Genomic DNA, 144,179 nt, shown 5'->3' with positions numbered 1-144,179 from the left:
CCAGATCTGTATTTGTAATACACACAGCCTGCAAATAATGTCTTTGGTTACGGTGCCTGTCTTTATAGGGGGAATATCACTGTACTACATTGTTAGAAAATGGAGCACTCAAAAACATGCACATATCATGTAACTTCCTCTCTCTGTCTACGCTTGTATATACCCCCCTTCATATATCACTCAGCCCAGTATTACTGTTCGCTCCTGTCCTGTGTCCAGTGCAGAAAACATTTTACTGGTGGCAAATACTTTTTCTTTATGAGATTGGAACTACTTAATTAATTAATTAATTAATTAATTAATTAATTAATTAATTAATTAATTCCGTAAACTCAGCTATATATATATATATATATATATATATATATATATATATTTTGTTTTTTTTGCTGAAAAAGCAACATATCATGATAAATAAAAACAGTACATTTCTTACAGTAATACACAAATCATAATAAGAATATTACATGGCAAATAGCTGATAAAAGAAACAAAAACTGTTAGAATCCACAACTCAGTTAGATAAAGCATGTGATAAAATATGAACAGTATAACAAACTGAATGATTGACTGAATTCAGTTTGTTATTTGGTTCGTGTTTCATCACAGTGTTTTCTTCTTACCTTCAAAGCATGTGTGAAATGGTAAGTCTGGTAATTAAAGAACTTGGTGAATCAGCCGATCTTTGAAAGTCTTTATAGAGCTGTAAAATATCATTCAGACTTCAGGACTTGCCCTTAACAGTGTGGCCAAGGATTTAGCTGAAAATACCCATGAATTTCCAGTTCATTCACCTGATCACCATTGAATTAAATTCTACATTCTGAATCAAACAATCAAACAAATAAAGAAGTAATGATGGAACGTGCACTTGTCTGAAATTTAATTTTACCCTACATCACCTGCAATCAACAGTTTAACTAGGCATAGGACATGTAAGCCATGGCATATATCAGTTTTTTTCCCCAAAACTATTTAGTATATGCAATGAAATGTGTTAGAATTTAAATTTAAAACAAAATCTCTGGTATATTTATTACAGTTTGTGGTATATATTTTGTTAAACAGTTTTTTTTTTTTCATGTCGAAGATCTCTCTTTCTCTCTCTGCTTTTTTCTTTAACATCGTCATTTTCTCAGGAGATTTTTTTCAGTATTGAAAAAGTTTACAGTCCAGTAAAGTGCAGTGTTTGAAAGGGGAGAGGCTATATTTATTCTGGACAGTAAAATACAGATTCAAAAATCATGGCTACGCCCTACTAAAAATGCAGCATGTATTTGCACAGCATAAACAATATGGAGACTATACCCCACCTTCTGTACAATTTATCTCATGTATATTAATCAGGCTATTAGCATAGTGTGGGGGGACACATTTCAGAGATGGACAGGAAGTGAAGGGTTGCACAAACATTAGAAAATTGGTGATGGTTCTGCATTTTGTTGTCTAAAGAAACACTGAGACTTGTATGGCTATTTATTATCCCATTTTGAACTTCTTCTAAGGCAGTAGTTGTAGGAATTCCTGGAAACTGTAGCTTGTGGGGCTGGAAGTTGAAATTGGTGATCATGAAGTGGGAGGTATGTATTTCTGAGCTGATTAAAAAACTTGTGTGTGGCTGCCTTTGTTTTTCAGATCCCAGACTCTGAAAGATAGCAGGATTTCTGCTTACCAGCATGGGTAGATAGACAGCTGCAGGTAAGTTATTCTGAGTGTACAGATGCAGATAGAGTCAGTTTATGTGAAATAATATCCTTAGTGCAAATTCGGGATCATAAAGCTGCAGGTAAAGAATGCAAAGGTGCACTGCATCTTAAGGTGAAAATGTTTTTTTTTTGAGAATACTCATTTCTTTGATGTAATGCAGCAATGTATACTGCACACAGTTTAACAATAAAAATAAATCCTATCTTACCATTTTGATGGAAGCTAGTTTCCAGTTCTGCAGTGCTTTTACTTGTTATGTCTGTATTTATTTATAATATATATATATATATATATATATATATATATATATATATATATATATATATATATCAGAGAGAGAGAGAGATCTGTGATGTTATAAAAATATTGAAGAAGCCGCATTCAGGATGTTTGACTCCCCAAATTCATGCACAGAAGTTGTTCCAGCAATACAGAATATGCTAGACTTTATAGACTCTAGGATCCCATAAAAAGTATAAGCATAAGTCTTAAGTGTTTATGGTGCACTGTGATATTTTCCACAGCTTAGGCTTAGCAGTATAATCTTGCCATATTTGCTCTAACAGACATGAGCTGTATTAGTAAGTAGAATCCAAAGCTTGTCTTCATTTGCTTCTCACTGCACTTTTACTGTGATTCACCAAGTCTGTTTGCTTGTACATGCGTTATCTGCACTTATCATATGGATTCATAGCTTATGTGCCTCCCTTTTTATTTTTAAGCTTAGGAAAGAGACCCTCACAAGGATTAGCATTAGGCCATTACTTAATGTTTCATAGTTCGAATTACTTTCAAAAAATGATTTAACTAGGTTTACAATTATTTAAATCAACATCCTTGAACTCATGGGCATTGTCATATTTAAATAAGAATATTTGTATATATGGTCTAAATGTATGCATATAACAGTTTTCTTTGGTGTTATTATTTGGTACTGCTCTTAGTAACATTTGTAAACATTCTCTAATTAAGGACAGAAAACAATGTTTGTGGCCTTAGCAGCCTCAGAACACACCCAAGTCCTTCAGGGATGTCTTATGTCTGGAATGATTCAGCATCCCCATTTTGGTCTCTTGATGGGCATAATTTCATGCATGCATCCCTCCTCAGTGAAAGGTCTTTTTTTCCTGTCAATTCTTTTAGGTTGTGAAAGTGGGAGTGCTTTTTCCTCTGGAATTGTTTGTAGCCAGTTTCATAATGCATTGACTAATGATTTAGTCATACATCTGCTTTGGAGTTAAGCTTCACGTGTTTAGACGTGACGGTCGGGCGGTGTATCGCCCACTTTTGTGTACTGTCGTGATCATTACATGAGTTTCATTGTCATGTCACTGGTTGAGCTACTTTGTTCCCAGGTGTTTCTTAAATGATTTGCATATCATCTCCATATCCCATATCTGTATCCACAAATTACTTTAGAGGACCAGTCCTTAAAACAGTGATTTAGTCTGGGGACAGAATCTGTTGACCTGTAGTAACAATTCTCAATTGCCTGTTCTTGATTGTGCTCAGATGTTCACATGTGGGTATACCAAGTCCCATCTTGACTGCAGTCTTCTGTTTAGGAATGACATTGGTGGCGCAATGTTGGTGGCAGCATTCATGGCATTGTGCAAAAAGAAAGTTGTTTATTTATTTTTTGTAGGTGTTTACCATAGAGACTTGTAGCTTTAACTGTTTTTGGATATTTGTACAACTTGTTCTTCCATTCAGTTTGTGGCTGTGTAGTGAGAAGGAGAGGTAATGTGATGAGTACCATTTTGCTTCATAAGAAATTTGCAACATTTTGACATGAACTAGACACACTTGCCAATGGCAGCATATTTATGAAAGCCATTTCTTGTATGCATTCTTCTGTGTACTAATTTTATCCATACGGTTATTTGGGACGTCTTGGAGATGATTTCTGCCCAGTTTGAAGGTGCATCCATTGTAACTAAGGTAATGGACTCCATGAAGGGACTCACAAAGTTAATTTGAATACATTACCAGATGGAAGTAGCTACTCCCTAGGACATGTGGGTGGTGCTGCAGATGGCTGTTGCTATGGAAACAGGGGTTGCTAATGGTGATGCAGATGACTAATACCAAGGACACAAGGGGTGCTGGTAGTGATTGTAGTGCAGATGACTGCTGTTACCAAGGACACAGAGAGCATAGCTTTCAACTTCCAGACATTCGCAGAATGTCCACATTTTTGTCTCATATTTTTGGTCTGTTCCTCATAAAATTTATGGTTTTCAGACAAATTGCTGAGGATTGAAGTCACTAGTTAATGACATACATTTGAGTTTGGACTTTGTTCCCTTTAGAAAATGCTTGCTCGGACAAATCCTGTTATGCTAGCAACTTTCTAAGTTTATTTATTTTATTTTACATTTGTTCACCGGGATAGTCCGACTGGATACATGTCCATTTTCAGCGGAGGCCCGGGGAGAAAAGCTCCAAGGCAAATCATACAGAAAGTAACAAAATCATTAAAGTATTTCACAGAATTACACAATTTCACACAGTTTACAGACTCTGATCTAACAGGTATACAATCATTCGTTCTTTAAAATAACATGAGTATATAGACTGAGATAATTAAGACAAATTATAGGGAAGGAGCTAGTCAGCGTTAGAACAAAGACATAGCCAATGTGTTTTAAAATATTGCCTGAGACTTTTCTTGAATTGGGGTAGGGAGGGTTCGAGAGTAAGATCTGCAGGAAGTGAGTCTTGCGTTTTGTTAACGGACTTGGCAGAGAGTCTTCAGCAGAGTTATTGGTTTTAAATGTTTGAACCAGCAGTCATTAGATGAGCGAAGAGGCCTAAGGTTATTGTAGGGGCTGGTGATATTTTTAAGTGCAGGCGTGTTGTCTGGATGGTTGAGAATTTTATGGGTCACTATGAGCTGGTTGTACTTGAGTAGGCTACGCAATTCTAGCCATCCTAGGAGATTTAGATTATGACAGTGGTGTGCCCTGTATGCCGTACCCATTGCCAACCTAACAATGTGGTTATAACAGCTAGAGAGTTTGCTAAGTGCGGATTTGTTTGAGGTGGAGATTTCAGGGGAGGTATAGAGAAGAGTGGAGAGTAGATCTGAACGGGCAATAGCAGTCCTAGCAAGTGGACTAAGGAAAGGTATAATCTTATAAAGGGGGCCCAGTTTTTTATTAATGGTTTTGATAGTTTGATTGACATGCAGGTCAAATTTGAGGTTATTGTCTACTGTAATGCCTAAGAGTTTGGTTTGGGCATCTCGGGGAATTATGGTATAGTGAGCATATATGTATATATATATATATATATATATATATATATATATATATATATATATATATATATATACATTTACATATATATGTGTGCATGTGTATGTATATAGATATATATATATATATATATAGGCGGCCACGGTGGTGCAGCGGTTAGCATTGCCGCCTCACAGCAAGAGGTTCTCCAGTTCAATCCTCACCTGGGGTACCTTCTGTGCGGAGTCTACATGTCCTCCCTGTAGTCGTGTGGGTTTCCTCCTGGTGCTCTGGTTTCCTCCCACATCCCAAAGACATGCTGTAGGTGGATTGGACACTCTAAATTGGCCCTAGGTGTCAGTGCATGCCTTCTGTGGAAGGTTGGGCGCTGGGCTGGCAGCTCGACACTTCTTATGTGGATCATCCATCACACTGGGAAGTTGCTTTGCCAGAATTAACACTTTAGAGCTACATGTCATAAGGTGAGCAACTGTTCATTAACAGTAAAATCAGGATGTATCAGACCATCCTTGTACATGAAGTCATGTGTGTAGAATGTCCTTGATCATTCTGTGTTTTACTTTGTATAACATCTTTCACCATGGGTCATTGTGTAGTAATTGATGTGTAGTACAAGTTTTCTGGCTCTGCACCTGCTGGCTAATCATTTTTTTTCACATGTTGGCTGTGAGAGCCTGCCAACACTGTAATGTTGCTTGCATCCTGTAGATGTTTCCTTTTGAGTATGAACCATGATGCGCATGTCTTCTGCAGACTAAAAGAGCTAGCTGTAGTTGGTGGTTTGCAACCTATATTGATATTAAAGACTTTTCTGCCCATCTAGAAATGCTAGAGCAACCTCAGAAGTTCCTTACAGAAAGAATACAAGGTGTAACAAACCTGCCTTATGCAGAGCACATTAAAGCCCCTTCCCTCTACTCAGTCTTCTAGAGATTGCTGAGGGGTGGTCTATGCCTGGCTTGCAAGGCATCCGCAACCCCCACACTTATGAGTCATGAGTACCAGAAATACAATGTCTAGGGACTTGAATTTTGTCTCTGACTTTAACAGGACATGCTGAAGACACAGATATGTGTCCCAGAGGGTCTCCTTCACATGTTCGACTTTTCACAAAGTCAACTTTCATATGGCCGAGACCATATAATCGACTTTGAAAAGCCGACCATGGGGAACTGCTATCTCCATACAGTGCAGAATGGGAAAATTTTCCTCTTCCACACTGTAGCGCAATCTCGGAGTTGGTATATTTATGTTACGGGGGGTGCAGGAGGCTTACCCCCCTGCTAACAGTTTTAAGCTAAGTGTTTGTTGTGTTTTATGTGTTTATTTTACATGGTCGACTTTCCGAAAGTCGATCATATGGTCTCTGCCATATAAAAGTCGACTTTGTGAAAAGTCGACCATGTAAAGTAGACGCGTCCCAGAGACTGCCCCTCCTATGGAACAGGCTTCCCATCCATGTGAAGCTGAATTTGTCTATTACCCAGTTTAAGCGTAACCTAGACTAGTAGATGAGGAAATAGGAAATTTATACCAGGCCTGGCACCCATATCCCTTATGGACAGAGATAGCTGATGGTTCATACTATCTACACCGGGCCTGTCACCGATATCCCTTATGGACAGAGATAGCTGATGGTTCATACTATCTACACCGGGCCTGTCACCCATATCCCTTATGGACAGAGATAGCTGATAGTTCCTACTACCTACATTAAAGCTCTACTCTCTAAACTTAGACCATGCTCTGTATCAGCTGATCATATCCATTCATACTTTCTCCAGACTGCAGCACACTGCCTGGCTGTGCCTATATCTATCCTTATTAACCGCTCTATCTCTGAATCTAAAGTTCCAGCTATCTGGAAACAGTTCTATACTCTTCCAATTCACAAAGGAGGTAACTCCACAGAAATATCTAATTTCAGACCCATTGCTATCCTCTCTCCTCTCTCTAAAATACTTGAGAAATGTATACACAACCAAGCTATGCATCATCTCCAACAAGAAAAACTTCTCACTCCTACCCTGCATGGTTTCCATCCTAAGCACAGTACCACCACTGCTCTCCTATCCTTTCTCAGTACTATTTCTCTAGCCAGAGACAATCACAAACCATATCTTGTTTATTCCTTGACCTCTCTAAGGCCTTTGACACTATCTCACAGTCCCTATTACTTAATAAACTCACTGACCTCTACTTCACTCCTGTTACAGTAGCATGGTTTTCCAGCTATGTCACTGAGATGGGACTCTGCACTTTCTCCCCCCCCACATGTTAAAATGGTGTTCCCCAAGGATCCATACTTGGACCACTACTTTAAAATGTCTTTACCAACTCACTCTATTCATCTTGTCCTCAATCTACCATTGTCCAATATGCAGACAATTCTACAGTCATCACTATTGCAAACTCTCCCTCTGAACTCCTATCAACTACCCAGACATTCTTCAACTGTCTTGAGACTTGGCTCAAAAAACACCAGCTTATCCTCAACCCTAAAAAAATAAAACTGCTACTCTTTCTCCCTAAATCTGTTAACCACATCAAATCTTCCTTTACCATAACATCCTTGAATAATACTCCTATTGAAGTCGATAACAACACAAAACTACTAGGCATCACAATAGATGACCAACTAAAACCCATCAGAAGCTAGGACTTCTGTACAGAAATAGCAGATTACTGACCACTGAAGCTAGACATACTCTTAACCCATGCCTATCTTCTTCCTTGTCTAACCTACTGCTCCCAAATACTTACTAATCTAAATTCATCTCTACTTTCCAAACTAGAAGCAACATACCACAAAGTAGCCAGATTCACAACTCAGCACTCATATAAATCTCATCACTGCCTCTCCCTCAAATTCCTAAACTGGCTTGAGCTACCTCACCTGCTACTCCAATCTCAACTACAAATGATCCACTCCATTCTATATCCACCATCTTTCTGCCCAGCTCTATCATCTCTCATCTCACATTATTCTCCCACCAGATATCTCAGAAGTGCAACCCAAAACTTATTAAAGGTTCACAAACCAAAAACTGGCTGCAAGTATATAGTTACCACCCCTCTATTGCATGGAACAAACTTCCTCTAGAAATAAGAAATCTGACAAGCCCTAAACAATTTAAAATAGCCACCAAAGATTACTTTAAAAAACACTGGACCTGCCTCTGCTCACATCCTTCCTGACTAAAATCCTCCCCTCTAAGTTTCATAGTAACCAAAGTCCTCCCTTCTAAGTTTCATAGTAACCAACTTTGATCCTAATTATTGTATGATGATTGTATATCTAAATAATCCGTGTATATTATTCTTTTCTCTAATATTGTATTATAATGACAATTGTATTCCTAAATAATCCATTCTTTTTCTCTAACATTAATGTTAAATTGCTATTACTAAATTGTCCTATATATATGTGCCTGGAGCTTTTCTCCCCGGGGCCTCCTCTGAAAAGGGGCTTTTGCTCAGTCGGACATTCCCAGTAACAAATGTAAAATAAATAATAAACGCCCGGCCCTCAGTGTCCTGTTCGGATGCAGGACATCGTTATTCTTTTGGGAACACTTGACTAGGCTTAGAAAGGTCTCCTGGGTCATTAGCCTAGCAACAGTCTATGAAAATGAGCTCAGTGTTGTTCACCTGTAACCTCAAAGCAAATCCCATGACCTTTCTGCACCATCATAGAGTTCATGCAATTGAACTGCATCACTTCCACAAGGTAAAATATCATGTTTTGACACCTGAAAGGTATTTTTACAGTCTTCTTAACATTTTCTTTCAGACCCATCCTGCATTAATGCATCAGATGTATGCAATTCCATTCAGACCCATCCTGCATTAATGCATCAGATGTATGCAATTCCATTCAGACCCATCCTGCATTAATGCATCAGATGTATGCAATTCCATTCAGGCCCATCCTGCATTAAAGCATCAGATGTATGCAATTCTATTCAGACCCATCCTGCATTAATGCATCAAATGTATGCAATTCTATTCAGACCCATCCTGCATTAATGCATCAGATGCATGCAATTCCATTCAGACCCATCCTGCATTAATGCATCAGATGTATGCAATTCCATTCAGACCCATCCTGCATTAATGCATCAGATGTATGCAATTCCATTCAGACCCATCCTGCATTAATGCATCAGATGTATGCAATTCCATTCAGGCCCATCCTGCATTAATGCATCAGATGTATGCAATTCCATTCAGACCCATCCTGCATTAATGCATCAGATGTATGCAATTCCATTCAGGCCCATCCTGCATTAATGCATCAGATGTATGCAATTCCATTCAGACCCATCCTGCATTAATGCATCAGATGTATGCAATTCCATTCAGGCCCATCCTGCATTAATGCATCAGATGTATGCAATTCCATTCAGACCCATCCTGCATTAATGCATCAGATGTATGCAATTCCATTCAGACCCATCCTGCATTAATGCATCAGATGTATGCAATTCCATTCAGACCCATCCTGCATTAATGCATCAGATGTATGCAATTCCATTCAGACCCATCCTGCATTAATGCATCAGATGTATGCAATTCCATTCAGACCCATCCTGCATTAATGCATCAGATGTATGCAATTCCATTCAGACCCATCCTGCATTAATGCATCAGATGTATGCAATTCCATTCAGACCCATCCTGCATTAATGCATCAGATGTATGCAATTCCATTCAGACCCATCCTGCATTAATGCATCAGATGTATGCAATTCCATTCAGACCCATCCTGCATTAATGCATCAGATGTATGCAATTCCATTCAGACCCATCCTGCATTAATGCATCAGATGTATGCAATTCCATTCAGACCCATCCTGCATTAATGCATCAGATGTATGCAATTCCATTCAGACCCATCCTGCATTAATGCATCAGATGTAAGCAATTCCATTCAGGCCCATCCTGCATTAATGCATCAGATGTATGCAATTCCATTCAGGCCCATCCTGCATTAATGCATCAGATGTATGCAATTCCATTCAGACCCATCCTGCATTAATGCATCAGATGTATGCAATTCCATTCAGGCCCATCATGCAGAAATACATGTAGTGATTGAAGTACCATTCAGATCCATACTGCAGTAATGTATCTAATGATTAAAGTACCATTCAGGTCCATGCTACAGTAATACACTTGTTGAGTGCGGTACCATTCGGGCCCATCCTGCAGTAATACACTTCACGAGTGCAGTACCATTCAGACCTATGCTGCATAATGTATCTAATGACTGAGGTACCATTCAGGTCTATCCTGCAGTAATGTACCCGATGAGTGTGGTACCATTCAGGTCCATGCTACAGTAGTACACTTGTTGAGTGCAGTACAAGTTGGGCCCATATGCTGCATTAATATATCTAATGACTGAAGTAACATTCAAGTCCATGCAGTAGTAATGTATCTAATGATTGACGTACTGTTCAGGCCCTTGCTGCAGTAATGTACCTGGTGAATGTGGTAACATTCAAGCCCATGCTGCAGTAATATGACTGAAGCACCAGTCGGGCCCATGATACTACTGTAGCTAATGAGTGTGGCATCCTTCAGGCCAATGCTACAGTAATACACATGTTGAGTACAGTACTGTTTGGGCCCATCCTGCAGTAATACACTTCATGAGTGAAGTACCAATTAGGGCAATGCTGCAGTAATGTATCTGATGAGTGTAGTAACATTCAGGCCCATGCTACAGTAATGTATCTAATTACTGAAGTAAGATTCAGGTCCATGCTGCAGTAATGTACTTCATGAGTGCACTGCCATTTGACCACTCCTTCATTAATTAATTAGGTGCACGCAGTAACGTTCAGGCACATGCTGTAGTAATGCATCTAATGGCTGCAGTACCACTAAGTGGTTCAGTGGCATCTTATGGCTGTATTTTGCCAGTATTTTGTGTTATCTCAGTTGTGTCATATTCTGTGGCATTTGTGCCTGCAGGACAGTCTCTGCATTATCTAGAAACTTCCATAGCCTGTTCTTGTCAGTGACATGCTGACAGTATGATGTTTCATATTTGAAAAATCCACACGTGTTTGCTCTTAGTTTATACTGTTTTCCTCTAGGATTCTTCTTAGGTTACCCATTTGTTTTCCCCTTTCTTCCTGTCATAAAGTTAATATCTTGAAAATATTGCATATTATGAAATTATTTGAAGTATGTGGACCTCTACCTTCTTGTTAAATGGCAAACACAGGTGCTGCTCCAAAAATCAGTCATTTATACTATCACAAGCATTTGTATATATTACGTGCTAGGAGTTTTTAGAAGACTCTCCAGTTTCCATGTGTACATATGGTTCAACCATGTTGATGTTTGACAAATTCTCCTCGTCTGCCCACAAAGTCTCAGATGACAACAAACCTTAATGTCTTGCTTTAATAGTGTGTTTGTAGTGAGTTTTGAGATCTCCACATGTATAAATACTGTTGTTATACTCTTCCTAAGTAGGGGTAGGCTGGATGCACCCAGTTCGCTGTGTTCTGTTTCAGGTAACACCCCAGCATATTGTAACATTCTCATTTCACTTTCTGTCTGGGATACAATAGTGTAAGGCTTTACTGAAGTTTGGACTGGAATTTGGTTCTAGTTCATTAGTTAACCTAATGCCCTTTAGTTTTCTTGGGTCTTTAATGACAACTTGTTTAACATTTATTAGTAACATTGGCAACTTTTCATGTGTGCCAAGTTTATGCTATTCTTGGTAGCCATCTTTATCAGTTTTATTAGAGAACCCATTGGCTTCATGTTCTTTTATCCATTTTTATACTCCACTGTGTGCTTCATGACTTCTGTACACATAAATTCACATTCTGCATTTTGCCTTCTGATGTCAGAGGAGCAGTCTGCACCCTTTTTTTTTACTTGTATAAAGCATTATATAAATTATAAACTCAGTCTTCATGCATTTTATTTAAAACATGATTATTACAGCTCTTCATGTATGATAAACATTTAACAGTGAAGAAGAAAACTCATATGCACATTTGTGTAATCATTGTTTGTATATGTGAATCCTTTCAAGATCCCCTATGTGTCCTGAGTCAGTGTCTTCCCATTTGTGTCTTTGTTTTGTTGCCCTCACTTTTCTGTAAGTTATTTTTGCCCGTGTTTCCACAGACCATCAAGCTCTCCATCTGTCAGACACTGCCCATTTGTTCCAACCCTCTGGGGATTTAATCAGGAGCCAAGACAAGCACTGTCTGTGGGGGACTTCCATGCAGGCAGCCATGGGGAAGCTTTATGCTGTTGTAGTGTAAACCCCATCCCCTCAGCAGTGGGATGAGCAAACTGCATTATGGCAGGGCCCACTCTGCCATCCTCTTGTTAGTGCAAGACAGTCTTAACACAACTGCAAATGAAGCTGCAAGACTAAGGTCCCATTCCAAGACTTCAGTGCCTTCCACACATTTAGACCATCAGCTACACAGACAGGGATCAAAAAGTACAGGGTTCTCAGCCTGTGTTAGCAACAAGCACAGCTCTACATTGGTTAAACAGGACAACGCCCTGGAACTTATCCATGAACAAATCACCGTAGACAAAGTCCCATACCATATGGCTGCAAACTGTAGGTCACTCGTTATGTCCCCAGAATCCCAAAGCTTACGCCAAGACCTACTGGACAGACTCACTATTAAACCAGGTACCCTAGTCATGGGAGATTTTAATTGCCCTTCTATAGACTGGGAAACATTAACTGCCTCATACTTGCAGGCACAATGATTCCTGGACTTTATTAAAACAAGTATCCTTTGACCAGATAATGTGCACACCCACCAGAGATTCAAACATATTGGACATGGTACTCACCAATATCAGAGACCCCTACACTCACCCTTCAGAGTGTCACATCCTCAGTGGTGAGGTTGGACCACAAAGCTGTCTGCTTCAAAATAAAAATCAACCCTTTAACAGATAGGAACTATTCTAAAGCAAACTACATCCTATTAAGCGATAATTTGCCAAAATTCAATGCTCCTCCAAACCCATAGTTCACAAAAGCCTATGTGAAATTGTTCACAGAGACCCTGTACAAACATGTAAATGTCTGTATAGAGGCTGCTGTAGCACAGAACAAACTCTAAAAACAAATCACACTGGTGGAATTCTAACCTTAATAGGGTATATAACAAAAGGAAAAAGTCATGGCTAAAGTCAGGAAGAGCAGCTCCCATAATGGTAGGAGCTGTCTAATTAAATAAACAGGAAACTAAGAGGGCTAATTAAATATAACAAGGACAATTACGAGGCCAAGATAGCCGCACAGGCTAAAGACAGCCACAAGGCCTTCTACAGCTATGTGCAAAACCTTAAAAGCAGCACATGTCAGAGTGTTGAACTGGTAGTCGGTGCCACTTTCACTGATTGGAGCGACATAGTGAATTTGCTGGCTGACAAATTCAGCTGAAACTTTACCCCCCACTCCCTTTCCTGCCTCCCTCCATGAAGTACCTACTAGCACAACCATCTAACTATTAACACAGAGTAGGTCCTGGTGGTGCTTGCTAAGGTGAAAAACAAAGCCTCAATGGGCCTCGACCATATCCTGGGATGCCTGCTAAATAGCTTGAAACATGACCTATCAGGATCACTTGAGTCACTTTCAACTATAGCTTCAAAGCAGGCTTTGTACCACAAAAATGGCAAATTGCAGCTTCTGTCCCACTTCACAAAGTTAGGCTATCAGATGACCCCGGAAATTACAGACCTGTTAGATTGCTAGTCTAATATGCAAAGCTCTGGAACAAATTATCATTGAAATGATAAACAAGGACATAAACAACATTCAGACACTGGACCCAACCCAGTTTGGCTTTGTCAATTGAAGGTCGTGTCAACTAAACCTGGTGGACTTCTTTGAAAAGGTCACCATGGTAATGGATAAGGGTAAAATGTTGCATACCACCTACCTAGACTTGGCTAAGATGTCCAATACAGTACTCCAGTCAGGTATACAGACTCATTCATCTGGGCATAAACCACTACATAACTCACTGGAATGCCAGATAGCTCACAGACAGGACCCAGGAAATCAGGGTTAGTGATACCTCCTCCACTAAGAGACTGGTCACCAGCGGGGTACTTCAGAGCTCCATGCTGAGATTGTTCCTATTTTTCATCTACTTCTAGGATGTAAAGGCTAATGTTAAGGGCATTTTGGCTGACCAAGTTCACAGGGGTCTATATTATATCCTCAAAGAGGCGTTCCATCAAATGCCTCTTTATCGAACCTTAAACCGCAAAATCACAAAATAGCGAATATTCACATCAGCAGTTTCTTTCCCTGGGAAAGAAATCAAGAAATCACTTGCTCTAAAAAGAAAAACACATCACTACAAACATTACAAAGTGGGGGACCTTCACCCCCCCACCCCCTAGCTAAATATACCAACTCCGAGATCACACTACAGTGGGGAAAACGGCAAACTAACAGGGATGGCCAAATGATTTCTTTCCTAGGGAAAAAAATCATGTGAACGTTTGCTGTTTTGTGATTTCGCGGTTTAAGGGTCGATGAAGAGGCATTCGATGGAATGCCTCTTCAAGGATATAATATGGACCCGTTTACAGATGACTGCAAATTGAGAGGTATCAGAGCCATCATACTCAAGTCAGAAGTGACAAACTTCATGACACGCATGCAGACGGGAACTGAAAGTTCGACCTCTGAATCCTACACTAAGGCATTGTACGAGTACATCCACTTGTGCATGAATCGCGCCATCTCCAATAGAACCAAGACGCTCTCCTCCAAAAAAAGGAAGCCAATCTGGTGGTCCCTTGCCATAAACAAACTTTACAACAAAAGGAAAAAACTGTTGCAGAAAAGAGGAAAATCCCAGGAGGCAAAAACCTCCCTTACCAGCCTCAGTAAGAAGCTGAGATCCCTCATAAAATCTTCCAAAGCTAGTTATGAAAATAAAATTGCCAAAGATTCCAAAGACAACCACAAGGCATTCTATAGCTACGTCAAGAATCTAAATGGCAATGCTCAGATCTGCTCTGAGCTACAGCAGAATGGCATTAAATATACTGATCCCAAGGATATTGCCAATATCCTGGCAGATCGATTCAGTGCAAACTTCACACTCCTCTCACCCCCTAAAGGGCCCATCTCAATACCAAAAGATTGCCAAATTCCAGTATTAACGGCCACACAGGTAAAAAACGCACTCTCCAGTGCTAAGAATACAGTATCCTTGGGACCAGACGACATCCCAGGCTGTGTACTACATGAACTACAAAATAACTGGCACCTTACCTAAGTGTCATGTTTAATCATAGCCTCATCTCAGGCTTCGTGCCCACTGAGTGGTGTACAGCTACAGTTATCCCACTCCACAAGGGGGGATCCACCTTGGATCCCGGAAACTACCGCTCCATCAGTCTGACAAACCTGATCTGTAAGGCCATGGAACGTATTATCATGGAACTTATAAACAAAGACATTGGCAACCTTCAAACACTGGACCTGATGCAGTTTGAGTTCATGAAGGGCCGATCTTGTCTCCTGAACCTGATTGACTTCTTTGAATCAGTCTTCAGAACCGTTGACAAAGGTAAGGTGGTCCACACAGCTTATCTGGATCTCGCCAAGGCCTTTGATACCATCCCCCACCCTGGGATCATAGATATACTTACTAAGCTGGGCATTAATCCCTCCATCACTCGATGGGTTGCCAACTGGCTTACTGACAGAACCCACACTGTAAAAGTAGTCGACTCCAAATCCAGCTCCAGGTAAGTGACAAGTGGAGTACCTCAGGGTTCAGTCCTGAGACCACTCTTGTTTGGCATCTACTTCTCTGAAGTACAGGCCAACACTAACTGGCTAACAAAGTTCACAGATGACTGCAAACTGGGAGCCATTATTGAATCCCCAAATTATGTGGATATGCTACAAAAGGGCCCTACAGTAACAGATGCTTGGTGGCAGAGCCATGGGCTCAAGCTCAATGCCAAGAAATGTATAGTTATCCCCTTTGGGAAAAAACATGTACCCATGAATTAGCACATAGGTGGCAGTACACTAAACACTAAAGTGTGATAAGGGACTTAGGGACAAAGGTAGACAGTGGTCTCACCTTTGATAACCACATCACCACAGCAGTCAGGAAATCCTTTTATGTGGCACACCTCATCACTAAGGGCTTTTCATCCAGAAAAAAGGAGGTCATTGTCACACTGTACTCATCCCTCATTAGACGCATTATAGAATACAATGCCCTGTTTGATATGTACCACTCAAGACATCTGCAACAACCGGAAAGGCCGCAGAAATACCTCACTAAAAGAATCACAGGCCTAAAGCAGATGCCCTATGCGGACTGTTTAAAAAACTCCACCTATACTCTGTCACATATTGTCTTCTCAGAGGTGATCTCTGCTTAACATACAAGGCCATGTTAAACCCAGAGCTGTTGGACATGCTACACTTCCCTATCCCTCAGAGCCATATGCTCCAGGGATCTAAACCTTGTTGTCACAATGAACAAAACATGCTGGAGGGATAGGTTCTTGACTCAGAGACTCCCCAGACTCTGGAATACACTGCCCATACATGTCAAGCAGAGCACCTCTTTGGCCTTCTTCGAAAGGAACCTTGATGATCGGATGGGAGATAGGAAATTTTCCACGGAGATCATGTCGGTCGCCCTGCTAGACAGGGGTCCAGGGAAGTAAATACTGTGAGAAGAAATAGCCAGGGAATTGTTATGACTAGGCTTATATAGGCCCTAGGGCCAATACCCTAGTACCAACCTATGAACCTATAGATTCACCCCATGATACAAACATCTTACAAGAGGATTTAACACAGACGAATGATTGATGCCAAAATTCTGGACCAAAACTCAGTGCCAGGAAATGCATTATAGTACTGTTTGGGAAATCTGCCACCGGGCTAATTACTCCATCAGTAAGACACCCCTTAGAGTTGTCCTGGTAGTTAGGGATCTGGGAACATATGTAGACAGTTATATAGCCCTTGACCAACATGTGTCAAAGGTAGTAAGAAAATCATTCTGTGTCACCCAACTTACAGGTAAGGACATGACATCCAGGTCCAAGAAAGTCGTAGTGCCACTTTATTTGTCCCTTATCAGACCCATCATTGAGTATAATGGCTTCTTCAGCATGTACCTGACTTGAAATATGCAGCGGTTGGAATGCCGACAAAGGTTCTATAGCAAAAGAATATAGGGTATAAACACATTGCTCTATATGGGCCACCTTAAAGCCCTATCTAAATAGTCAGTCTCCTACAGGTTACTGATAGGTTATCTTTGCCTGGCATACTAGGCATCCTGGGATCCAGCTCTGATGGATCTTTTGCACATCTGCAAAACAAACAGCATCAGAGCCACTAGATCCAAGGATTTAAATTTTGCTTGTGACATAAATAAGTCATGTTGGTGAGACAGCTATGTGTCCCAAAGGAGCCACATGCTCTGGATCATGCTCTCTGTCCATGTGAAGCAGAGTACATCCCTAACCCTATTTAAGTGTAATCTTGACCAATGGATGGGAACTAGGAAATTCACCTCAGTCTGGCCCCCATGTCTCTGATAGACAGAGGCAGACAGTAATGCCTAAACTAACATAACCCCTCACATAATCTGTAGAAATTTCCATATGTACCCCCTGTGATGCCTGTGCACTTGCCCAGCAATCAAGGAGCCTCACTCTTCACCACTAACACCAGTGAGGGGCGTCCATACAGGGAAAAGATAATAAATACACACATAATAAAGTACAATTTCCCTTAAGAGCAGGTCCCCAATAAGACTCCCACTGGCACAGCTATAGGGTCCAGATCTCAGTCTAGTGGGCAAGCTAAAACCTCCAGCAACCTCTCTGTCCATCCAGTGCTTCGTGTCCCTGCCCAAGTAGCTGAACCACACACACTTTGAGATAAGAGTTATATACAACCATGCAGACACTCCTGGGGAAGGCTGGCACAGGTTCTCCAGCTGTACCCCTTTTCTGCCCAGTCTAAAAGGTAGTACCAGCTGCCACCACCCACTAATGTCAGTTACTCAAAGGCCCTTCTGAAGGGGTGTCCAATTATTACTGTGCAGTATTATTATCCAACTGGTAAGTGTGACTGAACAGTCAAGGCTTATTAGAGTGACTTGGTACAGTATCACTATATACATGCAATGTACTCCTAGACCTTAAATTATCTGTACACAAAACAGCCACAGTTGAAAGGGTTAAAAATATTTAATAATAAATAATAAAAACACAAGACAGTATTTCTTACTACAGAGATCACAGAGAAATACTTAAAATATTACCGTAGAAATGTTCTGACATCACAGAAAAACACTTAGTCTAACCTTCCTAATTCCTTGCTATTTCTAAGGGAAACACTACAGTCTAAAATTCTACTTACATGTAGACACAGGCAGTGCTGAGTTGGATGTTCTCCGAGTTCTCTGATTCTCTTTCTTTAAATTGATAACACAGAGCTGCTTTACATGAAGGCTATGGAGCGCATCTTCATGGAAATCATAAACAAGGACATTGGGAACCTCCAGACACTGGGTCCTACCCAATTCGGCTTTGTTAAGGGCAGATCTTGCCTCTTGAACCTGGTCGACTTCTTTGAAACTGTTACCAAAGCCATAGATGAAGGGAAGGTTGTCCACACAGCCTACCTGGACCTTGCAAAAGCCTTCAACACAATACCCCACTCAGGCATCATAAATAAGCTCACCAGCTTAAATATCAACCCCTATGTCACAAGATGGGTTGCAAACTGGCTTAGGGATAGAACCCACATGGTCAGAATTGCAGGTGCCATGTCAGACTCTAAACCAGTTACAAGTGGCATCCCACAAGGCTCAGTCCTGGGGCCTCTCTTGTTCGGTATATATTTCTCTGACATACAGGCTAACACGAGTGGACTATACCTGACAAAGTTCACAGACGACTGCAAACTGGGTGCCATAATCGACTCTCCGGCTGACACAAGCATCCTCCAAAAGGGTCTCACAGAGACGGACAACTGGTGCCAGAACCATGGCCTAAAGCTAAATACCAAAAAGTGCATTGTCATCCCCTTTGGGAAAAACAAAGTGCCCACAAATTACCACAGAGGTGGTAATCCATTAAGAACGGAAGAAGCGATTAGGGACCTGGTGACCCAAGTAGATAGTAATCTCTCCTTTGACAATCACGTTGCCAAAGTAGTTAGAAAGACCTTCTATATAGCCCACCTTATCACGAAAGGGTTCGCATCTAGATCAAGAGAGGTCATTGTGCCCCTCTACTCATCACTTCTCAGACCCATAATTGAATACAGTGCCCCATTTGGGATGTACCTTACCCGACACCTGCAGCAACTGGAAAGACCCCAATAGTACCTCACCAAGAGGATCAAGGGACTCAAACAGCTTCCCTATGCACTTTGGCTAAAGAAACTTCAGCTCTACTCAGTTGCGTACTGCCTACTCAGAGGCGATCTGTGTCTGACGTATAAAGCCATGTCCAACCCAGAATTAATGGACATGCTCCACCTCAAGAAATCCAAATCCCTTAGAGCTACACGCTCCAGGGACTTGAACCTCAGCACAGAAATAAACAGGACATGCTGGATGGACAGATTCATATCCCAGAGGCTCCCCTCACTCTGGAACAGAATCCCAGTCCATATTAGGCAGAGTCCCTCACTGACCCTATTCGAGAGAAATCTTGACGAGTGGATGGGAGACCGTAAGTTTACCCCATGGTATCTCTTCTGTGTCCTTGCTAGACAGAGGTACAGTAAACTAACCTTAATATTGCTACCTTCTGTGACCTACTATACAGAGACACAGTCAACTAATCTAAAAGGGTGGCGAAAGCCAAACACACTCTGGCTAGGCTTATAAGTGCCCTAGGGCAGATAGCCTAGTATCAACCTATGAACTTATGAACCTATGACATCACTCTTCACACTTCTCTGTTGTTCCCAGGCTAACAGAAACTACATTTACATTCTTTACACCTGGTCAGAAACTAGTGCAATAAAGGACATTTATACATGCAAATTCTAGCCAGTAACTCTGGCCTCAAAACAATATGCATAATTCCTTCATCCATGCATATTGACTCCGAATTTTGACATCAGAGACAGTCATGAAATGCTTGACTTAGCTTTCTTACAGCAGAGTGGACTGTTGTTACATTTTTGCAGTTCAATATCCAATGCAGTCTTTTCACATTTATGAGAACAAGCCTATGGCTTACATTAATATTTACAAATGTCAGAATTATCTACAGAATTCTATCTGGCTAGGCTGGCAGCCTTCACCTGTCTTCACCCCCAGTAAATGCCCATGATACATAGAGACACAGTTGGGTTGGGCTGCATGGCTAAGCCTAATAAAGGCCCTTGTGGTCATTAGCCTAGTATATAACTATGAACCTGCAAACACTTCTGCACACTGTTTTATAAAAGTTACATGCATTGGTGGCTTGGCAAGCCTGATGCTGCCCCCCCTCGGCCACCGTCTTTGTCATCAGTTAGTGGCACTGTGCTCATCTGGCATACCCCCCATCCCCCATCCATCCTGATAGCATCATCATCAAGCACCTGAGAGGCCTGGTCAGTGGTCAGTAGTAGGGACTTTATCCTTTGATGCCACCGCTGCTGATGCCCTGTTCTTCAACTTTCACTGCAATGTACCCCTTCAGTGTGCAGCTCCTCCTCCTCCTCCCTGTTGCTTGTCTGTGCCTCACTGCTCCAGTAAATCTTTAATGCTTATATCATCTGACTCTCTGACATGTCACATGACTCACAAAATTGTAGGAGAACTACCTGAACAAAGCAAGATTGCTACAAACTGAGAGTTCTCTCTAGTTCATTTGGGGTCCAGATGATATAATGGGATGTAGAATAAATAAATAATTGAAGGAAAGTGTTATTAAGATTAAAAATCCCCACAGTGGCAAACTGGAGAGTCTGGATGAAACAGTAAACCATGCAGTACTAATGTTAAATGGTCTGTTAGAATGGTCAGGTCTGAAAGAGAGCACACTGGGGGCTTTGAGGGGCATAGTTGAATTTGGGTTGAAATGGATAATATTTTGGTTGTGGAAGCTGTGAAAGGAGGAAGACAATGTGCTAAACAAAAGATGAAGATGCAGCGATATAAACTGCAGGGTTTAGGAAGTCAGTCCAGCAGTCACAGTGTGCAGTTGCTGGGGTTACCATAATCAGTAGGGGACACAGCTTTATACACATTGGTGGAAGACAAGCTGAACAAGCCCTAGAAATTGTGAAACGCATTTTGAATACAGTGGATCATACAGAGAAGGCAAATCACCAACAGGAAAGACAGCGGCAGTTGCTGGCAAAATTGCAAGTTACAGGACAACTATCACTAATTAGAGATATTTATCACCCTGTACATGACAACTCACTTGTCTAAATACCACTCATATTGAAATCCCTAGATTTTGCCATACAAACAAGAATCCCTACACACTCAATCACACAACCTGCTGCAGAACAGTTAGTAACAGTGACTAATCATTTTTGCAGGGCTTAGTACGTGTCCTTGGAGCTCACCCTCTTCTTACTTGAAGCAACTCCAAGAAAACACAAGTCAGAAAAAAGGGAGATGTTGCTCTAAAATGCCAACTGTCATTTTCTCCTTGCTTGCATGATCTCCAGCTCATCAATCAGATGATGAAGTAATATGGTTTAGTGATCAGAATTTGTTCTCTCTTATATGTGATAAGTTTGTATGGGGCCCTGTCAGTTAGTCATCGAGGTTTACTCCTGGCAGCTGTAGCATAGATGATGGGCCAATGGGAAGTTATATGGAAATGATGACAAACAGTGCTCCAACCAGGTAGTAGTAATGCGGAAAGGGAGGAAGCGGGGACACACAATAGAATTCCCCAGTCGGCCTGGCAGTATTGTGGAAGAGTACGAGGTGGTAAGAGCTGGCAGTAACATGGAAAGGAAGGAAGCAAGGACACATGATAGAACTCCCCAGTCAGTCTGGCAGTAATGTAGAAAGGGAGGAGGTGGGTAAGGGCTGGAAGTAATTTACGGATGGCGCAGTGGTGTAGCGGTGGTATTGTCGCCTCACGGCAGGAGGTTCTCCGGTTCGATTCTCTGCTACAGTGCTTTCTGTGCGGAGTCTGCATGTTCTCCCTGCATTCGTGGGGTTTCCTCTGGGTGCTGTGGCTTCCTCCCATGTTTCAAAGATATGTGTCTTTTTCCCCAGGCCTCTGCTGAAAATTGGCTTTGTTCCAAGTCGGACTTTCCCAATAAAAAAATGTTAAATAAATAAAATAAAATAATGTGGAAGGGTAGGGGTATGGCAGAACCACACTAGTGGGTTATCAGTAATGTGAAAAGGGAAGATATTTGTGTGAGGTTTCCAGGACAAAGCAGTAAACAGAGCAGGAGATGTTGGAGCAGCAGAAATGGTTTGGTTACTCTTAAGAGTTGTTAGAATAATATGGGGGGGGTGTACAGTTATGTTTTCTCCTGAAAAGCAGCTGCAGTGAAAGGGGTGTCATTGAATGAAGCTGAACAAGAGTGTGGAGAAAATGTGCTTCTGACTAAGACCATATTACGAAAATTGTATTGGGCTACACGCGATGGAAACCAGAAACTGCTGCTAACTTCTTGTCGTACTACCTGTTTTTACAAAATACTCTCTTATTCCAAACTTGCTAAAATAGTGCTTGGCATTGCCTCTGTACATCTTCAGCAAGCACCATTGCAACTTCATCTCTAAAGTCAACGTTCTGCCTGTTAACCTGCAAGCCTAGGAATCATTAGTTCCTCTTATCTACATCCTAGTCACCAACCTGAAATACAAACACCATGCAGCCTAATTTCTCTCTCCATATTAACACCCAATCAACTAATCAAATATACCACAGTAAAATGGACAGAACACTGCTTCACCATCTTATTTATTAAAAACTGGGAACCCATCCTTAAAGAAATTAGTAACCCCTGTCTTTTTCCACATTCAGGAAAGAGCGAAAACTATTTTAATTAATTAATTAATTAATTAATTAATTAATTAATTAATTAATTTTATTTCAGTTTGATGACCGGGGAAGTCCACTGGGCCATGAAGAGCCCGTTTACAGTGGAGGCTTCGGGAGAAAAGCTCCAAGTAAAAAAAAAGAATTTGATAACAAAATTTACATGTTGCAAAATAAACATTGTTATCAAGAAATATACAGCATGTTACTTATAGAAAAATACAGTAACTGAACATAGTAAATTAGGTATACATTGAACAATGCTAAATAAGTATACAATTACTTGAAAAGTAAAACATCCATACTAAGGAATAGGACATCCCATAGTATGGGAGAGCTCATCCCAGTTGCAATTGGAGAATTGTCCAGGGGAGTCATGCTGGAAGTATTAGTAATGGGATACAAGTGTTGCATACAGTGGAAAAGGAGAGTGAGAGAGGTTTAGAGGGGAGTTTAAGTTGGAGCCATTTATGAGTCTGTATATGAAGGTATTGAAAAAGAAGGAGGCTCTGGTCTCCACTAGGACCCAGTTAGAGCTATTAGTGTTGAGACAGCAGAGATCATAGTAGGAGCCAAGTTGAATGAAGCTAGGAATTTCCCATTTTTTTTGGAGCATATGGAAATTTTGAGAACATTTAAGTGTGATGATGAGAAGGGAGTATTCAAGATGAAGTAAAAGGACATTGAGAGTGATGGCTTTTCTTGAACCTTTAGTAAGAAGCTGATATATTTTATACACTACCTTTAGCTGAGTCAAGACTTCAAATAATTATTGTTAGGTATGAGTGTGATGATATGGGCAAGTACCAGCATAGCCAGCTGGAGTTTTGTAAAGAATGACATGTCATTTGATTATCAAACTGATTTATACAAAATGCTTGTGTTACAGATATATTAGAACTGTATGTCATTTGTATATCAAACTGGTTTTGGACAGATGCTTATACTGAAAATGCATTTTGTGAGCTTTGCTTGTGTTGAAATGTATCAACAGTGCACCCTGCTGAAATGAAGAGAAATGTAGATGCATTATTGTAGCTGAATTAATATTGCTCAGACACAGCTCCACGTGGTCCTGTTGAGTCTTCCTGGCTACAGAGAACTGAAAAAAAGCGACTGCTTTCCTGATTAAGTATCCTGCTGTTTTTTATATTTGTTTTACCTTCTACTGCTTACCTAGAGCAAGCTTTAACTGTTTTCATAGTTATTTACTGCATTTTTTATTATCTGCACTTAAAAGTACATTTTAGTCGAAATTAGTCTAATTCAAGACGAAAAGTGTTTGTTTGCTGTTTAATTTAATTGTTTGGCTGCCCACTAAAGTGTGCTAGCCTGTACTACTGACTTATTGCCTTTTCTGCATTTCTGAGCTTTTCTATTTAAAAACAAAAAAATATTCCTTGTTTTCCTGCCTCTCCTAAACTAGTTAGACCAGTTTACAGGCCTTGCTGTATCCTGGGCTGTGTTATAGTTCCTGTGTTGTCCATTGCCTTACTTGGATAGAAGGAAGTTTCTTAGCTCACCAGTGGGAGTGGGGAGCCTTGAACAGCCTACCTGTCCTTGAGGGAAGTGACCTCAGCACAAGAAGCTGTAGTAATTGGTCATTTTGGACCATTTCTAGCTCTTTTGAAGTTCCCTGGTTAAAATCTGCCTCTGGGATTTTTTTGAAGCCATATTGCTCAGACACAGCTCCACGTGGTCCTGTTGAGTCTTCCTGGCTACAGAGAACTGAAAAAAGTGACTGCTTTCCTGATTAAGTATCCTGCTGTTTTTATATTTGTTTTACCTTCTACTGCTTACCTACAGCAAGCTTTAACTGTTTCATAGTTATTTACTGCATTTTTATTATCTGCACTTAAAAGTACATTTTAGTCGAAATTAGTCTAATTCAAGTCAAAAAGTGTTTGTTTGCTGTTTAATTTAATTGTTTGGCTGCCCACTAAAGTGTGCTAGCCTGTACTACTGACTTATTGCCTTTTCTGCATTTCTGTGCGTTTCTATTTAAAAACAAAAAAAAACAAAAAAAATATTCCTTGTTTTCCTGCCTCTCCTAAACTAGTTAGACCAGTTTACAGGCCTTGCTGTATCCTGGGCTGTGTTGTAGTTCCTGTGTTGTCCATTGCCTTACTTGGATAGAAGGCAGTTTCTTAGCTCACCAGTGGGAGTGGGAGCCTTGAATAGCCTACCTGTCCTTGAGGGAAGTGACCTCAGCACAAGAAGCTGTAGTAATTGGTCATTTTGGACCATTTCTAGCTCTTTTGAAGTTCCCTGGTTAAAATCTGCCTCTGGCATTTTTTTGAAGCCATATTGCTCAGACACAGCTCCACGTGGTCCTGTTGAGTCTTCCTGGCTACAGAGAACTGAAAAAAGTGACTGCTTTCCTGATTAAGTATCCTGCTGTTTTTTATATTTGTTTTACCTTCTGCTGCTTACCTAGAGCAAGCTTTAACTGTTTTCATAGCTATTTACTGCATTTTTTATTATCTGCACTTAAAAGTACATTTTAGTCGAAATTAGTCTAATTCAAGTCGAAAAGTGTTTGTTTGCTGTTTAATTTAATTGTTTGGCTGCCCACTAAAGTGTGCTAGCCTGTACTACTGACTTATTGCCTTTTCTGCATTTCTGTGCGTTTCTATTTAAAAACAAAAAAACAAAAAATATTCCTTGTTTTCCTGCCTCTCCTAAACTAGTTAGACCAGTTTACAGGCCTTGCTGTATCCTGGGCAGTGTTGTAGTTCCTGTGTTGTCCATTGCCTTACTTGGATAGAAGGAAGTTTCTTAGCTCACCAGTGGGAGTGGGGAGCCTTGAATAGCCTACCTGTCCTTGAGAGAAGTGACCTCAGTACAAGAAGCTGTAGTAATTGGTCATTTTGGACCATTTCTAGCTCTTTTGAAGTTCCCTGGTTAAAATCTGCCTCTGGCATTTTTTTGAAGCCATATTGCTGAGACACAGCTCCACGTGGTCCTGCTGAGTCTTCCTGGCTACAGAGAACTGAAAAAAAAAGCGACTGCTTTCCTGATTAAGTATCCTGCTGTTTTTTATATTTGTTTTACCTTCTACTGCTTACCTAGAGCAAGCTTTAACTGTTTTCATAGTTATTTACTGCATTTTTTATTATCTGCACTTAAAAGTACATTTTAGTCGAAATTAGTCTAATTCAAGGCGAAAAGTGTTTGTTTGCTGTTTAATTTAATTGTTTGGCTGCCCACTAAAGTGTGCTAGCCTGTACTACTGACTTATTGCCTTTTCTGCATTTCTGTGCGTTTCTATTTAAAAACAAAAAAAAAAAATATTCCTTGTTTTCCTGCCTCTCCTAAACTAGTTAGACCAGTTTACAGGCCTTGCTGTATCCTGGGCAGTGTTGTAGTTCCTGTGTTGTCCATTGCCTTACTTGGATAGAAGGAAGTTTCTTAGCTCACCAGTGGGAGTGGGGAGCCTTGAATAGCCTACCTGTCCTTGAGAGAAGTGACCTCAGTACAAGAAGCTGTAGTAATTGGTCATTTGGGACCATTTCTAGCTCTTTTGAAGTTCCCTGGTTAAAATCTGCCTCTGGCATTTTTTTGAAGCCATATTGCTCAGACACAGCTCCACGTGGTCCTGCTGAGTCTTCCTGGCTACAGAGAACTGAAAAAAAGCGACTGCTTTCCTGATTAAGTATCCTGCTGTTTTTTATATTTGTTTTACCTTCTACTGCTTACCTAGAGCAAGCTTTAACTGTTTTCATAGTTATTTACTGCATTTTTTATTATCTGCACTTAAAAGTACATTTTAGTCGAAATTAGTCTAATTCAAGTCGAAAAGTGTTTGTTTGCTGTTTAATTTAATTGTTTGGCTGCCCACTAAAGTGTGCTAGCCTGTACTACTGACTTATTGCCTTTTCTGCATTTCTGTGTGTTTCTATTTAAAAACAAAAAAAAAAACAAAAAAATATTCCTTGTTTTCCTGCCTCTCCTAAACTAGTTAGACCAGTTTACAGGCCTTGCTGTATCCTGGGCTGTGTTGTAGTTCCTGTGTTGTCCATTGCCTTACTTGGATAGAAGGAAGTTTCTTAGCTCACCAGTGGGAGTGGGGAGCCTTGAATAGCCTACCTGTCCTTGAGGGAAGTGACCTCAGCACAAGAAGCTGTAGTAATTGGTCATTTTGGACCATTTCTAGCTCTTTTGAAGTTCCCTGGTTAAAATCTGCCTCTGGCATTTTTTTGAAGCCATATTGCTCAGACACAGCTCCACGTGGTCCTGTTGAGTCTTCCTGGCTACAGAGAACTGCAAAAAAGTGACTGCTTTCCTGATTAAGTATCCTGCTGTTTTTTATATTTGTTTTACCTTCTGCTGCTTACCTAGAGCAAGCTTTAACTGTTTTCATAGTTATTTACTGCATTTTTATTATCTGCACTTAAAAGTACATTTTAGTTGAAATTAGTCTAATTCAAGTCGAAAAGTGTTTGTTTGCTGTTTAATTTAATTGTTTGGCTGCCCACTAAAGTGTGCTAGCCTGTACTACTGACTTACTGCCTTTTCTGCATTTCTGTGCGTTTCTATTTAAAAACAAAAAAAAACAAAAAAATATTCCTTGTTTTCCTGCCTCTCCTAAACTAGTTAGACCAGTTTACAGGCCTTGCTGTATCCTGGGCAGTGTTGTAGTTCCTGTGTTGTCCATTGCCTTACTTGGATAGAAGGAAGTTTCTTAGCTCACCAGTGGGAGTGGGGAGCCTTGAATAGCCTACCTGTCCTTGAGAGAAGTGACCTCAGTACAAGAAGCTGTAGTAATTGGTCATTTTGGACCATTTCTAGCACTTTTGAAGTTCCTGGTTAAAATCTGCCTCTGGCATTTTTGAAGCCATATTGCTCAGACACAGCTCCACGTGGTCCTGCTGAGTCTTCCTGGCTACAGAGAACTGAAAAAAAGCGACTGCTTTCCTGATTAAGTATCCTGCTGTTTTTTATATTTGTTTTACCTTCTACTGCTTACCTAGAGCAAGCTTTAACTGTTTTCATAGTTATTTACTGCATTTTTTATTATCTGCACTTAAAAGTACATTTTAGTCGAAATTAGTCTAATTCAAGACGAAAAGTGTTTGTTTGCTGTTTAATTTAATTGTTTGGCTGCCCACTAAAGTGTGCTAGCCTGTACTACTGACTTATTGCCTTTTCTGCATTTCTGTGTTTCTATTTAAAAAAAAAAAAAAAAAAAAAAATATTCCTTGTTTTCCTGCCTCTCCTAAACTAGTTAGACCAGTTTACAGGCCTTGCTGTATCCTGGGCTGTGTTGTAGTTCCTGTGTTGTCCATTGCCTTACTTGGATAGAAGGAAGTTTCTTAGCTCACCAGTGGGAGTGGGGAGCCTTGAATAGCCTACCTGTCCTTGAGGGAAGTGACCTCAGCACAAGAAGCTGTAGTAATTGGTCATTTTGGACCATTTCTAGCTCTTTTGAAGTTCCCTGGTTAAAATCTGCCTCTGGCATTTTTTGAAGCCATATTGCTCAGACACAGCTCCACGTGGTCCTGTTGAGTCTTCCTGGCTACAGAGAACTGCAAAAAAGTGACTGCTTTCCTGATTAAGTATCCTGCTGTTTTTTATATTTGTTTTACCTTCTGCTGCTTACCTAGAGCAAGCTTTAACTGTTTTCATAGTTATTTACTGCATTTTTTATTATCTGCACTTAAAAGTACATTTTAGTCGAAATTAGTCTAATTCAAGTCGAAAGTGTTTGTTTGCTGTTTAATTTAATTGTTTGGCTGCCCACTAAAGTGTGCTAGCCTGTACTACTGACTTACTGCCTTTTCTGCATTTCTGTGCGTTTCTATTTAAAAACAAAAAAAAACAAAAAAATATTCCTTGTTTTCCTGCCTCTCCTAAACTAGTTAGACCAGTTTACAGGCCTTGCTGTATCCTGGGCTGTGTTGTAGTTCCTGTGTTGTCCATTGCCTTACTTGGATAGAAGGAAGTTTCTTAGCTCACCAGTGGGAGTGGGGAGCCTTGAATAGCCTACCTGTCCTTGAGAGAAGTGACCTCAGTACAAGAAGCTGTAGTAATTGGTCATTTTGGACCATTTCTAGCACTTTTGAAGTTCCCTGGTTAAAATCTGCCTCTGGCATTTTTTTGAAGCCATATTGCTCAGACACAGCTCCACGTGGTCCTGCTGAGTCTTCCTGGCTACAGAGAACTGAAAAAAAGCGACTGCTTTCCTGATTAAGTATCCTGCTGTTTTTTATATTTGTTTTACCTTCTACTGCTTACCTAGAGCAAGCTTTAACTGTTTTCATAGTTATTTACTGCATTTTTTATTATATGCACTTAAAAGTACATTTTAGTCGAAATTAGTCTAATTCAAGTCGAAAAGTGTTTGTTTGCTGTTTAATTTAATTGTTTGGCTGCCCACTAAAGTGTGCTAGCCTGTACTACTGACTTATTGCCTTTTCTGCATTTAGCGCGGAGTTGCCACTAGAGCACCATCGGGCAGAGCCGGTTAAACAAGGTTAAACTATTTCTGGCTCCGTAAAGTGTGCTCTTCATTTTTTCCCTTAGAACTGCTCTACTTGTAATCTAAACAGTCTATCCTCTATCTGTAAAGCTCAGCACTTGTACCTAAAGCATTTTTTAGTCGGGTAAAACACTTCTATATTATAAGTACTTCACTAGCTTAAAACCCCCTTGAGTACCCACTTCCCTATAGGTCCTTTCTGACTCAGTTACACAGCAAACTTTTTCATTTCTTCTAGCATGTCAAAGGGTCAGTTGCTAGCGTCCTCTCCTGCTCAGCTGGTGAATCTGGGAATATTGAGGCAATGTTGCAATTGCCTCATGTACACAGACAACCCTCTCCTCCTCCCACAAAACACAAATACATGCGAGAGATGCAACTATATAGCCAAACTGGAGGCTGAGCTCTCTCAACTCAGGACTGGCAAAACCAGACAGGAGGAGAAGGTAACCAAACACACCATAAACCCAGTCTCACATAGAACTATCACAACTACAAATCAAACACATAAACACACAAAGACATACTCGGAGGCACTGATCAAAAATCTACCAAAACAGCAGAGGCCTCCAAAGCAGACACCCAAACAACTGCCACCTCATGACATAACACAAGCAACACATAGATCACAAAGTCATTGTGCAAATCAGTCACAGCCCTTAAGGCCAAACACAGTGCCAGACACACTTGTCATAGGTGACTCCATAGTCAGACACACTGACGTCCCACTCACCAGACTGAACAAGGAGAGCGTCACAGTAAGCTGCCTGTCGGGCGCTAGAATCCGCCACATAACACAAGCACTCAGGTCACTCCACAGCAAGTACAAGTATGACTCAGTCATTGTCCATGCCGGTGTGAATGACCTGAGATGTACCTCCCTGGACTACATGAAAAGAGACATAAAGGAGCTCTCAGATTATGTAGCCCAGGCTGGTATGACCCTGACCCTGAGCAGTATCCTACCTTCACCAAGAATGATGCGACAATACAGAGACAAAATGATCAGTTTTAATAATTGGCTTAATTTCTGGTGTCATTCTAAGGATCAATGTCTGTCTGCCTGGAATGACATGCTTGACAAGCCACGCTGCTTGAGGGCGGCTTGCACCTGTCACCCTGGGCTTCCGGATATTGGCAAAGGCTCTTGCCACCCCATAGTGCCTTTTTAGACAAGGCTCAAATTCTAAACCCACTGCCCTAGAAAACAATAATGGAAAAAACTAAGGGTAATGCTGCTCAATGCCAGAAGTCTAAATCTCAAGATGCACGCCCTCAAAGCCCTCCTCAGTATGGAGAACATCGATGTCTGTGCTGTGACTGAAACCTGGTTCAAGGCTCCTGAGAGCACCCTGGCACTATCAGGTTTTACCTCATATCATGCGTTCCGGCCCCAAAACCGGACTGTACCACAAAAGGAGGTGTATCCATATTCATCAAGGATACCTACACCTCCAGGCTGGTGGCAACTCACGAAGCATCAGAGACCATTCAGGTGCAATTAACCATAGGCAAAACTGCTCTACAGTTTGTAGCATGTTACAGGCCACCCTCTCAAACTCAGGAACCCCACACAGCCTTCCTGAAGACACTGGAGAGTATAAATGTCTCTCCAAACACCATCATATTGGGTGACTTCAACTACCCAAACATAGACTGGGAACATTACTCAAGCCCCAATACCCTAGCCCAAAGGTTCCTGGAGTTCATAAACTCAAATGCTATGGAACAACTTGTCACCATTCCCACAAGAGGTGAAAATATACTAGACCTGATCATCACAAACATGGGGACAAAATGCTCCACACCGGAAGTATATCCCTCATTGGTGAGATCAGACCATAAACTAATCTCACTGGAGATCCACATCCCGCCCCACCCCCAACAAAAAGACCACATTGAAGAACTTCTCAAAAGCCAACTTTACACTTCTTAAGACTGGTGTGGTATCCTTCAAGGCCCCTGAGCCATTGGAAACTGCAACCCACGCTGCTGAATCCCTTACAAATGCTTTCTACGAGCACCTCCAGGATTGCATGGATCAAGCAATCCCAAATAAAATCAAGACCCTTTCCACCAAAGGCAAGCGCCCGATCTGGTGGACCCCAGCCATAAACAAACTTTACAACAAGAGGAGAAAGCTACTACAAGATAGAGCAAAATCCCTAAAAGGGAAGACATCTCTGATCAATACTAGTAAAAAACTACGATCACTCATAAAATCAACCAAGGCCAACTTTGAGAGAAAAATCGCCAAGGACTCAAAAGACAATCATAAGGCCTTCTTTAGCTATGTTAGAAATCTGGGTGGAAACTCCCAGATATGCTCAGAATTAGTCCAGAATGATACAAAAATCACTGAACCCACAGACATTGCAAACATACTGGCAAACAGGTTCAGTGAAAATTTCTCCCCTCCCTCCCCAAAGGAGAAATATCTTTCCCAGCAGAGTGTAGCCTCCCAATCATCTCAAATGCCCAGGTGAGAGCTGCTCTCTCTAAAGCTAAAAACACAGCATCAATGGGACTGGATGGTGTCCCAGGCTGTGTGCTACATGAACTCAATGAGGAACTAATCCCACACATAAGGCTGCTGTTTAATCTTAGCCTTACCACAGGATACGTGCCCAAAGAGTGGCGTGCGGCAACTGTGGTCCCACTCCACAAAGGCGGTGCTTCTACGGACCCTGGTAATTACCGCCCCATAAGCTTAACAAGCCTGGTCTGCAAAGCTATGGAGAGTATCATAATGGAACTCATAAATAAAGACATAGGGGACCTACAGACATTGGATCCTACCCAATTCGGCTTTGTCAAGGGCAGATCATGCCTCTTGAAATTGGTTGACTTTTTTGAAACAGTCACCAAGGCCATTGATGAGGGTAAGGCAGTTCACACAGCCTACCTTGACCTTGCAAAAGCTTTCGACACAATACCCCACTCGGGTATCATAGAAAAGCTCACCAGCTTAAATGTAAACCCATATGTCACAAGATGGGTTGCAAACTGGCTCAAGGACAGAACCCACAGGGTTAGAGTTGCTGGTGCCATGTCAGACTCAAGCGGTCACAAGGGGTCCCACAGGGCTCAGTCCTTGGCCCCCTCTTCGTTGGCATCTACTTTTCAGAAGTGCAGGCAAACATAGGAGGATTGTGGCTGACAAAGTTTGCAGATGACTGCAAACTGGGCGCCATAGTTGAAAATCCATCAGACACAGATATCCTTCAGAGAGGTCTCATAGAAATGGATAACTGGTGCCAGAGCCATGGCCTTAAGCTAAGCGCCAAAAATGTATAGTCATACCCTTTGGTAAAAACAAGGTAACCCCAAGTTACCACATAGGTGGCAATCCATTAAGCACAGAAGAGGTTATCAGGGACCTGGGGACCCAAGTTGACAGTAACCTTTCTTTTGACACTCACATTGCCAAAGTGGTTAGGAGGACCTTCTACATTGCCCACCTGATTATGAAGGGATTCACATCCAGATCAAGGGAGGTCATTGTTCCCCTGTACTCTTCACTTATCAGACCAATGATTGAGTACAATGCCCCATTCGGAATGTATCTTACCCGACACCTGCAGCAATTGGAAAGACCCCAAAAGTTCCTCACCAAAAGGATAAAGGGGCTCAAAAATATGCCATATGCTGCCCGACTGAAGAAACTCCAGCTCTATTCAGTCGCATACCATCTGCTCAGAGGTGATCTGAGCCTGACATACAAGGCCATGTTCAACCCAGAATTAATGGACATGCTCCACCTCAAAAAATCCAAATCCACCAGAGCCACAAGAGCAAGAGACTTAAACCTCAACACGGATATAAATAGGACATGCTGGAGGGACAGATTCATCACCCAGAGACTCCCTATGCTGTGCAACAGAATCCCGGTCCATGTGAGACAGAGCACCTCGCTGGCTCTGTTCAAGAGGAATCTTGACCAGTGGATGAGAGATCGTAGGTTTACCCCGGGGATCATCTCTGTATCACTGCTAGACAGAGGCACGGCAAACTAATGGGTATAGTATTCTTCAGCCTAAGGGGTGGTGAAAGCCACACAACTCTGGCTAGGCTTATAAATGCCCTAGGGCAGATAGCCTAGTATGAACCTATGAACCTATATGTTTTAATAGAGGATACTGGCACAGCAAAGGTTAACTTTAAGAAAAATAAGGGAAATGTAAATAATCTGTTAAACCATTAAAACGGTACCCCACAGTGCTGAGCAGGACTGGAGACGATAGGTCTGGGAAAGATCCTTTGTTCATTAGGTCAGTAAAAAGAGGGGAAGCCCCAGGCACTGCCATAAACATTTTGGATGTGTATTGTGGCCGTCTGTGCTAAATTCATCTCTCAACTTCAAAGGAGAATACTGTGAGAACCTAGAGTCATGTGACCAGATGAGGTCATTCTGGCAGCCCTCTTGATAATTATGTTTTAGATATTAAAAAGAGAAATTTCAGAGTATTGAGTATTTTGTTTGGTAAGCCTGACTAGAAAGACCCTCACCCACAGCATCTTGCCTTGTGGTAGTAAGTAACTTAACTGAGGAACAGTAATTCTTAGATTCAGTCAGGAATATAGTAAAGCTTAGTTCAGAGAGTGTTTTTCTTTATTTGTACGAATCTGTCCATCAATGGTAATTTCAATATTTTCTATGATTTGAACTCTGTGATTTACTGTGAATATATATTCAGTATTTTCACGCTCTTTTTGTTATTTATTATTAAATATATTTAAAACTTTAATTGTGGTTGGTCCTTGTAGAAAGTACTTGACCTTTGAGTATGTTTATATTTATTTGATGACACTGTGCTGACTTTGTGGGAACATGGGAAAAATTCTTGGCTAGGCTTTTAAGGGCCTCCGCGCCAATAGCCTAGTATCATCCTTTGAACCTGTGAACTCCAGAAGGCCTAGCCGTCTTGGTGAACTACTAGCATTTGTATTAATATTAATATTACACAGTATAATTGGACACCCTTTGTTAAGGGTCTTAGAGTAGCTGATTGTGTAGTGTCTGGTGGCAGTTATAACTACCTTATAGTCTGGGCAGAAGGGGGCATAACTAGTAAACCTGTGCCAGTCTTTCCCAGGAGTGTGAGTGTGAGTGAGTGTGTGAGTGTGAGTGTGAAAAATCAAATGTGTGTCAGCTACTTGGGGCAGGGACACGAAGCATTGGTTTTACAGGCAGGGTGCTGGAGGACTTGGCTTGGACACTCAGCTGAGGACCTAACCCTACAGTTGTACCAGTGGGGAGTCTTAACTGGGGACCTGGAGGGAGACAGACATAGAGACATCCAGACCCTGAGCTGTGTGTGTTCTCTGTGTGCTCTTAAGGAAAATTGTACTTGATGCAGAGAGGTCTGCATCTAAAAATGCTTAGTGTATCTATTTGTATTCTAAGTGCACGCCCCTCTCCAGTGTCAGTGGTGAGGATTCAGGCTCCTTGATTACTGGCCCAGCTTGGGGACGACACATATTACTGGCCATCACATACTGGTACCAGTGGTGGACATCACAATGGGGAAGAAAATGTAATGGCTGGTTGAGAATTATTCATAGTTATTTTTGCTGTGTCACAGCAGGAAGAGGGTCTTGATTTGGGCATAATATGTTAAGAGGTAGGAATGCAGTTGTTAGTCCCAAACAGCGTGATAGTAGATTTTGGGGTGTTGAGGAAGCGGTTGTTGTGACTTAACCAATTCCAGAGAAGTTAAAAGTCATTTTTGAAGTGACAAGTGTATTTACTTTAGAGAGTTGGAAGGTCTGAATATGACTATGTCATCACCATGATGAAACGAGGAGGTGCTAAAGAAACAAGGAGAGACTGGGATTTTGGATGCAGATCCTTAAGGAGAACAGCAGTAACCATACAGAATGTTATATTCATAAAGTAGCAGAAAGTATTCAAAACCAACCAGGAATTGAGAAAGATTCTGCCGATAGGGATGATTGTAATTATGGGTACAGACAGTAGGCAAGAGTGGTCTGGAACTTTTACTAGAGAAAACTGGCAAAGGAACCAAGGTATTGAGAACAAATAATTAGACAGAGAAAGGTAATAGAATGGGAAGAGGCCAAGAATACATTTGGATTGCAGTCTACAGATTGCCTTACCTATAAATGACTGATGTCAGAGTATAGGCAAAGATAAAGGAATAGAGAGAGATCCTAAGTGAAAGACCAGCACTTAGAGTTTTTAGTAGTAATGTAAAACAGAAGCTGCTGTTAAAAAGGGTATAATTACTAAGGCATCTAAAATATTGTGTGAAAACTATAGGTATCAATCAGAGAAGGTTAGAATGGCTTGGAAAAAGAGAGTGGATAAATAACTCACAAAGAAACAGTGGCAGAATATAAGTATGGCTCCCAAGTATGCAACAGTGTCTAGACAGTTTAGGACCGTTGCTGGAAAGTGTTTGCATAGGTATATTTATACCCCAAGCGGACCCCAAAGAATTTTCCATTGGGTAGATCGCAAATTTTGGAGGTGTGATGGGGAAGAAAGAGGTAACTGGGAATATACTTGCTGGGTGTGTAATGAGTTGGCAGACTTAAAACATTCCCTGCAGACTACTCTGTCAGAAACATTGGGTGAGCAACTAGGGAAATTATTTTTTGAGCTGTGATAAAGAATCTGAGTTGCACAGACATACTAAGGCCTTGCTGAGTTTGTTTTTTTTTTTTTTTTGCAGCCACCAAAGATAGTTATTAGAAAATTGAGGTATAGTAACAGAGATTAAAGAACTGGAAATGGGACCTTTAGAAAAGGGTAGAAGCAAATTAAGTAAAAAATTGAGAATTGTGGGAAGAATGAATGCAGAATTATGTTTTGGTGGAAGAATAAGGTTTAAGGGAAGGCAGGACTGAATGAGCATGTAATGTTCCTTTGACAGTAACTGTATAGAACATTATAAGTGATGTATAATGTTTGCAAGTGAAAATATGACAAAATGGTTTGTATTCATTTATATAAATGTATGTATGATTGCTTATGTCATAAGTGATAATTTAATAAAGATGTTAGAGAATACAATTAATGCTGGGGGGCTCATAAGGAAGATTGTTAATAAACGAGAGAATAAGAGTGAGGACATACCTGGATCCTTGTGCGACTCCTGTGTCGGTGAAAAGGGGTATGGGGGATGAGAAGCCGCTGATGTGGTGAGGGTTCTTATACAGATGTTAACAGAACTCATTAGAGAAGTTACATAATTTGAACTTTGTAAGGTAAATGTTATGATGTACACATTCAAAAGCCATTTTTAGGTTAATAAATGTTGTACCAGTCAATTAATCTGCTTTCTTGCTGGAGTACGTATTGGTGGTATGGGAGAGTATATCTGTAAAGGTGCAAGTAGCGGTGGTATGGGAGAGTATAGCTGTAAAGGTGCTGTGTTTACTGGGGTAAGTAGCAGCAGTATGAGAGGTATAGCTGTAAAGGTGCTGTGTTTACTGGGGTAAGTAGCAGCAGTATGAGAGGTATAGCTGTAAAGGTGCTGTGTTTATTGGGGCAAGTAGCAACAGTGTGAGAGGTATAGCTGTAAAGGTGCTGTGTTTACTGGGGTAAGTAGCAGCAGTATGAGAGGTATAGCTGTAAAGGTGCTGTGTTTCTGGGGTAAGTAGCAGCAGTATGAGAGGTATAGCTGTAAAGGTGCTGTGTTTACTGGGGTAAGTAGCAGCAGTATGAGAGGTATAGCTGTAAAGGTGCTGTATTTACTGGGGTAAGTAGCAGCAGTATGAGAGGTATAGCTGTAAAGGTGCTGTGTTTACTGGGGTAAGTAGCAGCAGTATGAGAGGTATAGCTGTAAAGGTGCTGTGTTTACTAGAGTAAGTATCGGCGGTATGAGAGAGTATAGCTGTAAAGATGCTGTGTTTACTGGGGTAAGTAGCAGCAGTATGAGAGGTATAGCTGTAAAGGTGCTGTGTTTACTGGGGTAAGTAGCAGCAGTATGAGAGGTATAGCTGTAAAGGTGCTGTATTTACTGGGGTAAGTAGCAGCAGTATGAGAGGTATAGCTGTAAAGTTGCTGTGTTTATAGGAGTAAGTAGCAGCAGAATGCGAGAGTATAGCTGTAAAGGTGATGTGTTTATTGGGGTAAGTAGCAGCAGTATGAGAGGTATAGCTGTAAAGGTGCTGTGTTTACGGGGTAAGTAGCAGCAGTATGAGAGGTATAGCTGTAAAGGTGCTGTGTTTACTGGGGTAAGTAGCAGCAGTATGAAAGGTATAGCTGTAAAGGTGCTGTGTTTACTAGGGTAAGTAGCAGCAGTATGAGAGGTATAGCTGTAAAGGTGCTGTGTTTACAGGGGTAAGTAGCAGCAGTATGAGAGGTATAGCTATAAAGGTGCTGTGTTTACTGGGGTAAGTAGCAGCAATATGACAGGTTTAGCTGTAAATGTGCTGTGTTTACTGGGGTAAGTAGCAGCAGTATGAGAGGTATAGCTGTAAAGGTGCTGTATTTATTGGGGTAAGTAGCAGCAGTATGAGAGGTATAGCTGTAAAGGTGCTGTGTTTATTGGGGTAAGTAGCAGCAGTATGAGAGGTATAGCTGTAAATGTGCTGTGTTTATGGTGGTAAGTAACAGCAGTATGAGAGGTATAGCTGTAAAGGTGCTGTGTTTACTGGGATAAGTAGCAGCAGTATGAGAGGTATAGCTGTAAAGGTGCTGTGTTTACTGGCGTAAGTAGAAACAGTATGAGAGGTATAGCTGTAAAGGTGCTGTGTATACTGGGTTAAGTAGCAGCAGTGTGAGAGGTATAGGTGTAAAGGTGCTGTGCTTACCAGGGTAAGTAGCAGCAGTATGAGAGGTATAGCTGTAAAGGTGCTGTGTTTACTAGGTAAGTAGCAGCAGTATGAGAGGTATAGCTGTAAAGGTGCTGTGTTTACGGGGGTAAGAAGCAGCAGTATGAGAGGTATAGCTGTAAAGGTGCTGTGTTTACTGGGGTATGTAGCAGCAGTATGAGAGGTATAGCTGTAAAGATGCTGTGTTTACTGGGGTAAGTAGCAGCAGTATGATAGGTATAGCTGTAAAGGTGCTGTGTTTACTGGGGTAAGTAGCTGCAGTATGAGAGGTATAGCTGAAAAGGTGCTGTGTTTACTGGCGTAAGTAGAAACAGTATGAGAGGTATAGCTGTAAAGGTGCTGTGTTTACTGGGGTACGTAGCAGCAGTGAGAGAGGTATAGGTGTAAAGGTGCTGAGCTTACCGGGGTAAGTAGCAGCAGTATGAGAGGTATAGCTGTAAAGGTGCTGTGTTTACTGGGGTAAGTAGCAGCAGTATGAGAGGTATAGCTGTAAAGGTGCTGTGTTTACGGGGGTAAGAAGCAGCAGTATGAGAGGTATAGCTGTAAAGGTGCTGTGTTTACTGGGGTATGTAGCAGCAGTATGAGAGGTATAGCTGTAAAGGTGCTGTGTTTACTGGGGTAAGTAGCAGCAGTATGAGAGGTATAGCTGTAAATGTGCTGTGTTTATGGGGGTAAGTAGCAGCAGTATGAAAGGTATAGCTGTAAAGGTGCTGTGTTTACTGGGGTAAGTGGCAGCAGTATGAGATGTATAGCTGTAAAGGTGCTGTGTTTATTGGGGTAAGTAGCAGCAGTATGAGAAGTATAGCTGTAAAGATGCTGTGTTTACTGGGGTAAGTAGCAGCAGTATGAGAGGTATAGCTGTAAAGGTGCTGTGTTTACTGGGGTATGTAGCAGGAGTATGAGAGGTATAGCTGTAAAGGTGCTGTGTTTACTGGGGTATGTAGCAGGAGTATGAGAGGTATAGCTTTAAAGGTGCTGTGTTTACTGGGGTAAGTAGCAGCAGTATGAGAAGTACAGCTGTAAAGGTGCTGTGTTTACTGGGGTAAGTAGCAGCAGTATGGGAGGTATAGCTGTAAAGGCGCTGTGTTTACTGGGGTAAGTAGCAGCAGTATGAGAGGTATAGCTGTAAAGGTGCTGTGTTTACTAGCGTAAGTAGAAACAGTATGAGAGGTATAGCTGTAAAGGTGCTGTGTTTACTGGGGTACGTAGCAGCAGTGTGAGAGGTAAAGGTGTAAAGGTGCTGTGCTTACCGGGGTAAGTAGCAGCAGTATGAAAGGTATAGCTGTAAAGGTGCTGTGTTTACTGGGGTAAGTAGCAGCAGTATGAGAGGTATAGCTGTAAAGGTGCTGTGTTTACGGGGGTAAGAAGCAGCAGTATGAGAGGTATAGCTGTAAAGGTGCTGTGTTTACTAGGGTATGTAGCAGCAGTATGAGAGGTATAGCTGTAAAGGTGCTGTGTTTACTGGGGTAAGTAGCAGCAGTATGAGAGGTATAGCTGTAAATGTGCTGTGTTTATGGGGTAAGTAGCAGCAGTATGAGAGGTATAGCTGTAAAGGTGCTGTGTTTACTGGGGTAAGTAGCAGCAGTATGAGATGTATAGCTGTAAAGGTTCTGTGTTTATTGGGGTAAGTAGCAGCAGTATGAGAAGTATAGCTGTAAAGATGCTGTGTTTACTGGGGTAAGTAGCAGCAGTATGAGAAGTATAGCTGTAAAGGTGCTGTGTTTACTGGGGTGTATAGCAGGAGTATGAGAGGTATAGCTGTAAAGGAGCTGTGTTTATTGTGGTATGTAGCAGGAGTATGAGAGGTATAGCTGTAAAGATGCTGTGTTTACTGGGGTAAGTAGCAGCAGTATGATAGGTATAGCTGTAAAGGTGCTGTGTTTACTGGGGTAAGTAGCTGCAGTATGAGAGGTATAGCTGAAAAGGTGCTGTGTTTACTGGCGTAAGTAGAAACAGTATGAGAGGTATAGCTGTAAAGGTGCTGTGTTTACTGGGGTACTTAGCAGCAGTGAGAGAGGTATAGGTGTAAAGGTGCTGTGCTTACCGGGGTAAGTAGCAGCAGTATGAGAGGTATAGCTGTAAAGGTGCTGTGTTTACTGGGGTAAGTAGCAGCAGTACGAGAGGTATAGCTGTAAAGGTGCTGTGTTTACGGGGGTAAGAAGCAGCAGTATGAGAAGTATAGCTGTAAAGTTGCTGTGTTTACTGGGGTATGTAGCAGCAGTGTGAGAGGTATAGCTGTAAAGGTGCTGTGTTTACTGGGGTAAGTAGCAGCAGTATGAGAGGTATAGCTGTAAATGTGCTGTGTTTATGGGGGTAAGTAGCAGCAGTATGAAAGGTATAGCTGTAAAGGTGCTGTGTTTACTGCGGTAAGTGGCAGCAGTATGAGATGTATAGCTGTAAAGGTGCTGTGTTTATTGGGGAAAGTAGCAGCAGTATGAGAAGTATAGCTGTAAAGATGCTGTGTTTACTGGGGTAAGTAGCAGCAGTATGAGAGGTATAGCTGTAAAGGTGCTGTGTTTACTGGGGTATGTAGCAGGAGTATGAGAGGTATAGCTGTAAAGGTGCTGTGTTTACTGGGGTATGTAGCAGGAGTATGAGAGGTATAGCTTTAAAGGTGCTGTGTTTACTGGGGTAAGTAGCAGCAGTATGAGAAGTACAGCTGTAAAGGTGCTGTGTTTACTGGGGTAAGTAGCAGCAGTATGGGAGGTATAGCTGTAAAGGTGCTGTGTTTACTGGGGTAAGTAGCAGCAGTATGAGAGGTATCGCTGTAAAGGTGCTGATTTTACTGGCTTAAGTAGAAACAGTATGAGAGGTATAGCTGTAAAGGTGCTGTGTTTACTGGGGTAAGTAGCAGCAGTGTGAGAGTTATAGGTGTAAAGGTGCTGTGCTTACCGGGGTAAGTAGCAGCAGTATGAGAGGTATAGCTGTAAAGGTGCTGTGTTTACTGGGGTAAGTAGCAGCAGTATGAGAGGTATAGCTGTAAAGGTGCTGTGTTTACGGGGGTAAGAAGCAGCAGTATGAGAGGTATAGCTGTAAAGGTGCTGTGTTTACTGGGGTATGTAGCAGCAGTATGAGAGGTATAGCTGTAAAGGTGCTGTGTTTACTGGGGTAAGTAGCAGCAGTATGAGAGGTATAGCTGTAAATGTGCTGTGTTTATGGGGGTAAGTAGCAGCAGTATGAGAGGTATAGCTGTAAAGGTGCTGTGTTTACTGGGGTAAGTAGCAGCAGTATGAGATGTATAGCTGTAAAGGTGCTGTGTTTATTGGGGTAAGTAGCAGCAGTATGAGAAGTATAGCTGTAAAGATGCTGTGTTTACTGGGGTAAGTAGCAGCAGTATGAGAGGTATAGCTGTAAAGGTGCTGTGTTTACTGGTGTGTGTAGCAGGAGTATGAGAGGTATAGCTGTAAAGGAGCTGTGTTTATTGTGGTATGTAGCAGGAGTATGAGAGGTATAGCTGTAAAGGTGCTGTGTTTACTGGGCTAAGTAGCATCAGTTTGAGAGGTATAGCTGTAAAGGTGCTGTGTTTACTTGGGTAAGAAGCAGCAGTATGAGAGGTATAGCTGTAAAGGTGCTGTGTTTACTGGGGTATGCAGCAGCAGTATGAAAGGTATAGCTGTAAAGGTGCTGTGTTTACTGGGGTAAGTAGCAGCAGTATGAGAGGTATAGCTGTAAAGGTGCTGTGTTTACTGGGGTAAGTAGCAGCAGTATGAGAGGTATAGCTGTAAATGTGCTGTGTTTATGGGGGTAAGTAGCAGCAGTATGAGAGGTATAGCTGTAAAGGTGCTGTGTTTACTGGGGTAAGTAGCAGCAGTATGAGATGTATAGCTGTAAAGGTGCTGTGTTTATTGGGGTAAGTAGCAGCAGTATGAGAAGTATAGCTGTAAAGGTGCTGTGTTTACTGGGGTGTGTAGCAGGAGTATGAGAGGTATAGCTGTAAAGGAGCTGTGTTTATTGTGGTATGTAGCAGGAGTATGAGAGGTATAGCTGTAAAGGTGCTGTGTTTACTGGGCTAAGTAGCATCAGTTTGAGAGGTATAGCTGTAAAGATGCTGTGTTTACTGGGGTAAGTAGCAGCAGTATGAGAGGTATAGCTGTAAAGGTGCTGTGTTTACTGGGGTGTGTAGCAGGAGTATGAGAGGTATAGCTGTAAAGGAGCTGTGTTTATTGTGGTATGTAGCAGGAGTATGAGAGGTATAGCTGTAAAGGTGCTGTGTTTACTGGGCTAAGTAGCATCAGTTTGAGAGGTATAGCTGTAAAGGTGCTGTGTTTACTTGGGTAAGAAGCAGCAGTATGAGAGGTATAGCTGTAAAGGTGCTGTGTTTACTGGGGTATGCAGCAGCAGTATGAAAGGTATAGCTGTAAAGGTGCTGTGTTTACTGGGGTAAGTAGCAGCAGTATGAGAGGTACAGCTGTAAAGGTGCTGTGTTTACTGGGGTAAGTCGCAGCAGTGTGGGAGGTATAGCTGTAAAGGTGCTGTGTTTACTGGGGTAAGTAGCAGCAGTATGAGAGGTATAGCTGTAAAGGTGCTGTGTTTACTGGGGTAAGTAGCAGCAGTATGAGAGGTATAGCTGTAAAGGTGGTGTGTTTACTGGGGAAAGTAGCAGCAGTATAGCTGTAAACGTGCTCTATTTATTGGGGTGAGTAGCTGCAGTATGAGAGGTATAGCTGTAAAGATGCTGTGTGTACTCGGGAAAGCAGCAGCAGTATGAGAGGTACAGCTTAAAGTGCTGTGTTTACTGGGGTAAGTAGCAGCAGTATGAGAGGTATAGCTGTAAAGGTGCTGTGTTTACTGGGGTAAGTAGCAGCAGTATGAGAGGTATAGCTGTAAAGGTGCTGTGTTTACTGGGGTAAGTAGCTGCAGTATGAGAGGTACAGATGTAAAGGTGCTGTGTTTACTGGGGTAAGTAGCAGCAGTATGAGAGGTATAGCTGTAAAGGTGCTGTGTTTACTCGGGAAAGCAGCAGCAGTATGAGAGGTACAGCTGTAAAGGTGCTGTGTTTACCGGGGTATGCAGTATGAGAGGCATAGCTGTAAAGGTGCTGTGTTTACTGGGGTAAGTAGCAGCAGTATGAGAGGTATAGCTGTAAATGTGCTGTGTTTATGGGGGTAAGTAGCAGCAGTATGAGAGGTATAGCTGTAAAGGTGCTGTGGTTACTGGGGTAAGTAGCAGCAGTATGAGATGTATAGCTGTAAAGGTGCTGTGTTTATTGGGGTAAGTAGCGGCAGTATGAGAAGTATAGCTGTAAAGATGCTGTGTTTACTGGGGTAAGTAGCAGCAGTATGAGAGGTATAGCTGTAAAGGTGCTGTGTTTACTGGGTATGTAGCAGGAGTATGAAAGGTATAGCTGTAAAGGTGCTGTGTTTACTGGGGTATGTAGCAGGAGTATGAGAGGTATAGCTGTATAGGTGCTGTGTTTACTGGGCTAAGTAGCAGCAGTATGAGAGGTATAGCTGTAAAGGTGCTGTGTTTACTTGGGTAAGTAGCAGCAGTATGAGAGGTATAGCTGTAAAAGTGCTGTGTTTACTGGGGTAAGTAGCAGCAGTATGAAAGGTATAGCTGTAAAGGTGCTGTGTTTACTGGGGTAAGTAGCAGCAGTATGAGAGGTATAGCTGTAAAGGTGCTGTGTTTACTCGGGAAAGCAGCAGCAGTATGAGAGGTACAGCTGTAAAGGTGCTGTGTTTACCGGGGTATGCAGTATGAGAGGCATAGCTGTAAAGGTGCTGTGTTTACTGGGGTAAGTAGCAGCAGTATGAGAGGTATAGCTGTAAATGTGCTGTGTTTATGGGGGTAAGTAGCAGCAGTATGAGAGGTATAGCTGTAAAGGTGCTGTGGTTACTGGGGTAAGTAGCAGCAGTATGAGATGTATAGCTGTAAAGGTGCTGTGTTTATTGGGGTAAGTAGCGGCAGTATGAGAAGTATAGCTGTAAAGATGCTGTGTTTACTGGGGTAAGTAGCAGCAGTATGAGAGGTATAGCTGTAAAGGTGCTGTGTTTACTGGGTATGTAGCAGGAGTATGAAAGGTATAGCTGTAAAGGTGCTTTGTTTACTGGGGTATGTAGCAGGAGTATGAGAGGTATAGCTGTATAGGTGCTGTGTTTACTGGGCTAAGTAGCAGCAGTATGAGAGGTATAGCTGTAAAGGTGCTGTGTTTACTTGGGTAAGTAGCAGCAGTATGAGAGGTATAGCTGTAAAAGTGCTGTGTTTACTGGGGTAAGTAGCAGCAGTATGAAAGGTATAGCTGTAAAGGTGCTGTGTTTACTGGGGTAAGTAGCAGCAGTATGAGAGGTATAGCTGTAAAGGTGCTGTGTTTACTGGAATACATAGCAGAGTATGAGAGGTATAGGTAAAGGTGCTGTGTTTACTGGGATAAGTAGCAGCAGTATGAGAGGTATAGCTGTAAAGGTGGTGTGTTTACTGGGGAAAGTAGCAGCAGTATGAGAGGTATAGCTGTAAACGTGCTCTGTTTATTGGGGTGAGTAGCAGCAGTATGAGAGGTATAGCTGTAAAGATGCTGTGTTTACTCGGGAAAGCAGCAGCAGTATGAGAGGTACAGCTGTAAAGGTGCTGTGTTTACTGGGGTAAGTAGCAGCAGTATGAGAGGTATAGTTGTAAAGATGCTGTGTTTACTGGGGTAAGTAGCAGCAGTATGAGAGGTATAGCTGTAAAGGTGCTGTGTTTACTGGGGTAAGTAGCTGCAGTATGAGAGGTACAGATGTAAAGGTGCTGTGTTTACTGGGGTAAGTAGCAGCAGTATGAGAGGTATAGCTGTAAAGGTGCTGTGTTTACTGGGGTATGTAGCAGCAGTATGAGAGGTATAGCTGTAAAGGTTCTGTGTTTACTGGGGTAAGCAGCAGCAGTATGAGAGGTATAGCTGTAAAGCCGCTGTGTTTACGGGGGTATGTAGCAGCAGTATGAGTGGTATAGCTGTAGAGGTGCTGTGTTTACGGGGGTAAGTAGCAGCAGTATGAGTGGTATAGCTGTAAAGGTGCTGTGTTTACTGGGGTAAGTAGCAGCAGTATGACAGGTATAGTTGTAAAGGTGGTGTGTTTATTGGGGTAAGTAGCAGCAGTATGAGAAGTATAGCTGTAAAGATGCTGTGTTTTCTGATGTAAGTAGCAGCAGTATCAGAGGTATAGCTGTAAAGGTGCTGTTTTTATTGGGGTGAGTAGCAGCAGTATGAGAGGTATAGCTGTAAAGGTGATGTTTTTATTGGGGTAAGTAGCAGCAGTATGAGAGGTATAGCTGTAAAGATGCTGCGTTTACTGGTGTAAGTATCAGCAGTCTGAGAGGTTTAGCTGTAAAGGTGCTGTGTTTACTGGGGTAAGTAGCAGTAGTATGAGAGGTATAGCTGTAAAGGTGCTGTGTTTACTGGGGTAAGTAGCAGCAGTATGAGAGGTACAGCTGTAAAGGTGCTGTGTTTACTGGGGTAAGAAGCAGCAGTATGAGAAGTATAGCTGTAAAGGTGCTGTGTTTATTGGGGTAAGTAGCAGCAGTATGAGAGGTATAGCTGTAAAGATGCTGCGTTTACTGGGGTAAGTAGCAGCAGTATGAGACGTATAGCTGTAAAGGTGCTGTGTTTACTCGGGTAAGTAGCAGTAGTATGAGAGGTATAGCTGTAAAGGTGCTGTGTTTACTGGGGTAAGTAGCAGCAGTATGAGAGGTACAGCTGTAAAGGTGCTGTGTTTACTGGGGTAAGAAGCAGCAGTATGAGAGGTATAGCTGTAAATTTGCTGTGTTTATGGGGGTAAGTAGCAGCAGTATGAAAGGTATAGCTGTAAAGGTGCTGTGTTTACTGGGGTAAGTGGCAGCAGTATGAGATGTATAGCTGTAAAGGTGCTGTGTTTATTGGGGTAAGTAGCAGCAGTATGAGAAGTATAGCTGTAAAGATGCTGTGTTTACTGGGGTAAGTAGCAGCAGTATGAGAGGTATAGCTGTAAAGGTGCTGTGTTTACTGGGGTATGTAGCAGGAGTATGAGAGGTATAGCTGTAAATGTGCTGTGTTTACTGGGGTATGTAGCAGGAGTATGAGAGGTATAGCTTTAAAGGTGCTGTGGTTACTGGGGTAAGTAGCAGCAGTATGAGAGGTACAGCTGTAAAGGTGCTGTGTTTACTGGGGTAAGTAGCAGCAGTATGGGAGGTATAGCTGTAAAGGCGCTGTGTTTACTGGGGTAAGTAGCAGCAGTATGAGAGGTATAGCTGTAAAGGTGCTGTGTTTACTAGCGTAAGTAGAAACAGTATGAGAGGTATAGCTGTAAAGGTGCTGTGTTTACTGGGGTACGTAGCAGCAGTGTGAGAGGTAAAGGTGTAAAGGTGCTGTGTTTATGGGGATAAGTAGCAGCAGAATGAGATCTATAGCTGCAAAGGTGCTGTATTTACTGGAGTAAGTAGCAGCAGTATGAGAGATATAGCTGTAAAGGTGCTGTGTTTACGGGGGTAAGAAGCAGCAGTATGAGAGATATAGCTGTAATGGTGCTGTGTTTACTAGGGTATGTAGCAGCAGTATGAGAGGTATAGCTGTAAAGGTGCTGTGTTTACTGGGGTAAGTAGCAGCAGTATGAGAGGTATAGCTGTAAATGTGCTGTGTTTACTGGGGTAAGTAGCAGCAGTATGAGAGGTATAGCTGTAAAGGTGCTGTGTTTACTGGGGTAAGTAGCAGCAGTATGAGATGTATAGCTGTAAAGGTGCTGTGTTTATTGGGGTAAGTAGCAGCAGTATGAGAAGTATAGCTGTAAAGATGCTGTGTTTACTGGGGTAAGTAGCAGCAGTATGAGAGTATAGCTGTAAAGGTGCTGTGTTTACTGGGGTGTAGCAGCAGTATGAGAGGTATAGCTGTAAAGGAGCTGTGTTTATTGTGGTATGTAGCAGGAGTATGAGAGGTATAGCTGTAAAGGTGCTGTGTTTACTGGGCTAAGTAGCAGCAGTTTGAGAGGTATAGCTGTAAAGGTGCTGTGTTTACTTGGGTAAGAAGCAGCAGTATGAGAGGTATAGCTGTAAAGGTGCTGTGTTTACTGGGGTATGCAGCAGCAGTATGAAAGGTATAGCTGTAAAGGTGCTGTGTTTACTGGGGTAAGTAGCAGCAGTATGAGAGGTACAGCTGTAAAGGTGCTGTGTTTACTGGGGTAAGTCACAGCAGTGTGGGAGGTATAGCTGTAAAGGTGCTGTGTTTACTGGGGTAAGTAGCAGCAGTATGAGAGGTATAGCTGTAAAGGTGCTGTGTTTACTGGGGTAAGTAGCAGCAGTATGAGAGGTATAGCTGTAAAGGTGGTGTGTTTACTGGGGAAAGTAGCAGCAGTATGAGAGGTATAGCTGTAAACGTGCTCTGTTTATTGGGGTGAGTAGCAGCAGTATGAGAGGTATAGCTGTAAAGATGCTGTGTTTACTCGGGTAAGCAGCAGCAGTATGAGAGGTACAGCTGTAAAGGTGCTGTGTTTACTGGGGTAAGTAGCAGCAGTATGAGAGGTATAGCTGTAAAGGTGCTGTGTTTACTGGGGTAAGTAGCAGCAGTATGAGAGGTATAGCTGTAAAGGTGCTGTGTTTACTGGGGTAAGTAGCTGCAGTATGAGAGGTACAGATGTAAAGGTGCTGTGTTTACTGGGGTAAGTAGCAGCAGTATGAGAGGTATAGCTGTAAAGGTGCTGTGTTTACTCGGGAAAGCAGCAGCAGTATGAGAGGTACAGCTTTAAAGGTGCTGTGTTTACCGGGGTATGCAGTATGAGAGGCATAGCTGTAAAGGTGCTGTGTTTACTGGGGTAAGTAGCAGCAGTATGAGAGGTATAGCTGTAAATGTGCTGTGTTTATGGGGGTAAGTAGCAGCAGTATGAGAGGTATAGCTGTAAAGGTGCTGTGTTTACTGGGGTAAGTAGCAGCAGTATGAGATGTATAGCTGTAAAGGTGCTATGTTTATTGGGGTAAGTAGCAGCAGTATGAGAAGTATAGCTGTAAAGATGCTGTGTTTACTGGGGTAAGTAGCAGCAGTATGAGAGGTATAGCTGTAAAGGTGCTGTGTTTACTGTGGTAAGTAGCAGCAGTATGAGAGGTATAGCTGTAAAGGTGCTGTGTTTACTGGGGTATGTAGCAGGAGTATGAGAGGTATAGCTGTAAAGGTGCTGTGTTTACTGGGCTAAGTAGCAGCAGTATGAGAGGTATAGCTGTAAAGGTGCTGTGTTTACTTGGGTAAGTAGCAGCAGTATGAGAGGTATAGCTGTAAAGGTGCTGTGTTTACTGGGGTAAGTAGCAGCAGTATGAAAGGTATAGCTGTAAAGGTGCTGTGTTTACTGGGGTAAGTAGCAGCAGTATGAGAGGTATAGCTGTAAAGGTGCTGTGTTTACTGTAGTACGTAGCAGAGTATGAGAGGTATAGCTAAAGGTGCTGTGTTTACTGGGGTAAGTAGCAGCAGTATGAGAGGTATAGCTGTAAAGGTGCTGTGTTTACGGGGGAAAGTAGCAGCAGTATGAGAGGTATAGCTGTAAAGGTGCTGTGTTTATTGGGGTGAGTAGCAGCAGTATGAGAGGTATAGCTGTAAAGATGCTGTGTTTACTGGGGTAAGTAGCAGCAGTATGAGAGGTATAGCTGTAAAGGTGCTGTGTTTACTGGGGTAAGTAGCTGCAGTATGAGAGGTACAGATGTAAAGGTGCTGTGTTTACTGGGGTAAGTAGCAGCAGTATGAGAGGTATAGCTGTAAAGGTGCTGTGTTTACTGGGGTATGTAGCAGCAGTATGAGAGGTATAGCTGTAAAGGTTCTGTGTTTACTGGGGTAAGTAGCAGCAGTATGAGAGGTATAGCTGTAAAGCCGCTGTGTTTACGGGGGTAAGTAGCAGCAGTATGAGTGGTATAGCTGTAAAGGTGCTGTGTTTACGGGGTAAGTAGCAGCAGTATGAGTGGTATAGCTGTAAAGGTGCTGTGTTTACTGGGGTAAGTAGCAGCAGTATGACAGGTATAGTTGTAAAGGTGGTGTGTTTATTGGGGTAAGTAGCAGCAGTATGAGAAGTATAGCTGTAAAGATGCTGTGTTTTCTGATGTAAGTAGCAGCAGTATCAGAGGTATAGCTGTAAAGGTGCTGTTTTTATTGGGGTGAGTAGCAGCAGTATGAGAGGTATAGCTGTAAAGGTGATGTTTTTATTGGGGTAAGTAGCAGCAGTATGAGAGGTATAGCTGTAAAGATGCTGCGTTTACTGGTGTAAGTATCAGCAGTCTGAGAGGTTTAGCTGTAAAGGTGCTGTGTTTACTGGGGTAAGTAGCAGTAGTATGAGAGGTATAGCTGTAAAGGTGCTGTGTTTACTGGGGTAAGTAGCAGCAGTATGAGAGGTACAGCTGTAAAGGTGCTGTGTTTACTGGGGTAAGAAGCAGCAGTATGAGAAGTATAGCTGTAAAGGTGCTGTGTTTATTGGGGTAAGTAGCAGCAGTATGAGAGGTATAGCTGTAAAGATGCTGCGTTTACTGGGGTAAGTAGCAGCAGTATGAGAGGTATAGCTGTAAAGGTGCTGTGTTTACTGGGGTAAGTAGCAGTAGTATGAGAGGTATAGCTGTAAAGGTGCTGTGTTTACTGGGGTAAGTAGCAGCAGTATGAGAGGTACAGCTGTAAAGGTGCTGTGTTTACTGGGGTAAGAAGCAGCAGTATGAGAAGTATAGCTGTAAAGGTGCTGTGTTTACTGGGGTAAGTAGCAGCAGTATGAGAGGTATAACTGTAAAGGTGCTGTGTTTCCTGTGGTACGTAGCGGTGGTATGGGAGAGTATAGCTGTAAAGGTGCTGTGTTTATGGGGGTAAGTAGCAGCAGTATGAGAGGTATAGCTGTAAAGGTGCTGTGTTTACTGCGGTAAGTAGCAGCAGTATGAGAGGTATAGCTGTAAAGGTGCTGTGTTTACTGGGGTAAGTAGCAGCAGTATGAGAGGTACAGCTGTAAAGGTGCTGTTTTTGCTGGGGTAAGTAGCAGCAGTATGAGAGGTATAGCTGTAAAGGTGCTGTGTTTACTGGGGTAAGTTGCAGCAGTATGAGAGGTACAGCTGTAAAGGTGCTGTGTTTACTGGGGTAAGTAGCAGCAGTATGAGAAGTACAGCTGTAAAGGTGCTGTGTTTACGGGGGTAAGTAGCAGCAGTATGAGAGGTATAGCTGTAAAGATGCTGTGTTTACTGGGGTAAGTAGCAGCAGTATGAGAGGTACAGCTGTAAAGGTGCTGTGTTTACTGGGGTAAGTAGCTTTAGTATGGGAGGCATAGCTGTTAAGGTGAGGTGTTTACTGGGTTAAATAGCAGCAGTATGAGAGGTATAGATGTAAAGATGCTGTGTTTACTGGGGTAAGTAGCAGCAGTATGAGAGGTATAGCTGTAAAGGTGCTGTGTTTACTGGGGTAAGTAGCAGCAGTATGGGAGGCATAGCTGTTAAGGTGAGGTGTTTACTGGGTTAATTAGCAGCAGTATGAGAGGTATAGATGTAAAGATGCTTTGTTTACTGGGGTAAGTAGCAGCAGTATGAGAGGTATAGCTGTAAAGGTGCTGTGTTTACTGGGGTAAGTAGCAGCTGTATGAGAGGTATAGCTGTAAAGGTGCTGTGTTTACTGGAGTAAGTAGCAGCAGTATGAAATGTATAGCTGTAAAGGTGCTGTGTTTACTGGGGTAAGTAGCAGCAGTATGAGAGATATAGCTGTAAAGATGCTGTGTTTACGGGGGTAAGAAGCAGTAGTATTGAGAGGCATAGCTGTAAAGATGCTGTGTTTATGGGGGTAAGTAGCAGTAGTATGAGAGGTATAGCTGTAAAGGTGCTGTGTTTACTGGGGTAAGTAGCAGCAGTATGAGAGGTATAGCTGTAAAGGTGTTGTGTTTACTGGGGTAAGTAGCAGCAGTATGAGAGGTATATCTGTAAAGGTACTGTGTTTAGTGGGGTAAGTAGTAGCAGTATGAGAGGTATAGCTGTAAAGGTGCTGTGTTTACTGGGGTAATTAGCAGCAGTATGAGAGGTATTGCTGTAAAGGTGCTGTGTTTACTGAAGTAAATAGCAGCAGTAGTAGAGGTATAGCTGTAAAGGTGCTGAGTTTAATGGGGTAAGTAGCAGCAGTATGAGAGGTATAGCTGTAAAGATGCTGTGTTTACGGGGGTAAGTAGCAGCAGTATGCGAGGTATACCTGTAAACGTGCTGTGTTTACTGGGGTAAGTAGCAGCAGTATGAGAGGTATAGCTGTAAAGATGCTGTGTTTACGGGGGTAAGTAGCAGCAGTATGAGAGGTATAGCTGTAAAGGTGTTGTGTTTACTGGGGTAAGTAGCAGCAGTATGAGAGGTATAGCTGTAAAGGTGCTGTGTTTACTGGGGTAAGTTGCAGCAGTATGAGAGGTATAGCTGTAAAGGTGCTGTATTTACTAGGGTAAGTAGCAGCAGTATGAGAGGTATAGCTGTAAAGGTGCTGTGTTTACTGGGGTAAGTAGCAGCAGTATGAGAGGTATAGCTGTAAAGGTGCTGTGTTTACTGGGGTAAGTAGCAGCAGTATGAGTGGTGCAGCTGTAAAGGTGCTGTGTTTACTGGGTTAGTAGCAGCAGTATGAGAGGTATAGGTGTAGAGGTGCTGTGTTTACTGGGGTAAGTAGCAGCAGTATGAGAGGTATAGCTGCAAAAATGCTGTGTTTACGGGGTAAGCACCCGCAGTATGAGAGGTATAGCTGTAAAGGTGCTGTGTTTACTGGGGTAAGGAGCAGCAGTATGAGAGGCATAGCTGTAAAGGTGCTGTGTTTACTGGGGTAAGTAGCAGCAGTATGAGAGGTATAGCTGTAAAGATGCTGTGTTTACTGGGGTAAGTAGCAGCAGTATGAGAGGTATAGCTGTAAAGGTGATGTGTTTACTGGGGTAAGTAGCAGCAGTATGAAGAGTACAGCTGTAAAGATGCTGTGTTTACTGGGGTAAGTAGCAGCAGTATGAGAGGTATAGCTGTAAAGGTGCTGTGTTTACTGGGGTAAGTAGCAACCGTATGAGAGGTATAGCTGTAAAGGTGCTGTGTTTACTCGAGTAAGTAGCAGAAGTATGAGAGGTATAGCTGTAAAGGTGATATGTTTACTGGGGTAAGTAGCAGCAGTATGAGAGTTATAGCTGTAAAGGTGCTCTGTTTACGGGGGTAAGTAGCAGCAGTATGAGAGGTATAGCTGTCAAGGTGCTGGGTTTAGGCCTGAAGCCATGCTGCTTGTCTGAAAATATGTCTTTCTGTCTTTTGTATTGAAAAATTAGATTGTAAATAAGCTTTTCTAATATTTTGACAAAAGGGTCGAAGTTGACTTTAGGGTAGTAGTCTTGGGTTGGATACTTCAGGGAGAGTGTCTATTATGAGTTTGAATAAATCTGGTGTGGTTTTGATTGTTAGTAACAGATTGTATATGTGAGTAAGTGGGCCTTCTAGGAATTGTTTGCATAGTTTGAGAAGATGAGGGTAGATAGAAAAGAAATTAGTTGATTTACTTTCTGAGGTAAGGCTAAGCATGTGTCTGACTTGTTTCTTTGTTACTGCTTTGAAGTGGGTTTTGGGTGGCTAGAATATCTGAAGCCACATGTACCTTGGTGTCCACTAGGATAAGTAACCCATGACTGGCATGCAGATGTGGTCTACACATGTTCACCAGCTCTTGCATGGTATCTCAATGCCAATGCTTTCTGTCTGCAATGTCTGTACAGGGCTGTAATGCTTTCAACACACTTAGACCTGCACGGGAGGGAAAAAAAGGTGGAGGTTTCTCAATCTTTCTCCAGAAGAAACTCGCATCAAGGCTAGTAAAGCAGCATGGTGTCCAAATAGCCATCAGAAAGTTTCTGTACTATACATTAGCTTGCTATACAATACCCTTTGTGAGCCAAGAAAGCTGCACCTATCTACAGGAGCTGAAATCACTCACACCATTTTCTAGGTGATGTAAACAGTCCCCCACCCGCCTGACCTGTTTCTGCAGTGGTGCCCCCCACCCGCCTGACTTGTTTCTGCAGTGGTGCCCCCACCCGCCTGCCTTGTTTCTGCAGTGGTGCCCCCCACCCGCCTGACTTGTTTCTGCAGTGGTGCCCCCCACCCGCCTGATTTGTTTCTGCACTGGTGCTTCTCTCTCCTCATTTTTCTTGGTATTTGCATAGGCACTGTACTCCCTGCCCTCTGGAACAAACAGAAGTCGCTCTCCGGTATTCCTGCTATTCCCAGATGTTCATTGTGCATACAGCTGCAGTCATAACAGATGGCTTCTCCTGCCGTCAGGCGGGTCCTCGGTCGGCCGAATTCCAAAGTCTAGGTCCGGCATCGGTTGCCGTCACTTCTTCCCTGACGTCAGTGCGACAGGGGTATAAAAGAACCAGCCGACGCCATTTTCTTCAGTCTTTCTTGCCGCGCGGTGCCCGAAGCAGAAGCAGTTTGCAAGTGCCGGTCGGCCAGCTCCTGAAATTACGAAAATTTTGCAACCGAAGTCTTCTTGAAAGCTAAGTACCCGTTGAAACTTTTCTTGCCTCAGACCGATGTCAGACAAAGTTAATAATTGTATTTCATGTGGGAAGCAAATACCGCATAAGGATTTTCATTCCCTCTGTACTCCTTGTTTAGGCCCAGATGACGACGTCTCGGTCTGTCGTTTTTGTGCTACATTCAACAAATGCACCATTAAGCGTCGGGCGGAGTTCGCCCAGCATTATTTTGGCAAAAAATTTAACTATATTATGTCGTCGGATACTCCGACTCCAGTTTTTTCTAAAAAGCGCAAAGATAAGGACCGACACACGAGGTCCGCGGCCTCTACCGACACCACGCCAAAGCCGACTACAGGTGGTCCGGTTCTCAGCGAGGTGCCTACGCAGCCCCTGACTCCCGACGACACTTCATTGGCGGTGTCTTCTGTGCCCAAGGTTGCAGCCTCCTCGGCCCACACCCCGACTACAGATACCGAAGCCACTCTTGGTGGTGAATCTCAAAATGTAGACAGGTCTGCCTCCTCTCAAGGTGTCTTCAGACCTTCCTTTTCTTTTTCCATCAAGGCTTTCACTAAGTCTAAAGCAGCCATGCATTCTAAGAGACAAGCCACACAGGGCCCATCTCCAGGCCCTATGTTTAAAAAACAGATGCTTAAAATGGCTGAGGATTTAATTAATCTTATCAGGGGTTCTCAACCCCCCCCTCCCCGGACAAAAGGCCCAGAGTGGAGGAAGAATCCCCCTCCTCTGATCAGGCCTCCTTTATATCAGAGCACTCTGATGAACAGGAACTTTTTACTCTCCTTTTGAAGATTCTGATGCAGAGGAGTCCATTCCCTCTGTGTGTCCCCCAGAGGATTACTCATTTGGGGAAACCTTGCATACCTTAAGGGAACACTTCCACTGGGAAGGCCAAGAGTACTTAGATTCCAAGAAAAGGCTTAGGGATTTTCTCTTGCTACCTCAGCACAGGCCTCTGGCTATACCTCCTGTCTTGGACATACTAGATGATGTGTACTCGGAGGCCTGCCTTAACCCAGATTCTTTACCTCCAGCCCCAGTCAAGCCTGACAGGTACTACCGGGTTCCTGACTCACACCAATTTCTATACAAAAGCCATGCGGCTGACCCAGAAACTTTCTCACAGGGCCCCAAGGGAATTAAGGCCTCCACTGCTAAAAAACCATTACCTTCCGAGAGAGATTCCAGATCCTTAGAAAGGTGGGGAAAAAAGGTATATACCTTTGCCACCTTAACCATGAGGGCATTAAACTGCCAGTTCCATATGCTAAAGGACCAACAGTTTCTGTTATCACAATTGAGAAGTAAAATGTCACAACCTGAACAACCAGACTTGAAGGAGTTGCAGGATTTGATGCATAGTGCAGAACAAGTGGGTAAACATACCTTGCAATGTGGTTTTGATGCTCTAGAGGCCTCATGTAGAGCTGCTGTTACAGGATCAGTCATATGTAGACATGCCTGACTCAAGGAACAAACCTTACCAGATCATGTCAAAGCTAAATTACTAGATGCCCCTCTACAAAAGGATGTATTATTTGGTGCTAATGCTGAGGAGGTATTAAAGAAAATGATAAATCAATGCAAACAGTGAAAGATTTTCTACAGGTACAACCCCCACATTTCAGTAGAAATTGGCCTTTCAAAGCAAAGGACAGACCCCAAAGAGGTAGATACAGGCACCCGAGGGGCAGAGGGCAATCCCAAGGATCGTTTAGAGGCAGACAATGGCAAGCTCCTACACAAAGAGGTGGTGAGGATAGTTCGCAGCCATTCAGAAAGCAAGCCCAATGACTTTCCCCTTTGCATGCCAAGCAAGGCTCAAATGGCAGCACCCTTAGGCAGAAAACTGGCATTATTTTCAAAAAATTGGCATATTGTCACAAAAGACAAATGGATCCTGGACATTATAAACAGAGGCTACAGATTCCATTTTCACACCCTTCCAAAAATGAGAGGCATGCCAAACCTGCCACACAATCAAAGGGCAGAGGCACAAAGACAAATTTCAGATCTCATGGACATGAAAGCTATTCAAGAGGTACCTACTCATGAACAAGGTCAAGGTTTTTATTCAAGACTATTCCTGGTACCAAGGAAGGGAAAAGATTGGAGACCTATTTTGAACCTATCCATCCTAAACACATTTTTACTCGTACCAAAATTCAAGATGCTCACTTTACAGCAGCTTCTTCCCATGCTGGGCAAGGAGTCTTGGATGGTAACATTGGACCTCAAGGAGGCATACCTGCATGCCCCAATCAGACAAAATTGCAGAAGATACCTCAGATTTCTTGCAGGTTCAACCCATTATCAATTCTCTGAATTGCCTTTTGGCTTATCTACTGCACCCAGAGTATTCACGAAATGCCTGGCATCAGTAATTGCCTACTGCAGACTTCAAGGGATACAAATATACCCCTATTTGGACGACTGCCTGATCCAAGCAGACAGCAAGCACATACTTCTGAAACATCTGGCTTATGTAATAATGTTGTTGAATTCTCTGGGATACACAGTCAAGAAAAAGAAATCAAGGCTAATACCCTCTCGGAAAATAATTTTTCTGGGTGCCAACTTGGACACAAACACCCAGATGGCCTACCTCACACCAGAGAAGCAGGGGCAACTAACTCAATACTTCAGAACACTAGCAAATTTCACCAGGCTGACTGCAAGGAAAATCCTGCAGGCTCTGGGATTCATGGCATCTTGCATCCTACTAATCCCATGTGCAAAGCTGCATATGAGGAAACTTCAGTGGTACCTGAAAAACCTATGGTCTCAACACAGCCACAGTTTGGAAACAATAATACCACTAATTCCATGTCTTCAAAAGGAATTTCTGTGGTGGACTCAAGCATGCCAAATACAGGTCTCCCATTCAGCAAGCCTCAGGCAAATCAAGTCATCACAACAGACGCCTCGGACTACGCCTGGGGGGTGCACATGACAGATCGGTGCATTCAGGGCAAATGGTCCCAAAAAGAAAAGCACCTTCACATCAATCAAAAGGAAATGCTAGCAGTAATAAATGCTATTATAGCTTTCAAAGACATTCTGCATCCAGGTCAACTATTGATAAGGACAGACAACACCACAGTAATGTGGTACATAAACAAACAGAGAGGAACCCATTCATACCCCCTATGCAGGTTGGCCATGTCACTTTGGAACATGGCTCTGGACTTACAAATCGAACTTCAAGCACAGTACTTGCCAGGCAAGGAAAACACGCTGGCAGACAACCTAAGCAGAAATATGACAGATCCACATGAATGGAAGTTGCATCCTGAAGTTTTTACAGAGATAATTCAAGCATGGGGAAGGCCAGACATAGATCTCTTTGCCTCCCACAAAAATCACCAATTGGCAAAATTCTGCTCAAGGATTTTTCATCCAAAGGCCTGGAGAGTGGACGCTCTCTCTCTTTCAGTTGGACAACAATGACAATTTATGCCTTCCCACCTCTTCCTCTGCTGCCCAAAGTTCTAATAAAAACCAGAGCAGACAGACCAAAGATGATTCTCATTGCTCCAGACTGGCCAAGACAACACTGGTACCCACTCCTGAGGAGCCTGACGCATTCCCCACCATGGACCCTGCCTCTAATGCCTCTTCTTCTGACTCAGCACAGCTTCAAAACTCTTCACAGTCAGCTGAAAACACTCAATCTGGCTGCATGGAAGATTCCTTAACATCACAACAGACCCTACTCTCCAAGGAGGTGCAGGATGTCATTTTGGAGGCCAGAAGGCCGTCTACTAGAAAAGCTTACTCTGCAAAATGGAAACGGTTTTGTGTCTGGAATGAGAAAAAGGGCCAGAATCCTGGAAAACTGAATTTACCTCAAATATTACAGTATCTAGCTGAGCTGCTAAGCAGTGGACTTTCATTCTCCTCCATCAAAATTCATGCCTCAGCCATTTCTGCAGAATACAACACTGATCCACCTTTATTCTCTCACCCCCTCTTGAGACAGCTCCTCAGAGGGGCTAAGAATATAAAACCCCCAAGGAAACAACCAATACCTGCTTGGGATCTCAATTTAATTCTAGAAAAGCTGACCTTGCCTCCTTTTCAGCCAGCTGCCTCAACAGATTTGCAATATTTGTCCTGGAAAACAGCTTTCCTTCTGGCTATTACCTCAGCTCGTAGGGTATCGGAACTACAAGCCCTCATGGCTGTGCAGCCTTTTATCATCTTCCATCAGGACAGAGTTTCCTTACAAACCTACCTTTTATCCTAATCCTCAAAACAAAGGGGAGAGATTACTACATTCCTTGGACATCCACAGACAACTGCATTATTATTTGGACAGAACAAAGCCTTTCAGAAAATCAGAACAGCTCTTTGTGTCCTATGCTATAGGAGCTCAAGGGAAGCCAGTTTCCAAACAGACAATCTCAAAATGGATAGCCCACTGCATACGCTTTTGTTATTCTTTTCATGGCAAAACTGTACATACAGGCATCATATCTCACTCCACAAGGGCCACAGCTACCTCTGCAGCTTTCCTCAGAGGAGTTCCTACCAAAGATATTTTGGAAGCAGCCACTTGGAGTTCTGTGCATACCTTCTCCAAGCACTATCACCTTCCATTATACTCCAAATCTAGAGCAGGCTTTGCCACTGCAGTCTTGCAGGGCATCCTGGCTCCTCCTAGTTCCACCTAGTGCCTACCACCCATTTTTTAGCTTTGGGATTCTACCCATCGGTTATGACTGCAGCTGTATGAACGATGAACATAGTACAGTTTTGTACCTACCATAAATGTAGATGTTCGAGTGCTAATACAGCTGCAGTCCAGGTTTCCCTCCCTCCTTCCCCTCTTGGGACAGGCCTATTGGCTAACACCTTCTCATACAACCTGGTTGGGGTATTCATTTATGGTGTATTTGCTTGCACTACTGTATTTTGATTATATGGCATTGCTTTATTACACAAATTTATGTATTGCCTTCCTTCTGGGGGCACCTGACATCTGGGGCAAGAAAAACTGAAGAAAATGGCGTTGGCTGGTTCTTTTATACCCCTGTCGCACTGACGTCAGGGAAGAAGCGACGACATCCGACGCCGGACCTAGACTTTGGAATTCGGCTGACCGAGGACCCACCTGACGGCAGGAGAACCCATCTGTTATGACTGCAGCTGTATTAGCACTCGAACATCTACATTTATGGTAGGTACAAAACTGTACTTTCTTTTTCCTCTATTGCATCTTTTTTTTTTTTTTTTTTTTATTAACCCCACCACCACCACCGCCTCTGAGGGATTCAGGCTGATGGGTCAGTTAACTGCACCCAATTGAAACATTCATTTCATAGTGGAGGAAGGGAGCATGAAGTCCACAGGCTAGGTGAGAGGCCTACAGCTCATTCGTTATGCCTAGGAAGCACTTATCAGCCTGTCCATTCCCCAGAGGTGAGAGTCTGGCTGTAGGGAACTGTTTTTATCCACTTGGAGCATCCTACGTAGGCTGCCTGCCAGCTTGCTATAGCTGCTTAGTCAGAGGAAGGAGGTGTATGTGCTCCCACACAAACACACAACTCCTATTCACTGGCTTAGGAGGAAAATTCATGCCCAGGGCATGATCGCTACTGGTGGGCAGTGCACCCAGTCACCAGTAGGTGTTGTCAGACTGCACGCCTAGAAGCTTTCCTTCCCCTAAGGATAAGCAAACTACATTTTGGCGTCTCAAGCTGTTCCTTCTTTTTCCATTTCCTCAGATGCCCTTGTCGTTAAGCTAACATGAGTTACCTGGGCTTTGCTCCGGGCTTCATCTTTCTACACCATTCGTCAGGCTGATGTCTTTTAACTTTAGATCTTTCTGGATACCTGTTTCAGCTCACCTTTGTTTCTGGGCCTTTTAACAGTACTTATCACACATCATCTTCTTGTATGCTAAGAGCGATCCCTCTTTCGGACCTCTCATTCTCCTCTTCCATTCATCACCTTCATCATTTTTATTTTTCATTCACTGTTGTGTAAAGAAACATGAAACATATTGTCTCAGATATTTGATCATCATCATCATCATCTTCTTTTGGCTGTTCCCATTAGGGGTCGCTACAGTGGATCACCTGTTTCCATTTCTTCCTGTCCTCTGCATCTTGCTCTGTCACACCAACCACCTGCATGTCCTCTCTCACCACATCCATAAACCTTATCTTAGGCCTTCCTCTTTTCCTGTTACCTGGTAGCTTCATCCTTAGCATCTTTTTCCCAATATACTCACCATCCCTCCTCAGCACATGTCCAAATCAACGTAATTGTGCCTCTCTGGTTTTGTCTCCAAACCTTGTCTCAGATATTTGATGCATTCCTCAAATAATTTGTGGCTTTCAGGAAAATATTTGAGGATTTAAGTTACCGATCCTCCTGAGAATGCATACTGATGTAAAACCTGTTGTTCTAGCCCTTTTGTTAGAGCAGTGTTTAAAATCTGTCTCTGATTTTGTGCCTTTGCTCTCCTATTATTTTTGGCTTTGTCCAAAACTCTTGATGTAAAAGGGTGGTAGATATGGTGCCACATATGCCACGTAATTCACTGCTGTTCACCCTCCATGTCCTGTGCAGTCCGTAAGCCTTTCTTTTTCTAGTCGTACATCCCCTGTAAAAGTGAAAACCAACCTGTTTACTGATGTGTTTCTTGGCAAGTAGCCTACCCTTTCAAGGCATATTGTGTCACAAACATTTTGTTCATCCATCTTTAATCTTGCATGAGGCTAGGCAGGTCTGTTTATACTGTATGGTTATTGAGATAAAATATGAAAATACAAATAGTATAGAAACAAACATTTAATTATCTCTTTAGTAGCAGCAGACTGATGTTAAATATCAGTGCACACCACATAAGCATTAAGATGAAATCCTTCTACTTGCATGTGTCATGGTTTTTCAATTAGTAATCTAAATATGAATGTGCAGTGATAGATGCCTAGATTAACAGGTAGTTATTATACTTGTAATCCAGGAGACCATTAAGGAGCTTCGCTCGAATTCCCAAATACCTGAAAGCACTGCCTGGTTAAGTGATTTGCTGAAAGTCACACAGTAGGTAAACAGAGTTGGAAAGTTTCAAACCCAGAATCCTTGGAAAAAGAAGCAGGACATTAACAAGTCAGAGCCTTCTGCTCTAATCGCCTGGCTAGAGGCGTCACTAGGTTGATCTTAGAGAAACACTTGGAGGCGTCACTAGGCTGATCTTAGAGAAACACTTGGAGGCGTCACTAGGCTGATCTTAGAGGAACACTTGGAGGCGTCACTAGGCTGATCTTAGAGAAACACTTGGAGGCGTCACTAGGCTAATCTTAGAGAAACACTTGGAGGCATCACTAGGCTGATCTTAGAGAAACACTTGGAGGCATCACTAGGCTGATCTTAGAGAAACATTTGGAGGCGTCACTAGGGTCTGCTATGTATTCTTTCATTTAAATCATCGATACAGCAGCTCCTTTATCCCACAGCTTACTTTTCACTTTCTGCTTGTAGAGTGATATAAATCATTCTTTTGTCTGCACAGTTGCTTTTGTACTGTTCTAAACAATCAGGTAATAGTAATTATTTTTAATGCCTAGCTCCATTTTATTTTGCTCTCTGTTTCCTGTAGCCACCATGTTTATGGACTTTGACATTCACATTAGCATTCTATACCATTTGGTTTTTACTTCTGCTGCTTTTGTTGATAGGTTTATAGGTTAATACTAGGAATTTGATCCAGAGGTCCACTAGTAGCATAGCTACAACATCACAAATTGTAGGTATCCAGTAACATGACTAATCTGTACCTGTTTTTGACCCCTTTCGATGGGTGCTTATGAGGCCAGACCTGGAGTGTATTTTTATTTGCTCATCCATTTCTCCAGGTTACACTTAAGGAGGGTAAGAGAGCTGCTTTGCTTTATAACTAAAGGAAGCCTTCTTTATAAAAGAGGGAGTCCCCGGGATAAACATCTATTTTGCTAGCAGATCCTATTTATATCTTACACCCTGGCCAAAAATTCAACCCAAACCCATCTCCCCATAACTCACCACTCAAAACTGAATACAGTTCAACTCTTATTTTATAGATAGTACAGCTTCTCTAACTAAGGATTCCCCAACATCTAATCCCAGTCCTGCCCAACAGCCACATATCACCACATCCAGTATGACATTCAAACCTGTGCCCACATCCTATATAAAACTACTCTTACAAAAACTCAAACCAGGCTCTACTTCAGCTGATGCCCTACCAAGTGAATACCTAAAAACAGCAGCCAATAGCATTGCCTGTCCTGTCTCAGTTCTTATAAATAGGTCAAGCTAAGAAAAAGTCACAGATTGTCCCTCTATACAAAGGAGGAAATTCAATGGACATAAATAACTTTAGACCTACAATCTTGTCTCCCCTCGCCAAAATACTTGCAAAGTGTATTCAGAAATAATTGCTAGACTATTTCCTATAGGAAGAACTCCTATCCCCTACACGGCATGACTTCCATCCTTCCCATAGCACTAGCACTACCCTTCTAACCTATACAGATACTGTTAATAAAGCTAAAGATAACGACAGACTAGTCTCCTCCTCCTTATTTCTAGACTCGTCTAAAGCCTCCAACACAGTTTGTCATTTCTTCTTCAAATGTCTTCACTAGGTCTCTCTCAGCCCACTCTTCAATGGCTCAAAAGCTACCTGTCCAATAGATACCAGTCAGTAAAATGGCACTCAATGTTCTCTCCTTACATCTCGGTCAACATTGGTGTATTTATTTATTTATTTATTTCAGTTTGATGACTAGGGTAGTCCACTGGGCCTAGTAGAGCCCATTTTCAGTGGAGGCCATGGGAGAAAAGCTCCACAGACACTGACAATTATTACAGAAAAAAATGAAATCTTTGGTATCATGCAAACAATATGAAGTCAATTGTAAAAGAAAGAAGAAAAGAAACATGTAAATTATATATAAGTATATACATAATATAACATTATGTACAAAGAAGTCTTGTAGTTGTACAGTCATTGGCATTTTTTAGAGAATTAGAGTTTTAAAAAGAGGGAGAAAAAAGGTTGATTCTTAGTGAAGAACTGGAGTAGGTTCAAAGAGGAGTTTCAGAGTGAATGAGAGTGAAAGAAGAAACAGATACAGGAATAGCTGAGCACTGTAGTAAAAGGTTAGAGGTTGGGTGAAGGTATTTAAGAGAGTTATGTAAGAAAGGAGCAGGAGTATACCCACTTTGAGAATAGGTAAGACTGGAGAAGTGATTTGAAATTTGAGTGGCTTTGAATATTTTGAAGGGAGGCAGGAAGTGAGTTCCAGAGTTTAGCTAAGGAGCAGAATAGTAGCAGGTGATCTGGGGGTCGAAGTGGCCTATAGAGTTTTAGAAGATTATGGTTTTCTGATCTAAGTGAGCGGTTCGGAATATAGGGGGTTAAGGAGGTGGAGAGAGATGGACAACTAGATGGTTTGAATATGAGCTTATGGGCAGTGGTGAGTTTGAGGAAACTGAGATAGTTAGAAAGTTCAAGCCATTGCAGTGAGTGGAGGGAGAGACAGTGGTGGGATGAGTTTCTAAAGTTAGTGACAAATTTGCAGGTGCTGCAGTAGCGTTGTCGCCTCACAGTTAGACGTTGCTCATTCGATTCTCAGTTAGAGCATCTTCTGTGTGGCGACATGCGTGAACGGGCGTTCCTTCATTGAAGGTTGTGCATTAGGCCTGGCAAGCCAGCACGTAAAACTCTACTGCCAATCATTAGCAGACCGGAGTTCCGCTGTGGCGACTCCTAACCGGGAAAAGCCGAAAGACACAAACAAACATTTGTAGCAAGTTTCCAGTTTGGCCTGTAAGCCAAGCTGAAGATTAGTGAAGAGGGGACCACCATACATAAGAGAGGGGAGAAGGTATACCACAACGCTGTATCCTTGGTCCCATCCTCTTTAACATTTTCACCAGCACCCTCTATACTTCCACTCAACAGACCACCCTAATACAGTATGCAGATGATTCTGGTCTCATTTGCACATCTAGTAACATGGTACACCTCCAAAAAATTACTCCGGAAGCTTTAACAGCCACTGTAACATGGTTTCATAACTCACAAGTCATGCTCAACCCAAAAAAGACAAAACTAATACTTTTTCCCTGAAATCCTTCTCTCACGAAAAAAAAAATTAAAGTCCTCTCTGTTGATAATACAACCATCGAAGTCACTTCTCATAGCAAATAATTAGGGTTGATAGTTGATGATAATCTTACATTCAACCTGCATATACAAAATTGCATAAGAAAAACTCATCAAAAACTAGGGATGCTTTACAGAGCCAAAAACTTTCTCACCAACATAACTAAAACTAGACCTGCCACAAGTTATTTCCTCCCCACTCTTCTTTGTGACATTCCCATCCTTACTAACTTCCATGCTTCACAAAAATTAAAACTTGAACAATGCTGTAACAAAGTTGCTAAATTTGCAGCACATACCCCTTTCAAAACCCACCTCTGTGTAGCACTGAAAAGCCTAAATTGGTTAGAACTACCACATCAACTAACATATACACAACTTCTTTGAACCTATAAAATTATCCAGCATCCATCAGACTGTCCAGCACTAAAAAACATTCTATACAACTATGTTCCCAGTCGATCCAATGACTAAAAACTCCTGTCCATCTACAAACCTATCAAATTTGCTGGGCATTCATACAAGGTTGCTAAGGCCTGGAACTTCTTACCTGTATCCATCAAGTCTATACCCTCCCAACCCTCTTTCAGAACCACTCTGAAAGACTTCCTAGCTAAAATCTGGGTCTGTTCTTGTTCAAAACCAGGATAAACTATATACCTAAATATGAATAAACACCCTTTCATTCCTTACACCTCCTTACTCTCCCTTCTTCACTTACTTTCTTACTGCTATCTAATTCTCTTCCCTGACTTTCTCTATAAATATATCATAAACTTGTTTTCCTCTCACTTCATATTGCAATTCCTGTTACTATTAGACTAACTTACCTTTAATTGCTCTACAAACTGTCTAAAATGTCGCTAAATGTTAAATGATCATCATATACCTTGTACAGAGTTTTAACCAATGTTTTTATATTATGTCTAATTTGTTATAGTTATTTAAACTGTAGACAATTTTGTTTTATTTTTTAAGATTGTAAAATTATTGTTCTTAAAATGTTTTTTAATAATTTGGAGCTTTTCTCCCCAGGCCTTCTCTGAAAATGGGCATCTATCCATTTCGACTTTCCCGGTAATCAAGTGTCAATAAATGTGTGTGTGTGTGTGTGTGTGTGTGTGTGTGTGTGTGTGTGTGTGTGTGTGAGACTAGTTTTGCGGATGTGTAGGAGGTCTCATAAGACTGGATTGTTTGAGTCTTGGTAGGCTAGACAGAGGTTCCCTCTCAACAGTATATGGGAAACCAAAGAGGGAGTGCTTTAAGGCGGTCTGGATGGCTCAGTGAAAACACTCTTTTAATGAGGAAATACTGCTCTGTCTAGCTGGTAGTGTGCTTATGCAAGTCTATACCAAAGGGCAGTTATACTCTAGTAATGTCCTGAGGAGAGAAGAGTAGGGAGAAATATCCCTGATGATTTGTCTGGCTAGATAAATTGATTTCCCAACAACAATGAATACTTGGTGATCAAAGAAGGGTTCACTGTCAGTGGAAGTTCCCAAGTCCCTAATGGTTGAGTCAGATTTCAAAGGGGTGTCACCAATGTGGTACATTCATGGGTGCCTGCCAAAGGACACAATGTTGTATTTTTCCATTTAGGTTTAGGCCATGGTCCAGGTACCACATACTGGTGAGTGGTACTTCCTCTTGAAGAATTTGGAAGTTGGATCGGGAATTAATGACAGCTCTAAGTCTGTAGTCCTGGGTAGACTTGGTCAGCCACAAGCCTTGTTATGACAGAAGTAAATACCAAAGAGAAGCAATCTTAGAACTGATACCTGGGGGACACAGCACTGATAATGTCTATTTTTGAAGAGACTGTGCCTTTCACACTAATATACTGGGGTCTGTCTCTTCACCAGTTTGTTAACCAGCAGGTAGCCTAGGAATTTACATGTAAAATTTATGTTACTACCCTGAAAGGTAATCTGTACCTTTATTCAATGAAAATAATTTAGACGATTCATCTGATAACGACATTCCTTTACTGCATACGAAGTAGACATCTAGTATAACAATGAAAAATACATATGTACACAAAAAGTATTTAACATAGTGGAGTCTTGGTTTTTAAAGCGCTGCCTCCTTTTGAATCCCCAAAAAACTAAGCTCCTCCTCTTCAATCCCACCAGGAAGTCCACACCAATAGATTTCTCAGTCATTTCTAATAATGGCACCCTTATATCCCCTGACTTCACCACCAAACTCCTAGGGATTACAATAGACAACAACCTTAACTTTGATACCCACATTAACAACACTATAAAAACAGTTAATAGAAAAATGGGCTCCCTTTACAGACTCAAGCCCTTCTTAACTCCTATAGCCAGAACCACTATTGCCCACTCCCATCTAATCTCTACTCTACTCTATGCCTCACCTATATATACTAACTTATCAAAACAAAATCTGCTCAAACTAGCTACCTCCTATAACAACATTGCCAGATTTGCCACTGGTAATCCTTTCAAAACCCACCACTATCAGAATCTAAAGCAGCTAGGATGGCTTGAATTACAAAATCAGCTTCAATTCAACCAACTTAGCATTGCCCACATAATCCTTAACCACCTTAGTAACACTCCAGTACTCATAGACCTCATTACCCCCTATAAAAATCTCAGTACCTTACGTTCATCAAATAAACTCCTAGTTAACATCAGTAGGTCTTATAACAAGGCAGGTGACTCTGTTCTCAAACACAACTGGGAAAAACTGGAACTTTCTGCCTAGTCAACTCACTTCCCTTCCTTCCTTAGCCCTCTTCAAACAAAAACTTAAAACTTTCCTTAATTCTCGCTGGCTATGTCCATGTACTAACCCTGACTAATCTATCACTATTACTAAATCCTTTATACCTCTACTCTCACCATTGTGATACATTTTCTGTGATTCTGTAATTGCAAATGAAAGCAAATAGTGAATAGTTTGAAAATGTTACCTACCACTAAATGTAAACATCTTGCTCTAATTTTGTAAATAGTTTTATGAAATGTACTGTTCTATATATGCAAAATTATTTTTATGTTTGTTTTATTGTAACCTTAAAAATTCTTGTATGTATGTATCTGTCTTGGAGCTTTTCTCCCCGAGCCTCTACTGAAAATGGACATATATCCAGTTGGACTAGCCCGGTCAACAAATGTAAAATAAATAAATAAAATGTAACAGAACCGTACTTCAGCTTACAGCATCAAACTGTAAGAATCAATGTCCCTCATACAAAAGAAGGAGTCCACTCTTTATAGTCTCTTTCCTGCCTGCATCAGTAGTTTAGAGAATTTGCCTGAATAATAAGTATTTCCTTTGAAGCTGGTCTGCTGACAGTTTGTTTTCCATATTTCAAACATTCTGTTCCTGAAGGATAACTCCTCGGCCTTGCTCTTATCTTGCACGTCCTGTTGACAAAACACAGCTGTATACAAGAGTTTGTCTTGACCTGCTTTTAGAAGAGAATTTCACAAACTGCATAGTTTATAAAGATAAAATATTTTACTTCTGACTTCTAATAACAATGAATGCCAAGCTATATGCTTTTGCCAAGAGTTTAAACTACGTGCACTCTGTACTGCACTGAAAAGCAGAATATTTATTTTACATTTTCAGAAAAATCCACTGAAAGACATTTTTACCCTGTTCATTACTGAAGACAGAATATTTCAACTCTTACAATTTCCTCTTTTCATGTTTTACTTCAGTTGCACATTAAAACCTTTTCCAATTTATTTGTGTTAACCATCATGATTTGCTGGACTCTGTAAGTTTTTTTTGCAAATGACAACTTAGATAACAATTCCAGATAGTTTAATATTACTATAATGCCTAATACTACTAGTACAGGATGTACTAACCAATTTAACATTTTTTCCTGATTTTGACCAAACAGTAAAGATATCCCACCAATTGTGAGCAGTGTCTTTTTTGGTCTTTTTGGCCAAGCTAAGTAATTTATCTTTTGCAGTGATGCTTAATGCCTTATAATACAGAATATTTTTATTTATTTTTCCTAAGTACTCTCTGAGAATTTCAGTATTATTCATTATGTTTTTTTAATTATCCAAAGATACAGATATATTGGGAAGCTGTATTAAGTCATAATTCCAACTTGTGGAAGCATTTACTTCTATGGTTTCAGTAAACACATAGGTTCATAGGTTGGTACTAGGCTATCGGCCCTAGGGCCTATATAAGCCTAGCCATAACAATTCAATGGCTATTTCTTCCCATACTATTTACTTCCCTGGACCCCTGTCTAGCAGGGTGACTGACGTGATCCCCGGGGTGAATTTCCTATCTCTCATCCAATTGTCAAGGTTCCTTTTGAAAAGGGCCAAGGAGGTGCTCTGCTTGACATGTATGGGCAGTCTATTCCAGAGTCTGGGAAGTCTCTGGGTCAGGAACCTATCCCTCCAGCATGTTTTGTTTATTGTGATGACAAGGTTTAGATCCCTGGAGCATGTGGCTCTGAGGGATTGGGATTTCTTTAACTGTAACATGTCCAACAGCTCTGGGTTTGACATGGTTTTGACATAGCTCTGATTATTCCTTTTAAGGAAGTCAACATGTGATAAACATCCTACAAAAGGTAATTTTAAATTATGGCCTACATCTTGATCTGTAACCAAACAAATATACTGAGGAGCCACTTCTATAAACATTTGAAAAGAAGAAGGCATAACGGTCCATTTACACAAATTAACAGAATGCTGCAGTAAGCATGGTTCATAGACAGGCGAGTGCTGTCCAGAAATTAATCCATTTTGAGTGTGTGTACAATACTCAATTTTATGTGTTTTTCCCCTCATATGATTACCTTCAAATTGTGGCAACCAATACTCATACCCTTTTGGTATGAGAAATTTTATAGGTCATACAGTAAATTGACACATAACAGTGATATCAGTAACATTATAGTGTGAAAACTGTCCTGTGCAGTATTGCGGAGTACAATATGTTACTTTAGTATTTAATTTAATCCAGTCTGTATCAGGTACCCATTTGTGAAACAGTTGTCGCCAAACATTTTCATTCTGTAACATCAGTTCAATTTGTACATTTTTTTTTGAGTTTCTACATACAAAGATTGCATAGTGCATTTTGTCCAATTTACAAAAACTGTCATGTTACCATCAAATTTCAACTGTTGTAACTGCATAGCATCATAGCTGTTTAAAATTTGCTGCTGGTAGTTTATATTATGCAGGTGTGCCTTCCATATCTCTGGATTCTAAGATGCTTGTAAATGTACAATTTGAGAGATAGCTTCCCCCACTGTTTTTAAACGATTAGCTAGAATTTCAATATCAGCTGAATTAATAACTCTAATGTCTGTGCCTAGGCCTCTTAGCAGAGTATTATACCAAGCTCTTTTGTATTGGCATTTGCCTGTGTCTGGGAATGTAATGTTAAAATGTACTACAACCTTGTGATACTATCTGTCTACCTTTTTACATGATTTTAACCAAATGGTCTGTATGAACAGAGTAGAACATATGCCTAATGTATACTGCCTGTCAAAACATTTTCCATAATATTGCCCTGGACTGTTTCCTACAAGAGTACATTTTTGTAATTATTTTTCTGCAGTCCAAACTTAGTTTGGATCTGCAGCAAATCATGTTGCAAATTCTGAGCTGAAAATGTCTGTATGGCATGTAATGCAGTGGTTTTATCTGGTACTCCAGAAAGGTGTTCTGTAGGATACAATTGCATTTCTTTCCTTGCTGCCTGTTTTTGCCATCTGATCTGCATAGTTATGTAACTGAAAAATCAAATTTGTAGCTTCTTGATGAAATTTTACCTTTAGAATACTGTAGTAACCCACAAGGGACTGACTACGAACTACATTTTAAATAGTCTGTAAAACAGAAGCATGCCTGAGTGGTTTGCCCATATTATCAACAAACCCTCTCCTTGTCCATGTAGACATATGCAGCCACAGATAATTAACTACGTATGCACTGTCTGAAAAAGAAAAAAAATTCCTTCATATTCCATGAAGCTTGACACTAAATAATGCCAACCATTTTGCAAAACGCTGCTTGACTGACGTCGTAAATTAGTTTAGTTAACTGTCTCATTTACCAAAGCTTGTATGGCATAATGTGGTGTATGTACTATAATGTCTTTTGAAAAAGCTGTTAAGTACTCAGTTTGTTTTAAACCCCAATAAATGGCCAGAAGTTGCTGACTGCATGGGTGATAACCCCTCTCAACATGTGTCATCTTTTTACTGAAGAATGCAAAGTCTTTTTCATTTTAGCATCAGAGCCGTGAAGCCACTCTTGTAAAAGCAGAACAGAGAGTGTGTTGGGTTCAGCTGCTGCCTGTAACACAAAAGGACGTGTTAAACTTGGAGGTTGGAGCTACTAGGTTTGTAGCCTTTGCCAATGCTGCCTTTAAATTACAAAAAGCTGTATTTTTCTTTGATCATTACTCCAGAAAGGGTAATTCTTTCTGGCTAGAAAGCATGTCATGACATGAATTGTACGTTTTCACTTTTAACCTTTGAAGGACCTGTATCACGTTAGCTAAACGCTGTTTTTTTGCTTCAGGCACAATTAGTGCATGCTTGCCCTTTGGCTGTTACCTACCCTCCCTTTTTGTAAAGGGACCTGCATATTTTAACTGCATACCGTACCTATGTACTGAGTGTACTCGTAGTATTTACTTGCATACAGATTATTACTGTTTTTGCTGGAGTCTGTGATATTTTTTATGCTATCATACGATTACAAAACATTTTAAGAAACAAAAGAGCAACATTTGCTGTTGTCTGCCTTTTGCTGCACTTTGAAAAGAAAATATGTGCATGTCAGTCTTGTGACGTCATGTCTTTACTGCATTTAACGTCTTCTTCTTCTTCTTCTTTCGGCTTTTCCCGGTTAGGGGTCGCAACAGCGGATCACCTGTCCGCTCATAATTGGCAGTGGAGATGTTCTTCATCTCACATTGCTGCAGTCCTTACACTTGGGTAGTCCGCTGTCCTCGGTCATCCTCAGTCTTTTGCCGCATGGTCCGATGCAGAAGCAGCGTTGCAAGTGCCGTTCGGCGTTCTGAAATTTTTCGAGTTTCAGACTGAGTCAAAGTTGGCTAAGTACCCGTTAGAATATTTTAGTTTTTTCTTGCCTCAGTGGTTTACCGGATGTCAGAAAAAGTGAATAACTGTATTTCTTGTGGGAAACAGATACCGCATTCAAAAGGAATTTTTGTGGTGGGCTCAGGAATGTCACCTAAACAAGGGACTCTCTGTGACCCGGCCAGAGGCGAGTCAGATTCTAACGACAGATGCCTCAGACAAAGCTTGGGGAGCTCATCTAAATGGAAAGTGGATACAAGACACGTGGCCTGCCAGACTACAACATCTACATATCAACTTGAAGGAGATGTTAGCAGTCCAATTTGCATTAATAGCTTTCAAGGATTTACTTCTTCCAGGGCAGGTGTTGATTCTAACAGACAACACAACTGTCATGTGGTACATCAACAAGCAAGGGGGAACACATTCTTATCCTCTATGCAGGCAAGCAATGATTTTGTGGGAGACTGCTCTCAGTTTACAGCTACATCTTCAGGCAAGGTTTCTGCCGGGAGCACAGAACTCCTTAGCAGATCGTTGAGCAGGCAATTATGGATCCCCACGTGGAAATTGGATCCTCATGTATTTCAGAAATTGACAGTGTCATGGGGAACTCCAGACATAGATCTGTTCGCTTCTCCACTAAACTACCAGCTGCCAAAGTTTTGCACAAAAGGTTTCATCCCACAGCCTGGAAAGTGGATGCTCTTTCTTTCAATTGGAGCAATCTTCATGTGTATGCCTTTCCACCTCTGCCTCTCCTCCCAAAGGTACTCCTAAAGGTCAGACAGGACAAGCCAAGGATGATTTTAATAGCTCCAGATTGGCCTCGACAGCACTGGTACCCTTTACTGAGAAGTCTGAATGTGGAGCCTCCATGGCCTTTGCCTTGATTCCACACCTGCTGTCTCAGGAGAACAGTCATTTACTCAATGTCAAACTTCACTCTCTTCACCTAACAGCCTGGCATATTCTGTTTTGAACCCTGGAGGGTCTCGACTTCCACAGCAAGTTTTGAATGTTATTTTGGAAGCCAGAAGGCCTAGTACAAGGAAAGTGTACGCAGATAAATGGAAGAGATTTTATTTTGGAGTGCAGCAAAGGAATTTGATGTTTCTGAGCCTAATTTAAGTGTGGCTCTTCAATATCTTACTGAGTTACTGGACAAAGGTTTGTCCTTCTCTTTTATTAAGGTTCATGCTGCAGCAATTTCGGCTCACTATGACTGTGACCCACCATTGTTTTCTCCTCCTTTGTTCAAGCAATTTCTTAGAGGGGCAAAGAATATAAGACCCCCACGTGAGCTCCTACTCCTGCTTGGGATCTCAATTTTGTGTTGGAGAAACTCACTCTACAACCTTTTGAGCCTGCAGCTACTGCCGAGTTGAAATATTTATCATGGAAGACTGTTTTTTTGTTGGCCATTACCTCTGCAAGAAGGGTTTCTGAATTACAGGCCCTTATGTCAGTTGAGCCTTTCTTAATTTTCCATAAGGATAGGGTATCTTTATACTAATCCTTCCTTTATACCTAAAGTGGTTTCTAGTGTGGCTTTAAACCAAACTATTCATTTGCCTACTTTTTATGCAAATCCCCAAAATAAAGGGGAAAAGATTTTGCACACTTTAGATGTACACAGGCAGTTGCGATATTATTTGAGCAGAACTAAAGGGTTCAGGCAGTCTCAGCAGTTATTTGTTTCTTTTGCTTTGAGTTCTCAGGGCAAGCCTGTGTCAAAACAAACTATTTCTAAGTGGATTGGGTTTTGCATTGCTTTCTGTTATTCCCATCATGGTAAGGAGATTCCAGCTGGGATTAGGCCTCATTCCACTAGGGCTACTGCCACTTGACAGCTTTTTAAGGGGTGGCAACTAAGGATATTTTGGAGGCAGCTACTTGGAGTTCAGTGCATACTTTTTCTAAGCATTATCACCTTCCACTTTACTCTAAATCGAGGGCTGGTTTTGCCACTGCAATTTTACAGGGCATTTTGGCAGCTCCTACTGCTTTATAGTTTTGCCATCCTCCCTTACCTCTGCTTTGGGATTCTACCCAAGTGTAAGGTCTGCAGCAATGTGAGATGAAGAACATAGTACAGTTTTGTACCTACCATAAATGTAGATGTTCGAAGATCCACATTGCTGCAGTCCCTCCTTCCCCTCTGTAGTTAGAGGCGGTTGTGTGGGTTGGGTTGTAAATATTGTATTTATTGTATATATTGTACATATTATTAGTGCAAGGGTGGTTGGCTGGTTGTTTGCTGTCTTTTGGGTTTGACCTTTCTTTTGGGGTCTTCTGACGTCTGGGGCAAGAAAAGACTGAGGATATGATGTCGGTCATGCGCATTTGTACCCTGACGTCCTGATGTCAGTCTAATGCGCCTTGACTGACGTCAGCCTTATACTTTGATATTCGGGCCGACCAAGGACAGCGGACTACCCAAGTGTAAGGACTGCAGCAATGTGGATCTTCGAACATCTACATTTATGGTAGGTACAAAACTGTACTTTTTACAGTGTCGAGTTGCCAGCCCGGTGCCCAACCTTCCACAGAAGGCACACACACACGCACTCACACCTAGGGTCAATTTAGTGTGTCCAATCCACCTGCAGCATGTCTTTGGGATTTGGGAGGAAACCCATGCGACCACAGGGAGGACATGCAGACACCGCACAGAAGGCACCCCAGCCGAAGATCAAACCAGAGAACCTCTTGCTATGAGGCATTTAACTACTGTAGTAAATTATTTTTTATCAGCATAGTTAACTGCTGTTCCTTTAACTCTTTACTAGCCAGATTATATGTGTCAGTATTCTGTTCTGCTGACTTTAAAGGTCTTATGCACTTTTGAAAAAGTGTTTGCATATGTTGTCTGAACTTATTTAACTCACTCTGACTGTGTCTTAGAAGTTTATTAAACCTGTTTGTCAGTTTACCATGAACCTCATCTCTGTTCTTATCTGTTTTGTAATGTGCAGTGCTTTTATGCCACTTTGATGTATATAAGCCATGAAACGCTGAGGAATAAAATTCCAGAAGCAATGCCTAAGTGTATCATTGCGTAAATGTAATCATGTTATTAAAAGTACCCTTCTGTTCATCCCACTTAGGGAGAGGAACAGCATCAGATTCCTGTGTTTCTAAGCTCATTGTCTCCTCCCTTGCAACAATTACGTCATGCTGTGTGTCAGTTGCCTGTCATATGTTTATTGCAAATGGACGGTTAACCCTTTTATTATACAAATAGATGTACTGCCTTGTTTAATAGCAGTTTGTGTTTTAATTTTAGTCTGTGAGACTTTCAAAAACTGAGAAAATTCTTTTGTACATTTACCAATGACAGCATGCATTTTACCAGACGCATTTCATTATCACAGTAAATCTGAAAGTGACCCATGAGGTCAAGATAAACTCCTGGAAATCAGACTGTAAAGTCCAAACTTTGACATCTACATCACCCTGTAATAAATCTTTTGCAACAGGATATATAGAAACAGGAACCATTGTCTCTGCTTCAAGCATTACTTTACCTTGGTTTTGTTCCAGGTTTTGTACAATACGTACAATACGTTTATGACAAGGCATGCAAAAAGCAACATTTAAATAAAACATTTCTGTACATTCTGTGACACTTCTGCCCAATGTAGTAAAGACTTAGAGGTGCTAACATGCTGATTATACTATGTATTTAAATAATTCCACACATCTACATATGATTCAGATACATCAACAGTAAAATACTTAGTGCACTTCTTGGCATTCTCATAAATTGCATTCATTGTTAAAAGAAAAACAGAAGAAAATATTTGCCACAAATGTTCAGGACAAGGTGATCAGGCTTGACACAAAGATCAGTTGTGGAAGAATTCTCTGCTATCAGTCACTAGATGCTGGTGATGTTAGGTCAGGCAGTATGACCCACACCTCGTATCTCACCAACTGTCTGAAGAAGAATTACCGTACTGCCCTGTACTGCACCGCAGTGGTTCCATGCGCCAGGCAATGGACAAAGTAGTAGAAAAAAAGAAGAGTCGACTCTAAAGAAGAACCGTGCAGGAATGTAACACTGTGAGAGGCACCTCTGCAGGTCACACCTCCCTGTTTTGTAAAGAAGTGTCGACTCAAAAGAAGAACTGTGCAGGAATGTTACACTGTGAGAGGTACCTCTGCAGGGCACACCTCCCTGTTTTGTAAAGAAGAGTCGACTCAAAAGAAGAACTGTGCAGGAATGTCACACTGTGAGAGGTACCTCTGCAGGTCACACCTCCCTGTTTTGTAAAGAAGAGTCGACTCAAAAGAAGAACTATGCAGGAATGTCACACTGTGAGAGGTACCTCTGCAGGTCACACCTCCCTGTTTTGTTCAAACTGGCCTGGTCTCGCCACTGTAAAATTTAAATTACTACACTAAAAGGTAGTCTGTACCTTTACTCAACAAAAACAATTGAGACGGTTCATCTAACGACATTCCTTTACTGCATACGAAGTAGACATCTAGTATAACAATGAAAGATACACATGTAACAAAACCGTACTTCAGCTTACTGAACATCAAACTGTAAGAATCAATGTCCCTCATACAAAAGAAGAAGTCCAGTCTTTATAGTCTCTTTCTAGAGAATTTTCCTGAATAATAAGTCTTTCTTTTGAAGCTGGTCTGCTGACAGTTTGTTTTCCATATCAGGTGGCATGACCTGTAGAGGTGTCTCTTACAGTGTGACATTCCCGCACAGTTCTTCTCTTGAGTCGTCTATTCTTTACAAATCAGGAAGGTGTGACCTGCAGAGGTGCCTCTCACAGTGTGACATTCTGGTGGCGCAGTAGTGTAGCAGTTAACACTGTTGCCTCACAGCAAGAGGTTCTGGTTTGATTCTCGGCTGGGGTGCCTTCTGTGCGGAGTTTGCATGTTCTCCCTGCGTTCACGTGGGTTTCCTCCTGGTACTCCGGTTTCCTCCCACATTCTAAAGACATGCTTTTGGAGCATTCCTCCCTGGGCCTCCGCTGAAAACAGGATCTGTGGAACCTAGTCGGACTTTCCAGGTCAACAAATGTTAAAATAAAAAATAAATATCTCGCACATTCTGTTCCTGAAGAATAACTCCTCGGCCTTGCTCTTATCTTGCACGTCCTGTTGACGAAAAACAGCTGTATACAAGAGTTCATCTTGACCTGCTTTTAGATAGAGAATTTCACAAACTGCATAGTTTATAAAGATAAAATATTTTACTTTTGACTTCTAATAACAATGAATGCCAAGCTATATGCTTTTGCCAAGAGTTAAACTAAGTGCACTTTGTACTACACTGAAAAGCAGAATATTTATTTTACATTTTCAGAAAAATCGACTGAAAACCATTTTTAACCTGTTCATTATTGAAGACAGAATATTTCAACTCTCACATTACATTTAGTTTGATTAGCTTGCCAGTAATGCCAGAATGTGGGTTACTTGGTTCATGTAGGCAGTGTGAACTAATTTGCCCGAGTCTGTTGCATCAATGACTTTCAAAGAGAAGCCCACCAGGTTCAGGGGGGCAGCATCTACCTTTAACAAATCCAGACTAGCTTGCGTCCAGGGCTTGTAGACCGTCTACTGTATGTCCTTATTAATAAATTCCATAATGGTGCATTCCATTCCATGTTAATAAGTTCCATAATGGTGCATTCCATTCCATGTTAATAAGTTCCATAATGGTGCATTCCATTGCCTTGCAGATGTTCATCGTGTTACCCTGCTGCAGTCATTACACTTGAGTTATCCTGTCGTCAGGCGGTCCCGCAGTCGGCCAGATTTCCAAAGTCTTGTTCCGACGTCGGTTGCAGTCGCCTCTTCCCTGACGTCAGTGCGTCAGGGGTACATATATTACAACTGACGCCATTTTCTTCAGTCTTTCTTGCCGTGCGGTGCCCGAAGCAGAAGCAGTTCACAAGTGCCGGTTGGCCGACTCCTGAGATTTTCGAATTCGAATTTCAGACCGAAGTCTTCTATAAAGCTAAGTACCCCGTTGGGGAAACTTTTCTTGTCTCAGACCGATGTCAGAAAAAGTTAACAATTACATTTCTTGTGGGAAGCAAATACCTCATAAGGACTTTCATTCTTATTGCATACCTTGCCTACGCCCTGATCATGACATCACTTCTTGCCGTTTTTGTGCTAGATTTAATAAACGTACTATTAAAAGACGATTTGATTTCGCACAACACTTTTTTGGCAAAAAAATTAATTATAACATGCCGTCGGAGCTTCCGACTACCGGCGTGCACAAAAAGCGCAGGGATAAGGATCGACAGCACAGGCCTAAGCCCGATTCCGAGGCCTCGGTTGATCCGGTCTCCGGTTCTTCAGTTATCAGTGAGGCTCCGACGCAGCCTCTGGCTACCGCAGTTCAAGAAACCGAGACCGCTACGGATATTTTGACGGAATGTACTAGGCCAACGCAGCCTTTTACTTCAGGCCCTACCGACGATTTACCTTCCAAGGACGTCAGTGCTTCTGAAATGCCATCGGTTTCAGAAGGCATTTTCAGGCCAACGACTCTTTCAGTCAAAACGGTTTCCAAGTCGAAGACTACTTTCAAACCGAAAAAGGCTTCACTTCAGTCTCCTGTTCAAGGCCCTATGCCTAAGAAACAGATGCTCAAGATGGCTGAAGATTTGATTTCTCTTATCAGGGGGTCTCATCCTCCTCCTGACAAAGGGCCTAGACTACAGGAAGAATCTGCTTCCTCTGAACAACTGTCTATTTCTTCGGATTCCTCTGAGGACCAAGACTTTTCCTTCTCTCCTTATGAAGATTCTGATGCTGAGGACTCTATTCCCTCAGCTTCCCCTCCACAAGATTACTGTTTTGGGGAAACTTTACACACTATGATGGAGCATTTTCACTGGGAAGGTCAGGATTACTCTGATTCCAAGAAAAGGCTCAGAGACTTTCTTTTACTCCCCCAACACAGACCTCTAGCCATTCCTCCTGTTTTGGACATTGTGGATGATGTCTATTTAGAATCCAGTTTCAACCCTGACTCTCTGCCTCCTGCTCCGCCCAAGCCTGACAGATACTACAGAGTACCTGATTCCCACAAATTTCTTTACAAAAGCCCAGTAGCTGACCCAGAGACTATCTCCCAGAGTCCCAAGGGGGCTAAGGCTTCCATGGCTAAAAATCCAGTACCTTCTGAAAGGGATTCAAGAGCACTAGACAGATGGGGGGAAAAAGGTTTATACCTCAGCCACTTTAGCTATGAGAGCTCTAAATTGTCAATTTCATTTGCTTAAGTATCAGCAATTTCTGATCTCTCAGTTAAAACAAAAGATAACCACCCTTCCTCAACAATCTGAATTGAAAGAAGTACAGGATTTGTTGCACGCCACCGAGCAGATAGGCAAACATACCTTGCAATGTGGGTTTGAGTCTTTAGAGGCCTCCTGCAGAGCAGCTGTCACTGGATCAGTTATACGTAGGCATGCCTGGTTAAAGGAACAAAGTCTGCCTGATCATGTTAAAGCAAAACTATTAGATGCTCCCTTACAGCAGGATGTTCTTTTTGGTGTTAAAGCAGAAGAAGTTTTAAAGAAAATGGAAGATAAGGCAAAATCAATGCAGACAGTCAAAGATTTCCTACAAGTACAACCTCCTCACTTCAGCAGAAACTGGCCAACAAAAAATTGGTCCTTTCCAGCCACTGACAGGCCTCAGAGGGGTAAATACAGGCACCCAAGGGGCAGAGGACAACCACAAGCTCAGTATAAACCTCGCCAATGGGGCACTGCAACCCAGAAGGGAGGAGAAGACAGGTCTCAATCTACCAGAAGGCTAACTCAATGACTTGCACCTCAACTGGCCAAACAAAGCTCTTTTGTCAGCTCCCCTGGGGGGAAAGCTAGCACTATTTGCAGACAACTGGCACATAGTCACAAAGGACAAATGGGTACTAGACATAATTTTATGAGGATACAGATTCCACTTTCACACCTTGCCAATAAAAAGAGGAATGCCAAACCTGCCACAAAATCAAAGGGCAGAGGCTCAAAAACAAATTACAGCTCTCATGGCCATGAGAGCCATTCAAAGGGTACCAACTCAAGAGCAAGGCCAAGGATTTTACTCAAGACTCTTCCTAGTACCCAGAAAAGAAAATGCTTGGAGACCAATTCTGGACCTTTCAATTCTAAACACTTACTTACAAGTTCCCAAATTCAAGAGGCTAACACTACAGCAGCTACTTCCCATGTTGGGCAAGGAAGCATGACTGGTAACGTTGGACCTCAAGGAGGCATACCTGCATGTCCCTATCAGACAAAGTTGCAGAAGATACCTCCGTTTCATTGCAGGTTCAACCCATTATCAATTCTCTGCACTGCCCTTTGGCTTATCTACTGCGCCCAGAGTATTCACAAAATGCCTGGCACCAGTAATTGCATACTGCAGACAAAGAGGAATTCAAATATATCCATACCTGGACGACTGCCTCATTCAAGCAGAAAGAAAAGACATTATCTTACAACATCTGGCTTTTGTGAAGCATCTACTGAATTGTCTGGGGGTACACAGTAAACGAAAAGAAGTCAAAACTAGAACCCTCACAAAAAATGACATTCCTGGGTGCCAGCTTGGACACAACAGCCCAGAAGGCTTATCTTACACCAGACAAGCAATTACAACTGACTCAATATTTCAAAACAATGGCAACAAAGACCCAATTAACTGCAAGAAAAATTCTGCAGGCTTTGGGCTTCATGGCATCTTGCATTCTGATAATACCATTTGCAAAACTGCATATGAGGAAATTACAGTGGTACCTAAAAAGCGTATGGTCTCAACACAGCCACAGCTTGGACACAGTGATATCTCTTATTCCCTGCCTTCAACAGGAACTTCTATGGTGGGCACAGGCATGTCACCTCAACAAGGGTCAGCCTTTCACCTTGCCCCCACCCAGGCAAACTATCACAACAGATGCTTCAGACTATGCCTGGGGGGCATACATGGCAGGGCAATGCATTCAAGGCCTATGGACTGCAGAACAAAGAAAACTGCACATAAACCAAAAAGAGATGCTAGCTGTACAGAAAGCTCTGACAGCCTTCAGGGATCCACTACAGCCTGGACAACTTGCAATAAAGACTGACAATACTGCAGTAATGTGGTACATAAACAAATAAGGGGGCACACATTCCTACCCTCTTTGCAGGCAAGTAATAATCTTATGGAACACAGCTCTGGCCTACCAAGTTCAGTTACAAGCTCAATTCCTGCCAGGACAGAAAAACACATTGGCAGACGACCTAAGCAGAAACATCAAAGATCCCCACGAGTGGAAGCTGGACCCACAAATATTTACAATGATAACTCAAAGATGGGGCCTTCCAAATATAGACCTGTTTGACAGTCCTCAAAACTACCAGCTGACAAAATTTTGTACAAGGACATTCCACCATCATGCTTGGAAAGTGGACGCTCTCTCCTTCAGTTGGAAAAACCTGACAGTATATGCCTTTCCTCCATTACCTCTTCTCACAAAGGTTCTTTTGAAGGTCAAAAAGGAGAAACCTCGACTGATTCTCATAGCCCCAGACTGGCCACGCCAGCACTGGTACCCGCTATTGAAGAATATGGCTCACAGCCCACCATGGATATTGCCTCAAATACCTCATTTGCTCACGCAGCAAGACAAGCAGATTCTACACAGCCAGATAAAAACCTTAAACCTGGCTGCATGGCAAATCAATTAAGCATCCAACCAGACCCTCTTTCACAAGCAGTGCTGGATGTTATTCTAGAAGCCAGGAGGCCAAGCACCAGGAAGGCTTACTCGGACAAATGGAAAAGGTTTTCTGCTTGGAACCAAGCTAAAGGCCAAGACACAACTCATCCTCATATGCCTCACATTCTGCAGTATTTAGCTGAGATGTTGCATAAAGGACTTTCCTTCTCCTCGGTTAAAATCCATGCTTCAGCTATTTCAGCTCACTACGACACCATTCCACCTTTATTTTCAAATCCCCTCCTAAGACAGTTCCTCAGAGGGGCGAAAAACATTAGACCACCTAGAAGAGCTCCTACACCAACATGGGACCTCAACTTTGTTCTGGAAAAATTAACGCTACCTCCCTTTGAACCAGCTTTTTCTGCAGACCTTCAGTTCCTATCTTGGAAGACTGCCCTGCTCCTGGCAATAACTTCTGCTAGGAGAGTTTCAGAATTGCAGGCACTTATGGCAGAGGAACCTTTCCTCATTTTTCATCAAGACAGAGTTTCTCTACGAACTAATCCTTCCTTCATGCCTAAGGTAGTTTCCAGTGTAGCTCTAAATCAAACCATCCACCTACCCACTTTCTACCCAAATCCCCAGAACAAAGGTGAGAGACTCCTGCATTCCTTGGACATTCACAGGCAGCTTCGTTACTACTTGGATAAAACTAAGGCTTTCAGAAAAACTGACCAGCTCTTTGTTTCCTATGCTACAGCCTCTCAAGGGAAGGCCATATCCAAGCAAACCATTTCTAAATGGATAGGCCATTGCATCCGATTCTGCTATACCCATCATGGGAAACCAGTTCCTCCTACCATTAGATCCCACTCTACCAGGGCAACAGCTACTTTTACAGCCTTTCTCAGGGGGGTTCCTACCAAGGAAATCTTAGAAGCTGCAACGTGGAGTTCAGTGCACACCTTCACCAAACACTATCACTTACCTCTTAAGTCCAGGGCAGTTTTCGCCACTGCAGTTCTGCAGGGCCTCATTGCCTCCACTAACCCTCTATGATGCCTCCACCCTACCTTAGCTTTGGGACTCAACCCAAGTGTAATGACTGCAGCAGGGTAACACGATGAACATAGTACAGTTTTGTACTTACCATAAATGTAGATGTTCGAGTGTTCACCCTGCTGCAGTCCAGGTTACCCTCCCTCCAACCCCTCTCATCTACTGACTAAACCTCTGGTATGCCTTACTGATGTATTTGCTTATAGCTGAAGGGATTTTGTGTTTGCATAGTGTTCACACCATTTGGTACTGATTTGGATCACCTTTTTGGGGGCACCTGACATCTGGGGCAAGAAAAACTGAAGAAAATGGCGTCGGTTGCAATATATGTACCCGTGACACACTGACGTCAGGGAAGAGGCAACTGCAACCGACGTCGGACCAAGACTTTGGAAATCTGGCTGACTGCGGGACCGCCTGACGACAGTGTAATGACTGCAGCAGGGTGAACACTAGAACATCTACATTTATGGTAGGTACAAAACTGTACTATAAGGCTGGTGAGGCTTACAGGTATATAGTTTCTCGGATCTGTAGTGGAGCTGCCTTGATTGGTGGGATGACTACCGCAGTTCTCCATTCCCCAGGTATGAATCCATTGGAGAGGCCCGATGATGAATAAGCTTAGCGGCAAGACTACCGGACAGTGTTTGGTGCTGAAAAGAAGGTAGCCTGGTACATTATCAGGACCCATGGTGCCAGTGTTTTTGGCTGTGGAGTAAACATTCAGATCTTGCTCAGAGGTGATCAGAGGGGAGAGTGTGGGTGTGCTAATAAGCTGGGGGAAGTTAGGGGAGTAAAGGAGTTAAATTTGTGTCCTAATATGTTGGCTGTGTCTTCAAGGGATGAGTAAGTGTTGCTGTTATTTATTATTTCTGGGCATTGATGGGCATTAACTGTAGGGCTTCATGACACAGCTGAAGAAGGCTTTGTGGTTGTCCTTAGCAGTGGTGGCAATTATCAGTTGATACTTAACCTTGAAGGAGTTGATTTTATTTCTGAGTTCCTTGTTGATTTTTTTGATTTCATAGGGTTTTAAGTTTGCTTTTATGGGATATGAATTTCTTTTTATTACTGTATAGTGTGTTTAAGCTATGGCTATACTGTAAGAGTTTACTCCTGAATTTGGCATTCTATTTATGTCTTGTGAGGACAGATGCCTCAGTGCATGCTCTGAGCTGGGCATAGAAATTTTCTGTAAATGTGGCAGTATGGAATATGGGGTCAGTGAGGGGATGAGGGTGCTTAAATTTCATTAGGTCATTAGTTAGCTGGATTACGTTTTCCTTAGTGTAGTCCCTTAAGGCAGAAGGGTTTTGTGGTAAGTCAGGTTTTACTGTGATAGTGAGTGCTACTGGACAGTGGTCAGATCTGACTAAGTTGGTGGTGAGCATAGGGTGGCTATATTGGTGAGACTCAGGGACAGCATTTTAAACCCCTAGATGGAACCTGAACCAGTTGGTCTAGGCAGCTGGTATTAATGAAGTCTAGGAATCTTTGTGCATAATTGCTTCAGATGGTGTAGGTTTCCCAGTTAATGGAGAGGAAGTTGAAGTTTCCCAGGAGAATAGTGTTAGTAGTGTTTGGCTGGAATGCGGGGCACTTTGTTTACATATACTTCATAGGCTGCAGGTGGAGGGGGTGTGGTAGCTGGCTATGGGTTCAGAGGTATATTTACCTTGAAAAGGGTAGGGGGAGTTCAGGGTCATTGTCTTGTCTTACATGAGGATAGATAGCTTCTTCGGAATATCGATACACCCCTCCAGTTACACTGTGGTTTTGTTGAGGCACCTAAACATGTTTGTTGCTTAGAAGATGTTTTAGACAGTATTTTGACAGTTCGTTTTCTCGGCCACACATTGCTATAATTCTAAGGTGCCTTTGGCTACTTTTTCCATTGGTATGGCTGTTCACTGCTTTTATCACCTGTTTGCTGTCTGTTAGAAAACACTGTGCTTTATATGTTTTTACAGTTGTCACACTCCATCTTGGTGTTATCTATTAGGTCTACTCCAGACCTGCCGATCTGATGTTGTTAATCTTCATTCATTCATTACTGATGGGAATGTCGGTTCCGTCCTCGGAACCAAGTTGACCTTATACCAAGCTTATGCCAGCCATAAACTCTCGAGCTAAGCTTATACCCATAATACCCCTCTCCGTTACCTTAGATCTTGTTTCCCACATAGCCGTAAAGCCCCATTCAAGCCAGCTCTCAGCTAAGTTGAACTTTTTTGATATTTTGTAGAGTTTGATAGGAGTTTTCTTGTACTTTTTCCTGTTTTTGTTTAACTTTGTCTATCACTAGCCTTTAACCTTCCTATTGACTCCTTTGTGTTAATGACCTTTCGGTGACCTTAGTACCATTGGTGGTGCGGCCTTTCTCCCTACCCTTTTGGTAGTTCTTGAATATCATTGCTGGTATTTCTTTCTCCTTTCCTAAAAAAACAAACAAAACAAAACAAAAAAAAAAACGACCTATTTATATATAATCTCCTCTTTACTTGTTTATTGTGTGTATGTTGATATGTCTGAGAAGAAAGGCACGTCAGACTTTAAGCAATGCCTAAAATGTAGTAGAAAAATGCCAAACAGCGATGCTCATGAGGACTGTGTGTACTGTTTGGGGGTGCCCCATCTTTTGGTGCAGCTTCCGTGTTCTATTTGTAAAGGGTTTAGTGCCCGTACTTTGAATGAACAGAAAAACAAGCTAATTCTGAAGGCCCTCCTTAAGATGACATTTTCAGAGGCTCTTTCTGCATTGGAGGGCTCTCCCCCTCCTAAGAAAGAAAAGAAAAGACCTCATTCTGTACCTTCTTCACCTTCTGGTAATTTGGACAAGCCACCTAAACCAAAAATGCCAAAATTGTCGAAGTCAGTCCCTACGACACTGACCTTGGTTCTGTCAACTGCCCTTATGCCTTTGGCACCGGTTACGACACCAGTATTGTCTATGGCACCTTCTATTTCCAAATTACAAATTGCTACATCCCCTTTGGTACCGAGTTCTATGGCACTGAGCATGCCTTCGGTACCCACCCATGTCGGTACCGAGTGCCGTTACTGCACCGAATTTATCTAGGGTACCCATGACTGCTATAGATGTTCCATTACTCTCCATCCCCAAACTCGAGATGGCAGTGTGGTTGGACACCACAAAATGGACCCAGTGGTCCCCATCAGTGGACCCCTTTCTGGGATCAGATATATAGCCCCTTCCTTGACTGGCCAGAGTCCCCATTGGGGATATCCATTAGCTCCACCAGGAGCCTTTCTGAACTTGATGTGGTGCACCTTGTGGACCAGCTGCTGACAGCCAGGGGGATTCCTACACCCACTAAGACCCATCCACCTGTCGGACTTGGGAGTGTTTCTCCATGGACTCCATCCTACTCTCCTCCTTTGACCCCTTTGCAGGTTTCAAAGGCTACGGCACCGACACCTCCTTCGGTACCCACCCCTTTTTGTGCCATTATTGGAAATCACTGTGGCCCTGGAACTGACCCTTTGGCCTTCAATTCCTTCACAGCCAGGCCTTCCTCAGGTTTAGGGTTGGACTACAGGCTCTTCGGTGTCGGGTATGGTCCCGAGCGTGTCTACAGTCCCGTTCACAGCGCCAGGAGTTCTGTCAGCACCGACCCTTCTTGAGGACCCTCGAGAGAGAGAGCGGGTTAGATGGAGCAGGGTGTGATGCTGGTTCCGAGGTTGTCTTTCTTGGTTCCGGGCTCCCATCCCTCTTCGGGTGGGGCCTGCTTTCTGGGCGATGGAGAGGGCTCTTGCTTCTGAAAGCAAACCAATGGGGTCAGAACCCAAGGTGTCCTCTCCCCCTGAGCTGCAGCTGACACAAGCCACCGGTTTGGAGCATCGGACATGAGAGCCGCAGCAAACCCCACTGCAGGGCGCCCATTCTTCCGAATCCTCCTCAGAAGTTCCCACTGAAGAGGTGCAATGGAAGAAGTCATGCAAGAGAAAGCACGTAGACTCCCCAGAGGAGTCTCTTACAGAGGATACAGATTACGATGAAGGGGAAGGATCCCCACGGTCACCCCCATGGAGATGTCTCCTTTGGAGACATCCTTGAAATGTTGAAACATAGAGGTGACTGGAAGCCCAACAACCCTTCCTCCGAGGAGTCCGTCTTCGTACACGCATTTTATGCCCGTCCATCTACCTCTTGGGTGACCCCGCCTGCAGATGAGCTAGTCCAGCTTGTGGTGCAGCATGCCTGGAAGAATCCTGACTTTGTTGAGCCAATCCCAAGGAGACCAGATAAAATTCTATCACCCCCCTGAGGAAAGCCCACATTGGTCTAAAGGTTTACCAGTGGATGCTATGGTGGTGGCGGTGGCCACAAAGAAGGAGCTCACCAAGGAGAGGCAGACTGTGCACCTGCCACACAAGGAGTCCCCAGTGGTGGACAGATTAGGGAAGTGAGTCTTTGCTTCATCGACCTTTGCCATATGGTCCACTATTTGGCACATTTTACGAGACTCCAAAGAGAGTTAATCTCCGAACTCCCTGGTACTCTGTCAGGACAGGTGTCTGATGAGGTGAGTGACAAAGTTGCCTTGCAGCTCGCAACCCTGGAATCCATTTCAAACTCGTCCAAGAGGTTAATATCCCATGTAACCGAAGGGGTGGCAAAAGCTGCAGGTTCAGGCATAGTTATGAGACATCATGCCTAGATGGCCTTTGTGATTTCACAGATCCCTTTAAGTCTTCCTTTCTGAATGCTCCAGTCAAAGCATCTTCTCTGTTTGGCCCAAACGTGAAGGACACTATAGCCAGGTGTGAGAAGGACGGTAAGACCCTGTCTACCATAGGTGTATGCTTTTCCACCCCACCCCCCCCCCGCAGCGTTCCTTCTCCAGGAACAAACCAGTAAAAATAAAATGAACTCAGAAAACTGAAAAAAGGCCACTGGCAGAAACAAAGTTCCACAAGAGGAATTTTATTCCAAAAAGACTGTAACGTAAGCGCTTTTGCCTTGCTTCAATTAGCAAGGCTTCTTCAGACAAAGAACTCACAAAAGTACAACCATTTAAAAACAAACTCATCCTATCACATGACTACATTAAGTCCTAAAAGGTAGACCTAGTAAATATAAATATAAATGTACTAAATATAAACAATATGATCGTGAACGACCTTATTGAGTTTTAAAAGCTATACATAAGATTATTACATTAAAACCGAGAGTGTAATGAATAAAATAACTTTCCAATGTTCATGATAACAGAATTCTCATAAAAAGTAAGAAATTAAATTATGACATAATTAATTAACCAATCTGGGTCAAGTGAAATGATCAGGTGTATACAACCAAGTATAAAAACAAGACATACATGTATTAATAATGTATTAATGATCATATATACCTGGCGTTCAAAAATTACACCAGGTTACCTTTGTAAACTCTTTAACTTTAAAACACAAGACAAGGAGCACATGTCATTCAGCCCTGGTGGGTTATAAGCATTTAATTTTATTTTCAATAATAATTCAGAGCGAGAAGTCCCCCCCCCAGGATCCTACTCTATCTGGTCAATCACTCTGAAACTGAAACTGTGTTGGGGATGTTCTTGGGCATGTTTGGCCAATGTGTTTTCCAAGTTTAATTTCTTGATACTATAAATGTGCTCATAAACCCTATCCTTAAATCTACGATCGGTCTTACCGACGTAGAAACAAGGGCAAAGTCTACAGATGGCCAAATAGACCACACCTTTAGATCCACAATGAAATCTTTTATTAATGAAATATTTCCTTCTTCTAACAGTGAAAGTGTTCCCAGCCTCCATGAATCTGCAATAAGAGCAACTCTCACATTTATACATGCCAGGGGCTCTCACTGCTGGGGTCTTTCACCTCTCTAACAGACATTTAAGATTAAACCCACTTCTATATACAATCCTAGGCCTTGACTCAACAATAGAACGCAGTTCTTGATCTGAAGCAAGTAAACCCCAATTTTTATACATTATTTGTCATAAAATAGGGGCATCAAGACTGAATTTTGTAATAAATAAATAAAATTGACTTATCTGGTTGATTTTGCTCACTAAGAGGTACTACTGCATCATTAAATTCGAGTGTAGGTGTAAGAATGGGGCTAAAAACTCCATTAGCCCTCTTATGTTGCACTTCAATCACCAGCTCATTCAGTAATTGAAGGGGGTACCCTTGTTTTAAAAACATGTCACGCAGGGTTTGACATTCTACCCAAAATTCCTTGTCATCAGACACCATGTGGGCCGCCTTCACCAACCGGCCCTTATTGACAGATAGCTTCTGATGATAGGGGTGACTACTGGTGTAATGAAGGAATGAGTTGGAATAAGTGGGTTTCCTGTGGATCTTTGCTTTTGAACATTTTACTATCCCTGTCTTTGTATAATTCTACATCCAAGTATGCAATACTCTCTGTACCTGAACTGTAAGTAAAAGGCAGGAATTGCGTAGAATCATTCAAGTACTTCACAAATTTAGGAATGTCCTCAATTTCACCTTCAAACATAATAAAAACATCATCCAAATATCTAGTATAATAATAGATACTGCCCCTGTACACGTTTTTGTAAATGACAAAGTGCTGCTCCCAACGGACCATAACAAGGTTGGCAAAACCTGCCCCACAAGGACAGCCCATTGCAACACCTGTCTTTTGCAAGTAGTACCTCCCTTCAAACATGAAATAATTGTTGGTCAAAAGTAAATCCAAAAGTTTATGTAAAAGTTCGATTTCCCTTAACATAGTACCCTTCTCCATCATGAAACTGGATACCCATTCAATGGAAATGTCTGCGGGTATAACAGTGTAAAGATCTTTTACATCAGTAGTCAGGAATATAATGTGATCCTTATACTTGAGACTATTGATGTTGTTCAGGAAGGACCAAGAATCTTAACAAATATGGTCAACTTTCTCGACCAACCTTTTCAACACTGTGTCCACATACTTCGCTATGGGATAAGTATTGGAATTTCTCCCATTCACAATGGGTCGAAGGGGTGGCTCCTCCAAGTTCTTGTGGACCTTTGGAATTCCAAAAATAATAGGTGTAAGGGGGGCTAAACTTGACAAATAATTATATAAATCTAAGGAAATTTTAGATTCTATAAATAAATCATTTAAGAATACCTTTATTTTCTGTTGTGCTCGATTCACTTCATTCAGTGCGGCTAAAACATAGTTGTCTGTATTAAGTAATTTCAACATACAATCCCTATAATTTAATTCGTCAAAAAATACAAGACCACCCCCCTTTATCGGGTTTTACAACCATTACATTCTGAAAATTCAAGGAATTTAGTCTATCCCAATCCTGCTCATTAAAATTTAATGTTTTATTAAAGAACGCAGGTGTACCGCTATCCAACATGTCTCGTAAATCTAATTCACAAACACGCTCAGAAATTGATAAAACAGGAGGTAAAGGTGGATTAAAGGCACTTAACACTCTACATTCCTTCTGAACCATAGGTTGGTTCCTGAATATGCTTTCTAAATTTAATTTACGTGTAAAAAGTTTTAAATCAAGAATTGTCCTTGCCATATTGGCCCTTTGATCAGGACCAAACTTTAAACCCTTAGCCGGCAAGTCTGCCAAAGGTGTATCAACTTCCATGCTAGAATAGTTGAAAATTTTAAAGTCATGTTCACTGTTGAAGACAATTTTATAAGTGCTGGCATGAACATCAATAAAGAAACCAGCTAGATTGTGGCTAGCCGGATTAACAGTTACCTCTGAGTTGACCATTTCCCTCTTGGGCCTTTCCCACTCAGTGGCCTCTGGTTGCTCATCGAATTCATCTGAAGACGGCCTCCCTTGTAAAAATTCTGAGGGTTATTATTGGAATTAGGTTCCCGATTAGAAGGGGCGCAGTCCTGGTTATTATTCTCTTGCTTACCGTTGGTATTAATGCTCCTAGTAAAATTTCTGTTTCTGTATTGTTCCTTAAACAGCTGTTCCAACTTGTACTTTCTGAGTGCTGCTGTCTTGAATCCCCTACAGCCTCAGCATAACTACGTCCTGGGGATTGAATGCGTGGCCTGTCAGGGACATGATTATATTCATTGCTATGGAAATGAGTTGAAGGATTAAGCCATTCCTGTGTAGGCGGGGGTTTCAGATAAGCAGTTCCTGTACTATAATCAGAACTGTCCCGTTGAAGTTTTTTGTGTTTAGTAACTTTAAACTTGGTAATTTGGCCATTAATACTCATGAAAAGTCTGTTTTTTCTGATACTTTTGGCTGTACTGGGCTTTTGTTACCTTCACATGATGGAGAATACGCCAACTGAACTTGACTACAATCTGATACCAGCGGAATATGCTACTAAATGGAAGGAAGTTATTCAACAGCAAATAAACCCATTACTGAACTTGGAGTTACATATACAAACTACCAATGAAACAGGTACTGTACCACTTCACAAGGACTTTTATTCTAACTTAAGGGAATTGGAAAATGTTTTATATAAACTAAATAGACTAACCTGGCAGAGACGGCATCTTGAAGCCTGCCTCCACTTCATTGTCATCCCTAGAGGTATGCGTATTCTTTGTATGCCTACATATGGCGAAACGCATCCTATATTATTAAAGAAGTGGCAAGAATTAAACATTGGTTTCAGTAAGCAATACATCAACTTGCTGATAGAGTACTTTACTCCCATAGAAAATGAACTCACAGTGAAAGCAGATGAGTTGCACCAAAATCTGCTGAAGCGTTTTAAAGGAGAAATTCATTGTAAAAACTCGAGGGAATGTTTATACAAGTTATAGCGTTTGGTGAAAGACTGCAACAGTTAAAACACAAAAAAACTCTTGAGAGACTACAATGATTTTGTTTCTGGTCAGATTTTCATTTGGCCAAGAAACAATATACACACAACAGGGCAGCGTAATTCTCATGCAGAAGTGACCCAACGCTCCCCTAGAGTGAATGCAAATACTGTGAATGGGAATTTGAACAATGACATTTCCGCTTTAAATGATCCACCACAGCAAATAGTGATGGGTTCTCAGATTAATGCAACCAACAATGAGGGAGTTACTCGCCCAGTAGAGATAGAAGTTTCTGACACTCCCCCTCCGAATCAGGAAGGTTTACAACTACCTGTTTTTGTCAATGGAGCGAGACCTAAGATGACCATGGCCATGACACCACAAGTTTTTTTACCTCTACCAGTTCAATACCGACATCAGAACAGGATGAGATCAACCAGCAGAGGCAGGAAAAGAGGAAGTTCTCGGAAGAAACCACAGAAGAAAGAAGACGGCAGTGTCAATGAATGAACTTGTATTTAATCTATCTAACCATGCCCTTACCACCAGCGAATATAGCTTGCTAAATAAGGGACTTTCATTTATACCCTCACAAGGTAGCAATTTAGCTGAGCTTTTAATAGATTTACGAATGTTTACAAGAACGCTAACTTTAAAATCCATGTATAAAGATACACTAACAGATCTCAATATGAACTATGATGCACGTTTTAAGAAAAAAAGTGTCTTTATACCGGAAGTTTTACCAAATGTGAATTGTTTTGTACGTAAATGTGAAAGTGATTTCTATAAGTATTTTTCAGATGTAAGGAAAGGTAAAAAGTATGGAAAAACTTTCTACAATCTCAGTAATGAAGAATATCAAGCGTTACAAAAGATGAATTGTTAACTATAAGACCTGCTGATAAGGGAGGGGGGCTTGTAGTGTTAGATACTGTTTTTTACGATGAACTCATGTTTAAAATGCTAAGTGATGCTGAAAAGTATGAAAAAATAGATTATAGTAAATTAAAAAAGATTATAAGTGCAGTTCAAGATACACTTTATGATTTACTTATGTGTAGACAAATAACGAAACAGCTATATGAATATTTTTTGGTAGATACACCCAATGTCCCAAGCATTAAAGGTCTTCCAAAAATGCACAAAATGGAATACCCTCCACCTATGCGACCTATAGTGGCGGGGGAAAAATGGGTGACTGAATATATATCAAAATATCTAGAGTCTAAATTAGGACCTATAGTGAGACGAATACCTACTATTCTGAAAGATACCTATTCACTACTGAATGACATTGAACAGCTATCAAATGAAACAGACCTACCATCTACATTAATATTAACATATTTAGATGTAAAGAATCTGTTCACTGTCATACCTAATGATTACGGAGTAGAGGCAGTTAGGAGATATTATTAGAAGATAAATCTCTACACAATGATATACAGCTTTTAGTATGTACCCTATTAGATTTGGTCCTAGAAAATAATGTGTTCCTATTTAAGGACAATTTCTACATACAAACATGGGGTGTAGCGATGGGCACCCCATGTGCAAATTCATACGCAAATCTTGTCATGTACTATTGGGAATCTAGACATTTGTCCAATAGTCAATATATGAAAAACATTATTTTATACAGACGTTTCGTTGATGACGTTCTTATTCTGTGGAAGGGAGAGCAATCAGAGCTGAAGGATCTAGTTAGTTATATAGAAACAATGACAGACTTTCTAAGGTTCACTTTAGATTATTCATATCATAAGATTGATTTCTTAGATATTTCTATTTTGAAAGATAGTGGGAATTCACTTATTACACAATTGTTCAGAAAATCATGCTGAAAAAATGCCATTCTACATTACAATAGTATGCACCCCAGATTTATTTTTTCTAATATAATAAAGAATCAGAGAGATAGGATCACCAGGTTATGTACCCAAATACCTGATAGAAACAAACAGCTCATGACTTTAAATAAGCTGTTTTCTGATAGGGGCTATCCATCTAGCCTCATAGAAAATCCCAGTCTTAGATACCATCTTGGCATTAAAATTGACTGGATATCTAATAAGGACATACAGCAGATATCTAGTAATAGAAGAGATACTATACCATTCACTACTAGATATACTAATGACATCTGTAATATTATAGAAATTATAAAGAGAAATTGGGATATTCTTACAATGGATAATGACCTGAGAGATCTAATAGGCCCGATACCACACTTCAGATATAGAAATAGTAAGACTCTGAAGAGATGGCTATGCATAGATAAAGTGGCTAAAAAAATCCATAACTAATGGAGATATTAGAACTAAGATGGGAACTTGGCCATGTAAGAACTGTAGCATGTGTAAATATATTACAACAGAAAAAGAGTTTATAACACCTAACCTTAATTATATACATAGGTTTGTTCCATATGCCACATGCAATACTACCAATTTAATTTATCTGGCTACTTGTACCAAATGTCAAGCTTATTATGTAGGGCTGACTTCTAGAAGGCTTAGGGATCGTATATATAACCATATTTATGAGATTAGAAAAATGACTCTAACTAATGCTCTAGCCAAACATATTAACTTAAATCAAGATCATGGTTTTAATTTTAAAGTTTTACAAATAGTTAAATCTACCATGAGGGGTGGAGATAAGATGAATATATTAGGTAAAATTGAGCTAGAATGGATTTTCAGGCTATGTGCACACATAGAACCTGGATTGAATATTAATATGAGTATTAAACCTATATTGGCAGCACGTAGATAGGAATGAATTTTGTAATGGGTGAATATAAAAATTAAATATTGAATTTATTTATTATTAATGATTATTTATTTTATAATCATAGTTGATTTATAATTATAAATATATATATATATATATATATATATATATATATATATATATATATATAGAGAGAGAGAGAGAATTTTAAAATTAGAATTTGGGCATTATATCATATATATTATATATTATTGTGAATGTATATGAATTTTGTTTAGAATGAAGTAAATAATTTTTATTGTGCATAAGTATTCTAGTTTAGATACTTATATTCTATACTTAACTTTCACATATACACATTAGTATAGTACATTGAACTATTATATGGTTGTTCAGATCTTTAGAGAAAAGAACCTATTAGTTTCACAATACTTTGTTTTTGTTTTATGATCAGTTAGATTAGTCATATTAATATATTGACCATTTATATTTTTATATATTCTCGTTTTTTAGAACTGTATATATTTATTTGATGCTCTTTTAATACAACCATATTTCATATATAGATATGATTTTTCGTTGGATATAGTCCTATTCTAACGAATAATATGACTGTTTTAACATAAGCGATAATGTTAAATAATGGAAGTTGAACACAATACTATGTTTCTTTAAGATCAAGTAAATGATCTACTGCTTAATTAGACAATGAAACTTATTATACAATTAGTAGGCCTTGAACTAGTTTATAAACTAAAGTGATTTAACATTTCATTATAACCCGATGAAGCATACTTGGTGTATGTGAAAGCGCTCGTTTCTGATCCTGTTTGTACAATAAAAGTTTTACTTTTATATCGTGGTGGATTCCTTGGTTTTTACTAGATAACTTTAAACTTGGTAATTTGGCCATTAATACTCATGAAAATATATGATCATATTCATATTTATATCTATTAAAGTCAGTATCATTTTTGACACTTTGATCCAAAGATTCTATTTCCTCGTTCAATTTCTCAGTAATGACAGAGTAATGTTTAATGAACATCTCGATCAATTCAAGTCCTTGTTTGTCAACCAAACAGATGAGTTAAAATCAATAGAATCAAAGCAACCTCAGGGTAAAGGTACCTTCGATGTAAACACTAGTAGCAATTCTCATCACAAAGACATCATGTACCACCACGGCTCCACTAGTTACAAATCCTTTTATTGAGACAGATGAAATAGTAAGCGCTTTCGGGTTATAACCAACCCTTCTTCAGACATATACTCCATAACTTCTTATGCATTTAAATAGTAAAAAAGTCGCCAAATCACTGCAGCTGTAAATCTTGTCAAAAACCACCACTTGATGGCAGCATATACATGTTTAAAAATGTATTCATTTCATCAAACCCAATTAAAACTCATAAAATGTATCACACAGAATATATACGTACATAATTCATATATAATGCAATACTTCACATATACACATACTTTATAACCTATACCTCTATACAAAATTCATAATTTATAATCACATGAATATATAATCAGTAAATAAAACCTCAAATACATGTCTATAAAAACATTTTACTTAACCAAAGCCTCAATGTTTTAGGGGCCTATCCCTCAAAAATGGTTTAATCGAGACCCTATCATTTAATCCTTTACCTTTATCTGATTGCATCCTGATTATCCATTTAATTTCCTCTCTTTCTGTATAATTCTTTACATTACCTAGCCTGTTCCTTACATTACCTAGCCTGTTGCTTCTATTCACTAATTCTATTGCCATGAATCTAAATTTATGGCTTAAATCATTTTCCAATGTATGTCTAGCCAATGCATTAGTTTCATCCTCACAATTAATAGCATAGATATACTCCCTCACTCTCCCTTAAAGTTCGATTCGTCTTTCCTATATAGAAGCTAGTACATTTTATACAACAAGCCAGATATATGAGATCTCTAGACTTGCAGTCAGCATAATGTCTAAAGGTATAAATCTTACCAGTATCATGATGCTTGAAGTTATCAGAGCCCATCATATAAGAGCATTTGATTGCAATTTCTGCATAGAAAAGTCCCTTGTCTACTAGATTCCACCCTTCTCCCCTTGTTCTCTTCATAGCATAACAGCCTCTATAGGGATTTATTATTCCGATAGCTATATCTTGGTTTAGGGCCAACTATACTTCGAATGTCATCATTAATTGTCAGAATAGCCCAATTTCTATTAATCAAACTGCATAAATGCCTATTATTGTTAGAATATGGTTTATTCAGCCTAATGTGTCTACTAGCTGAACCATTTTGTGTATTTACTTGAAATGATTCAGTTACATCCGTATCCCTTTTCCTAAAATGGAGTCTTCCTTTCCCTTCTCTATCTATTACCATTGGGTCATTTAGAACATCAGTTTCCTTTCTAGGATAGCCTCTCATAGCAAATTCTTCTCTTAGGCTAGTCAATGTCCAATCACATCTAACGCCATCACTTGTTAAGTTAGAGATCCTCCGACCCTGATTAATAACTACTTTCTGATATATATGCCTGGGACGCATACTTATACAATGAAGTAGACTGTTCTTCCTACAACTTTTTCTGTACAGTGAAGTTGTAAAGTTATCCTCTCCTCTCTCTATGTACACATCTAAAAACTCAATTCCTGATTTAGACCATTTGCCTTCAAACTTCAGAAAATTAGTTGTCTGATTAACATATTCAATGAATAAACATAAATCATCTTCAGTGCCCTCCCACAGGAGAAAAACATAATCTACAAACCTTTTATAATATTTGATGTTATTACTGTATTCTGTATCAATAACATATGTCTTCTCCCATTGAGCCATGACCAGGTTGGAGTTTGCACAAGGCGTTCCCATCGCCACACCTTTGGTCTGCAAATAATATCTGTCACCATACAGAAAAACATTGTTCTCCAAAATCAATTCAAGTAATGTCATACACTTCATCATTACATCACTACTGACATTTCTTGCACATAGCAGTTGTCTTAGGTACTCTAAACCTTCATCATTAGGTATCATTGTGAACAACGACATTACATCCAGAGTAACAAACCATGTGTTAGAAGAAACATCATTACTATTCACAAAATCGGATAGTGTCAGGAGAAATTCCTTTGTATCCCTAACTATAGTGCTTGTAGTCCTAACTATCTCTCTAAGTTTCTTCTCAACATATATGGAAAGTGATTCCATCAACCACCCCCTCCCTGAGACTATAGGTCTCATCTTGGGTTTCTGAAGGTCCTTGTGAATCTTAGGAAGAGTAGGAACAGTAGGTAATTCAACCAAAAAATATCTGTACAAACTAGGATCAATAGCATCACACATCAACAGGTCATACAAATTGCTATGTACATTATTAATAATCTTATTCAATTGTGTGCAATTAATCATTTTATAAGTTTCATTGCCATCCAGCATTGCTTGCATAGTCATATCATAATACTGTCTATCTAAAATAACTGTGGCCCACCTTTATCCGCAGACCTAATAACTATTTCAGTATTATTACTTAATCCAATAAGGGCTTTACTTTTGAGTTGACCTGTTCCCTCTCGGGCCTTTCCCACTCAGTGGCCTCTGGTTGCTCATCGAATTCATCTGAAGACGGCCTCCCTTGTAAAAATTCTGGGGGTTATTATTGGAATTAGGTTCCCGATTAGAAGGGGCGCAGTCCTGGTTATTATTCTCTTGCTTACCGTTGGTATTAATGCTCCTAGTAAAATTTCTGTTTCTGTATTGTTCCTTAAACAGCTGTTCCAACTTGTACTTTCTGAGTGCTGCTGTCTTGAATCCCCTACAGCCTCAGCATAACTACGTCCTGGGGATTGAATGTGTGGCCTGTCAGGGACTTGATTATATTCATTGCTATGGAAACGAGTTGAAGGATTAAGCCATTCCTGTGTAGGCAGGGGTTTAGGATAAGCAGTTCCTGTACTATAATCAGAACTGTCCCGTTGAATTTTTTTGTGTTTAGTAACTTTAAACTTGGTAATTTGGCCATTAATACTCATGAAAATATGATCATATTCATACTTGTATCTATTAAAGTCAGTATCATTTTTGACACTTTGATCTAAAGATTCTATTTCCTTGTTCAATTTCTCAATAATGACAGAGTAATGTTTAATGAACATCTCGATCAATTCAAGTCCTTGTTTGTTAACCAAACAGATGAGTTCATGATAGAATGTAGAATCACAGACTAAGCCTGTTGGGAAGTGCCAGGATCTCAGGCCCTTTGGTACCTGGCACCACTGCAAATATTCTTTAAAATAGGCTATCTGTAATTGTAATTTTTTTTACTTTGAACGATTTGGTGTCCAAAATTTTTAAATTCTCCATGATGCTGAGGTTATCACCAGGCTGATTGTTACTCAAGCAAGAGCTACCTTCGGTCAAAACAGGCTGATCTAACCAGTGTTTTAAAGGAACAGTATTAATGTGTACAGTATTGGGTTGACTAACTCTCGTTTCACTCTGGGTTCTCAACTGGGTAGCAGGAACATGTGAAGATAGTACATTACCGTTACCAGCATCAGGTCTTATCACGGAGCTCCCCTTCAGGTCAGGCTCACCATCCAAAGTAGTGCTATTTTCACTGTCATGAACCACTTTTTGTTGACACTTGGGTTCTAAGTTTTAAAACTCAATAAGGTCATTCACTAATGTATTGTTTATATTTAGTACATTTATATTTATATTTACTAGGTCTACCTTTTAGGACTTAATTAATGTAGTCATGTGATAGGATGTGAAAGAAATGGCTAAAGAGTGAGCAGGCAGACACCGTACTACTGTATCTGTTATTCTTTATTTGTATTAGAACAAATTCTTGCCATACAGTTAATTCTATCAGAGCTATTTCAATTCTATTATAACACAGCTAGACCGATGAACACTCAGTCCAAGAACGTCACTAAAGAAAAACAAGTATTGTATACTTTATATACTTCAAAACACTGTTAGTTTTTATATGGAAAAGTCCCTGTAATACAAAGCTCATGTTATTTTCAATGCAAACGTCATGCAAAGCTCATGTTATTTTTCTCATTTCTGATATGCAAAAGTTCATATTATTTTTAAGATAAAACAGTCTCTGTGGTACAAACGTCTCTTTTTGTCATTGCTGAAATGTTATTTTTGAGATGAAACAGTCTCTGTAATGCAAAATCAATGAAATGCCCTTATTTTATAACAGGATGCCATAAACCCACAGCTCTATGTTATTAATATCTAAACTAGACATTTCTAATAAAAGTCAACAGCTAACTGTTCTTGCAAAGCAAGCTATATTATTTTGAAAACCCACTGTTCAGCCTTGCATATTTTTTCTTTCTGCACACACAGTATTTTTTGGGGGAAAGCCTTTTAATTTATACAAACTCTGTCAGGATGAGTTTGTTTTTAAATGGTTGTACTTTTGTGAGTTCTTTGTCTGAAGAAGTCTTGCTCATTGAAGCAAGATGAAAGCGCTTATGTTACAATCTTTTTTGGAATAAAATTCCTCTTGTGGAACTTTGTTGCTGCCAGTGGCCTTTTTTCAGTTTTCTGAGTTCTTCCCCAGGAATCAGAGGAGTGGAAAGTTGTGGCACAAGAAATGACACACATGGCGAGTTCACCCCAGGGGCAGAGGGGGTAATTCTTCTGGAAGACACCCCTACTGCTGCAGAGTGGGTCTGCGTAATCGTGGATCCAGAGAGTCTTTCTTTGGACAGCCCTACCCGTGTTCCTGAAGAGCGGCCCAATTGCTTTCTTTTGGAAGCAGTCTGGGGACATTTCTCTCTGCACCACACTGCCTGGCAGTTGATAACCACTGACTCTTGGGTGCAGAAGATAATAACCAGAGGCTACCACATCCCCTTTGACTTTTACCCAAAACCACCCAGGTGAATTCCTGACGTTCCACACAGTCAAAGGAAAGAAGCAGCTCTAGAAATAAAAAACTGTATCAAAAAAGAGTCATCCAAGAAGTCCCACTAGACTAATGCGGATCCGGATTCTACTCAAGATTCTTTTTGGTGCCAAAAAAGACAGGAGACTGGAGACTGATTTTGGATTTCAGCAAGTTAAACAAGTTTGTCACCCAAATAAAATTCTGGATGGTCATGGTTCAGTCCAGTCTCCCGTTTTTGGGGAAAGGTGATTGGATGTGCTCCATGGATTTTCAGGATGCATATTACCACATCAAAATGGACAAATGCTCCAGGAGGTTGCTTCGCTTCCGGCTGGGACCCAATCACTACCAATTCTGTGCTCTGCTTTTTGGACTCTCTACAGCCCCAAGAGTGTTCACCAAGTGCATGGCAGTAGTAACAGCTCACTTGAGACTGCAAGGATTCTGGGTGTTTCCATGTTTAGATGATTGGTTCATTACTGCCCCCACCAAGCATCTGCTGCTAACGGCCCTGAAATACACTCTTTTCCTGGTGAAATGTTTGGGAATTTCAATAAATTGGGAAAAATCCAACCTGACACTGACCCAGTCCATAGAGTTTATAGAGCAGTATTCAACACTCACTCCTGTTTAGTCTCTCTCCCAAATCACAGATTACAAAGACTGAGGCTTCAACTCTGGGTGATTCTCTGTCAAAACAAAGTTTCGGCACTGGAAGTCCTCCAGTTCCTAGGTTCCATGGCAGCTTCTATACCAATGGTGCCTCTTGCAAAACTTCACATGAGACTCCTTCAATGGCTTCTATTATCTCAGTGGTACCCAAATCAACACCCTTTGTCCTTTCAGATTCAGATAACCAGTCATTACAAACAGGACGTCCTTTTGTGGATGAGGCCAGAAACAGAGCTTTGGAGCTGTCCCTTCCATCCTCCCCAGCCCAAAGCCACCTTGACCATGGATGCTTCCCTGATAGGGTGGGAGGGCATTTTCAGGGAATGACAGTCCAAGGAATGTGGTCCACAATAGAGGCCAATCTGCATATCAGTCTACTAGAACCGAGGGCAGTGTCTTTAGCATTGCAAGCATTCCAGTCTGTCCTTCCTTCCGAGGCAATTGCCATCCAATCAGACAACATGTCAGTAGTCTGGTATATCAACAAACAAGGAGGAACCAAGTCCTACCCCTTATGTCAAGAGGCCATGAGAATTTGGCAATGGGAGATAGCTTCCAACCGCTTCCTGATAGCAACGCATATTCCTGGGGATTCCAAAGTGATTGCAGACAAGCTGAGCAAATGTAGTCTCCTGCCTCATGAGTGCTCCGTTCATAGCGACAAAAATTTTTAAACATTAGGGCCAGCCTTGCTGCAACCTATTTGTCTCCCCATCAAACCACAAATGTAGCAGCTACTTTGCCCTAATTCCCCCACAGGGGGAGTCCCCGAGGGATGCTGTTACCCACGATTGGCCCACGGGACTTCTACATGCTTACCATCCCTCTGATTCCCCAATTCTTGAAGAAAGCTCTTCGGTTGAAAAGCAAAGTGATCCTCATAGCGCCTTACTAGCCTCGACAAGTATGTTTCCCCTTTCTCCAGCCTTACCTACTATGCCGATTGTGGATTCTGGATCCAACTCCAGATCTGATTTCTCACCTCCGTAGGTTGAGCCACCCAAACTTAACCAGCCTCAAGCTGACAGCTTGGTTTCTCCACTTCTGCTTATTGCCATGCAGAACAACCTTTCCTCTCCTGTACATCATCTTATTCTGGCTTCCCACAAACCATTCACCAGAAAACATTATCTTGACAAATGGAAGAGATTTTCAATTTAGTCTAAGCAGAGGAAACTAGACCCATACACAGTTACTGCAGTACTAGATTACTTGTCAAACTTATTTGAAGACTGTGCTGCAGCCTCTACTATATGGGTTCATCTAGCTGCTATTTCGAATTTTCATAATGGTTTTGGGAATTCCTCCTTGATCTCACATCGACTATGTAAAACTTTTCTAAAAGGAGTCTCTCACATTAGACCTCCAATCAAACAACCTATAGAACCATGGCGCCTCACACTAGTCCTGCAATCTTTGACGCAACCCCCCTTCGAACCTGCAGCAACTTGTGACATCAAGTCCTTATCTTGGATCTTTGCTTTTTTTTTTCACTTGGAATAGCTTCTGTAGCTTACCCTGAGCTAGCTTGAACTGTTTTTTAACTGTTTGCTGCATTATTTTAAAATCTGCACTTAAAAGTTACTTTTTAGTCAAATTTGATCGAAAGTTTGTTTGTTTGTTTGTTTAATTTAACTGTGGAGGCTGCCCACTAAAGTGTGCTAGCTTGTGTAACTGATTTATCACTGTTTCTGCATTTTCTGTGTGTTTCTAACAAAAAAACAAAAAAAATAATCCTTGTTTTCCCGCCTTCCTCGACTAGTTTAGACCAGTTTACAGGCATTGCTGTATTCTGGGCTGTGGTGTAGTTCCTGTGTTGTCCATTACCTTACTTGGATAAAAGGAAGTTTCTTTGCTCACCAGTGGGAGTGGGGAGCCTTGAGCAGCCTACCTGTCCCTGTAGGAAGTGACCTCAGCACAAGAAGCTGTAGTAATTGGTTGTTTTGGACCATTTCTAGCTCTTTTGTAGTTCACTGTTTAAAATCTGTGTTTGCATGGCTTTATGCTTGTGCATAGCGCAGCACCGGTTAAACAAGGTTAAACTTCTTCTGGCTCCGCTAAGTCTGCTCTTCAAATTTTCCCTTAAGGAAGCTCTACTCTTAGTATAACCAGACTACTCACTGTATTATAAGCCTAGCACTTGTTCTCAATACTTCTCTACTAAGTAAGCACTCTGGTACCAAGTAAAGCACTACATCTACCTACCACCCCTGTGAATATCCACTTCCCTTAAAGGTACAGCACTCCCTTATACTGTTCTAGCATGTCGAGTGGTAGATTACTGGCATCGTCTCCAGTTCAGCTGGTCAATCTGGGTATCTTGAGACAATGCTACAATTGTCTCATGTACACAGACAACCCTCTCCTCCTCCCAACAAATACAAATACATGTGAGAGATGCAACTATATAGCCAGACTGGAGGCTGAACTCTCTCAACTCAGGGCTGGCATGACCAGACAGGAGGAGATGGTAACCACACACACAACAATCCCAGTCCCTCATAGACCTACCACAACTGCAAACCAAACACATAAAAACACAAAGACATACTCGGAGGCTCTAATAAAAAACTTACCAAAACAACAGAGGCTCCCAAAGCAGACATCCAAAAATCCACCACCTCAAAACAAAGCACATGCAACACATACTTCAATAAATCAGTGTGACAACCAATCACAGCCCTTAAGGCCAAACACCATGCCTGATACACTAGTAATAGGTGATTCTATAGTCAGACACACTGATGTCCCACTGACCAGGCTGAACAAGGAGAGGGTGACTGTGAGCTGTCTATCGGGAGCTAGGATCCGCCACATAACACACGCACTCAAGTCACTCCAAAGCAAGTACAAATATGACTCCGTCATTGTCCATGCTGGCGTGAATGACCTGAGACGTACCTCTCTGGACTACATGAAAAGAGACATAGAGGAGCTCTCCGATTATGTAGCCCAGGCTGGTATGACCCTGACCCTGAGCAGCATCTTGCCCTCACCAAGAATGATACCACAATACAAAGACAAGATGATCAGCTTTAATAATTGGCTCAAGTACTGGTGTCATTCTAAGGGGATCCAATGTCTGTCTGCCTGGGATGACATGTTGGACAAGCCACGCTGCTTCGCAAGGGATGGCTTACACCTGTCACCACTGGGCTTCCGGATATTGGCTAAGGCTCTTGCCACCCCATAGTGCCTTTTTAGGCAAGGCTCAAAAGACAAATCCACCTCCTTAGAAAACAAAAATGGAAAAATCTAAGGGTAATGCTGCTCAATGCCAGAAGTCTAAATCTCAAGATGCAGGCACTCGATGCACTCCTCAGCATGGAGAACATCAACGTCTGTGCAGTAACTGAAACCTGGTTCAAGGCTCCTGAGAGCACCCCAGCGCTACCAGGCTATACCTCGTATCATGCTTTTCGGCCCATAAACCCAGGCCGAACCACAAAGGGAGGGGGAGTGTCCATATTCATCAAGGACACCCACACCTCCAGGTTAGTAGCAACACATGAAGCATCAGAGACCATACAGGTGCAACTAACCATAGGCAAAACTGCTATACAACTGGTAGCATGTTACAGACCACCCTCCCAATCTCAGGAACCCCACTCAGCCTTCCTGAAGACATTGGAGGATATGAATGTATCACAAAATACCATCATACTGGGAGACTTCAACTACCCAAACATAGATTGGGTACATTATTCTAGCCCTAATACCCTAGCCCAAAGGTTCCTGGAATTCATAAATTCAAATGCACTGGAACAACTAGTCACCTCTCCCACTAGGAGAGATAATATACTAGACCTGATCATCACAAACATGGGGACAAAATGCTCCACACCGGAAGTATACCCCTCACTAGTGAGATCTGACCACAAACTAATCACCCTGGATATACATATCCCACCTCCACCCCCAGCACAAAAGACCACAGTGAAAAACTTCTCAAAAGCAGACTTCACTCTTCTTAAGACTGAGATGGTATCCTTTAAGCCTACTGTGCCAGTGGATACCACATCCTACAATGCCGAATCCTTCACAAATGCTTTCTATGGACATCTCCAAGAATGCATGGATCATGCAATCCCAAATAAATCCAAGTCACTCTCCACCAAAGGCAAGCGTCCTGTCTGGTGGACCTCAGCCATTAACAAATTGTATAACAAAAGAAGGAAGCTACTGCACGTCAGAGCAAAATCCCATGAAGGGAAGACATCTCTGATCAACATTAGCAGAAAACTACGTTCTCTCATAAAAACATCCAAGGCCAACTTTGAGAGAAAAATCGCTAAGGACACTAAAGATAACCACAAAGCCTTCTTCAGCTATGTTAGAAACCTGGGCGGAAACCCTCAGGTATGCTCAGAGTTGGTTCACAACAACAAAAAATACACTGAACCCTCAGATATTGCCAACATTCTGGTTGACAGTTTCACCCCCAAAAGAAGAAATACTTATCCCAGCTGAATGTAATCTCCCTGTCATCTCAGATGTCCAAGTGAGAACCGCCCTAAACAAAGCTAAAAACACAGCATCAATGGTACCTGACGGTATCCCGGGTTGCGTGTTACGTGAACTCCAAGAGGAGCTAAACCCACTCATAAAAATGCTATTTAACCTTAGCCTTACTTCAGGATATGTACCTGAACAGTGGCGTACAGCAGCAGTGGTCCCACTCCACAAAGGGGGTACCTCTACAGACCCTGGAAACTACCACCCCATAAGCTTAACCAGCCTGGTCTGCAAAGCTATGGAAAGAATCATTATGGAACTCATAAACAGAGACATAGGGGACCTACAGACACTTGACCTCACCCAGTTCGGCTTTGTAAAGGGCAGATCCTGCCTTTTGAACCTGGTTGACTTTTTCAAAACAATCACTAGAGCCATTGATGAGGGCAAAGCAGTCCATACAGCCTACCTGGACTTGGCTAAGGCCTTCGACACAATACCCCACTCAGGCATCATAGATAAGCTCAACAGCTTAAACGTAAACCCTTATGTCACCAGATGGGTTGCAAACTGGCTAAAGGACAGAACCCATAAAGTTAAAATCGCTGGAGCAATGTCAGACTCAAAGCCAGTCACAAGTGGTGTCCCACAGGGATCTGTCCTGGGACCCCTCTTGTTCGGCATTTATTTCTCAGATGTTAAAGCAAACATGGGAGTGTTGTGGCTGACAAAGTTCGCAGATGACTGCAAACTAGGCGCCATAGTCGATACACCAGCGGACACATACATCCTACATAAAGGCCTCACAGAAACGGACAACTGGTGCCAGAGTCACAGCCTTAAACTAAATGCCAAAAAATGTATAGTCATCCCCTTTGGGAAAAACAAAGTACCCACAAATTATCACATAGACAGCAACCCACTGAGTACGGAAAAAGTAATCAGAGACCTAGGGACCCAAGTCAACAGCGACCTCTCATTTGACACCCACGTTGCCAAAGTGGTTAGAAAAACATTCTACCTTGCACACCTCATCATGAAGGGATTCACATCCAGATCCAGGGATGTCATTGTACCCCTATACTCCTCCCTCATCAGACCCATGATTGAGTACAATGCCCCATTTGGTATGTACCTCACCCGGCATTTGCAACAGCTGGAGAGACCACAAAAGTACCTCACCAAGAGGATCAAGGGTCTCCAACATATGTCTTATTCTGCCAGACTAAAGAAACTTCAGCTCTATTCAGTAGCATATTGCCTGCTCAGAGGTGATCTCTGCCTGACGTACAAGGCCATGTCCAATCAGGATCTGATGGACATGCTCCACCTCAAAAGATCCAAATCCATCAGGACCACGAGAGCTAAAGACTTAAACCTCGGCACAAGTATGAATAGGACATGCTGGAGGGATAGATTCATAACCCAGAGGCTTCCCATGCTTTGGAACAGGATCCCAGTTCGTATTAGGCAGAGCCCCTCACTGACTCTCTTCAAGAGAAATCTTGATGAGTGGATGGGAGATCGTAAGTTTACCCCAGGGGTCACATCTGTGTCACTGCTAGACAGGGGCACAGTAAACTAATTCTATTATATAAGGGGACCTTCATTGTGTCACTACTAGACAGAGGCACAGTATTCTAATTTTATTCTGTACATTTTTGTGCCACTTCATGGGGTGGCAAAAGCCACATCAGTATGGCTAGGCTTACAAATGCCCTAGAGCAGATAGCCTAGTACTATACTATGAAACTATGAAACTATGGAAATCTCTTTTTCTCGTGGCCATCACATCAGCTAGGCGAATTCCTGAGCTCCACGCTGTATGCATAAAACATCCCTATTTGATTTTCCACAAGGACAGAGTATTACTCTGGATGAATCCTTCCTTTCTCCACAAAGTAATTTCTGATTTCTGTATTAACCAGACTATTGACCTACCAGTCTTTTTACCTAATTTTTCTAGTAAAGGAGAGCACTGTCTGCATTCGTTAGAGGTACACAGACAGTTGAGATTCTACCTAGATAGGACAAAAACAATGCGCAAATCAGACCAGCTGTTTATATCATTCTCTGGTCCTAAAATGGGAAGGTCAGATTCTAAGGTGACCTTATCTAAATGGCTCAGAGTCTGTGTACTCTTCATTTATCATCACAAAAAAAACCCTGTACCACAGAATGTCAAGGCTCACTCCACCAGATCAATGGCAGCTTCTGTGGTGTTCCACTCAAGACCTTCTATAGACGATTGCAGCAGCAATGTGGGCTACTCCTCATACCTTTATAACTATTACAAATTGGATTTGGTCTCCAGGGGAAGAGCATCAATTGGCACAATGGTGCTCAGGAATATTCTTCCATAAGGGCCGCCCAAATGACACAAGGTAGCTGGGGACTCTGTCCCATCAGTGATGAATGAATGAAGATTAACAATATCAGATAAAGACGTTATGTCTTACCATAACGTTCCATCTGTGTTGTTGTTCTTCATTCATTCATCACGTCCCACCCTCCTTCCCCCTCCTAAGGCTCCTGGGGGATACTTTGGATCAAAGTACTGAACTAGGGTACTTGGGCAGAAACTGCCTCTGCTTTACTAATAACAAGCAGACTCGATCTGAGGTAACAGGGAGAAGGGTGTTATGGGTAAAAGCTTAGCTCGAGAATATTTGGCTGGCCAAGCTTGGTATAAGGCCGACTTGGTTCTGAGGACGGAATCAACTTTCCCATCAGTGATGAATGAATGAAGATCAACAGCACCGATGGAACGTTATGGTAAGACATAACTTCTTTTTCTCAGCTAGTCTATCTAGCTTTGTAACATACTCTAAAATACTTTCTTGCCTCATTTGATTTCTGTTGTAGAACCTAAAATATCATGCAGTTATCAAGGATTTAAGGTGCAGATTGTTGTTTTTGTAGAATATCCACAATTTCCTTGAATTATGTTTTTGATGGTTTAATTTGTGCTAGTGTGTAGTTAGTAAGCTTTGGCATCTACCATACTTAAGATGACCAGTGATTTTAATACATTAAATTATCTGGTAACATCTCCAGAATCAATATGTCTATCAGGTCCAGCCACTCTAAAATTGTTTGATTATTCCTACCACACCCGTCAGTGTTTAGGATTGTTGATTTACCAGAAGACGGCTTTTCCACTGACACACATGCTCTTATAAAATCTGTTCTTCATTCAAAATGCTCCATAAGTAACACGCTTGCATTAAGTAATCTGTAAAACCTATTTTGTTTTATCCTTTATCAGTTGTAAAATCTTGTTCAAATCACTTTTTATTCCTTTTTGATTGCTTAAGCAACCCCAAGTAACTTGAAGTGCTGATACAGAAATCTGTAGTCATTATTTAATTCACTTGTCATAAAATCTGTTGTATTTTGGAGAAATCTCTGCCATTTTCATTCATTTTATCACAATTAACTTAATATTTCCATAAAACTTGTTAGCAAGAACATGTAGACAGTGTTTCACTTTTATTGTTGCACCATTTATTAATTCACAAGAAATCTTTTCTGTGCTTTCATTGTAGCTTTCAGTTTTATCTTCCACTTTGTGTGAAAGTTACAGTATTTTGCTATTACCTTGCTTACTTGTATTTGTTATAAATTACATTTAAATATATGCTTGAAATTGGGCTGTTTGTCTATAATACTGGCTTGTTAGTGATGGTAAACTACAGTTACCAGCACAAAAAGATGTGTTTAACAAATAACTGAACACGTTTAGAGTTACTGCCATTAACACGTTGGTAGCTCTAGTCCACAAAGTCTACATCCAGCAGGAGGTGAAGATAAATTACACTCCCGTGGGGAAGGGACGCAGCATGCAAGAGCTCATTATCAGTGCAATGAGCTACAAATGTATTGTTTCACTGCGAGTCAAGAGTTGCATGCACAGAAACATTCACAGACTCACTAAGAGTGACTGTGTCTCCACTTTGTGGTACGTGTGAAGACATTTGTCAACGGACAAGAGGTTAATTACACAATGGAGTTATTTCATAAAATTAAGGCAGTAGTATTCACCACCCAGCCATGGGATAAGCAAGATTTACCCACTCCTACTGAAATGTAGCTGTGTGGACTTTACCATCATGAATAAACTACACTGGCCAGGGGTAAGTCCTGCTTCATCCATGATCAGGATAGCATTTTAGTCCATGTCCAAGTCGTTTTGGAATCTGGCCCAATTTATATTGTATGTTTGGCACAGTGCTTCTCCCTTGGATTCTAATCATTAAACCAGGCTGGTTTAACAGAGTTACTTCCACAAGGTAAGTAATCTCAAAATGTAAGTTTCCTACAGTACAGGGGTGTACTCAACCATCTGCTTAGTAGCCTGTCTTGTGAATTATTTGGTGCTTAGCACAGAGGACTAAACCCCTGGCTTGTTAATACATTGCTACAGTGCACTGGGACACTTAGGAATGTGGGCTAAACTTCTCAATGGTCTCCTGGACTGTATATCTGGAATCTACGAACTGGGATGTTTTACTTTCCCTTCATTGTAATGCTCTACGATGTAAGTCAGGAAAGCTGAGGAAGACATCATCAGTGACATGGCATTAACCGTCACCAAGGGCATCACGTCAGTCGCCCTGCTAGACAGGGGTCCAGGGAAGTAAATATTGTGGGAAGAAATATCCAGGGAATTGTTATGGCTAGGCTTATATAGGCCCTAGGGCCGATAGCCTCGTATCAACCTATGAACCTGTCTTCGAAGAAGAAAGATGCATAAAAAGTCCATGTTTATTGCAGTAGTAATGGGGGATGTTGGTGCCCCTTTAATCACGCCCCCTCCTGACAAGTGCAAGGAGGGGTTAAGGGTGCATTGTCCCTCTTACACGCAGTATATAGTAAGTGGCAATGTTTGGCAGTACCTTCCATTTCCCCATAACTTTGTTCTGAGAGATGGCAAGTAATGTAACACACAAATGCTGACAGTTTGGCAGGGCAGTTCTACACAAACATTGATTCTCAGAGCAAAGTTAAGAGGGATAGTTTATAAAATATTACTCTCTGTTAACTTAATATCTAACTCGGAGCAAAGGCAGAGTATTGTATTTCGAACAGGAGAACCTCTTGCTTTCAGGCAACAGCGCTACCACTGCACCACTGCGTCCTCACACAGGGCACTATCTTCTTGGATGGCGCAGTGGTGCAGCAGTAGCGTTCTCACCTTATAGCAAGAGGTTCTCCTGTTCGATTCTTGGCTGGAGTGCCTTCTGTGCAGAGTCTGCATGTCTTCCCTGCATTTGTGTGGGTTTCCTCAGGGTCCTCCAGTTTCCTCCCACGTTTCAAAGACCTGTGTCTGTAGTGTTTCTCCCTGGGCCTCTGCTGAAAATTGGCTTTGTTCCAAGTCAGACATTCCCTGTAAACAAATGTTAAATAAATAAGAATACATTTATTTATTTATTTTATTTTACATTTGTTGACCGGGCTAGTCTAGCTGGATATATGTCCATTTTCAGTAGAGGCCCGGGGAGAAAAGCTCCACACATTTCAAATAAAGTTCACATCTACAGAAGTACATATTTCTTAAAGTAAATAAACTGTGTAGCTTTTGGTGTTGGGAAGATAAATTGAAGGATAATAAAGCTGGGGATGATAAACACTAAGTACAAAGGGGATGTACTGCTAAGCGGATTTCTTTGCATATATTTTGTTTTGTTTTTCCCCCTGGGTACTTGTGAGTGGTTTAGATATAGACTGATTTAAGACATTGAACAAGTACAGGGCACTAGAACTCAACCATTCCTTTTCCAGGACACTCAGGGAAGTCATGAATTTGTTGGCTGCTCTTTGTGTGTAACATAAAGTCATAGTGTTAATTGCAGAAATGTGGAGTAGATTATGAAAGGCAAAGCTTGTGTATGGTTCCTGTACAACAACTACCTCAGTGATACCAAGCATCAGGGGATTCCAGCAGGGTTGTCATGTAAAAAAAACTTAAAACCTTATACTGGGGTCCCTGGGGAGTTGGATCAGACTTATTTTGTGGATGTCCTAGAACCTTACATTGATGGGGTCTCTAGGGAGTTGGATCAGAGTTACTTTGTGGATGTCCTAGAACCTTACATTGGGGTCCCTTGGGAGTTGGATCAGAGTTACTTTGTGGATGTCCTAGAACCTTACATTGGGGTCCCTAGGGAGTTGGATCAGAGTTACTTTGTGGATGTCCTAGAACCTTGCATTGAGGTCCCTAGGGAGTTGGATCAGAGTTACTTTGTGGATGTCCTAGAACCTTACATTGATGGGGTTCTAGGGAGTTGGATCAGAGTTACTTTATGGATGTCCTAAAACCTTACATTGATGGGGTCCCTAGGAAGATGGATCAGAGTTATTTTGTGAATGTCCAAGAGCCTTACATTGATGGGGTCCCTAGGGAATTGGATCAGAGTTACTTTGTGGATGTCCTGAAATCTTACATTGATGAGGTCCCTAGGGAGTTGGATCAGAGTTTTTGTGGATGTCCTAGAGCCTTACCTTGATGGGGGTCCCTAGGGAGTTCTTTGTCTGCTGCATATAAATCCAAACTTGCTATGTGTTACAACAGAATAGCAAAATTTGCCACCAAGGCCACATTCTCATCCCACCATTGTAAGTCACCGAAACATATAGGGTGGCTGGAACTCCCCCACCATCTATCATTCACCCAACTAACCACTGTGCACAAGATAATCTGCAGACCCACAGACTGTCCTGCTCTCTCAACTCTACTTGCCAAATACCATTCCAGCAGGCATCTAAGATCTGAAATTCATCTATTTGTAAAAGTAGATAAGCCCACCTTACCTGCTGGTCAACTCCTCTATGCCTTCACTGTCGCCAAACTATGGAACTCACTTCCACCTTCTATAAGAAACACAGGCAGCACCACCACCTTCAAACAAATGCTGAAAAATCATCTCAACTCTTCCTGCTCTATAACCTAACCTCTTCACTCTCCTTATATGATTACTAAACTCCTATGTCTTTTGCTACTAGTGACCGATATTTTCTCCATATTTATTTTTATCTTCACTTGCTGATTCTGGCACAATAATACTGATCTCTGTTTATATCAATCTGATTGAATTAATTGAATTCTGCTTTAATGTATATTTTCTGTATATATTGCTGTAATCAAACAAAGTAGAGTCCTGCTTTTATGTATATATTCTGTATAGGTTACTATATTTACTATCTGTAAAACTGTTTCTGCTTCTGTACTAATTAATGTTTATATTTTTTCTGTATCTTGTTGGAGCTTTTTCTCCTAGGGCGGCCACGGTGGTGCAGTGGTTAGCATTGCCACCTCACAGCAAGAGGTTCTCCGGTTCGATCATCGGCTGGGGTGCCTTTTCTGCAGAGTCTGCATGTCCTCCCTGTGGGTCGCGTGGGTTTCCTCCGGGTGCTCCGGTTTCCTCCCACATCCCAAAGACATGCTGCAGGTGGATTGGACACTCTAAATTGGCCCTAGGTGTGAGTGCGTGTGCCTTCTGTGGAAGGTTGGGTGCCGGGCTGGCAACTCGACACTGTAAAACTCCACTGCCAATCATGAGCGGACAGGTAATCCGCTGTGGCGACCCCTAACCGGGAAAAGCCGAAAGAAGAAGAAGAAGTTGGAGCTTTTCTCCCCGGGCATCCACTGAAAATGGGCTCTTTTAGGCCCAATGGACATCCCAGTAAACAAATGCAATAAATAAATAACTATATGACCATGTTACGCCTGTTTAAGTGAAAACATCCAACATGTATTTGTTCAATTTTTTGCTGCCTGCTTCTGCTGCTCCTGTACTGAATTATCATAGCTTATTTTATGATTCTACTGTGACTACTAATCTAGCTTGACTGTACCAAAGTACATTTCTTCTCTACCACCACACGTTCATATCTATGAGAAACGCACACTGTTACACAGCACTCTTGGTAATAAAACATCGATTGTTGATGACTGTAGTAATTATTTAAAAGTATGTCTGTATTTCTTTATTCACTGGTTTAGCACATTGATCACAGTGGACTAATTTCAGGCCCAGGCCAGGAAGAAACAATCATACAATTGCAAACAATTGATAATATTGCCAGTGTGATTACAAATATGCAAAGATAACACTACAGTAACACAGCTTTGCTAGAAGCTATGCCAGTTGCAGCTATAGTTGAGTATGAATAGTGTCTGTTTACAGTGTGTAAATCAGAGCAGTATCAGCACTGTGGAAAAGGTGGAGTAAGAACTATTCATGGAGTGAGTGTTGCATGGTTGCTGTGGAGATGCCAGCAGACATTTGTATAAAGTGTTGCTGTAGCAGACATTAGCTGATACAAATTACAACCCAGTTGTAAATTAATAGTTTTCCTACATATGCATTTACCTTACATCTATTGAATATGCATCGTGTATTATAAATCGCATTGTTTCCATTTTTTATTGTGTATGTTATGTTTGTCTTCTGTTAATTACTGTAGCTTCTCTCCTTGTGACATCTCTGGACATGGGCATTGCTGAGTCAAACTTTCCTGGTTAGCAAAATGCAGACTGAGTGTGATTAAGGAAAGGCCGAAAGGGGAAGTCTGCGGGCTATTTGTGTGACAGAGTGAGATCTGTAGTTCAGTGTCGTAACACGCAGTCATGTATTATAGAACAGTGAAATATTGAAGGATGAGGATGGAAGTGAAGCTGTGAACCACAGACAACAACAAGCATGCAAAGTAATCGGAAACAGCAGCACAGGCAGAGAGGATGCTGGGAAGTGATGTGATGTGATGCAGAAGACTGGCTATACTGCTGCTGTGTAGGTCACTGGTTAACCGTTAGGGGACTACAGGCAGGCAGTTCAAGGGGGAATTCCTGAAATGGTGTATGTGTTACTCTGGAGTTACATCTGGCAAGGTACAAAGCTTATCTTGGGGATAGGACAGAAGGTTAACAAGGACTGGCTATGGGCAGCAGCGTGCACAATCCCAAGGTGAGGATGGTTGTGAGCTTACTGTAGAAAGCTGTGATGGCAGTGAGGGAGTGTAAGCAGGTGGTTATTGTAGGAACACAGGCTGTAGGGGAATATGTGAGGCTCTATGAACCTGGAGGAGTAACTCTTACACACTAAAGGAGAGTACATGTGCAGGGTTATTGGAATGTGTGTCAGACTAAACGGGAGTATGGGAAGGGAGGTATTATACAAAACTGGGGCAGTTATACCTACAGGCCAAAATGGGTTGTGGGAAGGGAGTTGTTATAGGTATCTGGGGCACAGACATGCGTGGACTAAGGGGGAATATGGGCAGACGGTTCTTGTAGGACTCACTGGGAGTATATTGTTATGCCCTTATTGTAGAAACCAAAGTCAGTGACACACATGGGCTAAAGTGTAGAACAGGAAGGGGATTATTGTAGAAATTTCAGACAGTAACATATATGTATTTATTTTTGTTTTGTTAAATATGTTAGCCCCATTGGGCAAGTAACTGTATGCAGAAGATATCAAAACTGAATGATATTTATACACTTCCAAGATGGCTGCAAATTGAGTGCCAGGTTGGTTAGAACTCTCCCAGTGTGAAAACTGAGAAATTGTTCAAAAGCCAGTAAATGTTATTAATATGGGTAAAATTCAGTTACGGATTAATGATTACACTGCCTGAAAGCTAGCAAAGAATGCATTTGTCTGAGTATGTGAAAATCACCAGAAAAAAAAAAACTTGACTGGGAAAAGCCTTGGAGCTGTTGAGCTAAAAAGCAGTTTGTTTCTGCTTTATTCCAGAAAATCACTTCCAGTAATTTACGGGGGAAATAAATCAGTAAGTGAAACCCTTGAGGAATATAGAAAATCAAATAACAAAATACTAGAAAACAGAATCTTTAAGTAGCCCTTCAAATAAACTTAACAAAAATGCAGAGATCAGAGAAATAAAAGAAAAAAAGACTGGCTGAGCACTAGGCCTTTCAAGAAGAGCTATTTCAAAAATAAATAATTAAAATAAAATAAATAATTGGATTAAATGACAAAGCATGGAGAAGACCATAGATTTGTTTCCTATACCAGAGAAAATGGAAGGAATACGATGCATTAATAATATGAAACTACAAATAAGCATCTGAACTGGTGTTCCACCTCAGGCTTTGTTAAAGGAGAGATCACTTTGTATGTACGCCCCAAATATGGCCTTGAGAAAGAAGCCAAGACTTATGCTAGTAAATGTGCATTCATACAAGCCGGAAGCTGTACATTATATTAGTAAATGTGCATTCATACTACCTTATATTAGTAAATGTGCATTCATACCAGCAGGAAGCTGTAACTTATATTAGTAAATGTGCATTCGTACTACCTTATATTAGTAAATGTACATTCATACCAGCAGGAAGCTGTACCTTATATTAGTAAATGTGCATTCATACCAGCAGGAAGCTGTACCTTATATTAGTAAATGTGCATTCATAGCAGCAGGAAGATGTACCTTATATTAGTAAATGTGCATTCATACCAGCAGGAAGCTGTACCTTATATTAGTAAATGTGCATTCATGCTACCTTATATTAGTAAATGTGCATTCATACCAGCAGGAAGCTGTACCTTATATTAGTAAATGTGCATTCATAGCAGCAGGAAGCTGTACCTTATATTAGTAAATGTGCATTCATGCTACCTTATATTAGTAAATGTGCATTCATAGCAGCAGGAAGATGTACCTTATATTAGTAAATGTGCATTCATACCAGCAGGAAGCTGTACCTTATATTAGTAAATGTGCATTCATGCTACCTTATATTAGTAAATGTGCATTCATACCAGCAGGAAGCTGTACCTTATATTAGTAAATGTGCATTCATGCTACCTTATATTAGTAAATGTGCATTAATACCAGCAGGAAGCTGTACCTTGTATTAGTAAATATGTATTCATACTACCTTATATTAGTAAATGTGCATTCATACTACCTTATATTAGTAAATGTGCATTCATACCAGCAGGAAGCTGTAACTTATATTAGTAAATGTGCATTCGTACTACCTTATATTAGTAAATGTACATTCATACCAGCAGGAAGCTGTACCTTATATTAGTAAATGTGCATTCATACTACCTTATATTAGTAAATGTGCATTCATACCAGCAGGTAGCTGTACCTTATATTAGTAAATGTGCATTCATACCAGCAGGAAGCTGTACCTTATATTAGTAAATGTGCATTCATGCTACCTTATATTAGTAAATGTGCATTCATACTACCTTATATTAGTAAATGTGCATTCATACCAGCAGGAAGCTGTACCTTATATTAGTAAATGTGCATTCATACCAGCAGGAAGCTGTACCTTATATTAGTAAATGTGCATTCATACCAGCAGGAAGCTGTACCTTATATTAGTAAATGTGCATTCATAGCAGCAGGAAGTTGTACCTTATATTAGTAAATGTGCATTCATACCAGCAGGAAGCTGTAACTTATATTAGTAAATGTGCATTCATGCTACCTTATATTAGTAAATGCGCATTCATACCAGCAGGAAGCTGTACCTTATATTAGTAAATGTGCATTCATACCAGCAGGAAGCTGTACCTTATATTAGTAAATGTGCATTCATACTACCTTATATTAGTAAATGTGCATTCATACCAGCAGGAAGCTGTACCTTATATTAGTAAATGTGCATTCATACCAGCAGGAAGCTATACCTTATATTAGTAAATGCGCATTCATACCAGCTGAAAGGTGTACCTTATATTAGTAAATGTGCCTTCATACTACCTAATATTAGTAAATGTGCATTCATACCAGCAGGAAGCTGTACCTTATATCAGTAAATGTGCATTCATAGCAGCAGGAAGTTGTACCTTATATTAGTAAATGTGCATTCATACCAGCAGGAAGCTGTACCTTATATTAGTAAATGTGCATTCATACTACCTTATATTAGTAAATGTACATTCATACCAGCAGGAAGCTGTACCTTATATTAGTAAATGTGCATTCATACCAGCAGGAAGCTGTACCTTATATTAGTAAATGTGCATTCATGCTACCTTATATTAGTAAATGTGCATTCATACCAGCAGGAAGCTGTACCTTATATTAGTAAATGTGCATTCATACTACCTTATATTAGTAAATGTGCATTCATACCAGCAGGAAGCTGTACCTTATATAAGTAAATGTGCATTCATACTACCATATATTAGTAAATGTGCATTCATAGCAGCAGGAAGCTGTACCTTATAGGTTCATAGGTAGGTACTAGGCTATCTGCCCAAAGGCATTTATAAGCCTAGCTGGAATGTATTGGCTTTCGCCGACCCCTTGGATTAGTTCCCTGTGCCTCTGTCCAGCACAGCCACTGAAGTGATCCCCTGGGTAAACTTTCTGTTTCCCATCCACTCGTCAAGGTTTCTCTTGAAGAATGTTAGTGAGGGGCTCTGCCTATTGTAGTTAAGAATTTTGTGCCAAAGCAGGGGGAGTCTCTGTGACAGGAATCTATCCTTCCAGCATGTTCTATTTATTGTTGTGGTGAGGTTTAGCTCACTAGAGCGCATGGCTCGCAGTGACTTGGATTTCTTTAGGTGGAGCATGTCCATCAATTCTGAATTGGACATGGCTTTGTAAGTCAGGCAGAAATCACCTCTGAGTAAGAGATATGCCACTGACTACAGCTGGAGGTTTTTCAGTCGGGCTGCATAGGACATATGTTTAAGGCCAGTAATCCTCTTGGTGAGGTTCTTTTGTGGTCTTTCCAGGTGTTGGAAGTGTCTTGTGAGGTACATCACAAATGGGGCATTGTACTCTATGATGGGTCTGATGAGTGACGAGTAGAGGGGCACTATAACCTCTTTATTTCTAGATGAAAACTCCTTAGTAATTAGATGGGCCACATAGAAGGATTTCCTAACTACTTTGGCAATATGATTGTCAAAGGAGAGATTACTATCTACCTGGGTCCTGGGTTGGGGTGAGGTTTAGATCCCTGGAGTGTGTGGCTCGAGGTGATACGGTTTTCTTTAGGTGGAGCATGTCCATCAATTCTGGGTTGGACAAGGCCTTTTATGTCAGGCAGATATCACGTCTGAGTAGGCAGTATAGTATATTAGTAAATGTGCATTCATACCAGCAGGAAGCTGTACCTTATATTAGTAAATCTGCATTCATACCAGCAGAAAGGTGTACCTTATATTAGGTCATGTGCATTCATACCAGCAGGAAGCTGTACCTTATATTAGTAAATGTGCATTCATACCAGCAGGAAGATGTATATGTGCATTCATCCCAGCAGGAAGCTGTACCTTATATTAGTAAATGTGCATTCATCCCAGCAGGAAGCTGTACCTTATATTAGTAAATGTGCATTCATACCAGCAGGAAGATGTATATGTGCATTCATCCCAGCAGGAAGCTGTACCTTATATTAGTAAATGTGCATTCATAGCAGCAGGAAGCTGTACCTTATATTAGTAAATGTGCATTCATACTACCTTATATTAGTAAATGTGCATTCATACCAGCAGGAAGCTGTACCTTATATTAGTAAATGTGCATTAATACCAGCAGAAAGGTTTACCTTATATTAGTAAATATACATTCATACCTGCATGAAGCTGTGCCTTATATTAGTAAATGTGCATTCATGCTACCTTATATTAGTTCATGTGCATTCATACCAGCAGGAAGATGTACCTTATATTAGTAAATGTGCATTCATACCAGCAGGAAGCTGTACCTTATATTAGTAAATGTGCATTAATACCATCTTATATTAGTAAATGTGCATTCATACCAGCAGGAAGCTGTACCTTATATTAGTAAATGTGCATTAATACCAGCAGAAAGGTTTACCTTATATTAGTAAATATACATTCATACCAGCAGGAAGCTGTTCCTTATATTGGTAAATGTGCATTCATACCAGCAGGAAGCTGTACCTTATATTAGTAAATGTGCATTCATACCAGCAGGAAGCTGTACCTTATATTAGTAAATGTGCATTTATACTACCTTATATTAGTAAATGTGCATTCATACCAACTGAAAGGTGTACCTTATATTAGTAAATGTGCATTCGTTCTACCTTATATTAGTAAATGTGCATTCATACCAGCAGAAAGGTTTACCTTATATTAGTAAATATACATTCATACCAGCAGGAAGCTGTTCCTTATATTGGTAAATGTGCATTCATACTACCATATATTAGTAAATGTGCATTCATACCAACTGAAAGGTGTACCTTATATTAGTAAATGTGCATTCATACCAACTGAAAGGTGTACCTTATATTAGTAAATGTGCATTCATACTACCTTATATTAGTAAATGTGCATTCATACCAGCAGGAAGCTCTACCTTATATTAGTAAATGTGCATTCATACCAGCAGGAAGCTGTACCTTATATTAGTAAATGTGCATTCATGCTACCTTATATTAGTAAATGTGCATTCATACCAGCAGGAAGCTATACCTTATATTAGTAAATGTGCATTCATACCAGCAGGAAGCTGTACCTTATATTAGTAAATGTGCATTCATACCAGCTGGAAGCTTTACCTTATGTAAGTAATTGTGTATTCTTACCAGCAGGAAGTTGTACCTTATATAAATAAATGTGCATTTATACCAGCAGGAAGCTGTTCCTTAAATTAGTAAATGTGCATTCATAGCAGCAGGAAGCTGTACCTTATATTAGTAAATGTGCATTCATACTACCTTATATTAGTAAATGTGCATTCATACCAGCAGGAAGCTGTACCTTATATTAGTAAATGTGCATTCATACCAGCAGGAAGCTGTACCTTATATTAGTAAATGTGCATTCATGCTACCTTATATTAGTAAATGTGCATTCATACCAGTAGGAAGCTGTACCTTATATTAGTAAATGTACATTCATACCAGCAGAAAGGTTTACCTTATATTAGTAAATGTGCATTCAGCTGTACCTTATATTAGTAAATGTGCATTCATACTACCTTATATTAGTAAATGTGCATTCATACCAGCAGGAAGATGTACTTTATATTAGTAAATGTGCATTCATACCAGCAGAAAGGTTTACCTTATATTAGTAAATGTGCATTCATACCAACAGGAAGTTGTACCTTATATTAGTAAATGTACATTCATACTACCTTATATTAGTAAATGTGCATTCATACCAGCAGGAAGCTGTACCTTATATTAGTAAATGTGCATTCATACCAGCAGGAAGATGTACCTTATATTAGTAAATGTGCATTCATACCAGCAGGAAGCTGTACCTTATATTAGTAAATGTGCATTCATACCAGCAGGAAGCTGTACCTTATATTAGTAAATGTGCATTCATACTACCTTATATTAGTAAATGTGCATTCATACCAGCAGGAAGATGTACTTTATATTAGTAAATGTGCATTCATACCAGCAGAAAGCTTTACCTTATATTAGTAAATGTGCATTCATACCAGCAGGAAGCTGTACCTTATATTAGTAAATGTGCATTCATACTACCTTATATTAGTAAATGTGCATTCATACCAGCAGGAAGATGTACCTTATATTAGTAAATGTGCCTTCATACCAGCAGAAAGCTTTACCTTATATTAGTAAATGTGCATTCATACCAGCAGGAAGCTGTACCTTATATTAGTAAATGTGCATTCATACTACCTTATATTAGTAAATGTGCATTCATACCAGCAGGAAGCTGTACCTTATATTAGTAAATGTGCATTCATACCAACTGAAAGGTGTACCTTATATTAGTAAATGTACATTTGTTCTACCTTATATTAGTAAATGTGCATTCATACCTGCAGGAAGCTGTACCTTATATTAGTAAATGTGCATTCATGCTACCTTATATTAGTAAATGTGCATTCATACCAGCAGGAAGCTGTACCTTATATTAGTACATGTGCATTCATACCAGCAGAAAGGTTTACCTTATATTAGTAAATGTGCATTCATACCAGCAGAAAGGTTTACCTTATATTAGTAAATGTGCATTCATACCAGCAGGAAGGTCTAGCTTATTTTAGTAAATATGCATTCATACCAGCAGAAAGTTCTACTGATGATTACATTGTTTGTAAAAGGGAAGAAGCTTTAGTAATTTTTTTTGAAAATGATTATTCACTGTACCCTTGGCAGAAGAGATCCAAGTTTATACCAGCAGTTGGGATATTGAGAGGCATTGATAAAATTTACATTGCTATAATCAGCTGTCTTCAGAATATTATTCCTGGAGGAACAAATACATTTTTGGATGTAGAACAGGCTATACTTACAATAACAAAATTAGCTTACAACGACTGAGACATCAAGCTACAGGCAACTCTGTTTCTCAGTGCACTAAGAAAGCCCATAGAGAGACTCTGCCAGTGAAGCCTTTTCCATTGTTCCCATGCAGAATGCATGAGAGACAGAGAAAACCCAGGAGCTGACTAGAACAGAATAATCTGGTGTATCTTGAACTTAAATTAGAGGTCGTTGTTAGGAGATCAAGATGGCCAGGAAGAAGTGTAATAAGGAAGTGAAATTAGTGAATAGGTGTGGGGAGGAGGGTTGTATAAAGCATCAGCCCCATCAGATAAAGTTTGCACGGGTCTGCTTTGAAACATCTAAAACCCATAACATCTAATTTCATAAGATTGAGACCAGAACATCTAAAGCCCAAAACATCTAAAACCCATAACATCGAATTTCATAACATTGAGACCAGAACATCTAAAGCCCAAAAACATCTAAAACCCATAACATTGAATTTCATAACATCTTACACTACAAATCACAAGAAAATAACATCCCCACATATAACGACACCAAACTACCAAACACACTTTTTACTACATTTCTGCACCCTCCATGTGGGAGGCTCCATCCCCCACACCCCCCCGTAAATTAAATATACCAATTCCAAGATCGCACTACAGTGGGAAAAAGTTAATTTCCTAACTCCGCTGTATCAAGCCCCCCTGCAGAAATGTAGTAAAAAGTGTGTTTGGTAGTTTGGTGTCATTATATCTGGAGGGGATGTTATTTTCATGTGATTTGTACTGTTAGATGTTATGAAATTCGATGTTATGGGGTTTAGATGTTTTGAAATGGACCCAGTTTACACACATGAACTGTGATTCTGCGAGAAGAAGCAGAGAAAACAGGCTGAACATTTGTTAACTGTGTTAAATGTAGGGAGAATCTGAATGCATAAACATCACTTTATGCCATAAAAGTTTAGAAGGACATGGGATGAGTAACTGTAACTAAAACAGTTTTCCTTTTAATATTTGTGTAAAAGATTCCTGACATAAATCGCACTTTATACTGTAAAGTAGTTCTGCTCAGTATGCGGTCAGAGGTACTTTGGACATGTGGTGAGGGCAGTTGTATCACTGACCTCTGTATATGTTAGTGATATTAAAGTAAGACAGTATTTGTTCTTGTTGTACTGAATCTAGGTTTTATAGTATAAAAAGATAAAGGCTGAAAAGAACTAACTTAAAGTTGATGTAATATAGTGATCTTAAGCAGCTGAGAGAATTGTAAACATGCATTGGTCATATTATAGCTAGAGTAAAAAATAATTTCCCTTATTTTTATTAAGATGAATGTCAAGATTTGTGTTGTTAGTTTAAGCTGTAGACAACTTTGGTTTTAAGCAAAAAAGACTGGAAAAGCCAAGAAAAAAAGATGCTGAAAGCATGAATAAATTAAGACTGCTGTGGTGGTGCTGCGGTAGCGTTGTCGCCTCACAGTTAGATGCTGCCAGTTCGATTCTTAGTTAGAGCGTCTTCTGTGTAGCGACGTGCATCAATGGGCGTTCCTTCGTTGAAGGTTGTACATTAGGCCCGGCAAGCCAGTACGTAAAAATCTACTGCCAATCATTAGCGGACCGGAGTTCCGCTGTGGCGACCCCTAACTGGGAAAAGCTGAAAGACACAAACAATTGGGTTTGCAAACTTACTTTTTTATTAGCACCTGGATTTAGCTGAAAACAAGAGGCACTGACTACAGGTGGAAGAAGATTTTGTTTTGAGTGATCTCTACTAGGTACAGTGTAATCAGTTTTAATAGGATATTCACAAGCACTTTGGTGTAACAGTAAGTTTTAAATTAGATGTATATGGTACAATGTGTGAATTTTTTATAGGATATTGACATGCAGTTTAGCAAAAATAAAAAGTAAAGTAAGTAATGAAGTTTAGAACTATGGCAAGTGAGTAGTTATGTAAGTAGTTACTTCCCCAACAGCAGCATTACTTTACTACATTCAATGTAGTATAACAGTACACTGTTAGTTCATTCGTTTACAAACAGGCAATGCACTTTTTCTTAAGGTTAAATTTCATGTTTATTGAAAGTATGCAATCTTTTTTTTGTATCTGTGAGGGAAACAGATATAAGAATAGATAGCAGTCTGTATAACTAGGAAGACTGACTCCAATATATACATTAGTATAGTTAACCTTAATTTTAGAATAGGTAATGCATGTAGGTGCATACATCAATTTGGGGCAAATGCTGCTTTTGAAGAGGTAGATATCCTTTTTGAAAAGCTTATATAGTCTGTATGTTTGCTGTTACTTAACAGGATGGGATTCTTTTTACAATATGTTTAGTTTTTTGTTTCTTGAATGTTGTTATTGAAGTAAATGTTTGGGAAAATATGATGTGGATTTTAATAGAGATGAGAAGAAGCAATTACATACAAAATCATCCTGCCAGTCATTAATGTGTGCATGTAAACTGAAACATGACAACATATATTTAAAAAAACTGTCATTACGTGGGAGTAATAGTATTTTATATGAATGATTGATTGCTTTTTCTATGCTAATATGGAATGTAAGTGCCCTTAAAGGTACAGGCAAAAAGCAGCGAGTACTAATTTATGTTAAGAAGTGTACAGTGCAAGTATCAGTGCTTCAGGAGACACATTTGAATAGACACGTACATGTGAATTTGAAAAAAGACTAGGTTTCAGGCTGGGCGTATTCAGAATATCAGGAGCAAAGGAAAAGGGAGTTATAATACTGTTTGTAGGAGGAGCTTCGGTTGTTATACTACTGTTTGTAGGAGGAGCTTCGGTTGTTATACTACTGTTTGTAGGAGGAGCTTCGGTTGTTATACTACTAGGAGGGAGTAGTTTCTACAGTTATACTATACTACTGTTTGGGAGGAGCTTCCGGTTGTTGTTATACTGTTTGTGGTAGGGAGGAGCTGTTATACTACTGTTTGTAGGAGGAGCTTCGGTTGTTATACTACTGTTTGTAGGAGGAGCTTCGTTGTGAAAGAAGAAAAACATACTGGTAGATTTGTAGCAGTGTGGGCTTATTGGCAGGGGAGGATGGTTATGCTGGCATGTAATGTTATTTAATCTGGAAATACTGTTGAAAAACAATGGAACATTTTGGGAGGAATAATAAGCTTTCATCAGAGAATATTGTTTATAGGTGGGGACATAAACCTGATTTGCAATGGTGAGGATGTGTCAGAGAGATCTTGAAAAGAATTTGTTTTTGTCCTGTTTTTATAAGCTTTAATTGTTGGTTGCACTTCTTAGTTTAAGTTTGCTTAAAAGTTAAACTACAGGCTAATACACTCAAGTGTACTAGCTTTTGATAGCATTTAATCGAAAAGCAAAGCATTTATTGTGTTTTCTGTTCTGTCTGTGAAAAAAACTTGAAAAAAAAAATATTCTTGTTCTCCTAACTTTCCTGGCTAGTTTGTTCCAGTGATCAGATTTTGCTGATCCCTGGGCTTTGTCTTGGTTCCTGTACTTCTCCATTTTCTTTGTTTGGTCAGGGGGAAGTTTCTTTACTCACCAGTGGGAGTGAGGAGTACTGAGCTGCCTGTTTGTCCTCAGAGGAGTGGTTTAAGACAGTAACTTGTACTTCAGTGGCCATTTTGGGTCATTTCCTGCCTTTTCCAGCCCCCTGCTATAAAGCACGCTTTAGCACAATTTAGCGCGGAGTTGCCACTTGAGCAGCATCGGGCAGCGCCGGTTTAACAAGGTTAAACTTTTTCTGGCTCCATAAAGTCTGTTCTTCATTTTTTCCCTTAGAACTGCTCTACTAGTAACCTAAACAGTATATCCCTTGACTAAAAAGCGCAGCACTTGTTCCTAAAAGTTTTTTTTTTTTTTCTCAAAAAAAAAAAAAGCTCAGCACTTGTCACTTCTATATTATACAAAGTCCCTCACTTGTGAAACCCCCCCAGGAGTACCCACTTCCTTACTAAGTCCTCTCTTCAGTCTCATACCTAACTTCTTAATTTTTCTAGCATGTCGAAGGGCCAGATGCTGGCGTCCTCTCCTGCCCAGTTGGTGAATCTGGGAATATTGAGGCAATGTTACAATTGCCTCATGTACACAGACAACCCTCTCCTCCTCCCACATAACACAAATATTTGCGAGAGATGCAGCTATTTATCCAAACTGGAGGCTGAGCTCTCTCAACTCAGGACTGGCAAGACCAGACAGGAGGAGAAGGCAACTACACACACCACAAAACCAGCCTCATATAATGCTACCACACCACTGAATCAAACACATAAACACACAAAGACATACTCAGAGGCTCTGAGTAAAAATTTACCTAAACAGCAGAGGCCTCCAAAGCAGACACCCAAACAACTGCTACCTCAAGACACCCCACAAGCAACACATAAACCACAAAATCAGTGTGCAAAGCAGTCACAGCCCTTAAGGCCAAATACAACACCAAACATACTTGTCATAGGTGACTCCATAGTCAGACACACTGACGTCCCACTCACCAGGCTGAACAAGGAGAGGGTCACAGTAAGCTGCATATCGGGCGCTAGAATCCGCCACATAACACAAGCACTCGGGTCACTCCACGGCAAGTACAAATATGACACAGTCATTGTCCATGCTGGTGTGAACGACCTGAGATGTACCTCCCTGGACTACATGAAAAGAGACATAGAGGAGCTCTCTGATTATGTAGCCCAGGCAGGTATGAACCTGACCCTGAGCAGTATCCTTCCTTCACCAAGAATGATGCCACAATATAGAGACAAGATGATCAGCTTTAGCAATTGGCTTAATGTCTGGTGTCATTCAAAGGGGATCCAGTGTCTGTCTGCCTGGGATGACATGCTTGACAAGCCACGCTGCTTCGCAAGGGAAGGCTTGCACCTGTCACCCTGGGATTCCGGATATTGGCTAAGGCTCTTGCCACCCCATAGTGCCTTTTTAGGCAAGGCTCAAATTCTAAACCTACCACCCTAGAAAACAAAAATGGGAAGAAACTGAGGGTAATGCTGCTCAATGCCAGAAGTCTAAATCTCAAAATGCACTCGAGGCCCTTCTCAGTATGGAGAACATTGATGTCTGTGCTGTAACTGAAACCTGGTTCAAGGCTCCTGACAGCACCCCGGCACTATTAGGTTTTACCTCATATCATGCGTTCCGGCCCCAAAACCCGGACCACACCACAAAAGGAGGGGGTGTATCCATATTTATAAAGGATACCCACACCTCCAGGTTGGTGGCAACGCATGAAGCTTCGGAAACCATCCAGGTGCAACTAACCATAGGCAAAACTGCTCTACAAATTGTAGCATGCTACAGGCCACCCTCTCAAACTCAGGAACCCCACACAGCCTTCCTGAAGACACTGGAGGGTATAAATGTATCTCCAAACACCATCATATTGGGTGACTTCAACTACCCGAATATAGACTGGTAACATTACTCATGCCCTAACTTTCTAGCCCAACGGTTCCTGGAGTTCATAAATTCAAATGCCATGGAACAGCTAGTCACTGTTCCCACGAGAGGAGAAAATATACTAGATCTCATTATCACAAACATGGGGACAAAATGCTCCACACGAAGTATATCCCTCATTGGTGAGATCTGATCATAAACTAATCTCACTGGAAATCCACATCTACCCCACCCCAAACAAAAAGACCACAGTGAAGAACTTCTCTAAAGCAAACTTCACACTACTCAAGACTGGTGTGGTATCCTTCAAGGCCCCTGAGCCAGTGGAAACCACAACCCAAGCTGCGGAAGCACTTACAAATGCCTTCTATGAACACCTCCAGGACTGCATGGATCAGGCAATCCCAAATAAAAATAAGACTCTTTCCACAAAGGGCAAACGTCCAGTCTGGTGGACCCCAGCCATTAACAAACTTTACAATAAGAGGAGAAAGCTATTACATGATAGAACAAAATCCATAAAAGGAAGTCAGCCCTGATCATTATTAGTAAAAAAATACGAGCACTCATAAAATCAACTAAGGCCAATTTTGAAAGAAAAACTGCCATGGATTCAAAGGACAATCATAAGGCCTTTTTCAGCTATGTTAGGAACCTGGGTGGAAACTCCCAGATATGCTCAGAATTAGTCCAAAATGATACAAAAATCACTGAACCCACAGACATTGCCAACATACTGGCAGACAGGTTCAGTGCAAACTTCACCCCCCTCTCCCCTCCTAAAGGAGAGATAACTATCCCAGCGGAGTGTAGCCTCCCAGACATCTCAAATGTGCAGGTGAAAGCTGCTCTCTCTAAAGCTAAAAACACAGCATCAATGGGACTGGATGGTGTCCCCGGCTATGTGCTACACGAGCTAAATGAGGAATTAAAGCCGCACATAAGGCAGCTGTTTAATCTCAGCCTTACCACAGGATACGTGCCCAAGGAGTGGCATACGGCAACTGTGGTCCCACTCCACAAAGGCGGTGCCTCTATGGACCCTGGTAATTACCACCCCATAAGCTTAACAAGTCTAGTCTGCAAAGCTATGGAGAGGATCATAATGGAGCTCATAAACAAAGATATAGGGGACTTGCAGACTTTGGACCCGACCCAGTTTGGCTTCGTCAAGGGCAGATCATGCCTTTTGAACTTGGCCGACTTCTTCGAAACGGTCACCAAGGCCATTGATGAGGGAAAGGCAGTCCATACAGCCTACCTTGACCTTGCAAAGGCTTTCGACACAATACCCCACTCGGGTATTGTAGAAAAACTTACCAGCTTAAATGTAAACCCATATGTCACAAGATGGGTTGCAAACTGGCTTAAGGACAGAACCCACAGGGTTAGAGTTGCTGGCACTATGTCAGACTCCAAGCCGGTCACAAGTGGTGTCCCACAGGGCTTGGTCCTTGGCCCCCTATTGTTCGGCATCTACTTCTCAGAAGTACAGGCCGACATGGGAGGACTTTGGCTGACAAAGTTTGCAGACGACTGCAAACTGAGCGCCATAGTGGAAAGTGCATCGGACACTGATATCCTTCAGAAGGGACTCACGGAAACAGATAGCTGGTGCCAGAGCCATGGCCTGAAGTTAAACGCCAAAAAATGTATAGTCATACCCTTCGGGAAAAACAAGGTAACCCCAAGCTGCCATATAGGTGGCAATCCAATAAGCACAGAAGAGGTTATCAGGGACCTGGGGACCCAGGTTGATAGTGGCCTTTCTTTTGACACTCACGTTGCTAAAGTGGTTAGAAAGACCTTCTACATTGCCCACCTGATCATGAAGGGATTCACATCCAGATCTAGTGAGGTCATTGTTCCCCTGTACTCTTCACTTATCAGACCAATGATCGAGTACAATGCCCCATTCGGGATGTATCTCACCCGACATCTGCAGCAATTGGAGAGACCCCAAAAGTTCCTCACCAAAAGGGTAAAGGGACTCCAAAATCTGTCATATGCTGCCAGATTGAAGAAACTCCAGCTCTATTCAGTCGCATACCGTCTGCTCAGAGGTGACATGTGCCTGACATACAAGGCCATGTCCAACCCGTAATTAATGGACATGCTCCACCTCAAAAAATCCAAATCCACCAAAACCACTAGAGCAAGCGACTTAAACCTTAGCACGGATATAAATAGGACATGCTGGAGGGATAGATTTATCACTCAGAGACTCCCTATGCTGTGGAATAAAATCCCGGTCCATGTGAGGCAGAGCACCTCGCTGGCTCTGTTCAAGAGAAATCTTGACCCTTGGATGGGAGATCGTAGGTTTACCCCGGGAATCATCTCTGTGCCACTGCTGGACAGAGGCACAACAAACTAATGGGTACAGTATTTTTTCATATAAGGGGTGGCGTAAGCCACAAAACTTTGGGCTAGGCTTATAAATGCCTTAGGGCAGATAGCCTAGTATAAACCTATGAAACTATGAACCTAATACATAACAAAAATTGTAGATTTATGAAAAAGTACAAAAGAATATTTTATGTGAAAGGTGAATTCAGTAGCTGGAACTCAAACAGAAATAAAATTTTATTCCCTAAGTTTTAATAACTGGGATATGCAGAATAGAAGTTGTATTTCACAGGAGCATGTGTATTTAATTGAATGTTTTGAAATCTGTCGTATAACTATATCATATCATGTACTAATAAAAGTAAGACAAAGATGCAGGGTAGTAATAATGTAAAAGTGAGACAGCAGCACTTTCATACTTATAGGTTAAAAAGAGAGGAATTTAAGGAGTGGGTGGTGGATATGATTAGTTATTAGGGGAGTATCGAAATTACATCAGATAGTAAGTGAGTGAGGGTAACATGAAAATTCAGTTTAAAATATAATAGAAACGAGAGAAAGACATAGGAAAGAAACAACAGGAAATATTTAAAGTGTCTGACAAAGGTTAAAGTGTTGCAGAAAAATGAGAATCTGGCAGAACAAGAAAAGGAGCAACCGTAGAGTGCTAAATAGAAACTACTGGAGTATTTGGGCAAAATACACTAATTTAGAAAGGCTGGTGTTATGCAGCCAGTTTGGATAACATCTCTAGAGAGCAAACACTTTAGCACAAGCAGAAAGTAGACATAGTTGTAGCCAGATTTATTTATTATTTTATTTCATGTTTGTTTACCAGGATAGTCTGACTGTGTGGGAGGCCCATTTTAGTGGAGGCCTGGGGAGGGGGAGCCCACAAAATACAGAGAATAATCCCAGATGAAATTATTACAAGCCTATGTTAGGACAGGATGATAAGGAAAACATATTCAACTATTATATTAATTACCATTGTCAAAGATAAAGAAAAACATATATGGTATAGTAATAGTTACAATTTTCAACAACAAAAATATTTAGAGGAAACATAACCACAACTGAGAAAAAATGTAATTTAGTTCATAGGTTGGTACTAGTCTATCGGCCCAACGCCTATACAAGCCTAGTCGTAACAATTCCCTGGATATTTCTTCCCACAGTATTTACTTCCCTGGACCCCTGTGTAGCAGGGAGACTGACATGATCCCCCTAACATAGATGCATAGACTGGGTTTTATATATGAATAGATAAGAGTATGTGTAGTGGTTAAGTGTAGAAGTAGAAGATGAAATGTTTACCTAGTCAGTTTGAGTATGTTGACAGAAATGCATTCTGGAGAGCAGGGTGGAGACAGAGGGCAGCCAGGATTTAGGCAAGAGCAAAGCCAGTTCTTAGGTGGGACTTAGAAGAGATTTAAAATGTTGAGGGTTAGTTGTAGTTACTATCTGTTGTTGACTTAGAGAGTCTTTCAGCAAAAAAAATAATCAGAGGTCTTAAAGATGTATTAGACATATTTTGAAAATGTATGAATATCTGCATGAATCTGAGGAATGGGGGGAAGAAAGAAAAGAAAAGGCACAAATGGAAATAAATCCATCCGGATCTTATCACTTATTCCTTCATAACTTCCAAATTTTGAAAGGGTTACAACCTGATTATACTGGACCATTTTATGTCATATGTTCCTGTCTTAGATATTAAGTGCTGCAATTCATCTTCCTATTTAAAAAAATAAAAACAAAGGGGGAGGGGGCACCAACTTCTTAGAAGAACATTGTGGTGGCTCTGTTAACCAAAGAGGGTAAAGACAGTTTGGTTCCAGCGTCATATAGATTTATTTTGATTTTAAACCATAATTATAAACTGTTTATGACTATACTAGCTAAGGGAATGACAAAGATGTTATCAAAACTGATAGCTATGAATCAGTGTGGCTTTGTTGTAAGGGAGGCAAACCTTTGGTAACATTAATAGAACAATGAAGCTCCAGAGGCAAGAGATAAGTAAGAGAACAATGACGCTCCAGAGGGAAGAGAAATGGAAGAGAACAATGACGCTCCAGGGGGAAGAGAAATGGAAAAGAACACCATTATTGTTGTCAAGTCTTTATGCAGAGAACGCATTTGATCATCTGCATCTGACTATTGCTGATCTCGGTCTGCATTTGATTTTGGATTGTAGTTATTCATTTAAGGTTGGTTAGTTCCATTTGTTATCTTTATTTTTATATTGCATTTTGTTTTGTTTTAAGATGTTCTTCGTCTCAGATTGCTGCAGTCATAACCTGTGGGTAGTCCGCTGTCCTCGTCGGCCCGAATACCAAAGTGTTAGGCTGGCGTCGGTCATGGTCGCTCAGAGCTGACGTCAGTACGCAGTAGTACTTAAGCGCCTGACCGACGCCATATCCTCAGTCTTTCTTGCCACGTGGTCCGAAGCAGAAGCAGCGTTTGCAAGTGCCGTTCGGCGTTCTGAAATTTTCATTTTTCGAGTTTCAGACCGAAGACCAAGTTGGGCTAAGTACCCCGTTGGGGAATATTTTTGTCTTTTCTTGCCTCAGTTAATCCGGATGTCAGAAAAAGTTAATAATTGTATTTCTTGTGGGAAACAGATACCTCATAGGGACTACCACTCTCTCTGTATTCCTTGCTTGGGGCCTGAGCACGACGTAGTCGGGTGTCGCTTTTGCGCTAGATTTAATAAGCGCACCATTAAACGCAGATTAGACTGTGCTAGGCTTGTTTTCGGTGGCGGTGTAACTACAACATGCCGTCGGATCCTCCGGCCCGCTACCGCAAAAGCGAAAGATAAATCTTTAAAGTCTAAACCGGATGAGTCGTCCGTTGCGGACGCCGGTTCTAGGGAATCTATGGTTGAATCTGTGGATCCAGCCGAGGCCTCGGCTGAATCCCAGGGGGAACCTTTACTATTACAGGAGTTGGCCTCTCAGGAGTTAGGTCAGGCCGAGGGGGCTTCTCAAGTTTCTGTGGTTCCATCCTTACAAAAGGTTATTAGGCCGTCTACTTCTATCACTAAAGGCCCTGCTAAGGCTAGACCTGGTCTTTCTGGTACAGGCCACAGTCCTAGTTCTTCGGGCTCTGTTCCTAAAAAACATATGTTGAAAATGGCAGAGGATTTGATTACTTTGATCAGGGGTTCTATGCCCCCTCCAGAGAAGAGACCTAGGGTGGAGACAGATTTAGAGGGATTGGAGCATTCCTCAGATTACTCTGAGTCCTCAGCTGAGGATATTCAGGATTTTCCTCCCTATTCTGATTCGGATGCAGAGGATTCCTGTCCTTCTGCTTCTCCTCCAGAGGATTTTTCCTTTTCTGAAACCTTGCACTCCATGAGGGAGCATTTCAAGTGGGAAGGTCAGGATTTTTCAGATTCTCGTAAGAGGCTTAGGGAATTTTTGTTTTGCCACAACATAGACCTTTGGCTATTCCCCCTGTTTTAGATGTTGTTCAGGATGTTTTTTCTGAAGCTTCCCTTAATCCTGATTCTTTACCCCCTGCCCCTGTCAAGCCAGACAGGTATTTCAGAGTTCCAGAGGCACATAAATATTTGTATAAGAGTCCTAGAGCTGACCCGGAAACTATTATTCAAGGGCCTAAGGGTGTCAGGGCGTCTGTAGTTAAGAATCCAGTTCCTCTGGATAAAGATTCTAGAGCTTTGGATAGGTGGGGTAAAAAAGTGTATACCTCCTCCACATTAGCTATGAGGGCTTTAAATTGCCAGTTTCATATGCTGAAGTATCAGAACTTTCTGTTAGGTCAGTTGAAATCTAAGGTAGATGCTTTATCTGAGGGTATAGAGTGTAAGGAATTGCAGGACTTAGTTCATGCTTCAGATCAAGTTGGTAAGCATTCCTTGCAGTGTGGCTTCGATGCTCTTCAGGCTTCTTCCAGGGTGGCTGCTACTGGTTCAGTTATTCGTAGACATGCCTGGCTTAAGGATCAAAATTTGTCAGAGCATGTTAAAGCTCGAATTTTGGATGCTCCTCTTCAATCTGAAGTTCTTTTTCGTTCTCCTGTGGAGTCAGTTTTGAAAAAGATGGAAGACAAAGCTAAGTCTATGCAGACGGTTAAGGAATTTTGCAAGTGCAGCCCCTAAGTTTAGCAGGAATTGGCCTGCAAGAGGATGGTCTTACCCTTCTTCGGATTTTCAGTCTAAGGGCAGGTCTAGACGTGGTAGGGGCAGGGCTCACACTCAGGGTTCTTTCAGACCTAGGACTTGGAGTTCTCCTGCACAATCTTCTGGTGAGGGCAGGGGTCAGCTTTTTCGTAAACAGACCCAATGACCTGTATCTCCAGCTGCCAGATTCTTCCTGTCTGGCAGCTCCTCTAGGAGGAAAGTTGGCACTTTTCAAACATAATTGGCATTTGGTCACCCAGGACAAATGGGTGTTGGACATAATAAATCAAGGCTACAAGTTTTATTTTCACACTTTTCCTCCTTTCAAAGGCATGCCAGATGTACCTCCTCAGCAAAGGCTGGAGGCTCACAAACAAATTTCTTTGCTTTTGCAGATGGGGGCAATCCAGGTGGTACCTCCGTCAGAAATAGGCCTAGGGTTTTATTCTCGCCTATTCCTTGTGCCAAAGAAAGGAAACACTTGGAGGCCAATTCTGGATTTGTCCATTCTCAATACGTACCTAGACATTCCAAAGTTCAAGATGTTAACTTTACAGCAACTTCTGCCTCTGCTAGGCAAAGATCACTGGATGGTAACTCTGGATCTCAAAGAGGCTTATCTTCACATTCCTATCAGGCCCAGCTGCAGGAGATTCCTGCGTTTTCGGGCTGGTACTTCTCATTATCAGTTCTCTGCATTGCCCTTTGGTTTATCTACTGCGCCCAGGGTGTTCACAAAGGTTCTGGCTCCTGTAATAGCTTTCTTAAGACTGGGGAATACAAATTTATCCTTATCTGGACGATTGCCTGATTCTTGCTCAAGACAAAGACAAGTTACTTCAACATCTGCAGTATGTAATGGCAGTTTTAAGGTGCCTAGGGTATTCTGTGAACGAAATAAAGTCCAGTCTAGTGCCCTCTCAGGACATGTGCTTTCTGGGTGTGAGACTGAATACAGCTTCTCAGATGGCTTTTCTGACCCCGGACAAACAAAGAACTCTTCACCTATACTTCCAGCAGTTATCAGTACTGTCCAGGCTGACTGCAAGGACAGTCCTTCAAGCCTTGGGGTTCATGGCATCTTGCATTCTGGTACTTCCCAATGCCAAACTGCATATGAGGAAGCTACAATGGTATCTCAAAAGTGTATGGACTCAACACTGCCACGATTTGGACACTGTCATTCAGATAATACCTTGCATCCAGAAGGAATTCTTGTGGTGGGCTCAAGAATGTCACCTAAACAAGGGACTCTCTGTGACCCGACCAGAGGCGAGTCAGATCTTAACGACGGATGCCTCAGACCTGGCTTGGGGAGCACACTTCAATGGGAAATGGATTCAAGACACGTGGCCTCCCAGACTACAGCATTTGCATATCAACATGAAGGAGATGTTAGCAGTCCAATTTGCCCTGCTGGCCTTCAAGGACCTACTTCAACCAGGACAGGTGTTGATTCAAACAGACAACACAACAGTCATGTGGTGCATCAACAAGCAGGGGGGAACCCATTCTTACCCTCTTTGCAGACAAGCTATGATATTGTGGGAGACTGCTCTGAGTTTGCACATCACTCTTCAAGCACGGTTTCTGCCAGGAGCACAGAACTCCTTAGCAGATGTATTGAGCAGACAAATTGTGTATCCCCACGAGTGGAAATTGGATCCTCACGTATTCCAACAGTTGACAGTGGCTTGGGGAACTCCAGACATAGATCTGTTCGCTTCTCCACTAAATTTCCAACTGCCAAAATTTTGCACAAAGATGTTTCACCCAAAAGCTTGGAAAGTGGATGCTCTATCTTTCAGTTGGAACAACCTTCACGTCTATGCTTTCCCTCCTCTGCCTCTCCTTCCCAAGGTACTCTTGAAAGTCAGGCAGGACAAGCCTTGCATGATTCTAATAGCACCGGATTGGCCACGCCAGCACTGGTATCCTCTGCTGAGGAGTTTAGCTCAGGAGCCTCCTTGGCCTTTGCCTCCGATTCCTCACCTGTTGTCCCAGTCAAGCAATCATTTTCTCAATGTCATGGTACAGTCCCTGCATCTAACAGCCTGGTGTATTCTGTTTTAGACCCTGGGGGGGTCTCAGCTTCCTCAACAAGTTTTGAATGTCATATTGGAAGCCAGACGACCTAGTACTAGGAAAGTTTATGCTGATAAATGGAGGAGATTTTTTCTTTGGAGCAAAGCAAAGAGCTTTGATGTTTCAGTGCCTAATTTGAGTTTTGCACTACAGTATCTTACTGAATTATTAGACAAGGGTTTGTCTTTTTCCTCCGTGAAAGTTCATGCTGCAGCCATTTCTGCTCACTATGATTGTGACCCTCCTTTATTTTCTCACCCTTTGTTTAAACAATTTCTTAGAGGGGCAAAGAATATAAGACCCCCACGTAGAGCTCCTACTCCTTCCTGGGATCTCAATTTTGTGTTGGAGAAACTTACTTTACCTCCTTTTGAACCTGCAGCTACGTCTGAGTTGAAGTTTTTGTCTTGGAAGACTGCTTTTTTGTTGGCCATTACTTCTGCTAGGAGGGTATCTGAATTACAGGCTCTAATGGCAGTTGAACCCTTCCTGATTTTCCATAAGGATAGGGTGTCCTTGCGTACTAACCCTACTTTTATGCCTAAAGTTATTTCTAATGTGGCCTTGAACCAGTCTATTCATTTGCCTACTTTTTATGCTGATCCCCAAAATAAGGGGGAAAAAGTCTTGCATTCTTTGGACATTCACAGGCAGCTACGTTATTATTTGAGCAGAACTAAAGAGTTCAGGCAGACTCAACAGTTATTTATTTCTTTTGCTCTGGGTTCACAAGGGAAAGCTGTTTCAAAGCAAACTATTTCTAAGTGGATTGGTCATTGTATTGCTTTTTGTTATTCTCATCATGGGAAGAATGTTCCTGCTGGGATCAGACCTCATTCCACTAGGGCTACTGCCACATCTACTGCCTTTTTGAGGGGGGTAGCTACTAAGGATATTTTGGAGGCAGCTACTTGGAGTTCAGTGCACACTTTTACTAAACATTACCATCTCCCTCTTTATTCCAAGTCTAGGGCTGGGTTTGCCACTGCAGTTTTACAGGGCATGTTAGCAGCTCCTAATGCTTTTTAGTTTGCCAGCCTCCCTTTACCTTTGCTTTGGGATTCTACCCACAGGTTATGACTGCAGCAATGTGAGACGAAGAACATAGTACAGTTTTGTACCTACCATAAATGTAGATGTTCGAGGATCCACATTGCTGCAGTCCAATTCCCTCCCTCCTTCCCCTCTATAGTTTGGGGTTGCTGTGTTTCTTTTGGGATAATTATTATTTTCTCTATGTTGGTTGTTGGGTACTTTCTATTTTGGCTATGGCCTTTCCTTTTTAGGCCTTCTGACATCTGGGGCAAGAAAGACTGAGGATATGGCGTCGGTCAGGCGCTTAAGTACTACTGCGTACTGACGTCAGCTCTGAGCGACCATGACCGACGCCAGCCTAACACTTTGGTATTCGGGCCGACCGAGGACAGCGGACTACCCACAGGTTATGACTGCAGCAATGTGGATCCTCGAACATCTACATTTATGGTAGGTACAAAACTGTACTTTTTTTGTTCTTTTTGGAGTTTTAAGAGGTCTTAGATAGGGTCAGTTAGAAAATAATTCTTTTGCAGACAGTGAATAAAATCCAGCTAAATTAGTGGGAGGAGCTGAGAAATAGCATTTCTCATTTAACTATAAGTGCTTAGTGGCATCTTTATTTAGTTGTAGTGCTATTTGCCTTGCTGTTCTCTGCTTGACTATTACTGATCTCTGTCTGTGTTTAATTTTTCCTACCTGTCTGCCCTACTTCTGTTGTACTTTTAAACTTGGTGGCTTTTGAGTTGCCCATCCCTGCTATAAATCGGAGTTTGGACACTCCTCCCAATCTCATCTCATCAGTGTATTTTACTGAGAACTGAGAGATCAACTGGGAAGCCCCCCTTTAGTCTATTAAATGTAAATTATGTTCTTGTTCCTACCTTCCAACGTACTAAAAAATTAGACTTTATCTAGCTGCTTTTATTGTATTTCTGCTTATTCCTACTTTATTTAGATTTTTTGTAGCACATTCTTAAAATGTTTAGCTGCATTTAATCTGTTGCATTTATTTCTGCTTGTTAATAACCTGATTACACTGAAACTGTTATTCTAAGCCTTTTAGTTCTGATTTAAGAACTTTGACTCCAAACCAGCTATTTTACCTTAGGATGGTTTGTGGTCTATACTGTTGTGGGAGGAGGGAGTAGCCTCCACCCTTCTGACCTGAGAAATGCTGGTGAAGGCTTATTGCACCTATTATTTCTACTGTCTTTGTTCTAGTTTAAGCACTTGGGCTCCAAATCAGTTATTTTACATTAGGAAGGTTTGTGGTCTTCACTCTTGTGGCAGGTGAGCATAGCTTATGCCCTTCTGAGCTGGGAATTGCTGGTGTCTTATTATGCCTTTATTTAATTGACTTGAGAACTAGCTCTTTTAAAATTTGAATCTCTGTGCCTGAGGCATTTGGTAATGTTTGGTGACTATGCTGCTTGAGAAGAGTGTTGCTGGTTTCTGCTAAACTCTACAGAAGACTTACATTACCATATCCACTGTTTTGGAACTGTTTTTGCTGAGTTAATTCTGTGTTGAATATCTGCACTTTCTGACCTTTTTACAGTTTTTAGTTAGAACTGCTGCTCCGCACACAGCAGCCTGTCAATGATCTGTATACACACTGGTATCCTGCAGTGTAATTCCCCTTGTAGTCTATGTAGATGCCACTCTCTCACAGTGTAAGTTTCCCTTAAAATGCCCTTACTCTCTAAACAGATTTAAGTACTATTTATTTGCACATAGCTGTGTGTTGCTCACCAAATTCCTTGTATTATTGACTTGTTCAATATTTAAATTCCACTCACTCCCCCCAGTAGCTCAGTAGCCATGGATATGCACTTCCTGCCTTTCTCTGTGGCCAGTCTGGTTGAGATGGGTATTCTAAAGCATTGAAACAATTGCCTCATGTACACTGACAACCCACTTATTCTTAATAAAACAGGTAAAGTATGCAAGAGATGTAAATACAGTTTAACGCTGCAAGCAAAACTCTGTCATACAGTCAAACTAATCCTGTACAGGTTGTCAGTGAGACTTGCACTTTGTCAGCTGCACAGGGTAAAGACCCCAGACATAAAACTACTTATGCTGAGGCACTTAGAGGTAACCTTCCTAAAACACTTAAGACCTCCCTCAGTGATCATGTAAACACTCAGTTAAAACTCCATCCACAGTTACACATAGTAACACAGTATCCAATGGCTCTACTGCACACATAGTAACACAGTATCCAATGCCTGTACTGCCCACATAGTAACACAGTATCCAATGCCTCTACTGCGCACATAGTAACACAATATCCATTGCCTCTACTGCACACATAGCAACACAGTATCCAGTGCCTCTACTGCACAGATAGTAACACAGTATCCAATGCCTGTACTGCCCACATAGTAACACAGTATCCAATGCCTCTACTTAGTAACACAATATCCATTGCCTCTACTGCACACATAGCAACACAGTATCCAGTGCCTCTACTGCACACATAGTAACACAGTATCCAGTGCCTCTACTGAATACATAGTAACACAGTATCCAGTGCCTCTACTGCACACATAGTAACACATGTTCCAATGCCTCTACGGCACACATAGTAACACAGTATTCATTGCCTCTACTGCACACATAGTAACACAGTATCCAGTGCCTCTACTGCACACATAGTAACACAGTATCCAGTGCCTCTACTGCACACATAGTAACACAGTATCCAATGCCTCTACTGCACACATAGTAACACAGTGTCCAGTGCCTGTACTGCACACATAGTAACACAGTATCCAATGCCTCTACTGCACACATAGTAACACAGTGTCCAATGCCTCTACTGCACATATAGTAACACAGTGTCCAATGCCTCTACTGCACGTATAGTAACATAGCCAAATTTGCTGGTCTTTGATGATTCTGTAGTGAGGCACACTGATGTCCCCCTCACCAGACTGAGTAAGGAGAGAGTCACAGTTAACTGCCTTTCCAGGGCTAGGGTCCATCATGTCACACAGACACTCAGATCATTGAACCACAGGTACCAGTATGAGTCTGTCATAGTCCATGTGGGCATTAATGACCTGAGATAACTATATGAAGTGAGACATGAACAAGGTCGCTGATTGTGTGTCTCAGGCAGGTATGAGCCTAGCACTGGCAGCATACTACCTTCTCCAAGGGTGATGCCACATTACCAACAGAAAATGATTGAATTTAGCAACTGGCTCAGCTTCTGGTGTCAGTCCAGAGGGTATAATATTTGATGGTGTGGGAGGACATGATTCACAGACCACACTGCGTTGCCAGGCATGGCCTGCAATTATCCCTTCTAGGCTTACAGATATTGCAAAGACCGTTTCCAACCCCATACTGCCTTTTTAGGCAATGCCAAAGTGATACGCCTCCTGACTTTACTGAACCTAAGAAGGAATATCTGGAGGTGGTACTGCTCAATGCTAATAGTCTTACAAGAAACTCCATTCCCTCTAAGCCTTCCTATCCCTGGTCAGTGTAGACATGTGTGTAGTAAGAGGGACATGGTTTAAAGATCTGTGTAGTAAGAGGGACATGGTTTAAAGTCCCTGGTCAGTGTAGACATCTGTGTAGTAAGAGGGACATGGTTTAAAGTCCCTGGTCAGTGTAGACATCTGTGTAGTAAGAGGGACATGGTTTAAAGGTAAGGAGAGCAGCCTTCCTATCCCTGGTCAGTGCAGACATCTGTGTAGTAAGAGGGACATGGTTTAAAGGTAAGGAGAGCAGCCTTCCTATCCCTGGTCAGTGCAGACATCTGTGTAGTAAGAGGGACATGGTTTAAAGTCCCTGGTCAGTGCAGACATCTGTGTGTAAAGAGGGACATGTTAAGGAGAGCAGCCTTCCTATCCCTGGTCAGTGCAGACATCTGTGTAGTAAGAGGGACATGGTTTAAAGTCCCTGGGTCAGTAGACATCTGTGTGTAGTAAGGGACATGGTTTAAAGTCCCTGGTGGTCAGTGACACATGTGTAGTAAGAGGGAGGACATGGTTTTTAAAGTCTGGTCAGTGTAGACATTCAGGTAGTAAGAGGGACATGGTTTAAAGTCCCTGGTCAGTGTGCACATCTAAGAGGGACATGGTTTAAAAGTTTAAAGTCCCTGGTCGAGTGTAGTAGTGTAGTAAGAAGAGGGACATGGTTTAAAGTCCCTGGTCTGTGTAGTATCTCATCAGTAAGAGGGGAGTGGTTTAAAAGTCCTCTGGTCAGTGAGACATCAGAGGTAGTAAGAGGGACATGTTTAAATAAAGTCCTGTCAGTGTCGAATTCGTGTAGTAAGAGGGACATGGTTTAAAAGAGATGGTCAGTGCAGACAGTTGTGCGAGTGGACAGAGTTTAAATGGTTAAAAAGTGCCAGGTATTCAGTAGTAAGAGTAGTATAAGAGGGTGCAGTAAGGTGGTCAGTGCATCGAGATAGTAAGAGGGACATGGTTTAACGTTAGTGGTCAGTGCAGACTGGACATTAGTAAGAGTAGAGGGGTTGGTTTAAAGAGGTCAGTGCAGTCCCTGGTGTAGTGTAAGAGGGACATGGTTTAAAGTCCCTGGTCAGTGTACATCTGTGTAGTAAGAGGGACATGCAGTTTAAAGTCCCCTGGTCAGACATCTGTGTAGTAAGAGGGACATGGTTTAAAGTTAAGGAGAGCAGCCTTCCTATCCCTGGTCAGTGCAGACATCTGTGTAGTAAGAGGGACATGGTTTAAAGTCCTGGTCAGTGCAGACATCTGTGTAGTAAGAGGGACATGGTTTAAAGGTAAGGAGAGCAGCCTTCCTATCCCTGGTCAGTGCAGACATCTGTGTAGTAAGAGGGACATGGTTTAAAGGTAAGGAGAGCAGCCTTCCTATCCCTGGTCAGTGTAGACATCTGTGTAGTAAGAGGGACATGGTTTAAAGGTAAGGAGAGCAGCCTTCCTATCCCTGGTCAGTGCAGACATCTGTGTAGTAAGAGGGACATGGTTTAAAGTCCCTGGTCAGTGCAGACATCTGTGTAGTAAGAGGGACATGGTTTAAAGTCCCTGGTCAGTGTAGACATCTGTGTAGTAAGAGGGACATGGTTTAAAGTTAAGGAGAGCAGCCTTCCTATCCCTGGTCAGTGCAGACATCTGTGTAGTAAGAGGGACATGGTTTAAAGTCCCTGGTCAGTGCAGACATCTGTAGTAAGAGGGACATGGTTTAAAGTCCCTAGTCAGTGCAGACATCTGTGTAGTAAGAGGACATGGTTTAAAGTAAAGTCCCTGAGTGGGCTTATCTGTAGTAGTAGAGTAGAGGGAGGTTTAAAGTCCCTGGTCAGTGCAGACATCTGTGTAGTAAGAGGTGTCCCTGGTCAGTGCAGACATCTGTGTAGTAAGAGGGACATGGTTTAAAGTTAAGGAGAGCAGCCTTCCTATCCCTGGTCAGTGCAGACATCTGTGTAGTAAGAGGGACATGGTTTAAAGTCCCTGGTCAGTGCAGACATCTGTGTAGTAAGAGGGACATGGTTTAAAGTTAAGGAGAGCAGCCTTCCTATCCCTGGTCAGTGCAGACATCTGTGTAGTAAGAGGGACATGGTTTAAAGTGGTCAGAGCAGCCTTCCTAAAGTCCCTGGTCAGTGCAGACATCTGTGTAGTAAGAGGGACATGGTTTAAAGGTAAGGAGAGCAGCCTTCCTATCCCTGGTCAGTGCAGACATCTGTGTAGTAAGAGGGACATGGTTTAAAGTCCCTGGTCAGTGCAGACATCTGTGTAGTAAGAGGGACATGGTTTAAAGTTAAGGAGAGCAGCCTTCCTATCCCTGGTCAGTGCAGACATCTGTGTAGTAAGAGGGACATGGTTTAAAGTCCCTGGTCAGTGTGCAGACATTGTAGTAAGAGGAACACATACAAAGTCCCTGGTCAGTGTAGACATCTGTGTAGTAAGAGGGACATGGTTTAAAGTTAAGGAGAGCAGCCTTCCTATCCCTGGTCAGTGCAGACATCTGTGTAGTAAGAGGGACATGGTTTAAAGGTAAGGAGAGCAGCCTTCCTATCCCTGGTCAGTGCAGACATCTGTGTAGTAAGAGGGACATGGTTTAAAGTCCCTGGTCAGTGCAGACATCTGTGTAGTAAGAGGGACATGGTTTAAAGTCCCTGGTCAGTGCAGACATCTGTGTAGTAAGAGGGACATGGTTTAAAGTCCCTGGTCAGTGCAGACATCTGTGTAGTAAGAGGGACATGGTTTAAAGTTAAGGAGAGCAGCCTTCCTATCCCTGGTCAGTGTAGACATCTGTGTAGTAAGAGGGACATGGTTTAAAGTTAAGGAGGGCATCCCAACAATGCAAGGTTGTAATGCCCTTCACACCTTTAGACCAGCTACTGTACAGGTGGGAACCAAAGCCGGAGGAGTCTCAGTCTGTATTAAGACCAGTCTCACATCCAGATATTTAAAGTGAATGACCTGACGGAACTCATACATGTGCAGCTTGCCATAAACAGTGCCATATCCTTGCAACCTATAGTTCATCCTCCATGTCCCAGGAAACCCACACTACCTATCTCAATGTACTAGAGTCCCTCACCATTCAACCCAATATGAGCTTCCTAGGGGATCTTAACTGCCCTTCTATTGATTAGGACTCCTACACCACTTCTAATGCACAAGCCCAGCAATTCCTAAACTTTGTTAATACCAACATCTTGAAACAGGTGGCCCATTCTCCCACCAGGGGTACAGACATCCTTAACCTTGTCCTAACAAATATGGCGGAGCAGTGTTCCTCGCTTAATATAATGTTCTCGCTCCTCACATCTGACCATAAGGCAGTATTGTTTGAAATAAAAATTAAATCTGGGACCCACTGAAACCAAAAACCTTTAGGAACAATTGCAAGGCTAACCACTTTCTATTAAGTGATACCTTGGCTAAATTCCAAGTACCCAGTAAACAGCACAGCATATGCTGAGTTATTTACAAAATCATTCTACAGCCATTTTGATAGCTGTGTAAAGGAAGCTGTGCTCACTTGTATTAAGAATAATATCAATCGGTTATACAACAAAAGAAAAACAGTCTTGGCCAAGCATTAGAGGAACAAAGTGCAACATACTAAAAGACCGCTGACCAATCTGAACAGGAGCTAAGAGGGTTAATTAATACTTCAAAGACTAAATTTGAAGAAAAAGCTTCTCAAGCAAAGAATAACCACAAAGCTTTCTACAGCCTTGTCTGTAACCTCAGGGAAATATGCAGCAATGCACAGAGCTTATTATAAATGGCATCATCCCTACTGAAAGATTCAAATAAAAGTTTGTGTTCATTAATAAAACAAATTTGTGAAAAACATTATATAGACCAAGAAACTTCAGGCCGTTTAGAAAAAGAAGCGACTGAGAGTGCAAAAATGTAAAGAAGAAAATCTAGAGACTTTTGAGCGGTATTAAAAGAAAGAAAGAGAGGTGTGATACGGTGCAATGTTTATGGAAAGGAGAAACCTAAATTAATCAGCACAAAAAAGGCAGCCCCAAAGATATTCAAAGAGAAATACAAGCAAAGGCATCCAGATATGGAAAATTTCACAGTAAAAATAAAAAATAAGATCTCAAAGGGGGAATGTAAAACAGAAGATTGGTAATGTAGAAGTTAAAAAAAATCGAAACTAAAGTTATGGAATACCTGCAAAGTGAAAGATTTAGCTCAGAAAGTCTAACACAGATTATACCACAGCCTGATGAAACGAGTCCCCAATGTAAGGAGAAACAGGAGGAGCTGGAGGCATCTGAAGAAGAAATATGGACATGGGAAAAAAAAAGAGATTTAGTGTGGTGCAATTATGCAAAGGAGGAAGCAAAATGAATTAATACAAAAAAGCAGCACCAAAGATATTTGAAGAGAAATACAGGCAAAGGCATCCAGACATGGAACATTTTACAATATAAAAAATAAGAAAACAAAGAGGGAAAGTAGAACGCAGGATTAGTAACGGAGAAGTTAGAGAAATAGAAACTGAGGTCATGGATTACCTGCAAAGTGAAGGATTTAGTGTAGAAAAGCTAATTCTGATAACATCACAGCAGGATAGAACAGTGGATCCCCAAATTATAGAGAAACCAGTGGAGTGGGAAACATCTGACTGGTTGCCATATGAAGATATTTTGGAGCTTTCTATAGGAAACCAGTACAAAAGTTCAGTTGGAGTTGCAAAATAAGGGAAGGAACAAGAAACTGTGGCAACTCTGGCGCAGTCAATATTGTGGAGTGAAGGCCAGTGAGTTCCCATATGAAAGAGCAACGGATGACAGAGGATGAAACTGAAGAGAATGTGGCACAAGAAGATGCTCTGGAACTTTCTATAGAATGTCCGCAGCAAATGGAGAGCAAAGAATGTGCTCTCAGTTTAGAAGAAAATGATCTAAGAGAAGAGTTTCTTGATTTAATAGAGATGGACAGACATATTAAGATCAGTGAAAGAAATAGATTACAGAAAGCGAGTAAAACCCCAAAAGGTTAGAAGTTTAATAAAAACAATAAACTCCAAAAGCACTTGTGAAGCAGTATGTCCAGTGCAAAATAAGCAATTTATTAAAAGGCCAGCAAATTCAAGACTTCTT

The sequence above is a fragment of the Protopterus annectens genome, chromosome 7.part1 (genome assembly GCF_019279795.1).
Source record: "Protopterus annectens isolate FY-2018-M chromosome 7.part1, PAN1.0, whole genome shotgun sequence".
Lineage (NCBI taxonomy): Eukaryota > Metazoa > Chordata > Ceratodontiformes > Protopteridae > Protopterus > Protopterus annectens.
Note: the sequence above shows the minus strand (reverse complement) of the source record.